The 144,179-nt window shown below is 44.5% G+C and overlaps 3 protein-coding genes across 5 annotated transcripts in view; 2 read left to right on the top strand and 1 right to left on the bottom strand.

The window, feature by feature from the left end:
• LOC142573560 (uncharacterized) overlaps window positions 1-27,169 on the top strand; it is a 30,903-nt gene extending 3,734 nt beyond the window's left edge. For 2 of the 3 annotated variants that reach the window (XM_075683029.1, XM_075683028.1), the window contains exons 2-4: window positions 21,207-21,274; window positions 23,219-23,706; window positions 26,377-27,169. In XM_075683029.1, coding sequence (XP_075539144.1) covers window positions 21,220-21,274; window positions 23,219-23,706; window positions 26,377-26,589 — 756 coding nt within the window. In that variant the 5' untranslated portion in view covers window positions 21,207-21,219 and the 3' untranslated portion in view covers window positions 26,590-27,169. Of the gene's footprint in view, window positions 1-2,054; window positions 2,168-21,206; window positions 21,275-23,218; window positions 23,707-26,376 lie in introns of those variants that run through there. The other variant, XM_075683027.1, reaches the window with a different exon arrangement.
• Window positions 27,170-29,981: 2,812 nt separating this feature from the next.
• Window positions 29,982-48,440, top strand: LOC142567257 (uncharacterized). The gene is made up of 3 exons (XM_075677829.1): window positions 29,982-30,196; window positions 33,560-34,130; window positions 48,232-48,440. Exons 1-3 carry the CDS (start codon window positions 29,982-29,984, stop codon window positions 48,424-48,426), a joined length of 981 nt encoding a protein of 326 aa, XP_075533944.1. The 3' UTR covers window positions 48,427-48,440.
• Window positions 48,441-58,346: 9,906 nt separating this feature from the next.
• Cog4 (conserved oligomeric Golgi complex subunit 4) lies at window positions 58,347-121,656 on the bottom strand. The gene is made up of 22 exons (XM_075675567.1): window positions 121,536-121,656; window positions 120,916-120,998; window positions 119,994-120,108; window positions 117,509-117,610; window positions 117,341-117,416; window positions 111,971-112,164; window positions 108,339-108,495; window positions 107,967-108,073; window positions 98,625-98,671; window positions 98,447-98,543; window positions 90,532-90,574; window positions 89,853-89,971; window positions 84,452-84,537; window positions 80,802-81,030; window positions 76,652-76,714; window positions 76,475-76,531; window positions 75,372-75,518; window positions 75,197-75,289; window positions 71,893-71,994; window positions 68,495-68,623; window positions 62,101-62,192; window positions 58,347-58,532 (listed from the first exon to the last, which is right to left on the bottom strand). The coding sequence occupies exons 1-22, from the start codon at window positions 121,638-121,640 to the stop codon at window positions 58,490-58,492; spliced, it is 2,286 nt and encodes a 761-aa protein (XP_075531682.1). The 5' UTR covers window positions 121,641-121,656; the 3' UTR covers window positions 58,347-58,489.
• Between the last annotated feature and the right edge of the window lie 22,523 nt (window positions 121,657-144,179).

Genomic DNA, 144,179 nt, shown 5'->3' with positions numbered 1-144,179 from the left:
GAGATGTTGCGCGATGCGTTCTTCGCGAGCGCGTCGCTTGCTTTCGCCTTGAATGTCTCTTCTCCGCTCGGCACGCACGCCTTGCGCAGCTTGCATGAGGGGACAGAGGAGACACCTCGCGCGCGAATGGGCGGTCGCTGTGAATGGCTGAATTAAATTTCATCGCGCGCACTTGTAAATGAATGAATACCTTAATTGCTGGCGTGAATGCCCCACTGTTTTGAGAATTTTCTTAGGAAAGCCGCGCGAGTCAAAGGACTATTTGTAGCTTTTTCTCTATCACACGCTCGAGGTCAATGTGCCAGCTAATTCATTCTACACTGTTATGCCTAGCTATTTTGTATTTGTTCCTTTCATTGTAGAGAAAAGACACTGCCGACGCCCACAGTGCATGCATGCATTAGCATATCCCGAACGTTGCAGCATTTCAGGCCCATTGCGTGTGGGGTTCAGTTGAAATACCTAGAATGAATGAATTAATTGCGGCACCCATGTCACCCACCCTCCCTCTTCCAATGAACTAAGATTATGCAAGGGTACGTCTGCAGAAGTGTATATTACGGGAAGTAAATTTTAGTGTGCTCTCGTAATAACTTACCAGATCACAGTAGAATATACTTCCCGTACGAATTGCGTGCGTTTTAACCAATAATCGTTCCTCTCTCTGGATGTGTTCTTGCGTTCGATGATTTCGCCACCCTTCGACAACGGTCTTGTCTCTTGGCTTGAGTAAAGAGCACGGCCGTTCGAGGCGGAAACACTGATGCGCACACACTATAATACTGTTACCCGGAGGTATGGTGGGCACTTGGGATCAGAAAGGCATGTTTATAATAACGATGCTGGATGACTCATCTTCGTGCGGTGCATGGTGAATGGGATATTAGCTGAAGCTTGAGTGATAGTCGCAGACTGCCTGGAGCGGTTCCAAGCCAGACCTGGCACGTCGTGCAAGTCAGCAACGCCCTCCGTCAGAGAGCGGCCATGAGCGCTGTAAGGCTATACCGCGGGCACCGGTCGCTCAGTGGAGAGCCAACGAATCGCGTATTCACAGCTCGCACAGACTCGAGTGCATGCGTAAATGTTCAAAAAACAAAACTTTCTCTATCAGCTCGGAAAAGTATTAAAAAGCCTCCCAAAGACGTTAGTACGTGCTGCGATACACAAACATGACTGCTTAATGTTTATCTCTTCGAGCACTTAAGTGTCTGCCTTGTTTATACTATTATTAAAAAAAAATGAGAGAGGGAGGGAAGCATTTGCTTGAAGCAAAAAGTGTAAAAGAAGGCTTTACTTGAAGAATAACAGCTGACCTTTTATCTCTATGGTATGGGGCATTAGAGGCAAAGCGGTGTGCATACTTCTCTAGCAACGAAAAACAAACAAAAACGAAACAAATAACGAAGTGGCCGTTAATGCACGAGAAAGACACACGTCCATGGAAATGTAACCTGCATTAAAAAAAAAAAAAATGCGACTCTCTGCTTTCGGGACGCGAGCAGAAAAATAACAAATGTCGGCGTGTTTAGCAAATTACCGCTCATTCGCGGAAAGAATAAAGAAGTGCACGCAACTGGAGTTTCACGAAACCTCAAGTCGAGGGTGCCAAACGTTAAAGGCAACAAGTCGACGGCCAACGCTTCGAGACGGCCGTTTGTCCGCGCCTCGTGCTGTTCAAAAATGGCAGCTCGCGCGTCTAGTAGCTACGTATAGCCCACTCACCACCAAGTTACGCGAATTTTCGCTTGTGCGGCGAAATGGTCACCAGCAGAGGCGCGACTCCACGAACATCGCGCGTTTACATGGCGTGGAATAACAGGCATTCCTTCACGTCATCGCTGTATAGCAAAACAAGCTAACAGCATCTTTTTTTTTCGCGTGCATCCAACGGCAAGGAAGGGGGGCATGAAAAAGAAAGAGAGAGAGAGTACGAGGACGAAGCGTCGAAGTTCATGGGCGCAAATTTCCGGAGCGCGCAGACTCAGCGCTGACGACGTGTGGCGCGCAGTGGAGCGCGCTTTCCGCCAATGCGCTGCGACTGCAGGGGTGTCGGCAGCGCGCGAAATGGGCCCCGTGGCCGCTGTATAAAGTCGGGCTGCCACCTCCCCACGTCGGCAGCCAACAGCGCTCGTGTACCGCGTCGAATGTGGAGGCAGTGCTACGGCGGGTGAGTTACGAGACCCGAATCACAAGAGGCGGCTATGCAAGCCTCGTTCCTTTCTTTCTTTCTTTCTTTTTTTCTTTCTTTCTTTCTTTTGTTATTTCTTTATTTTGTCAAGGCATAGTATCTCTACTCAAGGAGGCCTTCGTTCACCGTTTGCAGTGCCGCAGACTTTGTTAGAGCCGGTGCGTGCGATCCTAGCCCATGCAATGTCTGGCTACATATACGACAGGCCTGACCAGTAATGCGGCGTTGCTTCCACACGCGTTCGGTATATCTTGCGGAGCAAAGTGGCTCAAACGACGTGTCATAATAACACCGTTGGTCTGCAGTATAGTGCGTGCGTTGCTGGCGAGTGCCTCATTTAGCTACTTCAGTGATTTAGTGACTGTAACGAAAAAAAAGAAAAGGATTAACCAGCAGTGTGGCGTTGTTTTCAACCACTTTGCACACTTAGGCAGACACAAATACCATGAGCGTTAGGTTAGCCGTTACCGTTAGCTTAGCTTACGCATTCGCAATTACCACGTTCTGCGTCATTGCAGGTGCAATACCACCGCGATTTTATCGTCAAAGACATTTCAGATACGTGCAGAAACCATTTTACAAGTCGCTGAGACAGCAATACACAGGGACACAATGCGAACCACGATGAAGCAGCAGCTGCTTAACCTAGCCGGTCAGGACTTGTAGAAGCTATTCTAGCTTTGTATATCTGTGCTCGATTTCTTTCTGCTTTTTCATTACTTAATTTTCGTTTACGTTTCCTCGTGCCGTTTTTGCATCATTTCAATCGCTGTAATGAAAAGTAGTGAGCCCTGCATGTGACAGAGCTGACGCCTTCAACTTTCATTAAACTCTACCTCTCTCGCTGTTTCTCTCAGCTTGTTTCACCGGTCGCAGACAGCCTGCTACTAGGAGCAAAACGATCGCTCTCTGAAACCGCCTGTAAAAATTTTCCCTCGCATTACGTTAAAAATAGCGCGAGCATATTCAGCAACGAAAATTCAAGTTCCTTACCAAACACAGCAGCCCTCATTGTTCATATTCGAGTCACGGCACGATCTGCTCAGCGATTGCCGCGATGCTAGCACAGTGACCGCGATCAACTCCGGGTGAAGTCGTGTGCATCCGAGCGCTCACTTCTGAGTCTCCAAGAGCGCTGTCCTTGAGGCGCATATGTGTGCGCACGTCTATTGCGAAAATGGCAGCTATAGGAAACGGTAATGGCCCTTATTTGCGGAGCAGTAAGGACAATTACCCGGAATACCCATATATTTATCCTGGAATACCCCTATTGAATATTTAGCGAAGCGTGTTTACATTCATAATTCAAGATATATTTGCGGTGTATCCCTGAGAAAGGCCTTTTATAAGGCGTTGCGAGACTCTGTTATTAGGTATGGATTAACAGTTTACGGTCCTGCATCTCCTTACAAGTTCAACTCATTAAATTCAATTCTACGTAAGATAGCGGTTCTCATAGCATATGGAACACATTGTGGAGACGACCCATTACACATTATGAACCGCTTCAGCATGCTTGACGCACACAGATTAATTGTATTCGATGCTATAATTAAATACCACTACTCCACTACCTTCAAAATTGAAAATATTAAACAGAGACAATTGAGACATACAGAAAATTGCAAACTCCCACAGGTGTTCACAACATGTAGAAGGAGAACCGGTGCTTTTTATATTCCATTTTACTTCAATAACTTGAAAACTAAATTTTCTGCCAGTTCACTTAAATTTGGAATTTCATCAGGTCCTTCAATAAGCATTTGTACATTTAAAATGACGTGGAAAGAAGCGAAATATGTGCCCACTAAACGCTATTACTTAGCTGTACGCTGTTATCAAGCAGTGCGTCTGCACTTTTCTTTTTAACCCTCTTTTTATTATCAGGACTGTCAAAATTGTGAATATTTTCTTCTTTTTCCTGTGCTTTTGCCTGATACTGATACGTTTTTTAATGATTTTAATTACTTTGTTTTATGCGTGATTTACGTTCAATCGTACGATTACTTACGCATTAACTTTTGATCCAGTTGTAAAACTGTTCACAAGTTTCTGTGTAATTTCCATGGCTACTGTGTTTCACCTTTTTTTACTGATGACGGCCATTAAAAAAAAGTTAGGTGCTGATGAGCCGAGACTGCCCAGACACGCACACACGCAACAAGGCTTACGCGCACTGGAATTTACTTGGGCATATTTATTTGTGTCGAAATAAACATTTTATTCTATTCGATTCTAAGTAGCACTTGACTTAAACAAAAAGATACGGAATTTACACGTCGACACATCTCTCAGCACTGAAGACCTACTCTACGCAGGCAGAAAAAACAACAACGAATCGAGCCATTAGGTTACAAAGCTGGAATGCACTTCTGTATCAGACGCTAACGGCACTGCAGCCATGGCACCACGGGAGGCGACCTGCCGTATTTTCTTGGCACTGGCCGTAAGAGGATAGGAGTGCATCGGAAGAGAGAAAAAAAAACGATAAAAAAACCCCGTGAAGGTGGAATGGAGGCGACTTCGTGCGGGTCACCCGTGGGTCTCTGTGTCTCAGGCAGGGCACGAACGACAAGGGCCTCCAAAAATTGGCGGAAATATATCCAAAAAACCGGACGCACCCGTGAAAACTACCCCGGTTTGGCAACCGGTGAGGCACTCGCCAAACCGGTCACGCACACTTCAATCGCGCCAGCACCGTCTGGAGCAAAACCTCGGCGGCGACGCAATAGTTCGGATGTTTCCTTCGGTGAGGTCAAGAATCCCCTTGTCGCCGTAAAAGATTATATATATATATATATATATATATATATATATATATATATATATATATATATATTCAGACGCGTGTATCGTGGCATACCTATCATCGAGGCAATAGCTATACTGAGGCGGCAACGTTTACTGCAGGAAACACGATGTTCTCGCGTAAAGGGCGGCTCCGACGTGTTATCTCTCTGCAGCACAAAGTAACGCCAGTCCTATAGCCACACGGTCACTTGTCTCTTTATTCAGTCTCTGTCCGGCTAATTTACGGCAGCAGCGGCCGCGCCTCGCTGCTAACAGCGCGAGGGTGCTTTATTGCGTCATGCCGAAACGACTCCCGTAACGTTATCGCGGAGCACTCAGCCGCATTGCGCAGAAGTTGCGCCCGTCCTCTTGCTTCTTTCTCGAGGCAAGAGTTTGTCAAAAAACTGACGACCTTCTGAATTTTTTTGTCGGCGTTTATTTTCTCTTTGAATGAAAGAGAGAGAGAGAGAGAGAGAGAGAGAGAGAGGAACGTATGAGCAAAATAGCAACGTTCAAAAGAAAGGGGATACTATTCATTTTAATAACGAGAAGGAATTGCAGTTGGTTTCAGGCTAAGATTCGCAGGCATATGAGAACTCGTGGCCACTACTGGCTTTCCTGTAATGCGATGCGTTGCCGGATCGCAGCGTCTGGTGAGCTGAATTAGGCTACTAAGTCCCTAATACACTTAGTGCCTTTTTCCTTGCACCAGGACAACGGGTCCCTGCTTTAACTCCGGGAGTAAAAAAAAGAAAAAAATGGAGAGTAAAACTCACGGTCAAGTTATGACGAAGTGGAGACTAGTATAGGTTCGAAGATATATGGTGTGGTATTGTCGGCATTCAAAACTACGTGACGCTTTGGAGTGAGTTCGTCACCAGATCTTATTTGAAAACAAATGCACATTCGAAAAGAACAAGCGCAGAGACCCTTCAGCTTTCACAAAGGTTTTACCCTGTTCGTTGCCACATAGCGCTCGGAGTTACCTTATACAACTTTTCCGAGTACAGCATCGCCTGACCAAACCAAGTTAGAGGCGCGTAGAAAGCCCCCGCGGCTGCTGAAGTGTGACGGAAACGGAGAGAGAGATAACGACCGCCAAAGCTGCCAAGGAGGAATATGATCTGGCGATCTCGTGAATAAAGATCGCGCCAGTGGAAAGCACTCTGGCGCTACAGATATTCATCATCGCCCATGCAAAGCTTCGCACGTAGATTTTGTTCATCAGAGGTGACACGAGAGAGACGAAGGGGGAAAGGCAGGGAGGTTTGTCAAGGTCGTGCCCGGTTGGCTACCTTAGGTTTGGGAGGAGGGGTGATGCATATATAAGAAAAAGGAAAGCGTTGTAAGAAAGCTAATAAACAAGCAGTCTGTGTGAACATACTCGCAAGATGATGTGCCAAGCATGAGCAGCTATAGCTTTCTGGCGCGCTCCGCACAAGCTCATCCGAGTTGGACGACGCGCCCGTAGATCGGGAAAAGAGACGCTCACACATATGAATAGGCTCATTCCCTCTCGTGTGTATCGCACCCACTACACCACTTGAACAACACACACAAAGCCCCGTTTAAAGTTCAATCACAGATGTACGACATAACTTACCCCTTCAGACCACACGATTCTACATGGTAGTGTGGAATAAAATCGGCTTTACTGTGGCGCACAAATCTTGGCGGAAAAAAATGAAAGAATGACATAGCGATTATATCCGCAGTAATATTATTTTAGCATAGCAAAAAAAAAAAAAAGAGGTGTGCACTGTTGCACGAGTCTGCACCCTATTTTTGTTTAGTTCTCACTCCCTTTTATGATAGTTCACCGGGTAGACTTTCAAGTTACTGGCGAAGCACACGGTGGCATTTATAACCTCGATGTAAATGTTGCACATTTACTTTGTTAGCTTAATCTGCGCTAGAGGTGTCCGCGAACACCGTATGCGTGTCCGATGATTCAAGAACCAAAAGTGGTGAGAGAACTACGGCTCAGGTCGGGCTTCACCCTGTTAGTTCACCCTGCCTCGGCCGCCCATGTAGTGAGTCGAGCAAAAAGCTGGTTTTAAAGCACCGAACAAGGCACCTGCATGTGTTTACAACCTCTAAGCGAGAACTTCGTCTCAGTCGGTGGGCGTTCGGCTCAGATATACGAAGGCAGGCCCCACCTTGACGGAAGACGCCCGGAGGCGTAGGTTCCGCCACAGGTGTGCAGTGGCAGCGCGCCTGCCCAGTAGGCGCAAGGCGCCGGACGGCACGCTGTGCACGCCCGGTAGCGCCAGGCTCGGTGCGCTGCATTCGGCGCACGTAGCCCCATCCGTTCCGGCAACGCGACCTCCTCCCTCGGCAGCGGCTACGCAACGAGCCAGGGAGGCCCGTCGGCGCAGAGCGGCCAAAAATTGTTCGCTCCTCTTTTCTCTTTTGTTTTCTCAAGTTCGTCAGCGCAGCACTCTTTTATCTTTCCAATCTTCTTATATATAACGCAAGAACCATACTGGAAATTGGCACGATTGCTGGGGGAGGGGGTGGGAGGGAAAAATGCGGATCGATGTTGACCTTCATGTGAGTGTTTTACGAAAACTTGTACCGGGGCGTGTTATTGCTTTCCTTCCCCGCTAAAAGCGGCTTACGCGGTCATAGGTCTAGACTGCGCTCTGGTATGAGAAGCCGGGCGACAAAGCCACCGACTTGGCGATTTGGTAGTCTTTGATGACAGCAGCAGACAATTACGGCGTTCAGTAACGCCGAAGTGGACACAACAGCGGCGGCACACGACATTTTTTTTTTATCACGGACATGAATGACGCGTTTCATCTGTGCATTTGGGCATCCGGTAACACCGAGCTGCTTTTCGAGGCTCATTGTCGCTCTCTGCTTTGCGACCTAGTTCTCAATGAGGGCGAGCGGATGATGTCAGGACATGATTTCCAAGAAACCGCGCCGACGTTTCTCCCGGTAGAAGTGGCGGCTTGCGGAACGGCTGAGCAAGGGGCATGACTTCATTTCGGAGCAATTTGAAGCTAAGAGTGCATGCAGCCAGCAGCGGGGGTTCGCAATAACCTGCGTTTTCTTCTTATCCTGTGCGATAGAAAAGTGAAAACTTCGCAGATACATTGCTTGCTACGGCAGTAATATAAGCGAGAAAGCCGGGGATTTTTTTTACAACCGCGCTGCATCCGGTACAGGTCCCTCGTGCAGGGTATGTATACCCGCTGTTTACTTTCTGCGCTCTGTCTACCGTCCACTACGCGAACACATATATGGTGCTTGAAGAAACGCAAGCAATGGAGTGCGCAGGAGGCCGAAGTGACAACGTCGTAGATGCGTCAGCCTCGCTTGCACAAGAGCTATACAACGCGAACAATTCAGCCCAATGAAGTCTATTAGCTACCTCGCTCGCTCATTTAGCCACGTTGTGTTGAAACAAAGTCTCAACAAACATCTTTCCCTGTTCACTTGCGAGCCACGAAGATGCTTCCAGCCTTCCTCGACAACGAATCTTCAACGTTATTTTGGCCTATTTCTTCTTTCTGTCCACCTTCGCTCGTGCAGGGTAGCCAACTAGGTGTCTGTCTAGTTAACCTCCATGCCTTTCCTTAATTTTTTGTTCTCTCGCTCCCTAGCACAACAAGGCTTAATAAGCATGCCAATGCATGTGCGTGCGTGTATGAGCTCGTTTGTGCCCATTACTTGAGCGTGTTCGCGATGTGTGTCACCTCATTTTTCACTGTAAGCATTATGGCCAGCGCATGCCAGGCCTCCAGCCGAACTAACGCATCAAAATTTTGATCAAATCAACATATATCTCCCTTTTTCGGAAATATGTAGTGGAATGTGAAAGCAATTTTTGTAAGAAATGCTATGATGTAAGACATTTAGTCGTTAATTAACACTGTTTTTTTTTTGTCATCAAAAAAGAAAGCTTTGATAGGTTGATGGAGTCTTTCCGAAGCTGTTCTTGAGCTACGATACCACCTGGCGTTATTTGATGTGCACTGAAATCTCGCATCTTGTATCACCGCCCCCATCGGTATGCTGCCGCCATGGCAGGGGAATAAAACCGCGCACTAAAGGTTCGAGAAACGCCCCACACGTTTCGGAATAAGCCATGTTTTCTCGTCCATTCACTCGGATGTTTTTGTCTCGTATACGAACTTCATGACAGGGCAGTCGATTTCTTCCACGTGCAGTCAGCGCTTCACTGCTGTGTCAGCTCTTTTGTCTACCATACGTGTGCACCAATGAACTTATTCCCACTTTTGCTCGCGCCTATACATGATTTCCGTGCTGCTATTATTTCAAGAGAAATAGCACAGTCATCTGGTCAACATCAAAACATGTAACTTCTATCTTAAGGCAATAGTATATGGCTGCATCTACTGCTAGAGATGTATGTATGTATGTATGTATGTATGTATGTATGTATGTATGTATGTATGTATGTATGTATGTATGTATGTATGTATGTATGTATGTATGTATGTATGTATGTATGTATGTATGTATGTATGTATGTATGTATGTATGTATGTATGTATGTATGTATGTATGTATGTATGTATGTATGTATGTATGTGTGTGTTCGCGGTCGAGGCTCTCCTCGTCGCGCTAGTGGGCAACTATACTCAAGCTGAGGGTTGGGTGCGTGAACGTGCGCGAACGTTTATACAGACAAAAACGTGTGGCCAGCCCGTCGCGTACGTCTTGCGGCTGCTGCGAGACACTTCAGCACCTGATATGAGTGTCCTGCTTTCAGTGCGCAGCGCATGTCGCTAGTGAGAGACTATCATCTCTTTGGCCTGCGGTGTACGACACTCGACGGGTTTTCGTACCCCAGTGGTTGCGCATCTCGACGTGATCAGGCTCATCGAACTCTACTTATTTTTCTAGAGTTAACTAACTTAGGTTCAAGTTTGTAGCGTCGATACTATTTCTTCTATTTACCATTCTGTAGTTGCGTGACCTTCAGCGACCGGCCCCACTGTGTGTGATCTGTACAGTGTGTTCTACTTTATTCTTTTAGATTTGTCCTGTTGCTCTTTCTTTCCTCTTTCCTTCCCTCCTTCCTATCTTTCATTTCTGTTTTCCTGTCACCTCGTTTCTGAAGAATAGGCTAGGCGTCGTGCCCCTTCCGGTGGCAGTTGCCAGCCTGCTCCTCGCTTTCCCTTTCCTGTCAAATGCATATATGGTTTTCAAAAGAAATAATAATAATATGTTCTTCTCCCATCTGCATCTACGTATTAACTGGATAAAATTAGAAGAATGTTTTTTTTTTCAATCGCCAAGCATTTGAGCCCTTTCTTGTTCACAAAAGGGCGGCATGCAGATTTGCAATTTTTTTTAGGTGAAGTTTTGTTTTGATCAAAGACGGCGAACCAGTTTTACTCCGTAAGCACAGAAGCATTTGTTAATCCGTCTCAGAGCAACGAAATTTTTTACTTATAAGCTGTGCAGCATGGCTTGAGAACGCCGGGAAAGAAGAAAAGCGAGGCCTACCGGCTGGTGCTAATACCTCGGTCAACAAGGCGCGAGTAGGCGCTTATACACTCCCTGCATCAAGTAAGTAAGCAGACTAGTTAAACACACCGTGAAAGTGGTCCCTAGAAATGAGGATACCGTGACACCAAAGCACAGCGTCAAGATCGCCAATTACACTTGCACTCTGAATGGTTCCCAGCGTCGCGCTTGACGCTTTTGAACCACACATTGGGCCCACAAACATTCCAACATCGCCAGAAAAGAAAATGGAACGAACACACCTCTCGGTGCAACAAAAAGCACCGTTATATTATTATTTTTGTAATGTTATATAAAGAGTATACGCTTTCGTAGTGATTGAATGAATGATGGGGCAGACGGGGGCAAACAGCCGGACGAATCTTAGAGTGAAAACTGTTTCTTTTACGGATCGTCCGTAACAAAAAAAGATAATAAATTTTAACCCAACGAAAGACTCTCGAAAGACTCTCGAAAGACTCTCGAAAGACTCTCGAAAGAGTCTCGAAAGAGTCTCGAAAGAGTCTCGAAAGGCTTTCGAAAGTTCTCTTCGAGAACGAAGAATTCGAAATCCGGCGTTCCGCTGCGAGCTTACGTGCAGTGGGCAGCAGTGTATATGCCCTACTTTCTATAGCACAGTTACTCACATGAGGCGATTTCCCATTGGTAGCGCAGAGCTAAGTTTGGACCTCATAACCGATTCACAACTCCATCCGGTATTGTCTAATACAGCGTCAGCGAAGCCTTGCAGTTTCGTTTCGAGTAGCAAGAGCACAGAAAGCGCCGAATATGCCAGATGGCGCTAAGAAAGAAACGTATAGGCGCTCATTATGTAAGCCTGCTTTAAAGCCCTAGGCAACTGCCCCGTCGTAATGATCTGGTACTTCATTCTTGGAAATGTCGATGCACCATCCGTTTCAGCAAAGAGAAAGTAAGGGCAAAAGCGTTTTCTCTTCTTCCCTTTTTTTTAAGTTTGAGGGTCCGAAAGGAGTTATGCTCCAAACACACACAAAAAAAAATCGCCTAGAGCGGAGCGCCTGAAAGTTAAGTGCAATCAAACGTCAGGAATATTGCCAGAATGACATCGATGTGCTGCATACGCCTACCTTACGCATCGTGCACTTATTTAAAGCGGAGCTTTCTTTTCCTCTTATCCGGAGTTTGGCCCGTTTCCATGCCGGATATATTTGTGCACATATATAGACAACTTGGAACACTGGGTACGTGACCGTATAGTCACCTTGCTGCTGGCTGCTGCGTGGCCTAGCAGACAACTTGAGCCATTGGGTGCCCAAACAGACAACTTCGGCACGGGTATACGTTTCAACTGGGTACGTGCCCATTCGTGGCCAATCCCCCATAACGGATGTGCCACTGTGACATAAGGGGCATGAATCCTTAAACGCATTTGGATATGTGTCGTACTGCGCACGCACTTTTTAGCAACATTCTTCACTAGACGACGATGATGATGACGGTCTCATACTATTGATGGTACCCATACTGGGGGATCGGCCATGAATTGTGTGCTTGAACTTTTACTTAATGTTTTGAAATATTACATATTCGGTTTAAAGAAACGCACAAAAACAAACAAAAAAAAGAAAAAAAGAAGAACATTCAAAAACTTATTTGTTTAGTTGATTGTATGTAAGCGCAAACGGCATCAAACACGTCCCTGTGGCTAAAACCCGCAAGTGACGCACCTAAAGATAGTATTATATCTAATGATAAGATTAACCCTAATTTACGTAGCACGCAGAATTTCTAGAAGCCTTCTTACTAATAATTTGTATCGGCGACATAAGAAAAAATAGTGATCTAGAGATTCTGTTTCATGGCAGTGTGGACACAGAGGCGATAACGCCAGACGAGTCCTGTGTAAATATGGGTTTACAGGGGGGACACGGCAGCGTAATCTGGTGATCACTACTTCCGATTGTCTTGATGGACACCACTGAATTTTCCACGGAAATTTTAGGCGCTGAAATTCTGTGCATGTTGTTATTGTTAATAACACTTGTTGTTGGTCTAGTTGGTACGTACTTCTTACAACGAAAATGGCGCAACACACCAAGAAAGACAGGCGGAAAGGCCTGTCTTTCTTGGTGTGTTGCGTCGTTTTCCTTGTAAGATGTTGTTATTGATTCAATGACATCTCTACGAATTGAATATTTTCGATATCTAATCGCTGTTATGTGCGCCACTACTGGAAGAACCGACATTATCGGTCCACTCAGGGATGCTCGCGCTAATGAATCTGCCCAATGTAATCCACGACTGCCTGGTATCCATAATAGTTTTACAAAATTCACCTGGACATTCACCATACATCGTGTTCGTCCTCGTGACGCAGACAGCTAACAGCTACATCCGCTACTGCTGCTACGTAACTAACTCAAACAAGTTTCGTGTCATTTAGATTCCAATACTGCGTTGGATCTGCTTGTTTCTTTTTCTAATGTTCTTTGAGCGGTTTAGCCATTGTTATTATTTATTTCCTATTTCTGCAGTTGTTCTACTCCTTACTTCCTCTCTCTTCCCTTCTTTTTCTTTTCGGAAATTTGTTTGCATATTTTTTTTCTCTTTCGGCTAGTTTTCCACACGACGGCCAAGCAAGACAGAGCAAGAGGCTAAAATTTATGTGAAGCCAGATACCTCGTAACAATTAGGCGATAAAGCAAAGTATGAGCAGCGTCGCTTTCCGAGTCGTAAATGCTGATGAAAACAGACATCGATGGACTGACAAACGGATGAAGTGAAATGGAGCATTAGAAAATGCAGCAGCGCCGTGCATCTTCTCCACTCATAATGTTGCTACTGTTGCTTGAACGGTACTGTTTGTTGCGTGAACAGAGATTAGCGAAGTAGAAGTTCGTGGTGCTCTAATAACAGGAAGGCCGGGAACGCAAATGCAGCAGCAGCGTCTGGCGGGGCTTCTCAAGGTTAAGCAACGATAACGAGAGAACAGGCTATTTGGAACTATACGCGCGTACTAGGCTGCGGCGTCAATTTAGCGTGAATACTTCGTATTCCATTTGGTGACTAACATCCTGTAGAAAATGGGCAGCCAAACCAATGGCAAACAAGTTTCCCTGACACTGTTCTGCATGAGCACGGCTTGTACAAAGCGCTTGGGAACGAGTGCTGTGAGAAACGCGCTCTGCGCCACTGATCACATGTGAGTTGCGAAAGCCATTGGAAAATCCAAGGTCCCGTTAGTAGTGGGCATCAAGTTTCTAGCCTGACCGATTCGAACAAACCTGCATAATGATCGATCGGTGCACCGCTGAGTCCTGTGATTTCAGTGTGCGAAACCTGTATAGATGTCTTCTCTCCACGTCATTAGATGTCACTTTACATTCATAGTGGAAACAATGCTAACGTTGCATTTGTCGCTCGCGCCGAATCACTGCAAAGCGTGCGCCGGTAAAGTCGGTCAAGCACGCTGTTGCAAGGAAAAAAGAAGGGGAGAGAGACAAATGAGCTCACTTTGCAGGAGGCGTACGTCGGGAAGCTGCAGCTCGGTTGTAGAAGAAACTGCCGTCTAATCTCTCCCCAGCTGTAAAGGCAGCGTTGCGGTATGTCAACAGACATCATAAACACTTGGTAGCTCCGCTCCGTTGTGTGCGTACATGCTGCTGTATAGACATACAGCGGAGCTCGCAGTTGGACGCAAAGGAAACACAAGGGCACGCAGCGAAGACTGTCGCAAGCGTTTCATTGTACTATTTTGAGCAGTATGATGAAAATTAAGGCGCAAAGGCACGCATTGTAGCGCCCAACAGAAAAACACGAACACGGTGCGAGGTAAAGTGTTTCTTATGTGTCTATTAAGGGCCCAACGCTGTATGCACCGGTCAGACTCGTTCCTGTACAGCAGTTTCAGTGATTCAAACTGCACCTCCCTTCGTCGTTCTCCCGACTTGTTATCCGCTCGGTGAATGTTGGAAATGTCTTTCACGCAATCCCACGACAGTACAGGGGAACTAAAAAGAAATGCAAGCGTCCGAACTTGCGCTCTGAAAGCGCCGCAGCGCCCTGTAACTGCCTTGTTCCGAAAGGCTAGGCCCTATAGTATGGCTAGGATCTAGAGTAAGATACTGTGCACAAGCACAGCTTTTGAGTTCCCCAGTTAAAGAGCGCGGTAATGCTCTTAGAACGCACGCTCAGGCGTTCGCATTTCTTTTTAGTCCCCCAGTGCATGTATAAGAGGCACAACAGCTGAGCTAATCTTGTAATTTTATATTCCGAGTTGCCTGCCAACAGAACATTGCAAGGTTTAATAGGCCCGTCCTTTATTAAAGAAAATGCACAAGCCTTTTCTGAAACGAGGCACGAAACAACCTCCATTCATTTGAGAACGTCACTTACTTTGAAATAATTGACTGTTTATTGCGTTGTGCGTTACATTGACGCCGCCAGAAATAAATCGGTGTTTGCCCAGACAAACATCGCCGGTGATTTCCAATGAATGAAATATGTGAACTTCTGCATTGATGTCTCATGTGCTTCAAGTTCCCTTTCAACACTGCTTCCTTTAGTTCGCGAATGAAATCGAGTGACCTTTATAGGGAAATGCCAAGAGTAGCATCATGGCTATGTTTATCTAGCGACATCAATCGGTGTTTAAAGAAGGATCGTTTCGTGCGCGTGTTACTGCAGCGTGACTAGCAGAGTCTGATTTAGCAAGAGCCATAGAACGCGCGTAAATGAACGTGACCCAGAGGGCGAATTCAGAAAGTTTTTCCTTCGTATAAATAATACTAGTCATTGGTCAGCCGCTCTCATATATGATCGTGCATGCCTCGGGCCAGCAAGCCACAGCCAGGAATGCGAGTTAGAAGTGCTGAGCGTTGCGGTGAGAGCTCAAGAGTGAAACTTGCTCTTCATCCGGAATCCACAAGTTTTCTACCCGCAATGTAACAAAATATATCGCACTATGGCAAACTGCTCCACACCAACATCAAGTTGTTACTTCCTTTTCTATCATCGGCGACTACAAACTTATTAATCTAACCTAAACGACCAATGATCTGAGCTGTAATTTCGCTAACAGGGAATGAATAATTAGTCACGGGTCGTGTCTCACCATACATAGCTTTGCGTTGCAGCTTTCTTGCACCGCGTCTATACTGCTGGCTGAAGGGCTCTTCGATTCTTTCTCTTCTGTGCGGTTTCGATGAAAGAACCTTTCCCTTCAGTAGTAAACGCCACGCACGGACAAAACGCGAGTAGGCACGAAACCAATATTGCCATGACAACGGGTCACCGAAAACGACACGCCTCCTTGCGTGAGACTTAAGACACGCCGTCAGGCAAACAGAGGTCACCGGCGTCGCACAACAGAATCTTACGTGGACTAACCTTGTATTTTGCCTCTAAGTTTACCGGATGTTGACAATTATTCTCTATCGGTGTCGTCGCCGTCAGAAGAAAGGCGTGCGCACATCGGATCATTGTTAGTGACGTGAGTTTTTATCGCCTATATATCTAGTAGAAAGCGGCCCTTGAATAAGATTCGTGCTTGTTTATCGATAACAATCACTGCGGAACGGCAAAGAAAGCTACGTAGTTTGTTATGAATAACCAATTCTGGCACGAGGAAAGATGGCTTCATCGCAATAATAGAAGTTTTAGAGTTGGTGAATGTGTCGCTGTACGTTTTAGGGAACATAATTTTGGGAACTGAGTTTGCTGTGATTTGTTTCTGACAGTTGTTTCTGACAGTCGCCCACTTGCCACGACGAAGTTCTCTTCGCAACTTTGATGTGTTAATATTCTGCAATATCCAGCAAGTGCTGTGGATTATGCAAAAAGGAAGCCAACGTCAACAGTTGTACATGAGTATCGATGTTTTCAGACCACATGGCGCATCCATCCTTGAAGGCATACACTGTACACTTGCATTCAGATGGAGTAACGGCTACGTTGGCATGGGCAGTAGCCAAGGTTCAACCTTTATCGCCGTTATCAACAGAAGCTTATGTAATTTGCAATCGGTAAACAAAACTGCAACAACTTTATTTTCCGGCATAACCGGTTACGACGTCCAAGTTTTTCGCCGATATTTGTTATGGGTCGTTTTTGGCAACGGATTTGTTCAAGAGCGCGTGTGTGTGTTTCCATCGCCAGATGTGCGGTGCATCGCATAAGCGAAAACTTGTCCAGAGCGTAAATTGGATGCACCTAGACCTCTGCGAAAATGGGAGCTTCTGAGAGCACATTTTCAGTGTATGCGCTCCGAGCAATGCTAAAGACCTTGCACGCGACATCGCGGGATGCACACATCTTCAATAAATTTGTTGAAAGCATGCAGAGCTACTCTTGCATTCTTATACCAACTGCGCAAGTGCAACTACGCGGTATTACGTGATGAGTAGTGACCACGTTATTACGTGATTACGTGATCGAAGTAGTGAGTAAGAAGGCATCTTATAATTTTGCCAAAGCAACGCCTTAGCTCAGACGTTTTGCTGTCGCCGTATGCGCACAGCGCTTCCTGTAGCTAACTTCAGTGTATTTTCAGGACGCTCCAGTTCAAAGCAGCATTACTCATGCCGTGCAAATCGGGTCGACGTATCGCCACCTCAGACATTCGACATGAAATAGAGCCGACCGCTCCTAGCCCGTATTCAACGGAGCGGCGTGGCCTCACGGGGAGCTTCCGGAGATAAGCGCCTGACCCGTGCGTCCTGTGCATTCATAAACAGCGTGTCGCATTTGCAGCCTGCCCATACAAAAGGAAGGCAGAGTATACGTATATGTACGAAGCGTTCGTGCGGAAACAGGCTTTAAGAACAAACGTTTGTTCCATGCGAGACGGGCGCGCATTTGACCTTGGTGGTGCCGAAAAGTCGTTCGCAAGCGTTGCTCATTAGTCCGCTCACGGGAAGCGGGTCGCCCCCAAGCGATAAGCCGCAGAAATTTTCGTATCGGGTTGCTCTCACGTGGAATATCTCAGCCTTGTCGCTTCAGCGAGCTAACTTTTTAGTCAAAGCTACAACAGGGTACTGATGCTGGTTGGTTAGTTCTCTAGCTCGAGAATCTTGGGATCAACTGAAAGCTGTCATTGAATTCCTCCAGACGGACAAACTACAGTGCACACCAGCGAAACTGTTGCTGTAAATTTCTTGTTATTAAGGTCTCTTTTCCTCCTACCTTTCTTCGAATACTCGCAGTGTGAAGTGAATAGCGGCAAGGGTTCAAAGCCGTCGTGTATAATCAAGTATGCAGCGCGGTTCGTGAATTGTTCTTCACTAGTTGCGCATGCGGTGTTGCTAATGCGTCGTCGTTCGTGCAGAGTTCATTGGCGCCACATTGATAATTATTAAAGAACAACGCCTACTCACTCCGCACGTCTTGATCAGCAATCTGGCCTCACGAAATAATACACGTGGATGCAAGCCTATCTGTTAAAGTTGTAAACTGTTAAAAAATACAGCGATCAACTGCCCAGAAAGATATATGATGCGCACGCCATTCGCAAAAGAGACGAAGCTCACGTAAGTTCTACCAAAGGAGAAATTTCCTTGAATAAACAACTAACGTTAACTGTCCTTGGCAATAGCTTGCTGCGCTTGTTGCTTTGATTCTGGTTCACGATTGCGTGTTTTAATTTCATTTCATTTCATTTATTATACCCTCAAGGCCTCTCAAGGCTTTACAGAGGGGAGTGGGTTACAGGTAATATCAGCAATTACACACACAAAAAATACAACATACAACATACATACACTTTGACAAATAATTCGGTAGTGATATAATGAGTAGGGGGAAAAGAAGCTATTACAAAAACTACAAGGTATACAGGTACATGAAACCACATTCTAGTAAGTAATGTTGTCTAAGGTATCACGAAATAAAGAATTATTGCTGATGGATACAATGTTTGCGGGAAGGCGGTTGCACTCTAGTGACGTCCGACGTACGAATGACTGGGAAAATGTATTTGTGCTGCAAGAAGGAACGTGCACCTTTTAAGAATAATCGATGTGACGAGATACGTAGTGTGGAGTATGAATGAATTCGTCATGCAGTGTTGTATGGTGAAATATTTTTGTGAAATAATGATAAACGGAAAACTTTACGCGGAGCTCACAAGATGGAAGAGAAAGGCTAGTTTTCATGGCTGTTACGCTGGCAGTTCTGTTATAATTCGAAAGAATAAAGCCAGCAGCGTTTTTCTGAACTAATTATAATGTGTGAAGTTTATGTTATTACGGTCCCAGACTGCTGTAGCATATTCTAACTTCGGGCGTATTTGTGTGTTATAAAGCAACAATTTCAAAGAGTCTGGAGTCTTAAAAAAGTTTCGCCTTAAGTAACCAAAAGTAGGGTTAGCACTGATCCCTACATGATTCATGTGGGTTGCCCAGGTAAGGCTGAATGTGATTTGAATTCCTAAGTACTTCTAAGAGCTTACTTGTTCATCAGCTATAACGCAGTAATGCCATTAATTGTTAGCCAGCGCCAATTATCTGTTTCTCAATGTTCTTTCATCGCGTCTCGTACGTTTATGTATACCCCAAGTACTGCAGAACTGCTTCAAAGATTTTTGATGCTTTCTCGACGCTTGTAACCTAAACTGCCATATTAATGTATTTCCAAACTGGCACAGCACAACAAAGAAAGGAAGAAACAGCCGAGGCGGCCAAGGGAAGAAAAGGAGCGCCGACTTGCAACTGGTTTTATTAGCAAATGGCACGGATTATATAGCCACAAGAAAGCATAAGATAATATCGTCGAAACACGTCACAACACGTCGCATCGAGAGAGAACCGCACCATCGTTAGTCCCAGAAAACGTGCACGAATAATTTGCACGTGGTCTGTGACTAATGATGGTGCGGTCCTGGTGCGAGTTGATGGTGCGATTTCGTTTGAAATACCAACTCGCATAATCCTCAACACTAGCATATTAAGGTAAATACAAACTCCTATTGATTGAGAGGTTTTAATGTCCCAAAAGCAACACCTGGACTCTGAGTCACGTCGTGTAGTGGAGAACATCCGTTTAAATTTGCCCCCACCAGTGGTTCTTTAGCACTTACACAATTCACAGTACACAAACACCTTTACAGCATCCCATTTACATCGGCAATTCTCTTGCGGGGCATGCGTCTGGTCACAAATTTTCCAAGACATTCACTTTATAACAGCACAAATCGCAGAGGGACAGCAGACCGTAGTTAGCAATATTGATAATGCATAATGCACAATAAAGTCGTGGGACCATGAGCTGCGTGAAAAAAATAGAGCAAAGATTGCCTCGTAGGTGCTTCGTATAAGTACACTTTATCTGTGAATAAATTTTGGTAGCCACAATGTGTCATTTGGGGAAGTCTAAAGCATTATTTGCGTTCACGATGCATTGAAGTGTTGCTTCCAAAATTCTGGGGTTGAACAGTTCAGAGCACGGTGACCGGCTGGTTCAAGCAGCCTAGCACATGCTCATAAATGGTACCGTTGATGAAGCCAAAAAAAAAAAATGCTGAAGGATGTGTTTACAGAAACTGAGCATCAGCTTTTGGCTCGTGCGGCTGCAGCAGTGCCTCGCGAAGGTCGGCTGACGCGAAGCGAAAGGCGGCGAAGATCACAGCGTGCGCTATGTTGCAAACACTTGCACATGGCGCGCGTTTGACGATCGGTTAGCACTGAAATTCCTTCCCGCCTCCAACGCTTGTGTGTGGCGCGGCCAGGCATTTCGGAACGTGGTTCTGCACTTTCGGGCCTTCGGACTCATTTACTTTATATCTGTGTTATATCTGTTTATATCTGTAAAGGTGTCCCACATTTATTCTCAATAGCGGTACTCGACCGTCGCCTGTAGTGCTCATAAAACGTTGGTGATGTAATGTGATGTGATTAACTCGTGTTTATCTAAACCACACAGTACAGATTGAGGTGGCTCTTTGGCTAAAGGCGACACTGCCTGCCACCTGAGTGGGCCCTTGGAGCCGCCATGCACGCAATACAACAGTTTCGGTTTGCCAACACTGTTGAGCACAAAATACAAGCGTAGCAGAAAAAAAGAAAAGGAAAAGGACTACAGAAAGTCCATACACAGCACATATATTACAATGCAAAGTCAGCACCACCAAATACAGTATATTACGTCCTATACTTTATAAACAAAGGGGCGTGGAATGCATATAGTAGTTATACATAAGTTACAATAATCAATAGAGAATTTTCAAAAAAAGTTTATTTATTAATAAAAAATGGCAGTTTCTACCGTTTTCTTAAAAAAATAAATAAATAAGGATGTCTGTTTTTCTATTTAATATATAATAGCACAATAGTTATTTAGGAAATTTGGAATTTGCCATTGAAGTATTTGTTCGCCATACACAGTTCTATTTATCAATGTGTTCTGGAATTTCTTCCTCTCGTTTCTCCCTTCTTTCTCTCTCCTATACAAGCGAGTGGGCGTGGTTTCCGTTTCAGGAGACAATGGCCAGCCTGCTTCCCTTTCTCTCTGTGGGATGTTTATACGTCGGCATAATAATAATAATAATAATAATAATAATAATAATAATAATAATAATAATAATAATAATAATAATAATAATAATAATAATACAAAGAAACGAATCCATCGCTGTTTATTTTAAGTGTATGGTACTGCGAAACCACGCTCCTTGGCCAGAAATGATTCGTTACTGCCTTCCCTCCCTTTCTTTCATTTTTTCCCACTAGCGAGCCGATGCCTAAAAAAGTGGTGCCTCTTTCTATTCCAGATTCCATATAACGATGATACTACGATTGATTCTTCTGAGCTGGCTAGTAGCCGGCGGTCTCTGCCAAGGTAATCCATCGTTTTTCAGCCTTCAAGGCCATTTTTACATTTCCTGCTTTGGCTTACTGTCCACAAACGAGTAGGAAAAGGGCCAGTGATGATAACAAGTGGCTTATCATAAACTCAGTGCCCTCCTCAACCCTCGTACCAACTCGAACGTTAACATACTTGTAAAATAAGATTAGGCATTCATAAAACAATGACTTAGAGAACAATAGGGAGCTTTTGGAACATCACACCCAAGCGTCCTTGCACGCACAAAGCCCCGCGCCCTGCTTGCGCTCTTTTGCGCTCCATTTGCGTTAGTTTGTACTCAGGGTGGTTTGTCTCCACTTACCTTGGGTGCGCCGCCGTTTACACAAGGGCAAACGCTCGTGTCGCCTGTGTTATAAGTGATGTAATTTCTTGTGACTTTTAAGAAAGAACAGAGTCATTCTTAACCTCTGCGAAAGCGTACATATCTGTAATTTCCAGCTTTTACGACTACAAGCTTTGTCTCTAGACAGCAAGAATCAACTATGACACCTTCAATATTTAAAAAAACAAAATTCGACAGCAGCGTATGCTATAGTTGGCATGAAATGAAACACGGCTTTCACGAGCAGCTTACGTCCATGAATAAGGGACATGAACACCCAGCGCCCCTGCAGGCCACGAGCTGGAAACAGGGCAGTCTTTATTTTGAGACAGAGCCAGTTTTCGCAAATAACTGAACACGGAGGCTAGAAACTAGAAATGTCTAGAGGAAATAGTATACCCGCCGTTCCAAATTGCAGGCGAAATTTCAAGAATGGGAGTCTATAGAAACCGTCCAAATTTGGAGCCATTTTTGTGTGCAAAAAACGATTTGCGAAGAATCTATACGGTGTCCATTATAGAATGTATCGTTTCTCATTTTTCTTTAAGCGAAGTTCAAAGGCTCCGCTTACAGCTATAGCTCCTTGCAGCGCGTCTCCAAACGACTAAACGGTACTAAAGTATGAATCCGAGCTAGTTCATAAAGCAACATCTTTGAACGGAACAGCGCAAAAGACGGGACAGGCGAGTGGCAAACACACACAAAGCACTGACTGCCAACTCGATTGTGCCTGGGCGGAGTTAGTGACCGTAAACTCGCTGATCGGCTGAACGCGAGTTTGTTGGTTCGATACATGCGCAAGATGCATGTTTTTTTTTCTCCGCTCAATCTGGTTCATTCAATTATTGACTACACATGGTTTCTCTACGTCACTGTTTAAGTCGTCGCGGGAAGTTCCAATATTGCGACTCACAGTGTGTCACGTGGAGGTGCAGCAGCCATAGAGAGTGGAACAAAATTGTGTTGTGAGCGTATACAGGAGAGTGTCCCAAAGCCTGCGAATTTCGAGTAAAGTTTCTGCAAACATGACATGCACACCGTTCCTGGTTGCGACTTGCTGTTTTCCGATTCCATTCGCATTAGCGTTACAAAGACGTACATTCGGCAATCCATCGCAAAACTAAAGACAAGAAAACTTCAACGAGTTCTATGATATATTTGCTGGTGTTGAAATCTCATGTGCAGAAGTGGATCTACCGAGTGTTATTCCTTACGGAGAAGCCGTCTAACGCACCAGTCCTAAATACACTACATAGAGCATAGAGTCCAAAAGTGCTGCTGCGTGGTGGTTGGGAGCAGTAAAATGATTAAGCGAGAGAATGAGCGTGGTGCTTCGGGGAGCCCCAGGCAGGCTGTCGAGTCTGTATGGCTGTTCTTGTAGCTGACAAACCCTTGACAAATCGCACGCTACTGTGCGCGCCACACTCTTTCGTTCACGTTTTCCCTCTAACTGTCCTGCATATGAAAATCAAGGCAGGAGTCTGCAGACTGTAAATGAAGCTTCCCCAAAGTGAGGCAAAGGGCTGAACAGCTCAGCTCAGTTAGGTTGTTCGGCTGCTGCGCCCCCTGAAACGGCTCGATTCTTCCTTCGCCAGATGAGTCGACCACCCCGACGACCCTGGCGGACGACCTGCCGTCGGCGTCCACAGCAGCGGGCGACACGGCGCCCGCGCCGGCCACCACGGCGAAGCCCAGCGACGACAGCGAGGACGACATCAACGATGCCAACGACTTTGTGGATCAGATACTGGAGGAGGTGCAGACGAGCGAGACCATCCAGTCCAAGATATCGCCGGCGTCGCTGGGCACGCTGCAGTACAACGGCTTCGTGCTGTCCAACGCGCTTCTCTACGGCGTGAACTCGGTGTACCGCAGCGACAACTGCACTTTCCGCTTCGGCGACTCCTCGTTTGACGTGCTCGTGCACCTTGGCGCGCGGGACCTGGTACTCGAGTCCGACTGGAAGAGGACCTGGCTCTTCATACCGTTCGGCGGCAAGCTGGGCGCCAAAGTAGAGGACGTCAGCATCTCCATGGACATCAATGTCGACAACAACGGCACACCCTCGCTCCGCAAGCTTAAGGTATGTCTGCAACGCGCATAATTTCTCGAAGTAGTTTAATAATAATAATAATAATAATAATAATAATAATAATAATAATAATAATAATAATAATAATAATAATAATAATAATAATAATAATAATAATAATAATAATAATAATTATTATTATTATTATTATTATTATTATTATTATTATTAATTTACCGTGCTCAGAAACAACCATGAGGTCTGAGTGCTGGCGCACGAATACATAAAAAAAAGAAGCAACAGGAGAATATAAGTAAAAAAAAAGAAACAATGAAAGAACAATCTTGAAAAGAAGAGCGTACACACAGCAAGGCGCAAGGTGAATACAAAGGAAGAACAAGGAGAAGGGCAGCTGAACAATATGCAAAACTATGACATAACGCAAAGCTCGGAAAATAAAGCAGTGCATGAGTTATGAAAAATATTAAGACCAAGAAAATAAGAGTTATATCGACTCCATTCCGTGGACGGTTGAGTGCTGGTGATGACAGGAAGGAACATGGAAAGGTCTATGTTCTCTGGTGATCTTGCGCGGAATACGAAACATGATGCAACTGAGGAGTTCCGAGCAGGTGAGTATACCGTGAAGGATGAAGAAAACGAGTAACAGCGCTGGACAACGGGACTGAGACAGACGAATCGCTTCGTCTGTCTCAGTCGCATCCCGTTCAGCGCTGTTACTCGTTTTTTTCAGACGTCTACCAATCAGGCCAAATTAGCACGTTATTACCGTGAAGGAGTTTGAAAAGAAACAAGAGGTCAGCGCGATTACGTCGGCAGCGAAATAAGGGTAATGAAAATAATCCAACAGTGCTAGAATAAAGTCCAGTATCCGTGTTAGCAAAGCGGTGATGAGATATGCTTAGAAGCTTTTTCTGTACCCGAATCTATAATGTCATTGTTGGATCTAGAAATGCCATTCCAGACGACCGACGAGTATTCGATTTGAGGAATAGAGATTATTGTGTACAACTTGGGGAATGGTGCAGGAGAATTGAATTCTCTCTACAGTCTGCAAACAGAGACAAGAGAGCGCATACCCCGCATTGCTACGCGTTTAGTGTGAGCTGAAAAGTGCAAGGTTGTATCGAAAAGTACACCGAGATCATTGATCTCATAGACCTTACACAATGGCACAGAATCTACAGAATAAGAAAAAGAAACGTTTGTTGTTTTGCATATGAAAGCCACGACTTTGGTCATAGCAGCATTCAAGGTGGGGTTATTATCTTTACACCATTTAGAAAAAGAAAAGAGGCCAGACTGCAGGATGCGACTGTCATCAACAGTATGAATTTCCTTAAAAACCTTGATGTCGCCAGCGCATAGAAGGAATGAAGAATTCCGAATAGCGGAAAGAACGTCACTAATAAACATTGAAAAAAAGGAGTGGTCCTAGTACTGATCCTTGAGGGACGCTGCTGGTTGCCATGTAAAAAGAAAACGTTTGGCCATTGCCGTTAACATAACATGATTTTTCGAGCAGATAACTGCGCAAGAGATTGACAATTGACGAGTCAACACCAAAGTGCGTAATCTTGATCAGAAGCAGTGAGTGGCTGACTACATCAAAAGCTTTGCTGAGGTCACAGTAAATGGCTTTAACTTGCCCCCTTTGAAGTACCGGCGCGGAGGTCTGTGTAATGAAACTTGCGTGATTTGTGATGGTGTAGCGGCCGGTGAGACATTCATGCTGATTGGGAATCAATGAGTTTTTCACAGTAAACGACAATATGTTGTGAAGAGCAGTTCAATAATCTTAGACATGGCACAGAGAAGAGAAATCGGGCGATATATAAAACGAGATGTCGTTTTTACATTCAGACTTAAATACAGGAAAAACACCATCAGTTTTCTACATGTGATCGAAAGTGGGAGCATTCAAAGAGATATTAAATATAGATGTCAATACTGGGGCGAATATAGTGCCGTAAGCTATTAGAACGGCGGAGGGGTTGCCACCAGGCCGCCCACAGGATAGGGAAGGTTTCAAACGCTTAAGGCATTCGCTGATGAGCTTTTCATCAAACAGCACAGCACTAGATGTAGGAACCGTCGTGTGCTGCTGACTGACACTAGCTTTGAAACCTGAAGCTTTATATAATGATGAGCAGTGGGCAGCAGAATAATCCGCGACTGCTCGGACTTCTACTCCTCTAGAGTCAAGCAGGCGAAAACACTCTCCACGTATATTAGAGCGCTTACGGATGTACCTCCAAAATTCCGCCGGCCGGTCAGAGGCGACCTTTTCCAAGAATGCAATTAATGATTCGCGATCCTGCTTTTAGAGGCGTTTGCAGAGAGCCCGAAAAAGACAAAAGGCACTGTGAGAATTTCCTTGAGTTATGTTTTTAGAAAACTCGGCGTGATTTCTTCCTCTCTTTCTCTCAACATATATTGCTGTTAGGGTATTTCCTGTGAATATTATTGCCGGACTAGTTTACCGGCTCCTTACTGGGAAATCCCCCCGCACAACGTGATTTCCCATCGTACAAAGACATCTTCTGCCAAACGTGGCCCAACTAGCTTTATCGACGCGCCTTAAAAGGTCTGCTTTCGAGTCGTACACGGCCGGAATTGTTGAATCGGCCACCGTGAACGTGTCGAGCTTGCACGTGCACCGAGCCCGGATGTCAATGACGCGAGCGCGTGTTCGCGCAGGTGGCTCGACTGAGCGACATCCGCATCACCCGGGCAACGGGCGCGAGCGTCCTGTTCAACTGGGCTCTGCGCAGCGTCCTCAACTGGGCCGTCAACGCCAACAAAGGCCGCATCATCCAGCTGCTGGAGACCGACGGAGCGATGGCCATCAACGAGGCCATGAAGGACCTGGGCACCAAGCTCACCTCGCTCAATGAGTTCCGCAAGCGCTAGGTCGTGCGCGGCCACGGGAACGAGCGGGGGCGCTGAAGGTCACGGTGCGCGCAGTCGCCGCAGAACGGACCGATGTGTGTACGCGCCGGCATCGCGATGCGCCGAAAAAAAAGAAACGTGCGGGGCAAGGCACAATAAGCAACGGCGCTCCTCATGCCTGCGCTCCCTTATGAAGCCGAGCTAATACTATAGCAAGTTCAGGGTCTTTTATATCCGCGCGCACCTTACTGTGCCGTTATAGTAAACTTTAGCTGGGCATTACAAATGTGTTTGTGCGCGCTCCTGCGCCAACCATTCATTTCGTCAGCAACAACTACACGCGCTTTGTGAGAGTGTTCGATGGTTTTACGATATTTGCAAGAAATCATGTTATAAGATACTGCGCTTCAGCCAATACAGCGAATATCAGTTTATTAAAGGAACGCAAAGTGCAGCCAGAAGTAAACGTACGAGTTGAAGCGGCAAGCGAACTGCACCGCCGCGCCGTTATAGATGACGCTGCGCTGCAAATCTGTCGCTGCTCTGTAGCATGTGGACTTTTGCTCTTGTGATAGTAATATATGTATATATATATATATATATATATATATATATATATATATATATATATATATATATATATATATATATATATATATATATATATATATATATATATATATATATATGTATATTCAAGCAAGTCATCATAAGGTTTGCGAACGCTTGATCAGGCTCGGACTAGCTTAACGCGAAACAAAGAGCCAAGAGTCGCAAGTCCCGCATCGTGGTGTGCACACTTACGCGCCGCACGAACTTGTGGGTGACGTATGCGGTGTATTTTAGCACAACCGAACGCAGGAAATGGCGATTCGCGCAGTGCCCGTTCCACTGCATGACGAATGCTAAAGTTCATTGACCGAATCACTGTGAAAGAGCTTCCATAGGCTGTATTTGTTGCTGTGCGTAACCAATTCAATCGGCAGCAGTGTGGGCCAACAGTTCGAAGCACACGATTGTAGGATATACGACAGCGCTGCACTATATACCGTCGCGTTTCTCTCTTTTTGAAAGCGCGATAACTGTGATAATACACAGCTGCGATTCGCGGTTATTTGTATTTAATGTAATTATATTTTCCATGGAGTCGCACGCTTAAAATATTTACGCAGCTTTACGCTCAAGTCGCAACGTATTCCATCGCATGATTCACCTGCCTTCACGCGAACTAGCTGCACGGTGAAACTGGTCAATCACGGTTTCCACGGCGTGGGAACTTTAGTTGGAGCTTCACTATACACAAGCGCTTGATGTCACCCGGTGATGTTCTAGTACTGTAATAAATGTCACATGTGTTCCGAACGTTGAGCTTCTCTTACACTTTTTTCTGCATTGAGGGTAGCCACGTGCCTCTGAAGTGACTAAGCGGCCCGGACACTCATCTAGTCTCACGGCTTCTGTGCCTCGCCGCAGCGGTGGTGTATTTCTGTAACGGGGGCTTATGGGCTGATGCTCTCATTGTCCAAAACACGCCAGAAAGATTTTTTTTTCTGTGAAATATCTGTCTGGGCCCATCATTGCAACTTCTTTCATTATACGTGCACCTTCTCTTTCCTGCCTCTGAACGCACTAGCACACCGGGCACGAAATTTCCGTGTTGGTATGTAACCCGCCCAGCCCAGCCAACCCTCACTCCCCAATTTTCGAAAAAAGAAAAAGACTTTTTGAACGAAAACAAATCACAAACGTACCTGATACAAAACAAAAACTGAGCTCACTGTCTGCGTCTGAAGGTGTTCTTTTTGACAAAACAGGGTACAGCGAGCCCAAACCATTACAAGCTTTTTAATAGTTTCGTCGCAGTTTTGATAGATGTTCCGACCATTCGAAAGGTAGCACATGTCGTCTCTTCGACTACAGCACAACGCATAACTTCAAATTTCTCTTCCGCCATTGACGCCATTAATCTTGAACAAAATCTAGCATAGAGCAAGTATATACGGGACACGGGCGCCGCGAGAAAATGCGCATTTACTCGCGGCCTCGCTCGGTATCCTGAAACTGACGGGTACACGTCCTGGGGTGTTCGAGCAGCCAGTTTCTGGCTGACCGTACCAGTTCCCGCCTATAAAAGCCGCTGAAAAAAAGAAAGAAAGAAAAAGAAACTTTTAAAGATGTTTCTTCGGCATCGCACGGGCAGCACCGCTGCTGACAAAACGACAGCGACCGTTTGATATATATATATATATATATATATATATATATATATATATATATATATATATATATATATATATATATATATATATATATATATATATATATATATATACCCCCGCACTTTACCGCAACAATATGAATTGCGGTGGAAAGACGCGCCTGATTAAAAAGAAACAACGAACAATAAGTACAGCGAAATGATAAGGGTGTGCTAACGGCGAGAGAACCATGACATGTAAAATCACAGTTTGAATGAATTCTGGCATTATACGTGCCAAAACGACGATTTCATTATGACGTATGCCATAGTGGGGGACTCCGGATTAATCTTGACCACCTGGGGTTCTTTACCGTGCCCGCAATGCACAGCACACGGCCGTTTTTACATTTGGCCCCCATCGAAATGCGGCCGCCGCGGCCGGCATTCTATCCCACGACCTGGTGCCTACAGCAGCGCAACACTACAGCCGCTAAGCCACCACGGCGGGTGAAAAATCACAATATCGCAAGCAAGCAACACTGCAGTATATATATGCATCGATCAGTGGCTGTTCTGCTGCCGAACATGAAATTGCAGGAACGATTCCCGGCCGCGACGGCGGCCTCATTTCGATGAAGGTGGAATTGAAAAAAAAAAAGAAGACGCTATAGTATACTTATATTTAGGTACACGTTAAAGAACGCCAGGTGGTCAGAATTAACCCGGAGCCCTACACTACGGCGTCCGTCATTGGAACCCACTGCGCAGTTGAACCCCACAATTTTAATCGTGATATCCCGCACGCGAGACGAGGTTTTCACTCCCTGATTTCGGCACGCCAGATGCACGCTCGTATTACATTCGGGTACCGAAGTACCTAAGGGTGTAAGTTCATTTTGGTGTTACAGGACCCGAAAAACAATTTATTTTTTGTCATACTATGAGCGGATAAATATTTTATTTTTATTTTATAGCTAGCCACAGACAGAACCTCATACTTTACTGACACTGCACACAGAAAGTGTTACGGCGCTCAGCAGTTTCGTCACGACCGAATACGTAGATTGGCATGATGGATTCTGAAACCTGGGGAGGGCCCTTTAAGAGATGCGACGCGCAAGGAAAGTACGACCAATGACAGCCAACTGCAAGAAATATTTTCGTGTGTACACATGGGTTCAGGAAGAAAGACTCGCGCATTTCAAGCCCCCGCATGCGCGTACGCCGCCGCGAGAAGCAAAACACCGGCTTTACCGAGTCGATCGAGGCACGGTTTATCATAGCTGACAAGCTTTCAAATTATGCGGGCCCCTTGGTAGCGACAGCCTGGCTGCGGAAGCCAGATGCACGTCTTCTGCGGCAACAAGATGTCACGGTGTTCTACGCTGCGCAGTCTGCTGTTTCTCGCGACATGCACAATGACCTCAGGTGAGTGTGTAGAGCAACATGGTGGCCATCACTATGAAAAAAAAAAAACTGCAATCAACAGCTCAGCGCAGTTGAAAGGTTAAGCTAATACATCAGGGTATATATATATATAAAGGTCGGCTAATCAGGATATGTTTTTTACAAGAGCTAAATAAGCCAGTTGAGCAGCCACAATCTAAGCGTGTGTGCGGTACATGTTTGAAGGACGAAATAAGGCCGCATAATGCGAAATTTTGCCCTTTCTGTGTGGTAGGCCAATCACGTTTCGGAGAATTTAGCCTGGTTAGCCACGCGTCCGATGTATTTCTTACAACAGCGGCTTTTTTTATGTGTCAACTCGCAGTTGATGTGTCTCCCACTCCGTACACGCACGCACACGCACATACTTACATGCACAATGCTGTCTGTTCCCACAAATTCTTTGATCCGTGAAAAACGCCGAGGCCATCGCCGTCGTCGCCCGCACCGCGCTCGCTGACAGGCAGCGTTCTGTTTCCTACTGAAGTCTCGGTTCAGGGAGAACTCTGTTTAATTGGGCTTCTTTTAATTGCGTGCAGCAGAGCGTGGAAAGCGCGTAAACGGACCAGCCTTGAACTGGACAACACACATGGTCGATTTCGACACGAAGGAGCGCGCCTTTGTTCGCATATACACATTTTATTCGACAGAAACAAAGATAAATATAGAGAAGGGTAGGAAGCTTCCGTTTTCTGTAGCTTTTATTGGCCCGTTCCCAGTCGAGTCACATGCTAACCGCATTCTAGCCAAGGCCGGCTGCTTTGAAATGCAGAGAAAGAGGAAAAGCTAATTCTGAAAAACAAAACGGAATGAATATAGTCTTGCCACGTATCAGGTTTCAGCGGGTTCCAAACAACTGCACTGTGCATTCGGGGAAAGGGAGAAAGAAAAGACGACGGGCGATTGGGGCGATAGAACAGATAGTATATACTTGCATATGCGCTGACCGGAGCTCATCCTTCGAGTGCGGACCACCCGCAGTGCATACAGCTGTCAGCGATCCTGACCCCGAAGATCAGAACCACTGATGCATGCGTGCACCCCCTATCTGTTTACCGGTCCAAGATAATAACTACGAAGAAGTGCCAGTTACCGAAGCGCGCCAAGGACCCTAGCGGTGCCAGCGGACAAAAAAAAAAAGCATGCGCACATTTCACCAGGATTACTGCATTTAAGGACATTAAAGCCAAACATAGTGCATGACGACTATCGATCTGCAAAATCGGATGATGCGATGATTTTCCATCGGGTCCGATGCGTGAGCATATATGACACCGATTTTAATGGCACAGCCTTATATCAGTCAAACGTTGCAGGGTTTCATACGCCTCTCTCTTCGATTTCAGCGAACTGTCCTTTGCTATAGGTGGCAACATCCCCGGAAACGCCAAATTAATGCCTACGAAGGGTTCTACCTCCGCCTGCAACTTTTCGCCGGATATCTTTTGAATACTTTTATAGTCGGGAAGCGGCTAACCACCGCTGAAGCTAAACGAAACATCCATGCGAAACCATTTGGCCCCTTTTTCTGTTTCCTAAATTGTGCCGGGTAAACTATAAATAACTATAGCCCGTAACAAGTTTTCATGCCCTTATTAGGCAACTGTGGCCGCAGTAATACAAAGTAATAAAATGGAGGTGCGAAGGCTTTCCACGTCACAGATTTCTGAATATCTCTTTTTTCTTTACTGGGGCGCCTTAACCTGGGGAAACCCCCCCCCCCCCCATTTATTGGCTCATAACTTCGAATAAAACCTAGGTATTCATTCACAGTGCCTCCCGTCTCTATAAGCATGCACCATTCCACTCACACGAGTTTTCCCATATTCGTTAAACTGCACCTCAGGGTGCATGCCTCATTTGACTGTCTTCCGCCCGTATTATAATTTGCAAGGAGAGGTTCTTCAAGTTTGATAAAACCAGATTGATAGACGACTTAATGAGGAGACGTCACCATTTCGGAATGCTCTAACGGTGCTGTTTGATCACACCGTCAACGCGATCTGCAATGATACTGCTCGCCTTTTCCCGCGCGTGATATCTTTCGTGAAATCTCGTTTGTCTTTTCTTTTGTTCACCTTTTCGTCCTAGTGCACGCTATGCCGTCACTGAATACAGAAGCCAGCACTGAGTGCCATACTCAAGCATGCAGATCGCGTTTGCCGTTGCCCTTGTGCTTTTGTGTTTTGCGTGACTGCAGTGAAGTCATGAAATATGATTCTGTTCAAGAGTCCCGTCTTCGAGATGATCTCAAGGGTGTTTTGTGCCTATAACTCACACCCACGGTGGTGCTTACACCCTTATACTGTGGTTTTATGTGAGTTAAAGGCTACTTTGCACCCTTAAGGACCCTTAAGAACAAGGGTGTAAATCGGTTTACAGGGTGGGACCTTTCAGATTCACCGCATTATCAGAAGTGCTGGACTCGTCCACATGAAGGGGAAGGAGCGTGGTGATGGTCCTCCTGCACCCCCTCTGCGCTCACACGCACACACGTTTTGCGAGATGATCTCTCTCTCAGACATGGCTGGCCGGACAGTGTATACAGAGGCAATTAAGTCACCGCGTTGCCTCCCATCCCTTTCCCCTCGCCCCCCCCCCCCCAACCGCTTACCAAGCTGCAATGGCTAGCAGGTGTAGTTTCTATACCTACGCTGTTGCTTTAAGATGCAATCTATGCTACATGATATTGTGGCAGCCCTGTTGGTTTGACGCTTTAACGTGAATGCTACAAGGCGGATGACGACGAAAGAAAGACGGGAACTAGGGGCACAGCGCTAACATAAAGTTTTCGTTGAAAGACAGCTCAATTGGTGATATAGGCCGAAATTTATATGTACGGAAAAAAGATAATCAAAATAATTAAACAAACGAATAACTACAATAAAAACACATTGCCATGTTTCTTTTTTACTTTTTTGCCTTTCCTCTGAACGTGGCCTACATAATTAGAGTGCCTTCCAATAAAGGTGTTAGTCTTCAGTCAGCGCTACTTCCCGTTTTTTCATCCTTCAACCGTTGCCTGTGCACGTCGCGCACTGCGCACTGACTCATCCATATAGCTCAGATCACAACTATACGCGCAAGAAATGGGGTAATTATTGGGAGTATTATGGAAACAGCACGCACTAACATAAACTCGGCACACAAATCATTATTGTAACACATGGTCTAGGAGCTGCTTGAACGAAGCATACCTTCCCCGTGGGTAAATTATTTTCCCGTTAAAGTGACAGCGAGTTCCCGCACAGTAAGTTGTTTCGTGACAAAAGGGAATGACCCAATCGCGCGAAACTATTTTTTTTTTCTTAACCTTCGTCCCAATTTACTGTCACTTGCGCGAAGCCTCTTGGGGGAGGAAAAAAATCGTGCACCCTCGGGGAAGAGTGCGAGCGGTCCATCGCCCGAACTCGATTCCGGAGCAATAAACGCGCGGACCCGAGTGGTGACCAATTCCGGTCCGTGCCAGGTGCGCGCTTTTCCACACGCAGCGCACGCAGCGCGGGTCACGCCGCCGCGCCGCAGGGGGCCGGACACGACGCGCCTCGCGAACGCCATCGTGGACGAGACGCTGCGCGTGTTCCGGCTGAACGCGGCGCTGGTGGAGCGCCTGACGCCGCTGCGCGTTCCGGGCGAGCTGCGCTTCCCGTGCGGCCGCGTGCACGACGTGCGCGTGCTCGGGCTGCCCGCGCTGGAACGCCGCGGGGACGTGGCCGCGTCGCTCAGCGGCGGCGTGCTCACCCTGTCGGGCGGCCTGGGCCTCGACGAGCTGCTCGTGCAGGGCCGCTACGGCGCCGGCCCGCGACAGCCCCTGCAGCTGGCCGGCGAGATCGACGGACGCGTCACCAACCTCACTGCCGGCGTGCAGCTCGCCGTCAACGTGGCGAAGGCCAGCGCTGTCCTCGACGTGTTCAAGGTGCCCGCCCTTCGCACCGATCGCGCGGGCCCCGCTGCGACGTGCGCTAGCTGAACCACTGTACTTCATCGTGGTTGAACCGCAACTCATTTTAAGCTCACGCAAAGCCTTCCTTTTTTTTTTATCGTAATTATTAAACGATACATTTTTTTTTTTGTCTCGCTGCATGCCCGACGTAGTTCCGTGCGCAGATAGATCTGCAACGGCAAGCATTTTTCTTTTGTTTTGTAAATTTTCCGTACGCTTCATGCCATTTAAAAAAAATTTTACTTCCTTTTCTTATGTGTGCACTGAATGCGCCTAGCCCCAAACTGAAGGATGACTTCCATTCGCTACAGCACAGCAAGGTTTGCTCACTCCTGTAGTCAACGTCATAATCATCAATAACACGCCACCATTGCTAAAGCATTTTAATAAAAAATTACCCAAGCGTTATTTGGTTCCCGCGAAAGTTAAAATGCTGCATTTTCTTAAATAAGCGCTTATCTCCCCTCCCCCTTCCGGTGAAAAGCCGGAAATAAGTCCTAAATGAAGAAATTGAATGTTAATGTGTTGAGCCATATCACGAGTAAACTTCACGTCAAGAAACGCAGTGTCCAACACCGCTGAAACATCGATCGCTGCGAAAAGCAGATCGTCAGCAAAAGTTTAAATATTTAAAGGATTTGATAAAATCGTCGCTACAAGCGCCTAATGTATTAAAATACGACTATAGCGACAATCTACTAAATGGTATTTGAGGCGGGACGGGAGCAACAACAAAACTTTCTCATTCCGCGTTATTGCAGCCGGATGCGCTCATGAAACGCACATAACGGTACAGCATTCAGCCAGTAAATAAATATTTTCTGCAAGTTCCCGGGAAAATTTCAAACGAAGTAAGACACAAGCAATGGTGATATATAAATTTCACAAAAAAATTGCATTAGGATTTGATTAAATATATACTTTGAGTTGACACATTGTACTGATATTTGTCCTTTGAAGCGCTATCCGATAGAAAAGGGCTGCGGGTGGCGGGGCAGCAAGAGCGGTGCATACCTGCATGATCATCCTTCGTAATGTAACATTCTTTTGCATTACCGGCGTATTTCTCAACTGGACAGGCTAATTCACACGCGGCCTAAAATCCCCGGCACTATACGTCCTTTCAAATAAACAGAAAATAACGGTTCGTTACTTTTATGCGTTCTCATAAAGGCCCTCAATGCAAGGAAACGTATAAGGGAAGCAAGTAACCATAATTGAGTGCTTTTCGGTATTTAACCCATTTGTAGACTTAGTTGAAATTTTATTGTTGTTGTTGATTCTTGTTGAATGCAGCCCGACATAGCCTCTCTGTGAAGTTCTTGAGCGTGAAAGTAGCAAAGTTAACGAAGTAATTAATCAGTATTCCTTTAAATTTCAAGATTTCTTATGGTTCAGACAAGAATGTCGTCCTAAAACGGTAAAAGACTGAGCGGGCTGTGTTCTATACGCTGGAATAAGCACACGCTGCGAAAGTTTTATTAGGATCAAACACCCTAGACCGCCGATTCAAGCACCTGCTGCACCTGCACATGCATTGTTTTTCTTCCATTTCACCCTTTTTTTTACTGCGACAGTGGATCACGAAACTTGGCAGCCTGTGCCCGCCCTTTCCGTAACGCCTCCGTCTTTGTCAGGGACGGAGGCGGTAAGCTAGGGAAGATATGTACTGCCGTACCGAATAAAAAGGAGCGGGTAAAAGGCAAAAAACGAACAGATATTTGTCCAGTGAAGCACAATAAGAACAACAGTTTTACTGACTGTCGTATGGGTGTGGTGTATAAAATTCCCCTTAGCTGTGGCCAGTTCTGCGTAGGGCAAACGGGACGGTGTATCAATCAGAGGCTAATCGAACATAAAAGGTCGTTAACCGGTGGGTCGCTTTCTAATCTTTCGCTACATTGCCAAGATTGTAACTGCACGCCAGAGTTAGATGAATGCGCGATATTGTACAGGCATAAGAATGAAGATACGCGTCTTATGGTAGAGGCATGGCATATCTTTAATGGTGGAAGTGCGTGCGTGAGTCAGCCTTCGATTACTTTACATAAGGAAGAGATTAAGTGTCTTAACAGTTATCTCTCACGTAAACCAGCACGTGTACCCGACTGACACGTGGTGTTACCATTCCTGAGCATGCGCAGATGACTTTTGTGTCTTCTGTTTTCACCTCAGTGCTCCCTTCAGTTGATAGTCGGCGTTCGTGTTGTGCACTTCCCTACTCTTGTGTCCTGTCTGCACGCCTCACTTCTTTTTTTGCATAATGAATCCTTACCAACTAGCTCAGCTTTCTGTCGTTCTAAGCTTCGTCAGGCCACCTCCTCATCAGATTTTGCCGGACACCGCACTGGAGATCGAATTCGTGCACTTTGCTATAGTGCCTAGAATATACCATAACTTGGCTGCAGCACAACTTTTCAGCGCTGCGCACGTTGTGCAGGGTTTTACGTGCCACGCGGTCTCTTGCATGGCTTTTGTGCATGTATGTCTAGGAGGCCACAGAAGGTAATGCTGTAGCGGTCGACAGCAGCGCTGTGCGCGTAGAACACAGAGTAATTAACGCAGAAAATTGGGCTAGTTGGTTTTGATGCATTTGCTGTCTCGGCGCGTAGAACAGTTCTCGAGAAGATGACGTTGTCGGCTTTGAGAGCCTGCTGCTGTCGCGGTAAACAAGTTCAGAGCACAAGCAATCGCTGAAGTCCACTTATTATTATTTTATCCGTAAAATCAACGCTGGCGACCTGCACATATAACGAGAGCTGTGCCTCGTATCTCCTCTCCACCCTCTCGCGCCCTTGCGCAACATGTTCTGGGCGGAGTTGCTTTGCCGTGCACTTCACTTCTCCCTCTCTTCCTTCCTACGTGTCCTACCACGGCCGCTCGATAAAAAAACACACGAGGTTCTACACTACACTACCCTCCTTTCGACTCTTCTATTACCCACTTTATTATTCCCTTTCCCCACAGTGCGGCGCTCGTTGCACATACAAGCTAACGTAGCCATCTTTCACTCCCAAACAAGAATCACACAGACAGAAAGCGATTGCACAGTCGTGGCGACAAAGCAAGATTCGTGGCGAAGCCTGTAACCGCTGTCTCGACGTGCGCCCGTTGCGCCCCTTCACATGTCTGCTGTCAAACGCCAAGGCTCCGGCGGGAAGCCGGCGCAGTTGTTACAGTTAGCGTTCGACGTCTGACAACGCAACGCTTTTTTTCTTTCACTTTTTCGCTTTAGTGCTGCAGCGGGACGACCTTGACTTCCCCGTGCTGGAGGAAGACTAAACACGAGTTTCGCTATATATACACGCTCCGCTATTACGACTAATGACACTCATAGAAAGAAAAAGGAATGGTTCATTCGTATTCGCATGGATTCACATACCATACCCGTCTAGGTAGTTTCCGAAGAAATCTGAAGTAATCTGAAGCTGAATGGGCTGAAGTAATCAACGCCCATTCCCATTGTAAAGTACGCAATCCCGTATCAAAAATTAAACGAAGCCACACACAATTTTGCCGACCAGCGATAGCAATGCAAAATGACATCGATGTTAATCAGATGCGGCCTAACTCTTGCAGTGCACTGCCACCTATTCGAAGATAGGCTAATAATCACGTATAGCAAACTGAACGAAAGTTCAGCATTAAATCAGCATGGAAAGTGATCGTGCACCAGCAAACCAGTTCATGGCGACCTCGCTCATTCTTTTTCTCTGGATCGATTGGCCAAACATTGGGAAACAGTTAGCTGCGTGAATAATCGGGCCGCGTCTGGCGTTCAGCTAACGCAGTTACACAGTTGGCCAGGGACTTCAGTCCAAGAACGCAGTGAGACCATGCATTTCCCAGTGTTGTAATAGAGCGGCCGGTAATACTAATAATAATATTTGGGGTTTTACGTGCCAAAACCACTTTCTGATTATGAGGCACGCCGTAGTGGAGGACTCCGGAAATTTTGACCACCTGGGGTTCTTTAACGTGCACCTAAATCTAAGCACACGGGTGTTTTCGCATTTCGCCCCCATCGAAATGCGGCCGCCGTGGCCGGGATTCGATCCCGCGACCTCGTGCTCAGCAGCCCAACACCATAGCCACTGAGCAACCACGGCGGGTAGAGCGGCCGGTAGGCCGCTATATATGCGATGTTGGAATGGTACACAATGAAGGCTCGAAATTTAATTGATGAGATAAGGCTTCTTGGTCGAGTTGGTTGATATGTATTGAAACCATTGTAACGCAAAGAAAGACGGAAAAAGAAGCGTGGTGTCCTGTCCTCTTCTTTGTCCGTGTTTCTTTGCGCTACAGTGGCTTTAATTAACGAAATTATGGGGTTTTGCGTGCCACAACCACGATCCGATTGTGAAGCTCGCCGTAGTGGAGGGCTCCGGATTAATTTTGACAACCTGGGGTTGTTCAACGTGCATCCAATGCACTGTAAACAGGCGTTTTTGCATATCGCCCCCATCGGAATGCGGCCGCCGCGGCCGGGTCCAACCCGTGACCTCGAGCTCAGCAGCGCAACGTCATAGCCACTGGGCTACTGCGGCGGGTGTTCGAAATTTTAATTTTCGCGCGAGGAAAACATGTTTTGCATCAATAAAACTTGGTACTGGGCTATTTGGTGATGCATTCTTTAAAATAATGTTTCGCGAAATAGTTGTAACACTGCGCTACGAGCCTCCAAGCTCACGCGTACACTAGATCATGAGTAATTATTTAAAACAGACGTCGTAAACTCTGATTCGCCGCATCGCACCCCCGGGGAAAGCGGCGGTTTAAGAAATAGGGGATATAAACTTGCTACGCTCCACGAGCAGCACATAAGCAGCTGTGCCTTATTCACACGTGTCCTCAACCAAATCCGAGCTCAGAGCTCACGTTGAGATTCCGTGGCGGCAGAAGGTATAAAGACCGTGGCTAACGTTGTCTGCGGTAAAAGTACCATGCGAAAATGAGCACATAATGAATATATGGTGCGTGACAGCTTTAGGACTGAATGCCTATCAAAACGAAATGTACAGGTATATCTAATCCCTTTGCTTGATTTCGGAGATGAGACCCATCGAACGATTCGTCAGGTCATTCAAGGCGAAAAGTAGGCAGCCTGGTGGTCGGCCGACGAGAGAACGATGCCGATGTCCAAATTCCTACTATGCATCTGATCAAAGTTAAGCCAGAACAATTTCGCATCGGGATGTGTTTGGCGGGATTTGCCAACGGCAAACGAAATTTGTCACTTTTTTTTTTCACCAGAAATGAGAGTACGAGGGGAGATCTCTACAACCTAGGGTGATGACGGCTTCTCTTTTTCACTGTTGCGATTGTAGCGCAAGGCAGTCAGACTTTTCTTTTGTAACCTTGTTATCCAAATATTCGTTGCCAGTTCATCACCTGGGGTTCATCATCACAGAGCAGCGCTGCACGTTCACGGATACCGCTGTGCACGATTCTGGATATGTTTTGGTCACACGGACACTGAGATCTCACAACACGTGTGTATCCACAGTGAGCTGCGATTCGATCCCGCGACATCGTGCCACAGCCAATGAGTCAAGGCCCAACCACGCGCTAGCTCGAGTCTGCGCGCCTACGCATGCGCAGACGGCCCGGAACAGCTCGTGTGCGCGCCGAAGCGTGGCGCGAGCGCGGACAGCTGCGGTGCGCGTTTCAGCAATGGCAGATGCTTATGCAAGCCCTGGGCGTCGGTGCACCAGTATATGTGGAGTTCAAAAGGCCGACCGCACAGCGCGGATACTTTGCCTCGGCGCAAGATCCCGAGTGCAGCCATTAGCAGACGACCTGTGGCAGTTGGGGAGATGACGGCGCTAGCATGAGTCTCTGGGACCACGCTTAAAGTCGGAATGCTATTTCTATGGCGCAATCCATGGGGTTTCCTACAATATTTACTAAATGGAACTCTGGCGCTAGCGTCTACGGGAGCTGCAATGGGAGCGGTTGAGCCAGCATGGGAAGTACATGGGTTTGCCTAAACTTCGTCCTTCTGGCTTCAAGCGGCTTTGTGAATTTGTAAACTCGTCATTTTCAACAATGCACTGCGTAAGAAATAATTAAACATTATTAAGGTTGCCCGACGGCAAGATTCGAGCACAGGACCTCTAGCACAGGACCTCTAGCACAGAGGACCGATATTGAAACCAATACGACATGGACGGACGCATGCATCGACGAGCGACATATAACGCCCTTATGAATTTATTAAATTAAAAAATTATAGGGTTTCACGTGCCAAAACCACTTCCTGATTATGAGGCACGCCGTAGTGGGGGACTCCGGAAATTTCGACCACCTGGGGTTCCTTAACGTGCACCTAAAACTAAGTACACGGGTGTTTTCGCATTTCGCCCCCATCGAAATGCGGCCGCCGTGGCCGGGATTCGATCCCGCGACCTCGTGCTCAGCAGCCTAACACCATAGCCACTGAACAACCACGGCGGGTTATGAATTTATCGCGGGCAAGCAGTGCCTTGAGACGCTTGGCACGTTTCGATTTGGCCACCTCGACAAGCTGAACCGTTGCAATTAGCAACGATTGTGCGTGTTCGCAGCGTCTTCTGCACTTAGAAGATCATAGATCGGTCTGAAATTTACGACAATATGAAGGCATACAAAGCGTAACGAACGAATCCACAAGAACATCTGAATCCACAAGCACGACGATTAGACAAATCCATGTACTTCCCATCATTCCATAGAGTTTCATACAATGATTACTAGAGGGAACTCTGGCGCTGCAGTCGTTGTACCACTAATGGAATGATGGGAAGTACATGGATTTGTCTGATCTTGGTGCGCTTGTGGATTCAGACGTTCTTGTGGCTTTGTATATTACGCTATATAAACCTTATTGTCATAAATTTCGGCGCAATCTATACTCTTCGAAGTCCAGAAGACGTCGCGAACACGCAAAATTGCTATTAATTACAACGATCGTGCTTGTCCAGGCGGCCAATTAAATCTAAACGCGCCAAGCGTCGTAAGGCACTGGCATGCCCGCAATAAATTCATAACGGCGTTTCGTTCGCTTGTCGACACATGCGTCCCTGGCTGAATGGTTTCAGTTTCAAGCTTCTGTGCTAGGGTTCCGGTGTTCGAATCCTGCCGTCGGACAATTTTAACAATGTTTAGCTAATTATTTATTACGCCGTACATTGGTGAACATGACGGGTTTACAAAGTCACAAAGCCGTTTGAAGCCAAAAGGAAGAAGTTTAGGCAAATCCATGTACTCCCCTAATTCCCATGCTGGTGCAACCGCTCTCATTGCAGCTCCCGTAGACACTAGCGCCAGAGTTCCCTCTAGTAATTATTGTATGAAACTCTATGCATCATTCCCATCGTGGCTCAACGATTGCAGCGCTAGAGTTCCCTCTAGTATATTGTACTCCACGGTGCAATTAATCACGTAGGACACGTGCCGTTTTAGCGTGACTTTTGGAACCGAAGCTTATCGGCTTAGTATTCAGCATTCCGTGGTCTGGTGCTGCTGACCCGCCGCGTAAAACATAAACGCAGGGAAGGACGTCGTCATGATGCAAGACGCTTCTCTACGGGTAGCTGCACAAACGCGGAGTGTCATACCGGCGGTACTATCACTTTGGAACTAGGGCATGATTTTTGGAGTCAATCCCTCCATGTAAATAAAGATAAGAACGGAGCCTCTGAATCATAGGCGGAAAGTTTTCGTTTTTCCTGGGGGGAAAAAATCTTTAAAGGAGCACTGACACAAAAATTTGAAGTCGAGATAACTTGTGAGATCGATTTAGTTGGTCACACACACATCGGCTATAAAATATCAGCGGCGAATATCGCTTAGAACATATTTAAAATCAATTTTAAAGTACGAGCGCGCAGCCAACCGCAAAACAGAGCACCTCGCGACATTGACATCAACCGGGATTGTAAATAGCCAAGAAAACGCTACGTCATGTGGCTACGTCACGAATTTTCGTTGGCTGCCATGCGGCTTACATGTTCTCTTCTCCTCTGTTGTTGCTTGTTCTAGCTGTTGTACTTGTAGTGGGACGCTCTCCGTGTCGCTGCAACTGCAGTTTTTGTCGTGTCCATCGGGATATTTCCTTCACTATCAGCTTGGCTGCGCTGCCACAACGTTCAACGCCGATTTGTTCTGTCTTACCATTGATTGTGGCCGATGCGAGGGTTTTGTTGAGGTTCGTCCTCGCCATCGCCGGCCGCAATATCTGAGTCGCTAAGTGATTGGCCACGTCTAAAGCGCGAGACACATGGCGCGATTTTCTGTGCGATCTGTAGTACGGCGCGTCGTGTGCGACTTGCCGCATACGGCGATTCGGGACACATGGTACGAATGAGCGAGCGACGGCCCAGAACCGGCGCCCCTGCGTGGAAGTTCGGCATGCTGCGTAACTTCGAACAGAAAGTGAAAGCAACCGTATTTGCACAGCTATCTTGTTTGAAACAAACTATGACAATATAAACACGTCTATGCGAGCACTGTAGACGTGTTTCCGCAAGGCCGCGTTAGCAGTATCGGATCCGTTGACAGCCGCCGATGGCCAAGAGCCAGCAGGCATAGCTCGCTGGGCCATCGAATCCGACACCGGTTGCGCTTGTGACACGATCGCTTGCAGCTCGTATAACGAAGCGCCTATGTTAGTCGGCAAAACGTGTACACAGTTATGTCACGCTTAAATTGCAGCACATTTGATTTCATTGGCGCCGACAGAAGCGAACGATCATGCCAAGCGAGCTTGCGATCGCTGGGAGACGATGTAGGCCTAGCTCGCCGGCCGTCTATCAGGGGCCGAGGGTCCTTGCGATGCGTCCGCAGCTCGTAATAAAGCGTCTAAATTCGTCAGCACAATCAATGCCTGAACATTTAAGTTTCTCTTAAGTGAAAATAGGGTTAGTTTTCCCGGTGCCGTTAGTAGCGATGAGTAAACAGGTCAGTCAGGCGACCCGCTTCGTATACAGACGATCGCTGGCGCGTCTGCGCTTACCGCGTCCGAGTAGAAATCACGCCAACGCTTTACTATTTCGCACAACGTTTTATAACTCGCACTCTTTCGAGGTCACTTTATTCTGGAAGTTATTTCGTGTCAGTAACAAATTGTAGCCCATTTATGTGCCGCCGTCAGCGGCGAAAGAGGCCAGCGTTTCGACCAGGGAGAGAAAAAAAATTGGAGGACGCTTAAGCTTCGCCTTCAAGAGTGGAACGCGACAGCGTTCCCGTCGACCCGCCAAGGGGTGTAAGACAATGGGCTACGGCGCAGCGACTACGCGCCCCGCATCGGACGCGGTGAGCGTCGAGCAACGCAGCGTTCGGCGCGACAACGAAATGTGCTCCTGAGCAAGCGACGCACGCCTGAGCCTTAGAAACAGCTCGTTTCTAAGGCAACACCGCGTTCACTAGAGGCGCTTTTGTACCACTTTGAAGCATCGAATTCGTGGCTCAGTGGTACCGTCTCCGTCTCACACTCCGGAGACCCTGGTTCGATTCCCACCCAGCCCATCTTGGAAGTTGCTTTTTATTTATGAAGTGCCTGCCGTGATTTATCGCTCACGGCCAACGCCGCGGACGCCGACGCCGACGACACCGGCTTTTCTGCGACACGAGCTCCTTAAAGCTATCGCGTTAAAAACAAAAAACAGACATGATCGGAGCGGTGAGGCGCCCGCTCGCCGGCCCCGCCCCGCCGGGTCTACCACGTGGCCATGACGTTCACGCTACCGGCGCTGTCATTGGCTGAGGTCGTCCGACCGATGCGGCAGTCGCACGACAATATTCAGCAAGTTGGTCGCGCACGCTGGCTGCGCGTCAGAGCACACGTCATGGCTTTTTGCGAGCACGTGAACACTTTGTTTACATTCCCGTTTGTCCCGTCTCTTTGCTCTCTGGAACCGAAACTTCGACTGGTCGCTACAAAAGAGACTGCAAATAATTACCTGTCGCGCTCTGAAGTAAATGAGGTTTCCTGCCGTGATTACTGGGTCATTAACTACTTATTAAAGCAGAAAAAACCACGTGGACTTTTTTTTGTCAGTACTCTTTTAATAACAGCTACACTTGAGTAAACTTGGTGCGCCTTCCACCCGTGTACTTAGATTTAGGTGCACGTTAAAGAACCCCAGGTGGTCGAAATTTCCGGAGTCCTCCACTACGGCGTGCCTCATAATCAGAAAGTGGTTTTGGCACGTAAAACCCCATAATTTAATTTTTTTTTGGTGCGCCCTCGAAGAATTGTTCACTGTAGTGGCGGCCTTATATGAGAAGTTACAAGACCTCGTTTCGCCCTCCACTTTCTGGGGTATTTATGAGTTGCCACTAGAACGGCGACGCGGTAGCTCAATTGGTAAAGTATCGCACGCGTAATGCGAAGACGTGGGATCGTTTCTCGCCTGCGGCAAGTTGTTTTTCATCCACTTTCAGTTCCATTAATTTACAATTTCTTTATTTCAATTAGTAAGTACAAGGAATTTCCCCTGTATTGTCCTTGGTGTTTCTTTGTTGGCTTCTTACTGTATTGATTATTACTTATTATTACTACTTATTGATTGGCCTTGCATCCGAACTTCCTAGCACGGTGAAGATTAGCGCATATGCGGACGACATATGCATATGGACATCTGGAGCCACCCGTCCCCAAATGCGTGCTAGGCTTCAACGTGCAGTGACAATCACAGCTAAGTATCTGCGGCATCAAGGCCTCCAACTCTCAACAGAAAAATGTTCCGTGATTACATTCACGCGAAAACAAATGACCAGGTATCCGATAATTGTTAACGGAGTAGCGATACCTACGGTTACACACCACAGATTCCTTGGCTTAGTCATAGACCGGGGATTATCTTGGTCAAGACACGTTGCCGCACTGAATTCAAAGCTGAAGAGTTTTGTTCACGTCCTTCGCGTCGTTGCAGGAACAAGATGGGGCCCTTCGGAGTCGTCATTACTCCAATTGTACCAAGCACTATTTGTAGGGTATATACGGTACAGCATTCCGGCGCTCTCAAGCATGGGGCTTAGCTGTGTGCGCGCGCTGGAGAGCATTCAAGCTCAAGCATTGCGCACATGTTTAGGCCTCCCACGATGCACGTCAACCAATGGAACAATAGCGGAATCTCGTGCGTGTCCTATTGGGGTATACTTGCTCTGCGAGCCTCTTCGAATGTACCTTCGCCTGTTGACCCGACACAGACACCATCCTCTGTCATCGCTCCCTGCCACCCACCCAGGTTCCAGATTTTCAAGGACTATATCGCGCCATCAGAGTGTTTTGCCGTCAAGGTTTTCTCCCGCCTGTATTCCGAGAATACCCCCGTGGGTTCTGCCTAAACCTGTCGTTACACTGCAGATCCCTGGAATTACTAAAAAGTCATCCATTGCATCTATTGGCCTCAGGCAACTCACCCTGTTGCACATTTCTACAAAGTACGGAAGTACTGTACACGTGTATACCGATGGCTCTGTCACACCATATGCCTCCACTGCAGCCTTCGTCATTCCACATATGATCATCGCTCGGCGGTTTAAACTAGACCATAGCTCAACATCAACTGCCGCAGAACTTGTTGCTATCCGGGAGGCACTTCGATTTCTCTCCGAGGAGCCTCCTCACGCATGGACAATATTCTGCGATTGCAAGCCAGCTCTTCAAACGATTGACTGTGTCCTCAGACGGGGCCCGTATTATTCCATGACCATAGAAATTACAGAGCGTCTCGACCACGCAACTAGAAATCGCCATAACGTCACCTTTCAGTGGATACCCTCACACTGTGGCCTGATCGGGAACGAACAGGCAGACGCTGAAGCGAAAACTGCTTTAGATAATGCTTGTGAAGTACGCATTCCGTTCTCACGAACAGACACAAACGCCCTACTTCGTAGCGTAAACCGCAACTCTACGTTGGAACACTGGACCCAACCAGATCGACGACACAAGCGACTACACAAATGGGACCAAGAAATGAAATTTCGTATGCCTCACAAGCTCAAAAGAAGCCACACGAGCATGGTGCACCGGATTCGCCTTGGTGTCGCATTCACCAACCGTTATAGACATATGATAGGTGCCAGTGATACTAGCCCAAACTGTGAATGCTGTGAGGTGCCCGAAACACTGGAACATATATTTTGTGTGTGTCCAGCGTACGCGCAAGAACGACAGCAACTTGTCTCTTCCATTGCAAAGATCCATGAGAGACAGCTATCAGACGAACTTCTTTTAGGTCCTTGGACTAATGCAAACAGCGCAGCCCTGGTAACAAGAGCCGCTATAGCTTTTCTCCAAGCCACTGGGCTGGACGCACGGCTTTAGAGATGCTACAACTCTGTGAATTTGTACATACGCATCTCTTCCTTGTACCATCATCATTCATCAGCCCTTTCCCTCCCCGTCCCTGTTCCCCAGTGTAGAGCAGCAGGCCAGAGCAAGTTATAGCTCAGGCCGACCTCGCTGCCTTTCTGTACATAAATTTCTCTCTCTCTCTTTCTTACTGTAGAAGGAGCACTCTGTAAAACTGGCGCTCTGGTACAGAATGGGTCAGAGCTATGTGATAGCTCCCAACTTCTTTCTTCTATCAAGACTTATCGCCACGCAACGTTCATGAAGGCACACCCCTCCATTAGAACGAGAGCGAACAACTTTCCGAATCGGTCAGTTACGCGGAATCACGGACAGTTAAGCGCGCGTTTTCTCGAAGTTTGTGTGGACTGCGCTTGGCTGTCTGTGCACCTGATGAGTACTACATACGCTGGTCGCACGCTTTATTTTGGAGGTAATCTGCGCTGGGTTCAAGCTTGCAATCCGAGATGGCTGGTCCCTTCGCGTGCGCTGTCTCCCCGCGCGCCCAGTGTTGTTTCCGCTGGTGCTTATACGATGGAAAAAACGTTTCCTTCTCAGCATCAGAAGGGTTCTGGCGAAGTACCGATAAGCGACGTGCCCACTGTTGCCCTTGTCGTTGGTGCTCATGCTGCGTTTGCAGCCGGTGAAACTGCGACGTCCGCAGCCGCGGCGGAAGCGAGCTCGACGCATGTTTTCTGTTTATCGTCGTCGCCATGATGTTCCGTATAAAGTCCAAAAGCCATATGAATGAGCGACCCATACATCGTGGGCAACAAAAAAAGCACGTAACAGTGAGCCGAAACGGATGCAGGCTTGATGAGAATTATCTTCCCACGCGCTCAATATTCGGGTTAGTTGGAGGTTACGTGATCAAACGCGCGCTTGGGGAGGAGAGTTCGCGGATTCTCCTCTATCCCTGCCGTAGCTGCGAGTGACTGCGAGTGCGCGGCTGACACTTACGCGGCCCGCGTGCCGTATATAATTGTAGGCAATAATTGGTGGATGCAATGATCCAGGGCGAGCAGGGATGGCTGCTAACTTCATGCGCGCTGTCTTCCTTCCCGGGCTGTCTTTCCGCGCCCCTAGTGTCGCCGATAGCGTAGTCTAAGTTCAGAGAGAGTGGTAATTGGAGATCGCTGACAGTGGCCGCACTGTAGCGAACATAAAAATAGACAGATAATCAATCTAATTTGCGGAGTCGCGGTGAATATCGCGGCTGTGCGAACCGTTCGTCTTCGCTGCCGACGTTCTTCGTAATGCCAGCGTTGCGACGGCGATTGCTCGTAGTCATTTGGTGAGATACTTGCAGGTTTACGTGGTCCGTGCAGTACGTTATGCTTGCTACTCTAATTAGTAAGTGAACGTTTACTATTATTTATACGGCCGATATAACTAACATATAAACTCGTGTAAAGGCCGCACTTTGTCACGATTTTGACGAGCCTTACATGGGACAGGGCCATTTGACTTAATTTGCTCTGAATCATGAAACATGTCATCGGTAAAGCAAATATGCGTAAAAGGCCTGCTTATTCTAAGAGTGACGGCGTCTGTTAGTTAACATGCCCTGGCATTGAACCGTGTGCTTATTCTTCTCCGAGAAGCCACAAATGCATTACGACACAAGGTAGTTCAGCCATCTGAAATGTCTGCAGTATACAAACGCCTATTTATGTATCAACGATGCTTTGATGCAGCGCTAGAGCTAACAACCTTTTGTGTCCGGTGCAGTTCAGCGACATCGGCGACATCCAAGTCACACGGATGACAGGAGCAACACCAGCATTCAACTGGCTCGGTGTTCTGATCATGAATTTTATACTGGAAGACCAGGCAGACACACTGCGCCAGAAGCTTGAGGAGGAAGCCAAGGCAGCTCTCAACGAGTCCCTTGCAAACACTAAAATCCCATTAACAATAAACTGATTTCGACAAGTTATGGCAGAATCCGGTGAGTACGCACGATTGCAAAACCCTGCGGAACGGCGTTAGCATGTTTTCGGTTGTTTGCTTAGAGGTTACAGCACAGGTCCTGGCTACAGCTCCTGAAAGTAATACATTCCAAAGCACATTTTTAGTGAATGGAAAACTTACTCCTGCAGCTCCCCAAAAGATATACTATAAAGCTTCCACCAAAGTGATGCGAGCACCACCACATAAATTATTTTCCAATCATTGTTTCACAGAAGCCCTGGAACACACACTTAAGCATAATTAAGTATGCTTAAGTATTTAAGTCTTCAATACACTATATATCACACAAACAAACGAGGGAAAATAAAGGAAAGCCTATCTCATTTGTATCGCACATTTTTTCAAGGTAAATTTGCACTTCAGAAGTTTTAATTGGCTCGATCATGTCGAACAAAATATGGTTTAACAGAATTACGGATGTTAAAGCCGATCCCGGATATATCGAACCGGCACGGAATCTCGAAATAGTTCGATATATCAATAATTAGATATATAAAATAAGCTTATCCGAAACCTCCACGCGTCTCGGGACAGTTAGTTTCGTGCGATCGTGAAAGGCGGGAATTTACCGATTTGCTTCTTCAAGTCCATGTCAAACGTATCAGAGTTTTTTTTTAAAATTTTATTATTATTATTATTTTTTTTTCTTTTGCTAATTCCGCAACTTGTGCTGCGGGGTGGTCTTCGATACCCGCGGATACCCGCGGTGTGCCTCACGCGCGTCGGAGTGCTTGTTGCCCGTTTTCATTGAGGATAGGGTAGAAATGGGCTCAACACGGAAGCAAACCAGCCTGTGTGGATATGCGCTGTGCCGCCATCAGCGCACTTGTATTGCGAATCGGGCGTCAAGGCGCCCGCGGCAACGTGTCCGCTACAATAAGCTGTTCAAACGGCCGATCGTCGTACGTCGGCAACGAGTCAACCAGGCAGTTGCGTCGGGTTTCAGAACCGACTTCCTGTTGGAGACAGTCGCCCTCGCTTTTCGTACGCCTGCCCCTCCCAATTCTCGCCTGCACCTCGGCGCTCCCAGGCCGCGCGCGGTCCCTTATTTCGTTCTCGGCCCTTCCCCTCCGCCGCTGCAACAGTGACTGCCGACACTGCGCAGACGCCGTTAGATTCTAAGTGGCTTTCAGCTTGCAGAACATCCGAGTCCATTCCTACTCACGTGCAACCCGGCGACCACGAAAGTAGCGCGTTCAGCTGGCTCAGTGCGCACTGTGACCCTGCGAATCGCACAGCGACGAGTCTTGTGCGCCGCTGGCGTGGTGGGTCTTTTCGCGAAGTGCGGATGAAGCGTGCAGCATTGTTAAATGCAAACTGTGATATAAAATGGATATCATAAAGTGGGGAATGAGGTCAAACTCGTGTTGGCCGCTCGCGGAAACCTAAAATGCCGTTTCCTGAAAGCCATTGTCTAGAATAAGACAAACCCGGCGGCGCAGAGATCGCCAGTTCGGTATCACATGCACGGAGTCACTCAATGAAAAGATCGAGTGTCGTCCTCATTTTCTAGTGGAACGCGTATCGGACCGGGAGGCCTTTCAAGTTCTTGAAGAAGGCAGTCTGGTCTTGCCGCCGGCCGCTGTTTGCACGAGCCATCCATATGTGCGAAGCGAGCATATGTGAAACACGCATCCTGCTCATTTTCCCTCTGTGGCGTGTACATACTGCACTTCGGAATGTCTTGATTGAAACCATTTGCCAAAAGTGCCGTTTCGAGTTCGTCGGCATCAAATAGTTCTGACGGGGCGAGATGCGATCGCGTCCCCGTTAGAAGAAGCGCGCTTGCAGGTGCGTGGCGCTTGATACTGTGGGGATGCGCCACTCTCACGCGTCCCCCGATGTTTTCCCCGCACGGATACGTCTCCTGTAATCAGGCTTCGCCGCGCGGCTTTACGGCAGCGGTTGGTGTGGTTGAAGAGTAGTACGAGAGACGGCGCGAGCGTTGCGCCGCTGACGCTACCTAACGGCGGGGTTACTTAGGCGCAAAAAGGGAGAAGGCTGTTCCGCTGTTCCTCTAAGGCTCAGTGTCGGCAAGCGGCGCAGACGTTCCGCGCGTGCGCCGATCCATGCTTCTGCGAGACCGTCTCGCGAGGCTTGATCATTTGCATAACCGTACACACGAACGACCAGGCGCTGGTGTCCAGCATGGGGCAAACGTATTCGCTCGATATCCAGTCGCGGTGAGTCGGACTTCCCAGATTTGTCACGTGCCCATTGGCATGTTCTGTGGAAAGCACTTCGGCTTGCAGACATTATTGTATGAAAGGTGCAATAAATGCCCTTATGATTGCACTGCTGTGCTGTCAATTGTTTGTCCCAAGAATACTGGTGTGACCCCCAAAATATATATTGACAATAATTCGATATATCCGAGTATGATATACCCGAGATCGGCTTACAAGCAATGTAAATATGAGGTGGCATCCGAAAGTTCCTGGACTGGGTGTACACAACAGTTTCTTGTTATCATACAGTGGTTTACGCTTAGCGTCCTTCATGGTAGTCTCTATGGGACTGAATGCATCTGTCCAAGCGCTTTTGCCAGTCTTGGAACACTTTCTTGAAGTCGTTTTTGTGAAACTGTCGAGGACCTTCTGCGCTTCTTGTTGAATGATGTCCACAGTGTCAAAGAAGTGACACCCTTTTGAGCTTCCACTTCATTTTTGGAAACAAGGCAAAGTGGCATGGGGCCAGGTCGGGAGAGTGGGGTACGATTTCCATGGTGTTCTTTGCCAAAAAATCAGTGGCCTTGGAGAGAGGTGTGAATGAGTGCATTGTCATGACGAACAATAATTTTTTTGTTGTGACAAAGTTCAGGTTATTTCAGGTGAAGGCTGTTTCGCAGGCGTCGCGGAACGTCCAAGTAGAAGCCTCAATTAACAGCCTGCCCTTTGAGAACAATTTCCCTGCAGACTACCCCTTTTGCATCAAAGAAACCTATGAACGTGATTTTGGTGGCACTCCTCACTTGTCTTGCATTTTTTTGGTCTTGGTGAACTCGGGCTCCTGCAGTGGAAAGATTGCTACTTTGTTTCGGGTTTGTACCCATAAACCTATGATTCATCAGCAGTGATGACTCTGTTGATGAAGGTTGCGTCTGCACTTGCAGTGGCCCTCTATGGACACATCAACATGTCGCTGTTTCTGGTTGGAAGTTGACTCAAGGAATGAACTTTGCGGCAACGTGATGCAGATAAGCATCTCATCACTGAACCAGTCCTTCAGTGAGAATTCTTTGGCACTGCGCTTAATTTCTAGCACATCACACAGTTCATGAATGGTTCAGTGACGATCCCCTCGAATCAGTTGTGCAATTTTCACAACATTCTCCGGTGTTGTGCTGGTTTGTGATTCTCCTAAAGAGTGGCGTAGCTAGGTGGTCTTGCACCCGGGGCCCATAGGTCTTCTGTCACCCCTCCCCGCCCCCCCTGGTGTAGTCGAGGAAGGCGAGGATGTCGACAATTTCCGGGTTTCAGCACCACTACTGCCACCTTGGATAGCGCGCACGTCCCCCGGGTCCCCCTTTCCTTCGCTTTCTTTCCCAGAGATCGCGAATGCAGCAGGTATACACGCTGTTTTTTCTGCGCCAAATAACATAGGGTGCTGCACTGATAACTTGTGATAAGCGCGTGTGCACATCTTCTGTCAGACTGTAAGGCTTGGCAGCCAATACAAATGCGGCATCGTGGAAAATATGGCTCACGTCACAGACAAAAAATATCTTTATAAAGCTTTAATTACCAATTTTAGCGGCAATATTGCATTTGCAAAATTGAAGCCCGACATTCGTATCTTGCCCTACAACAACTCCACAAAAATCGTCGTAAGCACTATGGCGCGCAGTATTTTGGCTGTGGGCAGCCCTGAACGAAAACGAAAATTAAATTGTGTGTCAGTGACGCTGATCTCCCCACCCTATTAGAATATGCCACCTGCCTCCCTGCGGCGCGGGCGCCAATGCTATAACAATTGCGAGTTCTCTTTATTCTGATCAATGAAGCCTTGTTTTTATTTGCTGCTATTGGCCTCGAGCTCCACCACTGGAAAAGCTGGCGCCACCGTCGGCGTGACGTGCTATTAGGGATCACGTGGACAAAGCGGCCGCGTCGGCTGCTTCGAGAGCGCCGAAGCGAGCTGAAAACGAGAGTTTAAATTCCCCCGTACGCTGCGGTCCACATTTAGTGGCGAGATTTTCCCGCTTCGAGTGTCTCCTTTACAACGCTTGAAAGCACTAGAATAGGTAGTGGCTGCCTTTGAAGGTGCGCAACATGGTAGGCTACTGCTCGGTGCCGCAGTGCCGGACGTACGCAACGGAGCCCCGTGTCAGCCTTATTCACACGTAGCCGCAGGACCAGAAGCTGCGTGAAGCTTGGCTCGAGAGACATAAAACCGGCAAACAGTCATCGGCTACAACTCGGGTATGCAGCAAGCACAGACGCGAGGAAGATTTCTGCTACGGCGCCGGGTCTGCGATGTTCGGAAAACGCGCGCTGAGACGCTCGCCCGAGTCCGCTGCCCGACTAATGTCATGACGGTTTGGTCTATGAACTTCTTGTTGATATAGATACTGGCAAGTTCACTGGAATGGAAAGGGAGCGGTAAGACGCACATTAAAAGAAAGGCATGGCATATGGTCATGTTTGTACGTGTTATGAATTAATGCACTGGATTACAAAAAAGCAGCAGCGGGAATCGCACGCTGAGAACACCGATAAACATACAGTGCGACGCAACTCGAGAAATAATATGGAAACGTCCAAGAATTTAGAAGAAAAACAAAAGATTGAATCGTCGCGATGGCACGTCACAATCCCCGTAGGCGTCGAAGTCTCTACAATGAAATTTTGAACAGCTCTGATACCGCCCACGCAACAATGGTTGCTTGCATACTGTCAAATGCTCATATTCTGCGGCCTAAAGCTCATGGCACGGTGCGAAAACGCGCTCACAGCGAAAGCAAAACATTGTGCGCGGGCATGCATGCAGACGCGCAGTCGGTCGCTGCGAACCCGTGCGATCGCTGCATTGAGGCTTCATTCTGTTATGCCCCATTTGGTTATACAGACAACCCACTCTAACAACATATTTCACATAGTTTACTATCAGCGTTTGGCTACCTTTCACGCAAGAAGCCGGTTCGGGAGACTCCATCGCGGCGACCGCGCGCAGTGGCGTTCACTGTACGTATTCTGTAAAGAGATAGCGTCTGTAAACGATTCTGTGCTTTCAGTTTGCCCAATATTATTAGTTAGACAGTAAAAAACTTCTCTCGTTTCGAAAGTACTTACAGAAATGTCTGGGAGAGCTCGCGCGTGGTGTTTTCAGTGAGCGCCGACAGCAAAACCTATGAGGAGCGCGCCGCGTGATCCCTCATACTACGCCAGCGAGGCGCTTCCGATAGATGGCGACTCCGTAACTCCTCGCCGCCAATACGGACAAACGTGATTATCCGAGCTGCGGTACCACCCCAAGATTGGGCACAGAATAGAACACGCTTCGCGTCGATTCTTGGCGTCACCATAAAAAAAAAAAGGCCGTGATGAAGCCCATGCCAGCGAAAGCTTGCACTACTGTTGGTTTGCACTCGCAATGGAGATGATTGAGGGATCAACGTCACTGGTCCACTATTTAATATTTCTGTCGCTGCTGCCAAACTGGGCGCCACCCGCAGTGCCAAAGTACTGTAGGCTGTAGCATCCAAAACGATTTTGTTTAAGAAGTTTTTCTTGAGGTAATAATATGACTGAGTCCTCGATTCTCGAATTGAAGTGCTTCCTCTATAAGTACTAATTAAAGGATTATTCAGGATATGGTTATAACTTATCTGCCATATTTTTCACGCTACTGAGTTCCTAGTAATCACGGACACATGTCATAGGATATCGGGAAATATTATTACAAAATTAACATTTTTTTTATAAAGTTCCATGTAGCTGACACAGATACTGTACTTGTGACATGAAGTCACACAACAACAACAAAATGATAAAGGAACGGTTAGCTAGGACTAGGAGAAATACCTTTTACTGAACACCGCGAAACTGATAAACGAATACAACGATTCAAAATTGATAAATAGAACATTGTATACATATTGCCGATGCACAAACCATGGTGGGACATCGAGCCTTTTGCACTAAAGTAATGACCGGTAAGGACACATTTCCTTCAGAAGTTTTTCCGACACTTCACTTCTGCAAACTCATTAATTACAGTAGTAAAGTTTATATATGTTTTACGTGTTCTTTTTCTATGGTCAGTATCGCCAAGTTTGACAGCATTTCATCACTCATGGTGGAGCGCAGAGACGTCTTTATCAGCATTAACTTGGAAAAGTTCCTTTCGCATGATGCAACTGACACGCAGATCGTGAGGAACAAGCGAAAGGTAACAGTAAGTAAGAAGTTCTATTTGGCGATAAATTCCAGGAACTTCAGGCACCGAGTCTGAAGACGATCCAGTGAATCCCATTCGCGACTTTTCACGGCCGCACTTATGCAATGTCGCTCTGAACGAACGCTTCACCGTAAACGCGAGCGCCGGACGCGCTCGTTGAACGCCCTCTCGCTGCTGTCTTTGTTCGTCTTCGCTGCGCGTTCGGAACGGAAGAGGGACCCAAGAGCCTCAACGCCTTATAACGCCTGACTGTATGTTTAGCGACGCCTGCTCCCAGCATGAACGCACGGCACGAGCGCACGCCACATGAAACGTTCCGCTAAGGCGAGTAGTTCAGCGACCATTTTGCGAAGTAAATTTTTTAGCCCGCACATTCGTACAATTATTTCGTGGGGTGTTAATAGAGCTGCAGCCGACAATTCTGCAGCGCAACGCGTCGGGTACATGAGCTCGGGCTACTGGATACCGGAGCATTCTTTGCCATTTGCACCCAGTCAAGCCGGCGAAAAGAGGGGTGTCTTCAGACGTATATGACACCCCCCCCCCCCCCCATTGACCCCTTGCACCCGGGGCCCCCGGCCCCCCGGCCCCCCGGCCCCCCCCTGTTGCTACGCCACTGCTCCTAAACACACGCCGTCTTCCACTGAGGTTTGAGTGCCCTACAGCCGAGACTGCCACTCAAAAGGCTGATGGCGTCCTATAGCAGCATCACCACACGCCTGACAAAGCATTTAAAGAGTTTCCATGGCGGATTTACTCAACTTCACACAAAATTTCCGACTTCACATCCATTTTTCAAAACACAGACGGTTGGCGACACTGTCCCTTTAGCGCGCGCTGCCAGTGAATGAACTACCCTATCCACTTGCCACTTGATACATCAATTCGTGTGATATGCGTACAGCTTATGGGGATTTGGGGAATTCGACGTGCCATTGCGTGGGCGCATTCACTTGTTCTGCCGTCCCTATGCATCACCCGTTTCACTCTGAACCGGTTGTCAGCGGTGGCGCTCCACTCGTGATGGCTCACGGTGAGGGCGGGGCTGGATGGATGTCCCCTTTGGAACGGGGCGGTGGGTTGCGCCACCAAGCTCTTGCTATTATACTGCCTAATGTCCTACCTAGGATAAAAAATAAAAAAAAGAAAAGATACCCACAATGAATTCCCGTAACCAAATTTTCTGACCCCCTATTGTGCATGCGAGAGCAAGTAGCATAGCCACCTAGCTTGAGCCTGTGCTCTTGCAGTGACGTGATATAGATGCCCCTGACTGTATTAGAACATGACCACAATTAGTACATGACCAGGGTAGTTGGAGAAGTATGGGAGAGGCCTTTGCCCTGCAGTGGGCGTAACCAGGCTGATGATGATGATGATGACTGTATTTTTTGCCCTTGGTGTGACACCCCTTTGGTTCCCTGCCATCCCGGGACCGGCGTTTGTGCAGTGTCGGGTGCCGCTGGATATAATAAATGGTTTCCGTTAGCTCAGGGAAATACTGTGTTCTTGCGTGCATCCCTCGGTAGTCCCTTGTGGCCTGAGCTCGCGCACAGCGGCACTACAGGCTGACGGCTTATGCGGCCCTGTGGCTTGCTAAGCTTGCATCCACAGAGGTTGGTCTTCATGTGAGACCTGAAGACCCCACAACGTATAATACTATATGAGCGAAATGTGCAAGCACTAGACAATACATCAGATATTGATGGCCTAAAAGGGATCTACATATCACAATGTGCGCACCATGCACCACAGAAAACTACAGCTGGCTACCACTCCCAGGGTTAATTCTAGTAGTAAAAACATAAATACCCAAGAACATGAGTGGGAGACTGGTGCCGTGGTAGCTTAATTGGTAGAGCATCGCATGCGTAATATGAAGATGTGGGATTGTTCCCCACCTGCAGCAAGTTGTTTTTTCATCTGTTTTCATTTCCAATAATTTATCATTTCTTTAATTCAATTAGTAAGCACAAGTAATTTTCCCTATGTTGTCCTTGGTGTTCATGGTATGTTGGCTTCTTAATATATGATTAATAAAAATTGGGTTCCATGGTTAACACCTTTCTTCTCGTTTATATAGAGCATATGGGTGGTGCATCCTTCCTACAAGCGTCATTCACTAGCTAAAAAATGTGGTACTTTTGCATTTGCTCACCTGTTTGACTACCGAGCAGTAGCATGACCCTCCTGTAGAAGTGTGTGTGTGTGTGTATATATATATATATATATATATATATATATATATATATATATATATATAGGGTTAACCGTTAACCCCTATATTCCGAGGGGGAGCGTTAACTCCCCCCTCCCCCTTCCGGGAAAATGAAGACTGTCCGCCTGTGAGTGAACCCTTCTACAGGAGGGTCATGCTACTGCTCGGTAGTCAAACAAATGAGCAAATGGAAAATTACCACATTTTTTAGCTAGTGAATGATGCTTGTAGGAAGAATGCACCACCCATATGCTCATAACTACACAATTTGTGGGCAGTTAATAAATTTTTTAGAAGTAAGAAAACAAAAGCTTGGATTTGTAGGATAAGTTCGCTAGCACAGCTGTGACACTGAAGACGAAAGATGAGGAAAACACAGTGAAATGGCTAAGAAGTTTTCTCTCATCTTTCTTGCCCTATCATGTTTACTTGGGTGACCTTTCAGGGGAGTGACAACATGAAGACTTTGCCTTTAAACTGTGGGATTTAAGGTTGCAAAACTGCACAGTGGGTTATGAAGGATGCAGTAGTAGATGAACCGAACAAATTTTGACAACCTGGGGCTCTTTAAGATGAACCGAAATCAAGGATACTCGTGCCCAGCATGAGAACGCTACAGCTACTGAGCCAGCATAGTGGGCAGGCTTCTTTGCTTACAGAGGCTTCTTGGAGTCCATAAAATATGTAAACAGTTACAGTTACTGTTGTCTATACAAATGCATGCAATGCAAAGCACACAGATACAATAATTCATTTTCAGTAACAGTTGCTTATTAAAAAAAAAGAAATGAAAAAGAAAAAGAAGAAGGAAGGGCCTGTATTATAATCAAAGATGGTCATGTTCAGAGAACTTGCACATGCCCTTTGAAGGCTGTAAATAAACGACTTGGCTTGCACATGAGCAAAACGAGAACAAGGTGAAAGCAGGAGCCTTCGACATGTGGACTTGTCTTCTTCAAGGCGACATTTCGACAAGTCCACTTGTCGAAACGTTGGCTCCTGCTTTCACCTTGTTCTCGTTTTTCTCATCGTCTTGAATTTCCATCTGCTGCCTTCCCCGTTTTCCCTGGCTTGTAAATGTAACACTAAGTACATGGCAATAGACACTGTGATTAATATTGGACAACTCATGCAGTGTTGCTTCCTTGGCAAGGTTTCATGCCTTGTGAAGTAAAAACTTCCAGGTAAATAGTAATTAAAATATGGGACATCATGCAAATTGAAGGCCAGCGGGGGAGAAGACAAAACATGCATGCCTAACCACAAAAAGTGACCTTTTATTATTTTTTTAAATAAGCGTAGCTAAAAGATTTTAGTAGCTTCTGTTCCATGCACCACAGGTGCACATATAGAATAACTCTGGTCTATGTACAACTCTATAAACAGTGCAATATAAAACTATAGCTTGAGTCTTCTTATATCCTCTTGACGGAAGTCATTCCTGTAAATAGTGAATATAAAATTGTGCTGTATTACCACACAGTGGCTACGAAAAACTAAGACAAAAAGGAATAACTGTAGAAGTATAGGTGCCACATGTCAAGTAAGCATGCAAAGCTGGATGTGATACTAAGCGGGAAAAGGCAAAAAAAAAAGGCATCTGCTGCTTTACGTAATTTATTTTAAATTCACAAAGTAATAAAAATCAACACTATTGGAACACTGACAGTAGATGCCACTACATAATGCTAGTGCAGTAAATCTGGTGTGACATCTAAAGCACCAGCCAGGTTATCATACTAAACAGACAAAGCAACTCCTTTACACCAATGAAGCCTACTGTAAATAATTGAGACTGATATGACTCCATGGCTGCCCAGACATTGATGTGAAAACATCAAATGGCCCTCTGAGCGAAAAAAGCCAGCATCTGTCATCTGTAGCTGCGAAACGGCAGGTAAATTTCCACTGGCTGCGATGCCACATCACGAGTGCATCTTGACGGAGCAGAGCTGGCGAAAGGGTACACCTGCTGCTGCGCCAGCGTGCCAGATGTGAGAGGAGAGGGCATTGGTGCGGCGCCACGTCACCCTCGTTCTCACTCTCAGAAGCCTGCGTTATCTATCCGCGCGTTCCTTGTCCACGCAAGCTCTTGCTTGCATTCTAACTGTGCCTTGGTAAGGCCAAATCAAAATGCTCCAAGCGTCTCAATGCACTTGCTTGCCCATGAGGAGTTTATAACTCAAAGGAGCACTCAGTGGTGTTCAATTGGACATTAATGCTTTCGCAATCACAAGTGCTTAGAAGTCCTCGGATATTTCTTTCTTTAATGGAATTCTAATGATAATGATGGTGATTGGCGTTTCATTATATAGAATTTTCCTTACATTGAAATTCGACTTTTCATGCAGAAAAGTATATGCCAATTAATTTTTCTCACATGGAAAGGCATGGAAAATTATCGAGCAGTCAGAAAAACCAAATTTCAATCCGAAAAAAAGTTTACTTTTGTTGAAATTGAGTCGTTGAACAGAGATATGGTTTCATGCTGCATTGATTATATCTTGACATTGACGGTATGAAGTGAAGCCTGCAACACTTTCGTGTCTTATCTGGCCCCAAGCAGTTAAACAAGATGGACAGTTTTTGAACTTGCGATGGATTATACCCAACCAGCGATGTGCAGTAGTGCATTTGCAATTTATGTGAGATGACTTAGACAGTTTGTGAAAATATCCCCAATATACTTAAACCATTTATTATGTGAGAGGGAATTGACAATGAGTAAACATACTCAAAGGGATGCTCCTTGTGTGTGATCATGAAACCGTTTTTTTTCCTGATTTAACTTTATTTTGCAATCAGCACATCACTGTGACAGAGGGTTAGTGCCTTCATTTAATATAAGTTGATAATATTTACTTGAATGATTCAAACAATAGGCAGTCATCTGTAAAATAAATTCATTATTTTGCTCTCCCGCACACACGCAATCAAACCATTAAGAGGAAGCTTTTCCTTGGGATCACCTACTTAACTTGTACATGGGAACGAAGAAAATGTTTTGCTTGGTATCCACTTCACTGAATTTGATGAGGTTCGTTGCATAAGTTAAAATCGACTGACTGTAGGTAGAAAATCTTTTACTCAGGCCATCAATTTTTAAAAAAACTGTTTCGAGTTGTAAAATTGAAGAAATAAAGTACAAGTGCCAAGTCTTCGATTCTGCAACTCAGTAACAAACAATGAAATCACAATTCTGTAAAATTACTTATTAGAGATCTAAAGAGGACAACTTTGACACATTATTCACAGCTGTTAAATATACCCCTAATTCGTCGGTAGCACTATTGCAAAACCCTTGAAAGCACTGTAAACTGTAAAGTCATACATCAAATTTGTAAACTTTAGATGCTCTAACAAATAGTTCACAATATCTGTTCTTGGCACAGATTTATGGCTTTGTCAACTTTGTGCTTCTACTTTTTTTAGAACTTACCAATGTATGAGGTCTTAAATCAATATTGTGTTTCCTACAGTTGCTATAATTTAACTTTCTCTCTAAAAAGCAACAGCTCATTCAAATTGGTCCAGCAGTTGTCTCATGAGAGCATTTCTGCATTTTACATGTATTTGAATAGGGAAGTCGAAGCTAGTCCTGAGACAAAGATCCCTCAACACAAAAAGTAGTCCAATTACACTGCCCTGTGAGACACCAGAATCCACATATACAGGAGAGAGTAACGGCTTTCAAGACCAACAAACTGTTTACTAAAAATTACATCTTCAGCTCATCAGCAGACTTCAGTGCAAGGTCTACCCTGTGACAAAAATAGTGGCAGACAGAGGTTTAAAGTCTAAGACTCCACATCAGAGTTCTGAACATACAACGAGGGGCTATATTTAGTCTACTAAAGGTACTAACTTTATTGCCACGAAATGTGCCAATACTAACTCCACAATCATGAGTATGACAAAATCTCCTTGTCCAGGCTTTCAACTTTATATGAAATTTCTAGCAGACAAAGCAAAATACACTGTTCTCAATTCATATATGGCATATGTGGTCAAAGTAAAATTGAAAGGAGACTGAAAAAATCAAAGTAAATGCTAGCTGTGTGTGTGAACACACATGTGTTCATGCATGCACACATACACACACATGCACGCATGCACTTGCAGAGTCCCGCAGTAATTCAAATAATACTTCGGAGCACAAAAGATTTATAGCCAATCGTACAACTTTTGGATGATATTAATAAATTGACATTAAAAATAAAACATGTTGCAGCTTGGTGTACTGATAGTTTGTTTTTGGGTTCAATAAAATCAGATAACAAAGATAACAATACTCTGAGACATCCGTACTGCATCTACTGTACCTCTAAGCATGGTATCTCTATACTATATACTATAGAGATGCACTGCACGCAATAAAAATGGCCTCCCTATCTGACCAACCTGACAGAGACAATTGAACATGCAAGTACATGATTACTATATTTTCTGCTGGACCTTCTTTAATTCTTTACATTTTGTGGTGCTTGCAGTGTTTTACGAGAACCTTTCCATGTGGTTTATGATGTTGCACATAGCTTTATTTTTCTTTAGGTTCAATGGCTATATTATTTCTGCTTTATAAGCATTTTTCACAGTAAGCCTAGAGGATAACAAATGACTGACATAACTGCTTATTGCAGAATGATAGCATTTGTTATTAAGCAGGTGAGAACAAAACTTTGGAAATTGAACTGAGTTGCAAGTGCAATAAAACCATGTTTCAGTGAGGCTGCAATAGAATAAACCATACTTGCACATTCCACATCATTTACCCAAATAATCAATGCGAACCTGAGGGTTGAGTAAATTTCAAAGCAGAATACAGTTATTCAAAACTATCAGAGCCCTTGTGACAATGCTGCTACAGCCTTAAAATTCACAATTATGGTAACCATGGTGTCGCACATACAATGATATTGGTATGAAGTTTACTCTCTAGTAATTCAATATATACAGTTATACATGAGCTGCTTTGGCTCCATACTAAGAAAATAAAAAGCCATCCTTACCTCAGACTCAAAACTTGCCTGACTTCAGTAGGAGTAAGCCTCCATGTCATAGGTCCAGCATTTGTTCCCCAAATGTCAAGTATCTCAGACACCTGGAATTTAGAATGGAACATTTAAAACTCTGCGCATGGGGGAATAGCTCAGACAATAAATTTGCAATGTGACATATGTAAAAAAAAAAAAGGCAAATCTTGCCTAAGAGAGATTTTTGGGAACGGTTCTTATTGATCAACTTCCTTAAGAATAGAAGTACTGAAAAATTAGTACTATAAGTTCAAAGGAGTGAATGATAGAACTGTGCGCAACATCTGTGTGCCCATTGTACTGTCTGAAGTGTGTATTGATAGTCCTCGTGAATGATGCTTTGGTGCAGAGCATGAAAGCAGAAGTGGATGGCATGTCAATGTGAAATCACCAGGAAACCAAAGACTGTATTGAAATGACATTCTTGTGTGCACAGTGTGCACAGTCCATGCCATATACGCTGTCGCTGCTTGTCATATACCAGCATGAAGTGGCACGACACACCAATCAGGGCATCCAGGCCATCAAAGCGAGGCCCCCTTCCAACTACAGTATCTTAGCACACAACAGAGAGGGTATCAAGTGGAAACGAAATCACCAAGGCATAAAGTTTACTTATTAATGCGATTAGCATTATTAGGGTACTTTATGTGCTTTCCAGGGTTAGACTGTCTGTCTATCTATGTCTCTTAACTGTTGTTCCACCAATATAGGTCCCTGTGTAGTCAATGGTCTAATGGGTAGAGCATCGAGCTGCTGTGATAAGGGAACCAGGTGCGACACCAACCGTTGGGCCAACTTGGGTTAAGCGTACGTGACATTGGCTATATGCCACTGGATATGTGCTGCTGTTCAATGAACCTTGTTAAATCCAACATGAGTGACTGGGCATGTGTCGCCCTTCAATGAATTTCTTTGACATCAATTTGGGTACCTGCATACATGCCACTGGATGCCACATGCCACAGTGGGTATGAGCTGCTCCTAAACGACAAAAAAGAAAAATCCTTTAAAGTTTATCCAGTGCTGGGCAGAATGGAACCTGTGCCATACATATTCATACAATTTTTGTCAGAATATATATATTCACAAATGCGCAATGCGTGGGCTTCGTGGAGGCGTTGCTAGATGACAGTGCGTCCAAAGGGAAGCATGAGATGGGAGCCCAGCTGCATACCCTCCTACATGATTTGTTTTAGCGGTGGCAATATGGTGTCTCGCTACAGTGCTTCAATGCTACTACAGTGCTTCAATGCTAATTAACATCAACATTTATCATGAGACGGGTTCTGCTGGAATTTTTTTTGTCAAGGTGGTCATGACTGGTTACCCCAAACATTGCAATTGAAAGTGATTTCTAATTGCTCAGTGCAACACCAAGCCTAGATGCCTCACTATAGATTGCCTATGCAGAGTACTGAGAATCCATTAAAAAACTCTACAATTGAACTGATTGCAGTCACTGAGGCATAGTGTGGTGGGGGACTACGGATTAATTTTGACCACCTGAGCTTCTCTAATGTGCACCCAATGCACTGCGCAAGGGCGTTTTTGCAGTTTGCCCCATCGAAACGCAACTGCCATGGCCGAGATTTGATTCCACGGCCTGGGATTAGCAATGCAATGCCAAAGCCACTAAGTCACTAGGGCAGGTTGAATGTGCTGAAGGATGGAGTTCAATATAAATGTTATGGTGCTCCTATAGTGTTACATGCGGTCTACAGGGGCGCTTTTCTGCTGTTCAGTTGACAATCTGAAATGTCCCGGTTCAATATCAACTCTTTTGAGAGAACCTACTGGCGGGTACATGAGCTGCTTCTTGGGCAGCTACATAATGTTAAGAGTTTAAAATACTATACAGTCAAACCTCATTATAAAATACGTTATAGTTAAGTAATGGATACAATAAAGTAATCATGATTCCTCTTGAAGCTCCCATAAAATCCCATGCATTTAAAATTTTGTTTTAATGAAGAAAAAATTTTTTTTAAATGGGTATAACAAAATTTTTTTGTTCAGAATGAAGATTTAATGATTGTTTTGCACCGAATAGGCCAAAATCTGATAATGTGCTATGCTGCTTGTCGATCGTTTGAATGAGCAGTTCAAAACTTCTGTGAGCTGTTGGCTATCTGGCAATGCGTCAAACCGGCTGCACTGCTCAGCCAGCAGTAACACATGTACTCTACCACTACCACAAAGAAGGAGTGAGGCATGCAGACACGGATATAAGTGGACAACACGAATGCGGCATTCGTTTTGTCCACTTCTCTTCTATTGTGTACGTGTCTGCACGCCTTACCCCTCCTTTGCATTATGAATCGTTACCAACTAACTCGGCTTTTTGTCGTTCTAATCTACCACTACCACCTTGCACTATAGTACTCTGCCAATTCCACCAGCTACCATACTGTTGGGCTCTGGTGCACATAGTAGGCTGTGCCTTGGTAGAAAAAGCACAGTGCTTGCGGTACAAAGGTGCACATGCGCACCTTTGTACCACAAGCCCGCACTGCCCATGTATTGTAACACGTATCGCCTGCTGTGATCTCTAACCGTGGCCGTAATAATCTTCTGCAGATACGCAGCTAAGGAACCATACTTGATAGCGACAAATCGATAATGCCAAAGCCTCACTGCCATTATTGCTGGGACTTCGCACTCTTTGCAAGAAATGATAAGAATGAAAAATGAAATGGTTCCTTACAAGCTACCATCACTGTTCATGTTCTTGGCAATCGCTCAAGGGGGGGACTGCTGCTAGCCTCTGATTCATTGCCACGCCATATCTGTATGCCATGAAAATAAATGCTACCTTGTCATTTATAAGTGGCCCCTTGTACATAGTGTTGAACACTGTACAAAATCAGAAGCCTGTATTGCTCTGTCAGCACACTCACAAAATACTGCAAGACCTGTTAGACTGCAAGTCGAGTGTTCTTGATGACTGAAAAGATTGATTGGCATTGACAGCTGTGTTAGAGAAAGCAGTCATCTCACTGACTAAGGCATTGCAGAAAACCTTGTGCAGAAGATCAAATGATGTGTAGTGGGATTTTCAATTGGCTTACCGATTGTTTCTAACAGCATACTCCCGCTATCCTGGTGGCCAATGTCCATTGTGAGAGTGGGCAATCATATAACAAAGTAATGAATATAACTTCAAGTAATATATAAAGTAAGCGTGGAAGGAGATGGAGGAGGATGGTGCAAATCTACGGGCGAATCTAGTCTTACAAAGGCTTGCTGACAATTTCTCTGGCGGAGCATCTCCTTTTACTGTCTGGGGATAAATATGCATATGAGCAGGCAGTTCATCACAGCATATAGTTCACTCCGTATCTCATGGCACTATCAACTGCATTACATTGGTAAAGTTTAGCATTCAATGCTAAACTTTACCACTTGATGAATAGGGCAGTGTCTTGAAAAAACTTCAGGAGGTGGCAGAACACCTCCCTCCTAAATATACAGTGTCCTTGACGGAAGATCAATTCTTCCACGATAGCACATGGAGAGACTTTTATGTTTCAGTCCATCAAGTAGTCTTGTGCTCACATGCCCACATTCTGGGCACAAATGCCCACAATTCTGGGCATTCACAAATGCCCACAAATGCCCACAAATTCTGGGCATTCTAGCAATTAATGTTTTATGTCACCATGGGCATGACAGAACAAACACATTGGTGAAGGCCAGAAACCTATCCTGTGTAGCACCCACTGTGGTTGCTTAGTGGCTTTCGTGTTGCGCTGTGAAGCACAAGGTCACGGGATGAAATCCCAGCCATGGCAGCCACATTTTGATGGGGGCGAAATGCAAAAACACATGTGTACTTAGATTTAGGTGTATGTTAAAAAACCCAAGGTGGTCAACATTAATCCGGAGTCTCACACTACAGCGTGCCTCATAATCAGATTATGGTTTTGCCACGCTTTGGCCCATAATTTAATTTTTTTCTATATTGTGTAGCCATGCCAGTGTTCTTGCCGACTGAGTGTGAACACAATGTGTTCACACTCGGTTCCTAGACATACAGGCTAAGTTCCTCAGACACATAGGACTGATATGGTGGGGACCCCATGAGTGAATGTGGTTCCCAATGATCGTGTTTGATACTCGTTGCATGTTTTGTGGTACTCTCACTATCGGTCTACACAGCAGTGCTTGGTACGCAAGACTGTCTGCATCTTCATTTCTGAACATGCCAATGTAGGATGGAAGCTACTGAAAATCCAGGTGAAATAAATAACTGTGTACATGCTTGATTCTGCGTAAAGACTGCTTTAGGCAAATATCCTATAGAATATCTCACTGCAGTTCCTGGAGTACTGCCTTGCAGTGCGATACTATCACTACCGTTGGCACTGTGCAAGATTTAAATTTCTGCAAGGCAGCTTTAATTGCTATACTTTTGCTTGCCGTCTTAGAAACAACCCACTCAAGTCGGGCAGCCCATGATGCTACCACTAAGTGCGGCTCTCCCTTCAACTCTGTCATAGCAAGGTTTTACTGTACCTTTTTCTTAAAGGACCCTTTAATAGGTGCAAAAAATGTGAATGAATAGAACCACAGCAATCCAATAATTACAACTGTGTTATTGAAATGAAACAAATCCATGTATGAACACACCAGCAACTGTGAGTAGTTCAAAGATCTTGTAATACCACTTAAGAAACCTGAACAGAAAGGCTTTTGACATAACAGAAGTGCTATGCTGGGTCCTTACTGACTGCATACATTACTGTACTGACATTCTCCCAGGGCCACTTCAAATGTCGTGAGAACTGCTATGCTGACAGCAGTCATATTCAAAAGTACTGCTGCTGAGCAAATACCTAAAGAAATTATGATGCAAGTTAAAAGATCTCCTTTCCTTTATATCAATTCACTGCAATATGGGACAAGTGTTTAAACCAACAGTTCTAGTCTTAAGTTGGCAGAGAAAGCGTCACAAAACTAAGTGACACCTGGCTCTGTGGTGAGTCAGATTTTGTTGCATGACCACAAAATGTTGTAAATGGCACAGACATACCATAGAACTTTGTTGATATGTTTCTGTTTGTTATGTCTTACCATCTCTTAAGCTCTGAAATGTCAGTCCCATTTAGTTCCCATAGAATCGTGTATTAGCTTCCAGTTTTTCACATTTCCCTTCTCGGTTGTTACGTCCAAAAACTGCTACCGCGCAACACTGACGTGGCATCATCTGTAGGTGGCACCTACATTGAGCATGCTAAGGCATGAATAAGAGCCCATGTCACCTATAATAAATAGGTGTCTTTTGATGATGGCATCGGCAAGTTGAAAACACTAAGCATGTCCGATATAACTGCCAGTCTCAACTCTGTTCACGACATCGAAAGTGAAGGGGGGTTAACGAAGGCACAAGCTGTTGCCTCACACATAAGCTCACAGATGCTGTTGTGTCATTAGATACCCTTTTGCACTGTTAACTTCAACGGACAGGCTGCAGGGAAACTAAAGAAAGGCTGCGAGTACTTGAAAAGAGGCTGAGATTATTGAACGTTTGCCCTAAGCACCAGATGGAAATCACAAGCTTTATTTAGTGCGATTCATGGCTGCAACCACTTCAAAAGAGTTTAATGTTCGGTCTAACTGCCAGGCAGTGACAGCGAGGATTAATTATCAGGTTCTCAGTAGTTCGTTGGCTTTCTAGACAACCTCAAATAAATTGTGCCAGAGTAGCTTTTCATCTTATCTGTAGTGCTGTCGCAGGCGTTATCGGATGTTACATTTCCCTGGATCATGAATTTCCTTTTGTCTGTCCCCTAAGAGACACATCAAGTGTACACAGTGGAGCACATTTAGCTTTTTTTGCCCCACAAATATTTTTTTTATTACTGTTCATAATCATTTACGTGTGTTTTCTGTCCAAAAAAAAAAAAATTTATGCTGGTCATGCTAGTGTACAATGAATATAAGGCTTTCGGGGGTTGGTGCAGCTTGGCATGGATGTCACATGCAGCACTTCAAGTCTTGGATGATATGCACCTTAGGCATGATCAGGCCCCAGTCCTATTGCAGTGTGGGCATGCAGTCATTACCAATGTACATATGGGGGAATCTGTTGAGTGCTGCAAAATATTTTACACAGCACTTTTAGCAATGTATTGCAAATGGATCAGTTTACAGCAATGAACTTTCCATCATTCTGTAATGAAAAGAACATCCAAACCTCTGTTCTTGGACCCTATTTAAAAAGAAAGAGAAGAAAGAAAAGCAAGTGCTACAGGTCAGCTTGCAAAAGCTGACCTGTTTTTGTCTATATGAAAACACTTTTGACAGCAAGTGAGCCAAGCTACTTTCTCACAATACTGTAGATAATTTTTTTTCAGTCTTGACTCACCATCTCCATGTTGAGAAGAGTAGAAATTTGTGACACTCGGGAAAATTTGTCCCTAATTGACCACGTTGTGACTGAAGTCATGTAGCTGATTAGATAACGCAGCTCCTTGTCAAACTGAAGACCACCAAGCTGCAAATGGTTAGTAAAATTAGGTGATATACATTGTGCAGTGTACAATAGCACGAATGTGAGCAAGAGTACTTGCAGCAGCAAAACTGCTAGTCAGAGATACTAGTATATTTCAAGCTGCAAAAACAACAGCTATTCTGACAAATGCAGCTGTTTTAATATGTGGCTACACTGTGCTTAGCTTGATTCTCACCATGCTTTAAGCCACAGGATGCCATCATTGTAGGTGTCCGCTATTGTTAACCATGGTTTGTTTTATCATGCTACGTCCACCCCATAACAAGCTAACCAGAGAAGAGGCCGTCGTCTGGCGGCGACTACGAAAAAACATGTACAGACACCTAAGCTTACTACACCAGTGGAACTCCACACAATATAATAACACATGCCCTTTTTGCGGCGAATACACCAATTTATACTACACTAGCTGGGGTTTTTAGAAAAGTCCAGCAGCTCTCACTATCCCCCACTCTAGCCAGTCCCAACGGGACACTGTGCTGCTCAGCTCTAGCATGGATGACCAGCGACAGCTGGTGAACCAAGCTCGCTCAGCAGCCAAGGCAACAGGAGCCTTAGATAAGGGCTCTTCACACGGGACAAGATGCACTGCAATCACTTTGAATAAAGTTTTTACTTTTACTATATAGGTCATTATTACAATTAATGCAATTCAAGTAAAACTGGTTTTACAGTACTTCTATGCATGTTTCTGTGCATAAAATGTTTCCTGTTGTCCTATAGTAATGTCGTTTTGGTCAATGCAGCTGTTTGAATAAACATTTTCCCCAAAGTAGCCTCATTATGCTCCACTTAGAGAACCATTGTAGTTAGCTCATTCAAGGTTTATGAAGTGACATTTTAGTGCTAACTGCACCATAAATGCACATCATAAAAGCAAACAACAACCTCTGAAGCACATGGAACTGAGCAAATGTTATGATCTGACACCTCTTTTAACAGTGAGAGCAGCCAGCAGCACATATGTATCTGTCTTCTCAAGTGCTTTTACAATATGCCGACAGTACAGAGCAACAGTATGGACCGTACTGTGCGAGACTGTAACATGTGCTTTTCGAGGCTTGCAAGTTCTAATATGAAACCAATAACATGGCCAAACAAAAGGTGGGTCAATATTGAAAACTTCAGCACCTTCTGTGTCTTTGTGTTGCTGCTGCTGATATTTTAAAAATTGACTATAAAATGATACTGAAAGCAATGTGCGAGTCTTTCAGTACAGCCTGCAGCTTGAGTGAACTCGTAAAAATAGCTGCATGAGGTAATGCAAACAGCTATTAAAATTAATTACTCAGTCAAAATTAATAAAGTTAGAGTTACTAAGGCTGTGCACATTTAGAACAGGTATCAGCGAAACAAAGGTAAGCAGTTGCATGCTTTAGTTTGACGAGTGCCTGGTGCTTACCAGCCATAAGGACAGAACGGCGTGACAAATAGTAATAAAAGCAGACATAATCAGGAGAATGAATGTGGCATGTGCTAGTGCCACTTCCACAGAATTGACAGATAGGGATTGCCCTCTTGCAGGTCATGATGAGTCCTCGATATCGGGTGATTGTTGCATATTATGAAAGTTATTCAATTCTTGGAAAATAAACAGAGCGACGGGTAGTGGCATCTTGGTCTTCCCTGGGCATCCTTGCTTCATGTGCTGTAAAGCACTCTGAGCATCATTTAAGTTGAACAGTCCATGCTCATGGAACTAATTACAGTGGCATTATACTTTATGTAGGGCTTTCAGCTTTTGGATAAGTGTGATAAAATAAGAAAACTAACTAAACAGTAGCAATTTTCTAGATTTGGATTTAGCCTGATAATTCTCAATTGCAGAACTCTATTACCAGTCAGTCTGTCAGGGAATGCAGCAGCAAGTGCCCATAAAAGAACAAGAAAATTCATGCACGCCAAAGAATTAATGTGTCTTATTCTCCCTCTTTTTTGCATCCATGCACCATACTCTGCCTTGCTCAGGAGCTGTGGTGTATCAAAACAAATCACCTAGCTAAGGGAGCTTTTTGTCTTTAGGGGAACTATTTCATGGAATAAAGGAAGATGAAGGGCAGGTGCATAATGCTTTTTTAAGAGAAGCCTCTACTGCATTTTTGTCTATAAATTGTAGTTTACGCAAGGGCTCCTTCCAGTGAAAAATAAAGTCACAGTTAAAGCTAAAACTGTAAAATTAGCATAGTTACTTGCTTAAGTTCTGTCCTCGTGTAAAGCTTGCATCCCCACTTTGGAGCGCGAAAATTTGGAAAAAAATGTTTCACTAAGTGCCACATGCAAGCCAGCATTCTGCTTAATTTCTTCAAAAAACTACTATATGGCACTAGTCTCTGTCTTGCTGATCATGGTATCATCACCACCACTGTATCTTACCGCACTGTGATCACACAGCATAGATTCACTGTGCTTCAATGGTATTGGCTGCATTGAAGTGTGTTGTTTAGCTGCATTGTGCTTTTGGGACCATTAAGAGGGCATTACTCCAAAAAGTGTGCTCTTGGATTTTGAAGTGGTTTCATTCGATACTGTCATCAAGAGCTTCAAGGTGATGGGAATTTCAAACAGGAATGGACGACACACAGGACGACCAGCTTTGGGAGAGTGCCAATGAGGTGAGTTTGTCAAACTATGAGGGCAGCGGAAGGGACAAGGATGCCTGAACAAAATTGTTCCTCGTCAGCTGTTAGTGGTTGCGCTACTGAGTGCAGTTCAAGGTTTCAGTGAGTAGCCATAAGCCTGCATTGTGTAAGGCTTGCACCCTGTAACCCCCCATCAAAATAAAATATGGGCCTTACACAAGTAAATATGGTATTTATGCATAATCGACAACTATAACAACAAAAACTGCAGGGTATAACTTAGAGCTGTTCACATTAACGCGAGGAATAAATGCCCTCGGTTTTACATGAAAGATCAGTAAGCACAGTGAAGGCACTCCAAGAGGACTCGTAACAGTATATACTAAAACATTTGTGCTAACATTGTTAAATTGATCCCGACATGACAAAAACGCTTCTGGACATCATTTGAGAGTCAAAGGTCTTGTGAACAACAAGAAATACAGTGACTTTGCTTGGAGCTTAAAACTCGCACCTTCTGGTTACGTGTTTGATATATTTGTTTATAAAATTTACATACACCAGTAAAAAAGATAAAGAGAAGTTCAAGCTATAAGCCCCAACTTTCTAGCTCAAATACAACAGACTTTGAAGGTTACTGCATTACATAGTCAACTGTGGAAGTTCTCTTACCCTGTTGAAAGAACACTTGAAAACTGTTTTTTCAAGCTGAAATGTAGTCTCTGCTGCTGTGAGATTTACCAAGCTGTCGTAATTGGCTGGAATCAGATCACCCTTAAAAAAAAAAGGCACCAATAAGACAAATGAAAACAGTCCTATAAAATAAAACTTGCTCTCATCTACCTCAGGCTATGCTGAATTACTGCTGTGAGTACAGCCACATGTTAAATATTGTTTTGCTTCAACAATGAGCAGATGCAAACGTGCATTATGCAATGCATGCATTACATAAGTACACTTTAACCTTGATATAATGAAGACAGATACAATGAATTATCGAATATAATAAAGCAAAAATAAAGTAAATCTTCCTGCCAATAACAGCAGGTAACAAATATACACTTATAGTGAATAACGGCTATAACGAAGGTATTTTCGTAACAGATGCGATTTCGTTATAACGAGGATTGATTGTAAACGTGGCTGTGATTTCATCTTACTTTTGTGAGTTATGACCCACACTGCAGCATGCTGCACTTCAAGATACTATTTAATGTGAAGTTATGCTATGTTATGCTTTTCTGCTTCTTTAACGCCCTAAATAAGACTATGTCACATCTTGTCTATAGCTGAGGGGCACTTTTTCTCTTCTAAGCAATGTCGCACAGAATGGGCAGAATGTCACTAAGCACATAACCTTACAGAATAGTATTACTGGAACAACCTATCACAGTATATATTACCACGAAAAATAGAGCAAGTAATAAAGAAAATTAACGTACAGTGGTAAAGACATCAACTTTTTTTTTTATTTGCTTACACTACATTTGTCATTTATTTTTCAAGTGTATCATTTTCTTGAGCTTTTGTTAGCAGAATGTACTTTTTATGTAATAGGCATTTGTTATCTTTTTGTACGTACCTACATATTATATACTGTTTGAATTCATTTTGCTTTGCAATTGGGTTTTTATGCCCATTGATGTAATCCTTTCTTTCAAATGGAGCGTATAACATGCCTTTTTTGCCTCCTAAGCTTTGCACGTAATTATGCACTCAGTTTTGCACAATATCCTGCTCATATGTCCCATGCACATCCCTACGATATTATGCTGCTACTTACCTACCGCTCAAGGCAATAGTGGATATTTTAAATTAAGTGCATAAATATAGTTAACTGAAAGATGAGAACTAAGGAGTAAATAAACTGAACTCCCACATATCTAACTTCTGCCTCTACCAGCTTGAACACTTGCTCGTGTCCATGTTGAGCTAGTGCTGAAGGAGGTAACAGGCACTGCTCCCAACAAAACTGACATGACAAAGTTGTTAATTTACGTCTCACACTTGACATAATCTTCTTGTTCCTATAATTTCAAAATTTTCCACCATTTTACAAGAGTGAAAAATTCCCACACATCATTACAAGTCAGTGCTAAGCACTTTTCCCATGGAACCGATTTTTCTTGCATGTGTTAAGCCTAGACGATATTTACTACCTGCTGGTTTGTTAAGACTACTTGGTTAAGTTTATGAGGCAATTAATATCTAGAAAAATAGGGGTGCTCAAATAGTGAAATTTTGGAATCTAATCAAGCACAAATATTCGTGAAAAATTAACTGAATATCTAACCAAATATAGAATATTTTTTTTCATGTTTAAACAACATGAAAGATATGAAGGTTGCACGGAATTCATTTGGTGAAAAAAATGTCAGGCTATATACATTATTTTACACGTGCATGTAATACCAACTGCGACTAGATGTCCTGAGAACTCGGGAGCTAACTGAGAAACAACTGTTTTTAGTTATCTCTGGCACCATTACAATGACAGTAATGAAACAAGAAAACAGGACGTCACCAGATGCACATACAGTGCTGTGTTCATTGAAGAAAAGAAGTGTAATACTACAGCACCTGTTGTGACTCACCTTCCATTTAAGCCAATTAGGTGTGGTGTGTGACTCCTGCCTTGCATTTAGGGAGTGGCATGGCACTAGCCTGCCAACTTCAATGGCAAGATGGATTTCTACAAGGTGTGTTCCTGTTATGCTAACAGTGACTTGAGAAAACAGACTTTTGTTCGCCAACAACAAACTAACATTCCAAATATTGTGTGTGTGGCGTAATGTGTGGTAGAACCCTTGTATCAATGCCAAACCCTAATGTGAAAGATTTATTGAAGGTTGTGTCATCCAAGAAGAAAGGGCATCCGATCGACAAGATCATTATTGTGTGGTAGCTGCTATGTGGTGATAAAGAAGCTCCCTGTCGTACAACAAAATGCAGAGAGTTTGCACTCTGTGGAAGACAGAGGCTTCGCAACCAGTGGAATGCAGCAGCCATGTGGAGCGCCGGTGACATAATTTGTTGGCGCATTATGGGAGGTCTGTAGGTATTTGTGACTGTCTGAAAGAAGTCAGCATCGTGGAGAAGGAAAGGAAAGGAAGCTATAAGTTCACAGATGTTGTGTCCACCAGGGGCAATGTAATGACCTCCTCACTGGGAAAGCAGGGATATTTTGGTTGCGTAACTCAGGTGGCCAATCAGGAGGAAGACATCGTATCGTTTTGCTAAAACCCTCACCTCCCAAAGGTCTGATGACTGCTTCTATTGTCAGACGGGGGCTATTTAAGCAACTCCACTATGTACTTTACTCCCTCTCTCTTCTCAAATAAATCATTCAAGTTTTCGCAAAAGCAACATTGTTGTTCCTGCCCGCTCGCCTGGTTTCCCGATGCCCATGGTGTGTCAACCTAGGTCACCTATCATTTAGTAACACCAGACAGCAAGCTACAAGGAAGGTGAATCAGGCGTCATAATACATCCCAGATTGTTTTAAAGGGATGCAAACATATCAAGGCTGGTGGAATAATAAATAAAAACAAATTTGTATATGGGATGCCTAGAAGCGAGCTATTCTTTTTGAAATGATTGGAAATTATTGACCAGAAGATATCTGCCATGTAAATTCTCTCAGTAAGTGGTGCCCCTGCACAACAACTGCAGCTTTCCAGCAGCAGAATTCATAACAGTTCTCCCTTCCATCATTCTCTCTCCCAAGAGGCTGCAATAAGTGCTGCCTCCCCTTATATGTCATAAAAAAACAAATATTAGAGAGATTCAAGTAGTGAATTATCAAATTTGATAAGATTTGAACAACAGGGACAATTCAATTCATATATGAAATTTCGAATATTCACACACCCCTATAGAAAAATGGTTACTGATGACTTGTCACAAGCAGGAAATCACTAAATAACACTGGAATGCAATTCTCACAGACACAGCATCACGTCACAATTGCACTCACCTTGAAAGCCTTCAGTGCTCCATCAAGTGTAACAATGAATGTCTGCAGAAATGGTCTTATTCCATCATTAGCTTCATAAGATGTGAAGTCATCCTAGAATTATGAATATAAAGGTTACGCTTTAAACCATAAGCAAACAGTGAAAGGAACAAAGCCTTTTTTCACCTTGACTTACTTCAGTCAATGAATGGTCAGTTGACTGGAATGTGTCAGCCCATGACTTGACATGTGGCTTGATTGCTGCATTGCAAAGTTCTGCCACGCCATAGCTTAGAAGGGATTGAAACTTTAGTGAAGAGTTGTTGAGGTCAGTCAGGCAGCTCTGTAAAATGAAAAGCAATACATAAAATATACCCAAGGTATTATCTAGCACAACAATTCACTTTCAAAAGCAAAGAGAGCAACTAATATATAAGCACTGCAGCAAATACTTCGGATTCCTGCAATGAGCAATCTCACAGTCATGGCTCCACTAGTTGATTAGAAAGAGTAGACTGCTATCATCATTAGACAGAGGGTATATAGACACATGAAGTCTATCCAAACTGAAAAACTGGCCTCTGATCGAATGAAAAAGCTGTGTGGTAGAATTAATTAATTGAGATAAGTCTAGAAGAGTAAATGGATTGCTTGTTAATTGTTGCAAAAAAGCCTACCAAGAATTTTTTTTTAATACAGGCCATTGAAAATCTGCATACATCGTGGCTGAAAGAACATTATGTTATTCAAATTCCATTTCAAAAAGCTTGCCCTGACTGATGCGCAAGGCAGGGTAACCATTCAAGTGGATCACAGTGGTTGTAGACACAACCACTGTGATTAGTTAGCTGTGTTGGATAACATGAATGGAAAAGAAGTGAACTAAACGAATCTGCAGTATAATAAGTAATCTGCAGTTACATTAGAGAGGAACAGAGTGGAAAGAAAACAACACACAAAATGCAGTTGCAGCACTACCATTAATGTTAGGTCTCAAGCATGCTCCCCTTGCCCTCTACTTCACCACTCTGATGACCAAAGTGGCAGTACAGCAGGGGAGTGCATAGTTTAAGCTTTAGATTATTGTTTGTAATGCTAAAAATTGAATGTAAGCCCTTTCAGTTTTCAAAAGGTAAAGGGTGCCTAGATAAAAGATGACCATGAGCATTAAAAGAAAGAAAGAAAGAAAGAAAGAAAGAAAGAAAGAAAGGAAGGAAGGAAGGAAGAAAGATAGAAAGAAAGAAAAAACATATTCTCCAGATTAGAATAAAAGTTCACACCCTTAATAACAAAACTTACCTCCAGTTTTGCAGTCTCTTGCTCACTGGCTGAAGCAAAAGATTTCGGAAGGTCTTCCTGTAAAAGCCATTACAACGTCATTTTGCAAACTAATGTTGGTGCAGAAAAAGAAATAAAGTGAGGATAACTGCAGCTTAATTTAAAGCTATGTAGTCTATCCAGAAAAATGCTGTTTACCTGAAGAGAGCTGGCAAGAGTCTTTGTGTATTCTCGTGCCATTTCCACATTGTTCAATGTCGTCTACAAAACAGAAAAGTTACATATTTAATTTTTATATGCATGAGCAACAAAAATATATGCATAAAATGCCCTGTGTGCTCAAGTGGCACTTAGAAACTGTATGGGAAGGTCCTTTTGCAAGAATATTTGGAAAGCTGCTGTCAGAGTTATGTCTGTCTGGAACAATATAATTTTCCTTGTGCTTTGCATTTCCCCCTTCCTTTAACAGTTATTGCCTGGCATAGGTCTAGCCTCTACATGACTTTAGGGACATCCGAATATGCGTCAAAGCCTTACAGTAAGGGTGCAACCAATTTCTGTTATGGCTCTGTGACAAGTTTGCCCTAGCCTGCAATGATTCCAAGTCTCAATATCCTCAAAGTGCCCCTGCCAGCATCACCAGCTTTTGCAGAGTTGCCATTATCAATAGCAGATCACTTGCATTTAGGTGTTCAATATGACAATATGGCAATCAAGGGTGTTGGCAACAAGGGCTATGCAATCCTCTATGGCACCAAGAAATATTTAAACTAAATTTGTTCAGTGGTTTCCTAATAAGACCATTTCTGCATTTAACATGTATCTGAATAGGGAGGGCTCCAGCTAAAGTTCCTCTTACACCTTGTGTTCGTTCATATCTTTATCACAGAGAAAATAGAGAAGCATAAATAGTGTGCAAAGTGTTTTTAACAAGTGTGTACATATCAAAAGTGACAACAATGCTACCTGCAGTACTAAAGTTGTATTAGTATAGCTTTCAGTGACAGCAACTTGTCTACGCATGTACTGTCAGTTATGTATAGTGCCCTACAAGATAACATTTGGCTCAGATGTTCATCACCACACTATCTCAAGTTCATTTACCATATCCAAAAAGTGTCCCTTCAGCACTACAGTCTATAAATAACATGTGATACTTCGGCCCAAGTTTAGAAATGAAGCTTAGAATGACAGAAAGCTGAGCTAGTTGGTAAGGATTCATTATGCAAAAAAAGAGATGAGGCATGCACAGTGGCGTAGCTAGGTCGTCTGGCACCCGGGGCTCTTAGCTCTTCTGCCACCCCCCCCCCCCCCCCCCAGGGTGTAGTCGAGGAAGGCGGGGATATAGACAATTTTCGGGTGTCTTCAGACGTATATGACATCCCCCCCCCCCCCTCTACTGGCCCCGTGCACCCGGGGCCCACGGCCCCCCGGCCCCCCCTGTTGCTACGCCAGTGGGCATGCATACAGGACACGAGAGACAGGACACATCTACTCTTGTGTCCTGTCTGCATGCCTCACCTCTTTTTCTGCATTTAGAAATGAATTCACATTGTGGAAAACAGCAAAGGCAAAAGAAAGCGATGAAGCTTATTTTCATAACATTCTTTCTCATCTTTTCTCTGGTTTTCTAAGCAGTTACTTCTACTCACATCAATCAATAGCTAGCAATGCTGCTGTTCACCTCTTTACTTGATACTAGAAATGTGCCCATTTTCGCTGCTTTTATGTATTAGCATTTTATTTCAAGACATATTAGTGACAATGTTTACTGTGGTACATAAAATTGTATCCTGATCATTGGTGTTTTGAATGGAAATAAACAGAAATAATTGCTCAGAGTTTTTTTTTTTATTCTTATGCAAAACTTCAAAGAAGCACCTTAAGAAGCATGAATGAAAGCAATAATTTGCTATCTTTAGTGTAGGCACTGAGAGTAAAAGAAATCCGAGGACACTTAAGCACTTCTTATGAGTTGTGAATGCGAAAACAATGTCCAAATGAATTCTGCCAAGCGGTCCTTCAAGTTTTGCACTGCGAAGTAACATATTCAAGTTTTTGCTGCAGGGTATGTTATGGAGTTTTACGATCAAATTGCCACTTGAGACTCTTTGCTTGGCGTTACGCTTCTGCCTCATGCTGATGAATGGCTTTGTGCTGTCTCCTATCACATTGTACCACTGCTTGTTTGGCCTGCCGTGTATTGAGAGAGCTGACAACGATGGTGGACTTCGATGCCTGCCTTTTCGCTCGTTTTGCTGTGTTATTCCACTCCCTTACTTTGTTGTGGTGTTCGGGCGTGGACTACCATATTTCACTACTACTGAGGTCGCGGCCGCCAACAATGTAGCTGCTTCAGACTCCATACATAGCGGTGTGTGCTGCCTGAGCCAGCAAGCAGCAGCAGCCTGCGGTGCTGGCTCGGGCACCGCGCGCCGCATTCCGAGAGCGAAAGCAAGGGTGGCGATGTGTCGCAGAGATGCCCTCTCCTCTCATGCATCAACCTGGCATGCTATCGCAGCAGCAGGTTATGCATGTATCGTGCCCGCTCTGCTACGCTGAGGCGCGCTCGTGACGTAGCACTGCAGCCAATGGGACTTTAGGTGCCATTTCACTACTACAGACTACGTATGCCGGCTTTTTCACTCAATGGGCCATTTGATGCTTTCGCATTAAAAGTCTGAAATATACAAAATATGCGCTTTGCTCCTAGTTTCCAATTCCTGTTAAGCCCACGCTAAAGAAAAAAATTTGAATATTAGTAATAGTGAGAACAGGAAAGTCGTGGCTTTGCAGATCTGAAAATGAGTAAGTACATAGCGTGAAGAGAGCATTTGTATTTACTCATTGCAGTAAGCACCTGTTTTTTTTTTTTTTTTACTGCATTGTTTAGGCTCTCGAAGCAATGGCTGTCAGGTTGGGGAGCACCCAAAGCCTCCTCATACTTGATTATTGTATTCGATCAGCTTTTATGTGCAAGCAAACTGGTCTAGCCTTGCGCCTTGAACTGTTGCTGGAGCCTTTGCTTGCTTTGTACAATACTTGAACATTACTACACATTAACATACAGTGTTGCACAGTATTGTACAATAATGGATAAGGCCATTCGCACAGGTGGCGTTCAAAAAGTAAGAGATTAGAGTGTTAGTCAAGCTGGTGCCGAAAGTTGGTCTGAAGTCTACTGCGAATTCTTGTGAGTGAAAACTCCACATGACGGGAAGTACTACTTGTAATAAACTGTACATACGATGTTGAAACACTGATGGATGAAAGCAATGCACAGGGGGAAAAGATAAAGTACCACTTGATATTAGTCTGACACAATCATCAAAACGATGCACACTCTTTCGCAAGTACTGATGCTTGAGACATAGTTAAAACAGCGTAGTCATCGGCTTAGAAATTTAGACAACCCAACAAAAGCTTTTGTGTCTTTACTTCTGATGTCATTTAAGAATCGGGGAACTGCTAGGACCAATGGAGGCTAGTTTTGATGATACCGTCTGTTGAAGTTTATTTTTCAGACTTCTCGATGAGCCAAAAATTGTCAAATCTGACAAATAGTTCAAGTACAGTCGTCATTTCATATGGTGTGTAGCCTAGCTCGTGAAAGAATTTCAATGGTAATATTTATCAACATGTTGAAAAACTGTCCATCAAATTGACTGATTGGCCTAGTAAGGGAAGAAAAGTGTTAGTCCAAAATTCAAAAGTTGCCTGTGGTCGCCAGCAATGATGAAGACTATGATGAAGACAATGATATAGACACATTCACCGTTTTCACCATTTATCCACTATTACAAGGTTATTGCTCAATGCAAGACACATCTTGATTTACCTGAAATTTCCAGAATGTTGTCGCTAATTTTATAGTGAAAGAGATAATCTATCAGATATATAATCAGTTAAGACCGTACACCACCATTCATGCGATGCAAATGGTGGCACACATTCTTGAACATATGAAGCACCAGCAATTTCATTGGAATAGCTGACACACTTGACCCATAGATCAGATTTTGACAACCGCCAATTCTACTTGTCGCAATTGTGCTTTCAGTGTTCCTAGTTTTGTTGGACACAATTTCACCCAATAAAGAGTTAAATGTTGAATTAGCACTTTTGTCAGTTCTATTCTTCACCATCCCTACAATGTAACAATATATACCACACTGCTAGCTTTATCTGACTTAAGCACCTCTTCGCACTGAATGCCCAATCAAGCTAAACTAAACTCATTTAGCATACAGATTTTAATTATAGTACAGATATGTCATGCTGTCACCACTAACTGAAGTCCCTAATTGTGACACCCGAGCAGAAATAAGCAAATGCCTGTCCTGCTTACCACAAAGAGAGCTCTGGCCTTTTCCACAGTTTCAGCTGGCTGTATTCTTCCTTGCTGAAAGCTACTTTGAATCATAGAATATGCCTGACTGAGGTCCAAGATGCCTGATGGTGGAAAACCCATTTTTAAGCGTTCAGAAAGCTCATTAGCAAAGTCTGTTTCCAAGAGTGCACAACTATGGTTCAGCATGGCGCATACCCCATCCACACTGCCACTTGAAAAGGCTCGCCTGAAAAAAAAAAAAAAAAAAAAAAAAAAAAAAAAAAAAAGAGAGAGAGAGAGAGAGAGAGAGAGAGAGAGAGAGAGAGAGAGAGAGAGAGAGAGAGAGAGAGAAAGAGGGGGTGGGGGGCACTGTAAATAATATTAGCACCAAAACACCCAACAATATCCATGAACTGTGCATTTAAAACATAGAGAAGTATTTCCCTTACTTTTCAATAATGAATGCTTTAAAATGACATGACACAGGTGATGATTGTAACACTTTTTGGTGCAAGAATGTCGCACAATGCAATTTTTGAACAATAAGTAGGTACTCCTTTTTTTCATCAAGATACTTCCAACTAAACTGTCAAGACTGCTATACAAAGCTTTTAATGCCTTCACTTGTTTTACCTACATGTATTTTAACTCTGAAAGAAGTACCAACATGCATTCTGAATAATTATGTGAGCAATAACCTTTACAGCCCAAGTCCCAGTGTTCGTATGGTGCAAGGTGCCCAGTAGGTACAGGCAATTATATTAAAAATAGTGAAAAAAAATAGCGCAATGTTAAGCCTTATGAAAAACTGAGAGCATGGCTTTATTTCATAATTCTAAATAAAGGTGGCACTCTGGCGCAGTCACATTATTAACCATATCAGTGTCAGTGACACACCGGTACGTTTCGACATTCCTGCTCCACCGTGTTACTCAACATTCTCCACTTTCTCCACTAGCATGTGTGCTGTAACATGAAGTTGGCAAGTTTTGATGTGGTTCCACCATCTGCTGCATAGTATTTCTAGACGCATATTTTCTCATTTCTCTGGAATTCCTGTTTGGATTTTTATCAGTGGCTGTAAAATGCGCCCCTTCATAGGCATGGTTGTGCTGTGCAGAGTACATGCCTCTGCAGATGGGAGGGGTGGCTCCCAGACATTGTACAGTGCCATGGCGCTGATTCTCTATTAAAATATTTGTGTTGTAGTGCGAGGCCAGCATTCTTGCACGTTTCTGCCATCTGTCACATGTTTACAAAAGATGTTTTTTTTGTATTCTGCTATCTTCACTCCTTTTGTCGGTTCTCCTTTCATCATTTCCAGGATGGCTCTGCCCTCTATCATATCTCCTTCACCTGTTCCTCTCATTGCATTTTATGATTAAGTTTGAATAAATGAAAGCACTCTTTCTTTGAGCATGGCCATGTGATTGCTTAGAGGTGGCTGCCCGTGTGGCACCTTCAACTGTTGATTGGAGTGGCAGCTTTTCAGACTCCCAATACAAGCTAAGCTCGGACTCTGAAGATGACAGCTTGTCGTCCGAGGCAGAAGCAACCTCAACCAGTTCGATTCTCACCCTGACCCCGTGAAAAATACTGAGAATGATGGTGTTTTTCAGTCTGCTGCATGTCTAATTCCTTTTCTCCAATAGGAATGTGAGCGCCATACCAAGAGAGCATTTGCCATTACCTGCGTCGTTTTTTTTCCTTTTGCATAACCAAAAATAAATTGCTGTGTTCATTTCAAAACATTCCAGAAAAAAACCCAATGCTGAGGGTTACGTCACTTCAAAAAAAGAAACACGCACGCATGCACACACACACACGCGCACACACACACACGCACATGCATGCGCGACATCAAATGGGTTAAAGCTTAGAGAGAAATAAAGAAGCACACCAAGAGAGACTGTATGCCCACAGTGCAGTCACTCTGAACTCTGAAACTACAACAACATATGAAGCATGTAAATATCACCGCCTATTGTTAGACGCAAAAAGCACCTATGCAACTATATTTACGTAACTTGTTTATCTAATTTATTAGCAGAAATATAGGTATTTACTTAATGGCAAGAATGACTGCAACAGGAAAGTAAAATCACAAGTTGAAATATCTTTGTTTAAACTACCTACTGTTAAGTATGAACAAATAAAATGTTGCCCACTCTGCAAGATTACTTATGTCTTCTTAAATAGATGCTAAAGACAAGCAGAACAAGTTGGAAAGGCAGACTGGCTTTATAAAATCTTTTTGGTGATTGATCTGAGAAAGACTATGACTGATTAGTGGAGATCATTGCAAGTGAGGACCAAACTTTCCTTGTTTAATTTCTCCTGCGCTTAAAGTGCAGCACCCATGACATCATTGCACAATGTTTACATAACAGCAAAGCTGTTAAGGGGAGTTCCGCCATGGCTTTAGTGTGGTGGCATGGTTGATATCAAATACAGATGCAATGCAAAGTGTTTCAGAACCCCGAAATTGGTTTGAAATGTAATTATCAACACTTACAAAATTAAACTACCCTTACATATATTTCATTCAAATAGACAACATATATGTGCAATTCTTTTAACCAGTGATCTATCATTCTTGTCTCTTATGTCGTCTTATACTGGCTCCACATTAGAGGTCAGCTAAGAGTTTGAACAGTGGTGAAAGCTGACGCTGTGGTGCTGCAACACCACCTGCATGGGAGCCGTCACTAAGTACTAGCTAGCCATGAAAGTGCTCGAATGCAGCAGTGATTGCTGCTGTGTTCAATTGATGCCCTGAGCTAGAAAACAGGCTCCTAGTACTTCTGAAGGGTGCGAGAACTCACTTATACAGCATCACTGTCTTTGATGTATCAGCTGTCAGACTGGCTTACATCTGTGGATTTTTTTTATGGTTTCTTCATAGATATTTTTTCTGCGGTAAATGTATACAGCAGTCACCAGGTTTAACTCCTTTTACTTTTAAATGTGATGTGATTATTTTTTTAATAGCCAACAATGAACTGGCTTCAGCCAATTGTTACCCCAATTTGTCATGTCACAAGAAGATCATTAAAAAATTCAAGGTTGGCTGCCATCTGCCCGTTGCATCCTTTTCTGGCAACCCAAACCATTACTGTATGTGTCTGCAAAAGGGATTCACCGTAGTTGCAATTTCAGGGATACAATCAATTAATTTAGCTTGAGTTGATACACTTTTTCTCTAGAGTCCCCTCTCTAAGAAAACCATGAAATAATTATATATATCACATTTACAAATGAACGTTTCTGCAAATAAAATGCAGGCAAGAGTAACTCCTATTATTTGCCCACTTATACTTTCCATTTGGACTAAACATACTTGATCGTGAGGGTATCACTGTGCAGTTTCTACCACCATGAACTTATAAACCACGACAGTAAAGATTTTAAAGAAAAGTTCATCCTTCCCCTTATTCATGTTTTAAACTAAGAGGGCAATATTTCTTCTCAATCTCAACTACAGGCTTTGCACGTAGTCTTGCATTTATTGCTTTCCTTTGGTATATGCAAGATTACTGCAACTTGATCAGGACTCTTAAAAACTCCATTTGCTCAATTAGATGTTTTACAGTTCTAAAAAAAAAAAAAAACCATAGCACTATACACACATGGAAAGAGAAGGAGAAAGAGAATTCAATACGTCTTACCTAAGACATTTCTTCAGGATAAAAAAGACGTCATCCAACATGCTAGAACACTGGGAATTCTCCTCAATTGTATCAACTTCAATCGCCTGTTGAAAGAAATAAAGCAAAATCAAGCCTTACACAGGATAAATCGGAAGCATGCGAGACCATGTATTATGAATGCACTGTTACAGGTAGGAACGAATACATAAACAAGGTCCATTGTTTTTAGATTTCACAATTACCAAAGTTTATGGCAGTAAAAATCAGAATCCATCTTTTTTTATCCAGTAACACAACAGTTAACTTTTCTATAAGCTGTTGCAGAAATTAGGGTACTTTTGAGTTATGTCATAGAAAAAAAAAATTTGATATTTATGCAACAGCAAATGCATTAAAGGAGTACAGATGTAAACTTCTTATTTCATCACTTGCAAGCTTTAGTGAGTAGGTGTGCGACAAGGAATCATGGATTGAAACTGTAATTGCTCCAACGTGACAAATAATGAATGATAATATTGTTAATTGTTAACAATTCTGGTTTTACTTTAAAACAAGTGAGTGCCCAAAGACATAGCTTGCCAAGCGCCACATGGTGGCAGCCATAGCTGATAATCAAAATTAAATTATGATGTTTAATGTGGGCTATGAGAGATGCCGCCAGTGGGGTGCTCTGAAAGAACTTCAACTACCTGGAGTCCTTTAACATGCACCAGAAAGCATGGTACACACGTGTTTGTGCATCCCACTCCCATCATAATGCTGCTCCTGCAGCGCGGAATCAAACATGCAACCTCATACTTGGTCAGCAGCAGAACACAGCTGGTAATCATATGGCCTCACAGATGACCACACGGGAAAAAAACCAGTGATGCAAATGAGCACACCAATAGACCTGTTTCCTAATTTGCAAGTGCAGTTCTTTGCATTGCACATTTGTGCAACTAGTAGTGCTACAGGTCATGGTTCAAACAAACATGAAATGCTAGCAGCAGATGCTGGGGCTTGTCTCTTGCACATGGTTTCATCATGAGAGCCATGTCTACATTTTTCATGCCATAAATCAGATACAAAACCAAAACCACATTCACATGCAGATGGCAAAATGACTATGCCATTAGTTTGGTAAAACGCCTCACTGGAAAGCTAGTTTTACAATTATGAAAAGGGTTCAATCAGTTGTCAGTTGCAGAATTTCTCTGCTAGCCCGGCACATTCTGCATCATGTTGTTGCTGTCTGAATCATGGTCATCCTCCTCATCATTGTGAATTAAGCTAGATTTTCTGCAAGCTGGGATGATCACAGCAGTGACGGAAGTGGCACCTGGTCTTAGCAGCAGCTTTCGGAGCAGGAAAAATCAGTTTGGAGCAGAAATATATGCTTTTGGAGCTAAAAAATGTGCTTTTTGGAGCAAGAAAAGAATGATTTCGAGCAGTAACTTACTCATCTGGTACAAAGAGGAAGCTCCGTATAAGTTAACATTTTCAGAAACATTGTATGCAATACGTATTATACTACGATGCAAGTATTTTTTCTTCAACTTGCTGTTCCATTTTGTTGTTATTATATAAGAAGATGAAGATAAGCACATAAATAATCCTGATTTACAGTTAATTCTGCATTTCAATAAAGAGTTAAGCCCCATCAAGCTGCCTCTGGCTTCATTATTAATTTCATCCGCTAAAGAAGTTGAATATGCACAGCTGCCCAATTCTTTATTAAAATATTGACTCGCCATGCCAGCCCTGTGAACGCAGATGTCCAGCAAAGCTGTTGAAAACAACCACTACAACTCCTGAGGGCAGTATGCAATGCTTTACTGCTTTAGAGTAATGGTAGTAATGGTAATTTTGACAGCATGCCACTGCCCACAGCGGTGCTGCAACAACATTGAAATCAGTTGCTAGGCTGGTTCTTTTATATACAAAATGCTAGAGACGTCACTCCCCGCAACAACAGTAATCAGCAACAGTAATCTTTGCTGGGAAACGTACGTGGGGAGTGCTACGTGCATTGCATTGTTATCAGGAGTGCCTTAACATCAATTATGTGGTTCGGATGCTTGTTTTGTACTTGTTCTTTATTAAAATGCATGCTGTTCTGCATGTTGTATTCGTGACTCCAAAGAATGTATGCACTGTTTGCTCCACTTTGCTGAATGCTTGAAGCCTCTGCCTCACGGGGGTACGAGCCACTGCTCCTGGCCTGCACTGCCACTGGGATTGGCCCACATTTTTGCTAATAGACATGGACAGGAAAAATGCCAACTACCGAGAGGCTAACAGCTTTGCTGTAATATGGCGTGAGTGTTGTATCCTTGCACGTTAATAATATTGCATACAGATAAGCTCATACACTAAAAGCAGATGCTAGTCACAGCGTGTGGTCTTCTAGGCAGTTCCAAGCAAGGCACTGATCTGTTCGGCACTCACATGATGTTAATAAAAAATTGGGCGGCTGTGCTGTATCGACACTATATATCCCTACGATTGAAATTACTAGCTGAGCAAGGTGGTAGTAGATCAAAAGCACGCCTAAGCAGCACAAATCTATATGGAACAGAAACAATGATGCTACTTTAATTGTCCTAACAGGTAGATTAAATAGCATTTGAGTCGTGTGACTTGTGCGCCTGTGACTACTTCCTTGTCCTGTTTTTGAATTCTTTTACATGTTGGGGCTGCCTAGTTGCAATAAAAGTCCCTTACACACTTGTCAATATACCACTAAGTGACCGTGAGAAAGGCATGTCGAGCAGCTGTGCCCTCACAATCGTGCGTCACCATAATTACATAATTACTATAGCAGTAGCGATTATATGGACTCCAGGCAAATTTCTGCGGTTGTCGTTGGTGTCAGCATCAACGTGAGGTTCCGTATAATGTCCAAGTGCTATAAGATGGCGGTCGCGTGCCATATACACTGTAGCTGTGATAGAAAGTGCGCGAGGATGAGCCATGAAGGGTGGTTGCTTGATGCGCGGTGCCTTCTCACACATGCAAAATATGCCTAATTTGGAGCAGGTGCGTGTTGGTGCAGGCCTGGATAACGTATTTGACGTAGTAGTTCTGCGGAAACCCGCAAGGTGGAGAGAAGCAATGAATAAAGGGAAAATGAGACATCCACCTGTTTTGTAGCAATTGCTACAAAGGAAACCCATACGGGTTCCTCGAAAGAAAAGCCTCATAGTTGAAGAAAAATTCGTCCTGGTCTGGGACTCGAACCCGGGACCACCGCCCTTCCGGGGCAGCCGCTCTACCATCTGAGCTAACCAGGCGGCTAGCAGATGGTAGGGCGAAGACGAATTTGTCGACAACACGAAGCAAAGGTAAGAGTTTGACGTAGTAGTTCTGCGGAAACCCGCAAGGTGGAGAGAAGCAATGAATAAAGGGAAAATGAGACATCCACCTGTTTTGTAGCAATTGCTACAAAGGAAACCCATACGGGTTCCTCGAAAGAAAAGCCTCATAGTTGAAGAAAAATTCGTCCTGGTCCGGGACTCGAACCCGGGACCACCGCCTTTTGTTTTGTAGCAATTGCTACAAAACAGGTGGATGTCTCATTTTCCCTTTATTCAGGCCTGGATAAATAACTGAGATAAGTGACAATTTGGCACAGCATGTAGCAGGATTTCTTTCATGGTGCAGTTCGGCGCAAATGGCACAGCACTTCCGTCACTGTCACAGCTATGTATAGAGCAAAGCATTTCCAATTCGATCCACTCCAGAGCAGCTCGTCATAAAGTGAGAGCGCTGCAAGCAGTGATGAAGGCAGATATAACAATGTGCGGGTTGGCACTGCTCAATTGTCAGTTGTCTGACATGTCTTTCTGTAAAACTCTCCTCGTTGCTGTGTTCCTATTTAATTTTCATGCTTATACACCTTTTGGCCAGCAGCACTGGGCTCTGCTGACAGCATGCTGTGGCAAAATGAAGTGAACAAATAGGAAACAGGTATTCAGGAGTGACAGTAGGCATTACATAATATGGTAGACTTCTATTCATTCAACTTCGGTTAATTCTATCCTGAGTGAAGGTTCCAGCTGGTGCTAATAAATTTCCAGGGGCCAAGACCTTTGTTATTTGGATCATGAAATATCCCTTGCTGATGAACTCGAACTTGATTTCTCAGAACTCATGCGTGTGAGTACAATTTATCACTATGAGCCATGACATGCCGTCCTTCGTGCAGTTAACCATGTTTTATAATTCCTATTTCCTGAACGGCTTCACAGCCACCGTGAATGGATGGTGGCTCACACCTAAACTAAGCACTCTGCCATTCTATAGAGCAGCTGTGCCCCAATGATGACCCCAAAGGTCTTGGTGGTGCGACAAGACCGCAACTGTGTTGAAGACACACCATCTCCTGTTGAAAACGCTGATTTTTAGCATAGCCTTAGCCGAGTTTCCAAAGAAAATGGCACCTCACAATGAATGATTACTATCTTTACACAATTCTAAAAGTTTTTTTCAAAGAATATAGGTCCGAAAAATGCTTGCATGTTACAATCAGATATCAAAGCAAAACCATGTTCACGGTGTTGTCAATAGCCTACTGTCAGTCAGCGTCATCACCTTTGTCATCATTAGATGGTGACACAACAAGTTCTCGCACAGCTCGGTGTCAACGATGCGCCACTTTCAATACAAAAGCTCATGCAAAAGAGAAGTTATTTTGCATGTTAAGCTAGTGGCAATGGAGCTACGCCACGTGTTTTCAGCATGCTGGAGCTTTGCGTCACCTAATGAACTGGCAAAGTATTTAGTTTAGGCATAAGCCTCTATTTTATATGCAACAGTTGCAGAGTTGTGCAAAAAATGTGGAATATCAAATACAGTGAACTGGATGGAATAAGGCATGTTGTGGCCCATAGTAATAAAGAGCCGAGAATAATGACAATGGACACTAAGTGTAAACAAATTTACATTGTGTAAATGTAAACTTTAAAGGTTTCATCATTTCCAACTGCCAAACTTGGAAACATGCCCTTTAATTTAGTGTGCCTTACTGCCTAAAGCTTTTCAAATTTGATAATTAATCATTAATCATTGACAGCAGTGATGGCATGGCCCTGCCATAATCTCTTTCACCTCTTATCATTGAAAGTTCATTAGAGGTTCACTGCAACTTAACATTCAAAGGCTGTTTCTTGCATAGTAGCCACACTGTGGTGCGCCATAAATGGAAAAAGCAAATCTCCCAGCAAAATCTTGGTTTGAGCATACAATCAGCCTAACTGTGCAACTATGCCAGATGAGAATGAGTCTTTCGGAAAGGTAGCTTTTCAGTAAGAAACTGGCATTTCCTTGATCATTTGCAAAACTGGCTATAGGTGCCGAATGGTTTTACGAAAAAAATTAAGGGATGCATACATAAAGTAACCTTGCGTGAGAAGCGAGAAGGAAAAGGGCACCTTACCTTCCTAACAGACTCGATGAGGAAATACTCTTCCATTATTATATATGTGCTCACAATTTCTTGCATAGATTTGCAGAGGTCGCTTTCTTTGATTTTTCTGTCAAACTGCTGAACTTTATCTGGAAGCACATGGAAATAAAATGACAAAGCGCAACATTTTATTGGGCACATGAATGAACTGTCACATCACCTTTGTTAGCGTAAGCAAACTGATGGCTAAGACGGAGTTTAATTTGCTGACGTATGAATTGCAGCTTGTAGACGAAAATTTGAAAGCAAGACATGCATAACAATTCAAGTCCCCTTTCTAAAAAGCCATGTCAGCCTTATTACATGCAGACCATTTTAACTTGGCACACTGTGCCATGATGAAATCAGAAATTTAATTATTTTACTTTCTTTTTTACTTCATCTTTAAAAGAGTTCTAGTACTTTTTCTCAGCATGTATGTTATATTAGTTCATAATGCTTGGGTTTCCCAGGCTATGTGTTTTAGTTGCATGTCAGAAGTATGGTACAGTAGTACCCAAGCAATGTAACATGTTGCAATGCTATGTGAAGCACAGTGAAGCAACTTGCAGCTTTATTATAAAATAAAATAAAAAGCTATGTAGTCGCTAATCAACTTTAGTGCAAGCTGGGTTAAGTAAATCATAGGAAGTCCATAGGTGTGACATACCAGACTTCACTGTAGGATCTTGGTATGCAACATCGAAGTCACTCTACGAAAACAAGAATGATCAAGGGATCAGTAACAATCACACCCATACACTTAACACCAGAAGATGTAGTTAAATTCTCATGGCTACACTAAATCGAGAATAAGCAAAAGCAAAAATGGCAACAATGACAGTGGAAAGAACAAAGTGTGATCAATAGGGATGAAGAAGCTGATGCAACATGCTCAAGGTGCAAAAGGGAGTGCGGCAGATAAATAGCTGCCATGGCCTTTTAAAAGTGTAGCCCAACTGCAGTCTCTGGTGATGTATGAAGAACACACAGAAAACACACAAGGTTCTTGCCCATTGTGTCAACGAAGAGGTACCAATGTGGGCTCAGAGTGCCTGTAATTTTTGAACTTCATGTTCCTGGTGACCACCACCACCATGACCTGCTACCATGTCTACTACAGCCCTGCCACTAGTTCGACCCTTGATCAGCAGTCACTGTGACAAACTGCTGGTTCATCACCTGTACCACAGGTATCAATTACAGAAGGGGCTCCAGAAGCCGGGCTCCCTACAAAAGCTCCTGCCCCCCCCCCCCCCCCCCCCCTGCCCCGGTGATGCCGAAGCCTACCCGCCCTCCTTAGAGTGTCATTACCAGATTGTTCTGTTACTCACATTATTCGGGGTTTCTTTTGAATTTCTTACCTTTACGTGTTAACTTAAAATTTTATGGTGGCTAAAGGCTTACTGCATCATTGTTGGCAGGGACATCCACGGCTGTTAATTCATGTTTTCACTTTATTTCCGGAGGACAACCGGAGGACAAGCACATTAAAGCACAATCGGCAGCTACCTCACCGGTATTTTTTTACTTTAACATTGTTTTTTAAGTTTCCACCGTGAACACCATACACGGACACAAGGTATATAAATATACACGGTGTCCCAACTGTCATACACCAAGATTTAAAAATATTCAAATGCCACGTAGCTGCCAAAGTAATGTTGTTTGCCATTACTTGGAGATACTCAGATTATTTTTTGCATTCCACCTAATTGCATAATTGGTCTTCATAATTAATTCAACTTAGCAAATATTATAATTAGATGAAAAGTGTCAATGAGGAAATTGCAGAGCAACATGAAAAACTCCCGATAAAGCTTTTTGTTGCTGAATATGTGCTACATAAATGCTTTTCTGAATGTGAAAGAAGCCCGCGAATACATGCAAAGTGCAAACTTTCCATGCGACTGGCCGCTCGAGGCACTTTGCGTGTATTTGTGAGCTTATTTCATGCTTGGAAAAACTCTTTTATGCAGCACGTATGGAGCAACAGAAATCCGTATTTGGACTTTTTCATGTTGTTCTACAATTTTCTCATTGCTACATTTAATTTAATAATATTATTTGAGAAGTTGATTAATTAATGAAGACTAAGTATGTAATTCTGATTAAGTATGTAAATCTGATTACGAGGCATGCCATAGAGGGGGACCCCAGAAAATTTCGACCTCCTAAGGTTCTTTAACGTGCGCTTAAATCTAAGTACACGGGTGTTTTCGCATTTTGCTCCCACTGAAATGCAGCCGCCATGTCCAGGATTTGATCCCATGGCCTTGTGCTTAGCAGCCCAACACTATAGTCACTAAACAACCCCGGTGGGTTATCACAAGAAGCCAACAAACAAAGACACCAAGGACAGCATCGCACGCGTAAGTGAAGAGGTGGGTTCGTGCCCCACCTGTGGCCAATTGTTTAATCTACTTTCATTTCCATTAATTTATCATTTTATTTAATTAAATTAATAAGTACATGAAATTTCTCCTAAGCTGTCTTTGGTTTCCTTTCCTCTTGTTCATATAGATCTCTAGAAAAGTCAGTATCACAGCCACTACTAGCTGCACCAATAGCCTACCAAAATACACAAGCGACGTTACCATTTTGACCTGTGTCATATCGGTCATTGGTTTCAGTATAGTATCAGCATGCGGCGTGGCGTTATCGTAATGGCACCAAACAGGTGATGCCACAAACGAAAAGTTGTGCTAGCCGTAGAGGTATTGTTGAACGTTCAAGCTGGGCGGGACTTCAGGAGCGGGCAGGGTCTTTAAGCCAGCCCTTTCTCTCCTCTTGGCCATCAAACTGTAGCATTAATCTGGACTCCCGCACATGCGGGCCTTGTCAGAAACAAGGCGGCTCATGCCAGTGCCCGAGGATTTACAGTTCGGGCTCAGACATCACGTGTCTGACCTCGTTACAGAGGAGGCGCCGTTTACAGCACAGGATCTGTCTGCTTATTACCTACCACATCTGCACACACTACCAATTAGACCATTTAACCTTTCTGCCACTCATGGCCAAATCCCCGCACAGCTGTAAAGTTCTGTGGCAACAGCTGCAGACTCGCACCTTTCCCTTCCCTTACCTACTCCACCGCATTCATCCCTCCATTTATATTTTTCCATCTTGTAAATTCTGCGTCTCTCCCAAAGTAGACTTAAGCCACATCATGTGCAGTGGGAGGCTGCCTTGCGCAGCTCGAGGCCTGACCTTCAGGAGGCCATCCTGGAGTGGGCTGAGAGGATGGATCATCAGCAGCAGCATCGATGAGAAAAACGTCCGTTGTTGGAGGGGGCACAACGGGAGACGACTTTTGCATGTGTCGTAACGAGGAGATGATAGTGATAAGGAAGCGCGCAATAACAGAGAGGAGCTGTTCACTGAGATCGCGCCGCGTTTCAATATGTTCGAGCCGTGCTGCATTGTCTGTGCATGCGTGGGCATGCAGACGTGAGCTCGCGCACGTCCGCAAGCGTAGGAGGCTAGCAGCGATGATTGTGCAGAGTGAGCTCGGCATGTTCATATTAAACAAATAGTGTTTTCATTTTGTGATCGCTATCCTCACTTTCTTGTACGGCTTACATTCGAGGTAAGTTTTTAAATTTTTTCTGGCTTCAGACATTTGGGGGTCGGCTTAGAATCGGGGCCGGCCTAGATTCAAGTAAATACGGTGTGTGTGTGTGTGTGTGTGTGTATATATATATATATATATATATACATGAGGTGTGTTCAAAAAGAAACCGAACTTTTGAAATAGCGCGCCAACCGACAGAGGGAGCCCGTTGCGGCTACTGAGCGCATGTAGCGGCAGGTTTAGACAACAAACTGCCATTTGCCACGTTTCACTCTGATTGTTAGTTGGCGAGCTGCCGCCACTGAAGTGAGCACATGAACAAGCTGTTCTTAGGATTGGTGCCAAAGTGACAATGAAGGAATTGGAAGAACAGCATGTGTGTGTGGGAAGTTCTGCTGCAATCTTGGGAAAACTTTCACAGAGACATTTCGGTTGCTTAGCCAAGCATACGGGAACGACTGTATGAGTCGCACGCAGTGCTACGATTGGTTCCAGCATATTGAACACGGAAGAATGTTGGTCGGTGACGATCCCAAGCCTGGATGACCTTCCACATCCACAGATGATGACCACGTCGAGAGAGTTCGAACTGTGATTCGTGGAAATCGTCGTTTGACTGTTCGAGAAGTCGCTGACGAAGCGGGTATCAGCGTAGAATCATGTCATGAAATTTTGAGTGACAAACTTGGAAGTAGTTGTGTCACTGCAAAATTTGTGCCGCGTTTGTTGACTGACGAACAGAAGCAGACCCGTGTTGAAATCAGCCAGGAACTGCTCACCGCTGCCAATGACGATGAAAACTTTCTTAAGAACATCATAACAGGCGACGAGACATGGGTTTATAGCTATGATGTTGAAACGAAAGTGCAGTCATCACAGTGGGTGGCGAAAGGTTCTCCTTGTCCAAAAAAAAAAAAAAAGCATGCATGAGTCGGTCAAAAATGAAGGTGATGTTGGTTAGGTGACACTGTTAGCAACAGTCTACTATACAGCCAGCATGATCGCCAATGTCATAATAGAGCTGTAAAACAAGTTCCCATAGAATGGTGACAAAAACCCGCCACTTTGAGGCTTTAATTAAGAAAGCTCATTCAAAGAAGTTCTTTTATAAGCTAAGCTAGCGGCAACTGAGTCACGTCATGTTTTGGCCACTTTAGAGACTTGTGTGCATCGCACGATGAAATGGTAAAGTGGTTAGTCTAGGTGCACCACCATCCTGTTTGCTATTGTAGAAGGGTGGTTTGAGAAATGTGGAATATCAAATACTGTGGACTGTAAGCAGGGAGGCATGTTTCACAGACAGTGATGAACTGTCCGAGATTGATGACAACAGACATTAGTGTAAATAAATCTCCATTCTGTAAAGGTAAACTCTGCAGGTTTTATCTTATTTTTGATCACCAGAATCAGAGGCATGCTACATTTATTTTTGTTATATAAACAGGTGTGTTAGATCTGAGTGCACACTGTTTCTACTTTAAACCCATAAAAACTAAGTGCGCATTAGATTCAGGAGCTTGTTAAATCGGGTAAATATACTGCGAAGAGAAGTAGCTGTGTGCTAGGATGTTTCTTCTGCCTTTTCTCTAACTTGGACTACAAGACAATTCAGTTAATTCCATTGGTCCTGTCAAGATCAAATTAAGAGAAGTTAACTGTGTTCAGAAAAAAGTCACACTTATGCTGGAAATGTGAAGCATTCATTGTGATAGCAAATTATTAGACAACTATATGAAGTAAGGTTGGTAGTTTTATCCGCTATATAAAGTGCAGCAAACATTTGCTTACTAACAAAATTAACAACCACGGTGTCACATGTGCAGAGACGAACATGAACAGATCTCACTCGATGAGCCCAGACACATGCTGTCAGAATGCTAGTGTGATGAAGAGCAGTAGCAGCAGTCAGAAAATGCTTTGTGCTACCTCTAGCTTAAACGTGCCTCCGAAATGTGAGATTACGCGACCTCCAGCAAGAACACAGTGCAAGCCACAAGCCATCTCACCTCACGAAGGCTTTGCACTTGCCACAGATTACTTCCAAGATGGGGCATGTGCAGCCACGCTCAGAAGTACGACACACAGCAACAGCCGGCTAGCCCGCTAACTTGCCACCCCCCTCCTCCCCTCCACTTGCGGAACACAATGGGATTTTATCACACTGACTTTATATGAAACATTACGCCGAAGGTGGAAATTCACTTGGAGTGTCCCTATAACTATCACAAGAAAATGAGGCTCTAAATATGGAATTGAATACCACACATTTCTTATAAAGATAAAGGTAAGAAAGAACACATCCCTACAGTGTCAACACAGTAAAGTTAACTATATTCAAATAAAAAATTAATTTCTGGGGTTTTACGTACCAAAACTATGATTCGATGATGAGGCACGGCGTAGTGAGGGACTCCGGATTAATTTTGACCACCTGGGGTTCATTAATGTGCACCCAATGCATGGTACATGAGCATTTTTGCATTTCACCCCCATCGAAATGCAGCCGTCGCGATGGCCGGGATTCAATGACGCCCTCGGGCTTAGTAGCGTAATGCCATGGTCACTATGCCAATACGGTGGGTGAAGTTCATTATCAAATATTTCCCTTAAACTGATGAGAAGTCTGTAGGTCAGTCTAGGGAAGCAACAACTTTGATAAAGTAAGAAGCTGCAAAGTAATGGAGAGGAAGAAGGAAAAAAAAAGATAAAAAAAGAAGGTGCTTCTTTCTCATTACCTCTGAATCCGGTGATCTTCAGTATCGTTTAGTACTATACCCAGCACAGATGGATTAACAATACACATTTGAGACTACCTTGCACTGTTCATATTACAACAGCAATTATACGGATACTTTAGGTGCATTCACACTATTGTGCCATCCTGGAAGTGATGGTTCATGTAAAGCCTGTGCTTGGAGGTTTAGAAAGCCGGCGGAGAGACGCAGTATGCTTGGCTGCAAAAACAACAAAGTCAAGCAGATGCTTTGTCATGCTCAGCTCAATCGGCTCTGCTGGAGCGAGGACAGCGTTCTAGCACGAGCATTGTCTGCACACACATTAGCATTCCTGCTGCGCAGCTGCGACTGTACTACACCGTACCATGGTGCATACATTGATCTGAGTGCAGCGGTAAGTAAACGTCAAGCTAAATATATCTAATCCTTTCATTTGGTGCCGACAAACATTGATATTCTTTAATTGGTGTCATGTCATGAAGCATCAAGGTGTGATGCTTTTATCACCATTACCAGCATTAATCACTGTACCAGTGTTGTGACATGCCTGGCATCTGCCAGAGTTCTTTCTGTTGCTCAGCAGCAACTGTCTCATGTTGCATCGCACTGTGCCACCTCTGCATATTGTTATAACACTGCGAGATCAAGCGTGATGCTAAACCTTCCTATTGTTTTCAATGCTTTGTGTTTCAGTGTAACTGCCAATTTCTGTTTCTTCCACCTGATAGACACAAACAACCCTTCTCATGTGATACTATTCAGTCACAGACTAATGCAAGAAAATTTAAATAATAAAATTAGCAAATACGGTGACTTAATATGACAGCAAAGACTATTTTACTTGTATTAGAGAGAGAGAGAGAGAGAGAGAGAGAGAGAGAGAGAGAGAGAGAGAGAGAGAGAGAGAGAGAGAGAGAGAGAGAGAGAGAAACGAAGAAGACAAAGATTCGTATTCAAGTTTAGAATATTCACATATCCCTAGTTTTCAGTGTTAACTTCCAAGTAATATCTGCGTTCTTTCTGTCTATCTGTCTGTTTCTCAGGCTGCACTTAACAGCTTTACATATGAAGTGTGGTTAATTTGACTCCGGTAAATTCGATCCCAACCGATGGTCCTGGCCAGCATCCATCTATTTCTATAGGCTCAAACATTTAGTTATTTCGATCCTAAAATTGGCCTTTGCCGGATAATTCAAACTTGACCAGTCAGCATGCCTGACCCCTATGGTGGACCCAATAGCGACCCCTTTGCTGGCAGCGCGCATCTCGGCAGAGCTCAGGGGAATGTAAATGTGTTGAACACACGCCATCACCTTTTGAAAACGCCTATTTTCAGCCTGCCGTAAGATTTTTAAAAAATAATGGTACCTCACGATGTGTGATAACGGTATTTACCCGATTCTAAAGCACACACTTTTTTCCCAAGAAAATTGAGCCAAAAAGCACATTCACAACTTTTGTATGCTTTGCCACATTACACAGCTGTATTGTGATGAAACTGATTAAAAAAAAAAAAACACGATTAGAAGGTGCGCCGGAGTTGACTTTAGGAAACAAGCCGCCACTGTGAAACACGTATTAAACCCTTGCGCTTTTTTCTTGCTTAAAAATCGGGTGCACGTTAGATTTCCACTTTGTTTAGGAGCTTTCATGTCATCTCTACATTAGTTTTCTACTTTCGACACATAGAAAACATGTGTGTGTTTGATTCGGGAGCGTGTTAGAATTGGAAAAATACAGCCAAATGAGACAGAGGTGTATATTGGTGTCATTTTTTTTGCACCTTGTTTTATTTGACCCACAGGATAATTAGATAAATTTTGTCGGTTCTGTCAGGGTCTAATTATTGGAAGTTGACTGTATCTAACTATGTATATCACTGTAGACAGTGCAATCCATGGGCATGCAAAAAAAAAAAAAAAAATGGAGACACGAATAATCTCTGGTGATGTTTCTGGCCTTCAGAGGGCAACATGCAAAAGGAGCAAGACACAAATGGAAGACAGCACTCAGCAAGTGCACTTAAAGGTGTGTAAATATGTATGTGTTCCCACACATGCGTGTATATGTTGTGGGGATGTTTCTTTGCACACCGAATGTTTTGTTGCATTATGTTTAGCATGTCATTTGTTTGTCACTCATGGCCATCAACAAATGGATATGGTGAGCTCTCAATTACAAGAATGAATGCTAAGAGACTACACTAGCTTCATAAAATCCGCAGCATGCCAAAGTACTATAAGAAGGAAAGAGTATTAAATCTACACTGGACTTACTGCTACTCTTCTTCGAATAAATCGCAAGTAGAGTTCTGCCCGGCTATTCAAGAGAGCCACTTCTGCAAGAAGAACATCCAAGTCTCGCGGATCCAACCTACGAAAACAATGTCCTTCTTGAAGAGAGAGCGCTAAAATGAAGAACAGTTGTACTTGTACAAGAAGAAAGAACACTTACTTGTCAGTCTGTTTGGAACTTCGAAGGTATGTTTGAACTTGTTGTGCCTGGTGAAATAAATGCACGTAAAACACTATGGCTAAAGCTCCCAAATGCTCTTCAGTGCACATAACTAGTTAACTGAATGTCTGACATGGGTGAATAAGAAATGTTATAAGCCACAAACGTTTCTGCTCCGAGTCTTTTAAATGTCCATGCATTGCATATTTTCCTCCCGTTTTATTCATTTAGCACCAAACAAGAAATGGTGGCAAGAATATGACTGACACTTGCCTATTCTGTACTAAGCTTTATGCAAAATATGTCATCTTAACACTAGTCAGCTTTATTTGAGTGGTGTTAAGGGTGCCTCACCAGGCTCTGCCAGAAATTTTGATTATGCACAGGAAGTTAAATGTCATCGAGAGGCCATTTTCTCACAAGAATTTTTAGAGGGTTTAGCAATAGTGGACATGGAAACAAAAACGTTGCAAAGCAATGGTGCAACGGTGTGAACTACCCTCCCCATTGCAGAGGCTCTCTCCCATCGCTTTGACTTGTCTCTGCAAATAAAATTCGTTCCCTGCCTTCTCCTGAATCCGAGTCGATGGACCACATATTAAATTCATGAGCCTGTCCTCCTATATTTTTTTTACCTCTCTTTCCTTGTTGCTGCATAGTGTATTTCCAGGGGCGGACTTGCAGCTCCGCGTTTTACGAGAATGCCCGTGTTTGTACAGCTGCTAGCATTTGGAGCGTTGCAGGCAGAACCTGCGACTTGTAGGTTAGAGCTACGACATATCAGTTGGTGAAAAGACTGGCTTCTCTGAGAAAGGGAAGCATAGGCTCTCATTGAATATTTAGCTGTATTCATGGTATACATTGCTGTAGGGTGATTCCACGAGAGATCAAACAAGCATGCCCACTTCATATTTTTGTTTCGTCCATTTTTTTTATATGTCATGTAGGAATATTCAAACTGCACGGAACCCAAAATTTTATTCCCAAAACGTGCTCCTAGCAAGCCAAAAAAAATTTGGAGGTGGTGGTGCGAGCGTCCTCCTATTGCTTACCACAATATTTTCAGATTTCCCAGACAAATTAAATGCAAACTGAAAAGGTTGTGAGGTTGTGTTGAAAAAATTTTCTGCTCATTTTAATATGCTTCACAGTAAATTAGTTCCACGCATTTTTTTATGCTGTCCACAAACTAAAAAAATGTAAAAAAATTCCAAACATCGCCCAAATCTAAAAAATCTTGCCACTTTGGTACGCCTGGGTGCATTTTCTATTTCACACAGAAACTTGAAAACAGTGTCAGACATAGAACATTCTCTTTGCAACATTTATGCAAAATATTATCTTCCTCAATGAAACACAGGAGAAGAAAAGAAGTCAAACAAACAAGGTCTTCTTAAAAAAACTCATTTTCAAAAAAAAAAAAAAAACTACAGTTCCAATTTCTGAAAAAACTTTGGATGGAAGTCTGCTTATGTTGGGCAAAATGTAGGTGCGATAATATGTTTCCTCATTTGCTTTATTCACAAAATATAACTAGCCAAAGGGGCTCATGTTGAGCGTACTGGTTTTAGTACCCCGACCACTCGTTGCGGTTTGTTAACATTTGCTCTCCTTTAAGAAAAGGCAATGGTTGCCACAGATGAAGGAAGGTTTACCCGAGTTTCTTATTGTGGTGAGAACAGAGAATGTGTTTTCTGCTTTGTTTCCCAGGACACAAGAGAACAAATTTGACACTACTTGTGGTGCTAAAACAAATTTATTGTGCATCCTTTGCAGTTGGTAATTAAAAGGGTTTAACCACCATCAACTGGCTAGCAGATGTTCTAGCAATGGACAGCGCATATGTGCTTGACTGATCGTGGGCCCACATCCACACATGCCATCACTGATTCCCGGCACCATGCGGCACTGACTTCCACTCCACTGACTTCTGCTGAAGATGCTCAATGGCTGCAGCAGGCGCACAAAGCAGGGCCACATTCTTAATGTTGCCACTAAGTTGGGACACCATCTCAAGTGCCAACTGAATGGAGGCGGTGCTTCCAACCTCAGGTTGTGCAGGGAAGCTTGGTGCTTAAGAAGTCCACCCACATTGTGACAGGCGTTCTTCCTATTCCCGATATCAGAAAATATCCACTTCGTGGATGTATATTTGGAGTGGAACAACTTGTAGAGTTGGTACCTATTTTTAAAATGGCTTGCTGCACCATCGCTGATGTATGTTACGCGACAGTAGATGGGCGATTTTTCATCTAACACTTTGTGCCCTCTACCTAGGGTGTAGCAGGCATGCAACTGCATCGTGATGCATGTCGTCACTTATGACAGCAAAGCTGTACGTTGCTTTTCTTGTCGTGGCGACACAGGTGAAAATGGAGATTTGTTTCTAGTGCCAATGGTACGATTGTGTTTTATTTGAGAGAGGGACAGTCCAGTTTTTTGCACAGTCAGAATGCAGAACAATGCGTCTATGCTGCTTGCACATCTTTGCCTCATGAATAGCCGCGGCTTGAGTGCGGCGTATGCATTCGTGAGGAATACATTTGGTCATCCATTTCCCGAGCTCTTTTGCAAAAAGAGTTGGAGACGACGTCTTCTCGATCAAGTTGCCGCTTTCCCAAACAGCATATGTGACCTCGTCCTCGTCAACCCTTCCCAGACTGGCCAAAGTGAGGCTTTCACTCCATGGGCAGCTCTCACATTCATCTAACATACAATCAGTGGTTGAGGAGCCACAAGTGCACAATGCTTTCATGCCTTCCAATGAGATTTCCGCACCAGTTACATTCTCAAGCGTGAAGACACAAAGGTTGGCATCAGCGCAATAAACGCAAACCTCTTGTTGTGGTACGAGCAGCACAGATTTTGGACGCAGGCTGTAAAACTGACAGGGCGATGGCACTTACGGGGCGAGCTGCTTTGAACATCTGGAACGTCTCGCAGATAGATTTTACAAGCATTATCGACAAGTCTTGTCAAACCGACTTCATATTTTTTTTTACTTTTGAAAAGCGTTTGACCTTGTTTTAAAAAGTTAATTTTCAAGCTGAAATACATTGGCCTCCCCTCTTTCATAATAAACTGGACTTCTGCCTAATTAGCAAACTGCACACAGTTGGTTTATGTTGGTCACCATTCGTGTCGTTTGTCAGTTACTTCCAGGGTACTATAAGGTAGCATACTGGGACCACTCCTATTTTTTATTTTTATTAATGATATTGTTTGCGCTATTACTGAACCAGTACAAATACTTTTGTTCGCAGATGACTGCGTTTTGTTTCATGAGATTGCTTGCCAAGAGGATCAGGAACTTTTGAATACTGACCTTCATAACATTTATTCATGGTGTAAAGAATGGGACATGAAGTTGAATGAAGAAAAACAGTATACATGCAAAAAAAAAGACACAGATGGGCATTCCCCTATAGTCTTCCTACTCATCCTCTCATTGAAGTAAATGAATATAAATATTTGTGTGCGACAGTAACTAACAACCCGAGTTGGAATTCTCATATCTCTAATGTATGTGCTGCATCATTTCACAAACTCTGTATTCTGCGTCATAAACTAAAACAAGCGCCCCCAGAAACTAAACTTCATGCATACAGATCACTCATTAGACTGAAAATGGAATATGCATGCACTGTCTGGGATGCAGACAATAAACACAATATTAATGCACTGGAAATGATTCAGCGGAAACCAGTTAGGTTTACTTTTTCCAAGTACTGTATAACTTACTCACCAACAACTATCATGCACAATCATGGTATACAGACATTACAACTATGGTGGAAAAGTCTAAGGATTAAATTTCCTTTTCTACTCAAAAATAAACTCTCGAACCACCCTGTTCCATATGCCCGACCATTAACCACAAGACAAACAAGACATCACTACTCTGGATCCTTAACTCCCCAGCAAACAACAACTAATGCCTTCAAATTTTCCTTTTTCCCCCGTACTATTAAATAATGAAACGCACTACCACTATAATCGATAAACAGCAGTGACTCAATTGATCTGATTAATTTTTGATCTGTTAATTTTGCAACAGAGATGTGAGCATTTTGTTTGTTTTCTTCTGAATGCATGTATGATTATTTTTTGTAATTTTAACACTTCTGCTTGGGCTCGCACGGGCTTGCAGTATTTGGTAAATAAATAAATAAATAAAAAATAGAATGTGTCATAAACTGTTTTGAGACGTACTCTCTCTGGCCATTTGTGATGATTGACATAACGTCCTTCTTGTTCGGGCTCTGCCGAGAGCACCCAAGTTTGTCCTTTGTGAAGCAGTTGAGCACAGCTTGTACATCCAATGGGCTTAACCTTGACCTCACGTACAGATCAAAATCTAACCACATTCCATGCTTCTTGTGTCAATGCCGGGCCTTTCTGAGCATGTACATTGCAACAGCTAGGATTGCCTCTTGAACATGTTTGTTTTCAACTTCTGGTGGCATGATGGTCAAGTGCCCTCCCAGTAGGACCTTGAAGCCTCATATGCTTGCTTCAAGTTATTTATCAAGCCAGTGCATGCACAACACTCCGTCACAGACGATTCAGCTGTACTGAAGCTTCTGTATGCAGTGCTTAAGGTTGGACACATTTTTGTCACCACGAAGCTTTCAATCTCAGCCCGTTTTCTCTTTCCGTAAGATCATCTGTTGCATTTGTGAATGGAAGATGGCGGCTTCAATGGTGAAACATCAGAAGAAAGTTCGATGTACCTGTTCAAGTTGTCAATCACTGTTTCTCCATGAAAGAATGCCTTGTCTGATTCATCGAGGGTGTCACTTAGATGAAGACAGGATTTTCTTGAGGCGTGTAAAGCAGTGCTGCCAGACCTCGTCAGTGTTGTGAATACCCTAAACCTCTCGTAGTAGCTTCTGCAGGAAGGCAACATCCAAAACGCTTCCACAATGAAACTTTTTTTCTTAGCAATCTTCTTGTGAACACGTAAATAATCAGCACAGAATACTCGGACCGAGCTATGAGCCACATGCATTGCGTGTAGTGAACAGCTAGACCAAATCGAAATGTTTATACAGAACAGCACTGCACTCTTTCTGTTGCTTTTTTTGTGCCGCTGTTATGAATGAGCCTCCAGAATGTCTCATGGTTTCATGTTCCATGAACAAGGCCGTCTAAAACTTTTCACTGTGAAAACGTGTGGGCCACGCTCGTTGTTGAAGGACGATGTCGGTCTGGTGCCACCAATGACCTCTGCTGTTCTCGGTGTGGGAAATTGCGTCAGCAAGGTGCTGACAAAATATAATCAATTTGGCAGCTTCGGTAGCCTTCGGCTCAGTCGTGCCGCGCTGCACTTTTTTGGACAGCTGAAACGTAGAGGTGAAGCACAATGCGCTGGCGGGCTAGTTGGTGCGAATCCATAATTACTCTGTTTAGCGCAAAACAACGGATACAAGAAAGACGACCAGGACAAGGCGCTACTCTCAACTGGCATTTTATTGTGTCACTCCTTTATAGACAGCAGAATCTAGAGGAACGCACGCAGTGAGCACCATGTGCAGGAACCACGAACATCCGATCACAAGAGCGCACTCATGCGATAGAATTAAAAAAAACATGTTCAGCACTGTACACGGTTAAAGCACTGTACAAGGTTCTTTAACCTTGTACAGTGCTGAATATGGTTTTTTGAATTCTGTCGCATGAGTGTGCTCTTGTGATCGGATGTTGGTGGTTCCTGCACATGTTGCTCACTGCGCATGTTCTAGATTCTGCTGTCTATAAAGGATAATAATAATAATATTTGGGGTTTTACGTGCCAAAACCACTTTCTGATTATGAGGCACGCCGTAGTGGAGGACTCCGGAAATTTTGACCACCTGGGGTTCTTTAACGTGCACCTAAATCTAAGCACACGGGTGTTTTCGCATTTCGCCCCCATCGAAATGCGGCCGCCGTGGCCGGGATTCGATCCCGCGACCTCGTGCTCAGCAGCCCAACACCATAGCCACTGAGCAACCACGGCGGGTTGTCTATAAAGGAGTGATCCAATAAAATAATGTCATATGAGAGTAGCGTCTTGTCCTGTTGTCTTTCATGTGTCCATTGTTTTGTGCTAAACAAAGTAATTATGCAGAGGTGAAGGTCAATGTAAGACAGGAAGACGTTATCTGCGAATAACATGGAAAACATGTGATAATGGGAAGTGAAATAAACGGCTTGGGAAATGACTCGGAAGAGTTTTAAGAAAGTAACAGTGTGAGTTGCATGCGGTGGTGCCTAGGAAGGTTCCAGTATCCATCCATTGCATGTGGGGGATGGGGAGCAGGCAGTGAAGTAGCACTCCATAGTGGCACAGCTGCTGATTAAGGAAGCACTCCGTCGCTTACGGATTAGCCTGCCTTGGCAATGCTTACAGGTGATCTACTGTGTGCGCCAGGCGGGTTTTGGCAAAGACAGGCACAACATGCACTTATGGTGTTTCTCACGCTGTTCACAAGTGAATAATGGAGGTGTAAGTACGATGCCCACAGAGGTTGTAGGCTGCTAAGTCAGTACACGTTAGAACTTCAGAGGGTGGCAGCGCCCAAACCCCACACATGCTAGACAAACAAAATCTGACAATACAGTTTTGTTGGAAACAAGCTGCCAGAGCAAAGTTCTGAAGCAGCAAAAAATTAGAACTACATTAGCATGCAATACAAACTGACAGACAACCTGCAAAGGTACTGAAGCCAGCACGCTCAACATGGGCCACTTTGGGCCGTTATAGTTTGTGAATAATGCAAGTGAGGAAACATATTAGTGCACCCACATTTTGCCCTACATAAGCGGACTTCCATCCAAAATTTTTTTCAGAAACTGGAACCGGAGTCTTTTTTTACTTTATATTTCAAAATGATTTTTTTCAAAAACCTTGTTTATTTAAAAATTTTTTTTCTTTTCTTGTGTTTCATTTAGGAAGATATTTTGCATAATTGTTGCAAAGAGGATGTTCTATGTTTGACACTTTTTCAAGTTTCTGTGTGAAATAGAAAATGCACTAAGGTATACCAAAGTTGCAAAATTTTGCAGATTTGGGCCATGTTTGGAATTTTTTTACATTTTTTTAGTTTGTGGATCACATAAAGAATGCATGGAATTAATTTACTGTGAAATGTATTAAAATGAGCAGAAAAGGTTCTCGACACAACCTCACAGCCTTTCTAGTTTGCATTTAATTCGTCCGTGAAATCGGAAAATATTGTGGTAAGCAATAGGAGGACACTCGCACCGCCACCTACAAATATTTTTTTGGCTTGCTGGGAACAATACTCGGGAATAAAATTTTCGGTTCCGAGCAGTCTGAATACTCCTACATGACATAAAAAAACCAGACAAAACAAAAATATCAAGTGGACAAGGATGTTTGATCTCTAGTGGAATCACCCTACAATACAGTTAAACTTTGATACAACGAAGTCGGTAAAATTAGCAATTCGCTTCGTTACATCGAAATTTCGTTGTATTGAAATTCGACCATTTATGCAAACAAGCACATTTGCCGATCGATTTTTCTTACACGGAAAGGGGCCGCAGAATTTTCCGAATTATCCGGCAACGTAAAAAAACAAATCTGAATGAAAAAACAGTTCATTTTGATGAATTTGGGAGCCGGCGACGAATGATACAGTTTCATGCCATGTACGTTGACAATATCTTCCGATAAGCGGTGCGAATTAAGCGGAGCCAGCCACATTTTTGCATGCATTCTGGCCCCGCAGCTGTTAGCGTCGCCCGCACTGGAACGACGCTATCATGAAAAGCGCTATAACAGGTCACCGAAACTCGAAATTATGTAACCTCCAGTACTAAACGCGCGGGAAGACAGCTTACATGGTGCCGTGCCGTCTCGGCACGCTGACTCGTTGCACTCATGGCAGATTACCTCTAAAGCAGGGTACGCGGCAGCGTATGCACTCAGCCGCGCTTACAGCTATTAATAAAGGGAAAATCGGACATCCACCCGTTCGTAGCAATTGCCACAAAGGAAATCTATACAGGTTCCTCGAAAAAAAAGCCTCACAGTTGAAGAAGCGCCCACCCCCCACACATGCATTCAAACACAGAGGGGGCTCACAGCTATGCGCCTCACAGTTAAGCCTCGCAGCTATGCGCAGCCACGGCTGAGACGCGCGCCAACTTAACTTCTTCCCCCGTCCTGCCACCTCGCATGCGCTTGATTGCATTACCGTGAGCTTGCTCCCCTCCCCCTCTTTCCCTTCGCTCGCACGAGAAAGCAGCACTCGTGAAGCCACTATCTTTTTCTCTCACCATCACACACTTTCACTCGCACCTAAAGCACACAGTGCGTGGGGTGTGACAGGATCTTACCGCACTTGGGTTTTATGCCGAACATGATGCAACTCCACTTCGGCGGTAGCTGTTATCGCGCGGTGCGCAATTTTAATGGTGTGTTTGCAAGCAGCCGCTTGTAATTTAATCATTCGACCATCTGCGTACGCGGAAGTTTTCATTTATTAGACAGATTTAGTTGGGCGTTGGCAACCACCAACATACGCCGCACGCAAGGTTGTGCGTACGTAGCGAAGTGCACGCACGCGCACAGGACGGCAATAGTTGGCCAGATGCAAAAGTTGAGAAGGGAATTGCCAACTTGCACGCACAGGAGCCAGTAGTGTGCAACTCGGTGTCACCATATGCCAGCTTCTGAAACAGTGTAGCCAATATCTGCCACCACGAAGTCAAACCCCAAGTCTGTGTCATACCTTCGGTCGGAGCAATATAGAAAAATGCTGTCTAGTGGATACGCTTTAACATGCGAGAATGTCCTACAAAGGCTGCACAGCCCGCAGCAGACGCTACACAGCTTTTGAAAAGCTGCGGGCTGTCACCTCCATGGGTTTCCTGCGTAAGCAGAACTCTTGCGGACACCCAACTAAAACTATTATCTCGGCATTCCTTTGCGGCGGCACTGAAATTTCGTTATATTGAAATTGCATAGAAGCATGCTTCGTTATATTGAGGTTTTAAATGCATGGTGTTCCATGGACAAGAAGTTATGAAAAGTTAAATGGTACTTCGTTATATCCAGAATTTCGTTATATCGAGGCTTAACTATTTTGTGGGCATGATTGTCACCACATTATTTATGCACTGAGCTTATTTGTTTGCAACTTGGCGGGAGGCCCTCTTGAAATGAAAAGATCACTGGGACCAGTCAGAGGACCCATGCTACGTCAAGGCAAGATATATGTAATTTTGTCCACCTTATCAAAGAATGCAATACTGTCATAGAAGACGTTCTTAATGTTCTTGAACTATCACACTGTTTCCGACTAGAAAAGTTGGTGAGTGAGGACTTGCCTTTTTCTTGAACTGCCTATTTTTCTTGAAGTCTTCCAAGATTTTTTTCACTTGGCAGTCGCACTCCTTTTGTAGTAACTCCACCACAGTGTGCAGCCTGCCATGACCTTTCAGGGAATAAGGGACACAAGCAAGTAAATATGTCACTTTCATATAGCAAAACCAGTTTAATATATTGAACCAAAGCAAAAATTCCGAAAAGATACAATTTCACGATATGCACAGAGCAAAAGAAAGCAAATCTGTAAAAATGTTGACTCAGAACTACACTGACCACTCTTGTGGTTATTGTTCTCAGTAAATTTATGAACAAGTTACAAAATTTTTTGAAGCAATATTTTCAAGTTAAAAGTGACTCTGTTGAAACATTACCATAATAAGTCTCCACTAGGGGCTGATGGATCTCAACGGTCCTTGCGATTCCCTCAAACAAAAGGGTCACAGTATCAGCATAAATAACATTTGCCCGCTTGTCTGTGGAACTTGTTGCTTGAGCCTGCTTGAGATTTTTATGCGCCGTTTCAGAGATCTGCAAAATAGCATAAAAGCTCTTGCTGGTAACACTGTCAAAACCTTACAATAAAAACTGGTATGCATAAATTCAACTACGGTAAACAATTTACACTGTACCAATTTCAAAAACCAACAGCTAAAGCAGTGACACAGGATGCTATGATATATGGCAAACTATACAGCTGAACCTTGATATAACAAATTATTGTATATAGAAAAGTAAATAATAAATCTGGTTTGACTGCTTTATTTATATACAGTATTCTCCTGCTATAGCAAAATAAAGAAATGTGGGATTGGCCATGACATCGATTATACATATAGCAAAGCAAATTTTTGTTTGCACGTGGCTCAAAATATGTATTATGATGCCAAATACAATCTCCGACCACAAAGTTGCCGCCATATCGCCTCAGCACCAAACTGCAACTTTGATTGCTGACTCCAGATGAAGTGGTGGGTGTTAGGCCAAGGGTCCTAGGCCTAACCACCTCCATGTCTGGCTGTGACGAAAATTTTTTAATGACGGGCGGTGGAGTGGCTGGCCACAAGCTGTCACGCAAAGCTTATCAATATGTTCGCAGTTGTAGACCTCAACAGCGATCAAGCGTAATGTCACTCACACCAGCTAGACTGATAGCTGTAGTACTGAAGTTCAGGTGCGCATGCAGCCCCCTCTGTGTTTGAAAAATCAGTCGTTGAGTGCACTCAGCTAGAGCCACTTGAAACGGTACATTCAGGATGGGCATGTGTATTACAGCCAGTGGCATGGCTTGGTTGGACTGCAGCCATCAAGCTAACATGCTGATCCTGTGTGTTCATACCAATCACACGGTTGCATATTATTGATGGTGCAAAAACCATATATGTAATTTGCTGTTGTTCTCGTGCCATGTAGCCCCACAGCACATCATCGTCTGGGGGCCATCAAAATCCAACAAAGACTCTTTGCTGGCTTTTTGGATGCAGTAGCTTCAATTTTTTTTAGCATAGACATGATCACAATTTCTTTCTGTCAATATCAATGTGATTGCTTATTATGAATATTGGATATAATGAAGGTATAATTGCGTCGGATGTGATTTAGTTATCATGAGGTTCGACTGCATTTGCAAGGGAGTGATTAAAGAAGCTTTGATTAAGCTTTGAAACGCCCAAGAGCACCTTCCATGAAGATGCTGCAGTTTATTGTCTCTGAGCCTTTCCCTCTTTTCTCATCATTGAGAGCATGCCGGATGGTACAAGAACTGGCCAGCTGGAGCAAATGAGACACACATAATGCCTGGGTTGCCATGCATAACCATGCAGCACCTTTCTACAGTTGACAGCTTGTGTGCAGGAAGTTAAAAATGGGAGATCACACATTCCACATGATCCACTCCTTCCATAAAGCATTCTGCTTAGGACAGAGTAAGGAAGAGTGATAAACTACGGCTGTCTTCATGCTATTACTGAATGACTCATATTGAAGCAGCCAGTAGACGCTATGCAACTATATGTGATGCAACATATTCACTGTCATGCAAAGAAAAACATGCAAAGACAGAATTAATGATGTAATGTGTTATGTTAACTTCATGGCTGAGCCACATGTAGCTTTCTTCAGACATGGGCCGCTATTTTGTAGCGATGCCTTATGCCTTATTCTAGCTATTCTTATCATCCACCACACACGGCCGCCTGATCGCGTTGATAATGTGGGCAGACCGTCGCTCTGACCAGTGGCCAAGTGCGAAAAGCCTGAAAAAGCATAGAATCAGAAAAGGCATCACTACAAAATACCGGCCATGCCTCTGATTACTCCTGAGTAGTGCCACCCAAAGAAAAGGCACTCCCCAGGTATACCAATGGTGTATGGCTATACTGTGCAAATAAAGATGCTGAGAAGTTTAATCTAATACAAGTTGTTGAGGAGTAGAAAGAATACAGGCATAGTTTTGCCATTGCCTAGGGAGTTGTTCATGCTCAGCATTTATTTTGTGCTTGGGCCCTACACATTTCTGTTCACCTTCTTTCTCTTTCAAACATCTTGCATCGCATAGTGCACACTGAAATGGGGGAGCAAGCAAATGTTTTTCTCCTTCCTCCTTCCTTTATGCCTTCTACACAAGCGACAGAAGCATGCGAACAGAAACCTAATGCCCCCTGAATACAACAATGCAAAATGCTAACAAACAACTGCGGCAGTCAAGGACATCATACCTAGGCATGCCACAGCTGATGGATACATTTTCAAGTAATTTTCCTTGCCCGATTACAATGCTTAGCAAGGTTTTGTAGTGCTACTCATGTGCCTAAACTGTTTTCTAATGCTTTGAAATGTGATACCACCATTTATGGTTTGCTTCAATGTGTATTGCACTCGCCCGCATCACTCAGTGTCCTTTTTATGACCAGTGTTCGTTTCGTCCCTGTTAGTGTCTTCTAGTACATAGCGCAAGGAAAATGAATGTGTTTGGTGCTGAAAGAGCCTTTGTTCTGTGCAGCATTTTCCGGGTTACAATAAAGCTATGTAACAATCCTCCCATGAATGTTGTTTGCATTGGCTCTGCCAATAAAACACATAAGCAAGTACGGCTGATAACAGACTTCTCAGAGCCCTTATGTTGGCCGTCAGCCTAGAAGTTAGACGAGCAATGTGGTGCACATATGCAGAAGCATCCGCTGCACCTTTTTATTTAAGAGAGGACACTTAATTTTCTCTGGTCCAGTGTTTCAATAATAGCACTCATGGTCAGTTGTACAGATGGGATGCAAAGTAATGCAATGCAAGCTCCTGCTCACTAGAGTGTGGGGTGAGTAGGGAAGAGTGTGCATTAAGGTTCACAGAACAGAAGGTCAAGCAGAGCTAGCAGCACTTCTGGTGCCTTCCCAATGCAAGCATGCACACATGAGCCGCAGCAATTCAGAGTTCACTAGACAGAGGTGTAAGGACAGAAACAAGGACTCCCAAAGAGGGGAGAAAAGAACTTGAATTCCAAGTAACAAATGCAGAGGACAGATGACAACAATAAGAGAGAAATGGTAAACCGGAGTGAGCTAAAAAATGGGAACAAAAGCAGATGATGATGGAGATGTGCCAAGAAGTGCTAAATGCTGAAAGCAAACAAGGTGGACGTCTAAACCTGAGCATGTGCATGCTTGGGCTGTCCTGTGCAATACAGTTGCATGACAACAAAAAAACTATGAAGATATTTTTTCCGTCTCTTTCACCAATGCACAAAAGCTTGTGCTGTGATGTTCACTACAAGAAAGCAAGCCAATGGTGGCTTTCAACTTCAGTGACAGACATGATCGCATGCATGCGCTTAGTTGTGGCTAATGCTATGAAAGATTGTGAATGTTGAAACAAAGTAAAGGAAAATAGATCAAGGTCTTTTCAAAGCTCTTCAGATAACTAAAAGAATGTTACTTTGACACAACAACTGGCAAAGCAACTAAGTTGTGGAAATAAATGTGATTTAATGTTTTGCCACTGGTAAAAGCATTACCTGTGAGCTCAAGTAAAGGGAGAACTTGTGCAGCCCTTCATCATGTTGGTTGAGAAGAGGAAAAATTTTGAAGAAGCGCTCCACAGAAGCAATGTCTCCTTCATTGACTGCCTCTTTGAACTTTTTCATGACTATATGACGTAGCCTGTTTTTAGCTTCACGAAGCGATGAAAATGCTTCTTCCAAGCTGCTGCCTAAAAGAGAAAAACATTCAGTAAAGCATTATTCTAAAATAACAAACAGCATTAATTATGTGCATAAAACAGGCAAAAATGGCAGGTTTGTTGAACTAAATAATGCTTACAAAAGCAAAATATGAAAGCATGAAGTGAAATATTCACTCCTTAAATAACTGATTTCATGATATACATGAGGCTTTCTGTAGCTCCTATGGTGGAAATGACAAATTTGTTGTTTTAGACAACACTTTTAGATCAAAAACTATATAATCATAGTATATAAAGTGCATATTTTGCTTTTACAAGTACAGACACGCATTTGCATTACTGCCATTGCCCTCTTTAGAGTGGAATGTAAAAATGGTATATGTTTAAAAGGAAGATTAGGGACACCCAACTGTTCAGGAAGTTTGCAAATTTTATTTATCCTAATGAATGCAGTCTATATGCTAATCATTAAATAATTAAAATTACAAAGTGATCAGCAAAGAAGTGGTTCACATTAGAGGCATGTTAAAACTTTTTGTGCGCAAACAAACAGGGACGAAGAATAGGGGCAACACAAGGACGTCCTTTTCAAAGCTCTTCAGATAACTAAAAGAAAGTCACTTTGATGTAACAATTCTTCGTCCCTGCTTGTTTGCGCACAAAAAGTTTTAAGATGAATCTGTTCCAACTAGGGCGACTCGCAGTTATGCTTCACATTAGAGGAACACAAAACAAAGTATTTTGTTCAGCTAGATTACCCAATTACACTTTGGAATATACTAAACAGGAAACATTTACTGATGGTGAAGGGTTAGTATGCTAGAAAACAAAGTAAAGGCCTAACAAGAGAAGTTGATGGGTGAGTTAGGTCGCGATACGGAATAAAGGAGTACAGGAAAGGCATGGACAGATTAGGGAACAAAACAGGCCCTCTAGTAAGGCAAAAGGTGAAACAGCTGTAATACCATTAAAATTCCTGCACCAGGGCCCCATAACATCGACACTGTGGTAATCTCTGGCTTAGGCTAGTTAAATGTTAAAATAAAAAAGGAGTGATTACATAGCTTGAAAACTAAATAAAAGGTTAACCTAGCAAAGAACTTTGCAGACTTTCCTGCAAAAAGAATGTGCACCAAAGGAAATCCATGACGTAACATTAGTGGTGGTGTAATTTGTGCACAAAAAAGAATAAAGGATGTATGAATTTATATTCTCCACTATGATGCCATCTTTTTTCACCAAACAAAGAAATATAATTTTGAAAGATAGCTTAGTAACATAGCCTAATTTGGTATTCCCTTGCTGTGTTACTTTGACTGCTTTTGGTTATCACTACACTATCATACTACAATATCATATTATACAGTACCAGTGGCACCCAAGACGATAATGGAAGTCAGAATAGTCTAGAGGAATTCGAAATCCCACAGGTAACGCCGGAAGAAGTAAAGAAAGCCTTGGGAGCTATGCAAAGGGGGAAGGCAGCTGGGGAGGATCAGGTAACAGCAGATTTGTTGAAAGATGGTGGGCAGATTGTTCTAGAAAAACTGGCCACCCTGTATACGCAATGCCTCATGACTTCGAGCGTACCGGAACCTTGGAAAAACGCTAACATAATTCTAATCCATAAGAAAGGAGACGCCAAAGACCTGAAAAATTATAGACCAATCAGCTTACTGTCCGTTGCCTACAAAGTATTTACTAAGGTAATTGCAAATAGAATCAGGAACACCTTAGACTTCTGTCAACCAAAGGACCAGGCAGGATTCCGTAAAGGCTACTCAACAATAGACCACATTCACACTGTCAATCAGGTGATAGAGAAATGTGCGGAATATAACCACCCCTTATATATAGCTTTCATAGATTACGAGAAAGCGTTTGATTCATCCGAAACCTCAGCAGTCATGGAGGCATTACGGAATCAGGGTGTAGACGAGCCGTATGTAAAAATACTGAAAGATATCTGTAGTGGCTCCACAGCCACCGTAGTCCTCCATAAAGAAAGCAACAAAATCTCAATAAAGGAAGGCATCAGGCAGGGAGATACGATCTCTCTAATGCTATTCACAGCGTGTTTACAGGAGGTATTCAGACCTGGATTGGGAAGAATTGGGGATAAAATTTAATGGAGAATACCTTAGTAAGTCGCGATTCGCTGATGATATTGCCTTGCTTAGTAACTCAGGGGAGCAGCTGCAATGCATGCTCACTGACCTGGAGAGGCAAAGCCGAAGGGTGGGTCTAATTAATTAATTAATATTTGGGGTTTTACGTGCCAAAACCACTTTCTGATTATGAAGCACGCCGTAGTGGAAGACTCCGGAAATTTTGACCACCTGGGGTTCTTTAACGTGCACTTAAATCTAAGCACACGGGTGTTTTCGCATTTCGCCCCCATCGAAATGCAGCCGCCGTGGCCGGGATTCGATCCCGCGACGTCGTGCTCAGCAGCCCAACACCATAGCCACTGAGCAACCACGGCGGGTGAAGGGTGGGTCTAAAAAAATTAATTTGCAGAAAACTAAAGTAATGTTTAACAGTCTCGGAAGAGAACAGCAGTTTACGATAGGTAGTGAGGCACTGGAAGTGGCAAGGGAATACACCTACTTATGACAGGTAGTGACTGCGGATCCGGATCATGAGACTGAAATAATCAGGAGAATTAGAATGGGCTGGGGTGCGTTTGGCAGGCATTCTCAGATCACGAACAGCAGGTTGCCATTATCCCTTAAGAGAAAAGTTTATAACAGCTGTGTCTTACCAGTACTCACGTACAGGGCAGAAACCTGGAGGCTTACGAAAAGGGTTCTACTTAAATTGAGGACGACACAGCGAGCTATGGAAAGAAGAATGATGAGTGTAACGTTAAGTGATAAGAAAAGAGCTATTGGGTGAGGGAACAAACGCGAGTTAATGATATCTTAGTTGAAATCAAGAAAAAGAAATGGGCATGGGCAGGACACGTAATGAGGAGGGAAGATAACCGATGGTCATTAAGTGTTACGGAATGGATTCCAAGGGAAGGGAAGTGTAGCAGAGGGCGGCAGAAAGTTAGGTGGGCGGATGAGATTAAGAAGTTTGCAGGGACAACATGGCCACAATTAGTACATGACCGGGGTAGTTGGAGAAGTATGGGAGAGGCCTTTGCCCTGCAGTGGGCGTAACCAGGCTGATGATGATGATGATGATGACACTATGAAATGATGATTGGTTTTTCCAGTCCAATCACATTGTGGGGCTTAATCTCCCAATGCAATGCACAGGCTATGAGAGATGCCATAGAGAAAGGGGTGGGGAAGGCTCCAGATTAATTCTGCCCACCTAGGATTCTTTGATGTGCACCTGAACCTAAGTACATGAGCGTTTTTGCATTCCACCCGATGGAATGTGGCTGCAGCAGCAAGGAATCGAAATCGTGACATTGTGGTCAGCATCTTAAAGACATAACCAACGAACCACCATGGTGGGTCATGGTTTTTGCAGTGACTGTTTACTTAGGATAATTAGTGTTTAGCCAGTGATTTTAACTGTTGTTTCATAAATAGTACAATTGCTCATACAGGCACTCCAGTTTCATAAAAATTTCATAATAGCAACCTTAACTGATCATATGCTTTATGTACCAAGGCTACTAATATAGAAGGGCTGAAGTAGTGGAACATTTCGATTCTTTTTTTTTTCATGCTTTGTTACTGGTTTTAGTCACACCTCACAATTGCTAGAATTGGCTGGTAACAAGTGGTGAATGAATCAAAATGATCAAGAGGAATCGTTAGCGCAGGGCTTTGAGAGGTGACAAAATGGAAGGACCCTGTTTTGACCTCCTTGTGTTCTTCAATGTGAATAGGAATCTCAGCAATCAGGGTGCTTTTGCAGCCTTTTCGTAATGTGGCCACCGCAGCTGGGAGTCCAAGTTGCAACTCTGCTCAACAACAGAATGCTGTAGCCACAGTGCCCCCTTAATTGGTAGGAAAATTCATGAATGAAGAATAGTATAATGCAGAGAGTTTTCACGACTAACATTTCTTTGCAATGAACAAGGCCAAGCTAAGTCATGGTGATTACAGTGTTCACTTTCAGATTATATAACCCTATAGCCACAAATTGCTGACTAAGTATATTAGGGTTTTTCACTTTCAGGTTTTATGCTTTTTAAAATCAGGTGTTATTTTTAAAGACGAAAACCACAGGGAATTCAGGGCCAAAGTTCGGTATTCTCCTGGTCACTTGCACATAACAAAGGCAATTGTCCGTTTGGACAAAAAAAGCTTTATTTAAACAAACAAGATGACTCAAAGGGACATATAATGACAAAGAGCTGCTTGCTGGTCATGTTACGAGCTTGTCTATACAAATCCTCATTGGCAGCCATTATCTCCACTTTTTGAGAAACTACACAAACAAAAACAACAAATAGTGCTCAGCAATACCTTGTTTACTTTGTTTCTGCCCTTTTTTTTAACAAAGTAAAAGGAAAGCACAAATAGTACTGCACATCTGCATGTTTTGCAAGAGGTGCAATGCTTCTCCTTATCTCACAAGCTCTTGTTGACATACACTAACATTTCCATTTTGAAAATTTGTGTCCATCCTGTCGGGCCTTTGAATGTACGTCAGTTAGAAAAGCACCTTCTTAATATTTGCCAGCTACCATTTGCCATGAAGAGCAGCGTCAGTGATGTGCTCGCTAACTCATTACCACCATTTAAATGTACGCAAAATGTGGAAAATGGGATGCGATGCAACATTGTAACATTCATGTGAACCCTGCTAATAAAAGGGCAACAAGTTTTAATTTACCCAAGGCCGGCATGCACTGTATGTATGCTAGATTTCACTTGAGTGTTAAGCAAAAAAGAAGCATATCATATATTTATATATGAATAACAATAATTAATATATTAACTGCTCGCTCACAGGCACAGCATTTGTTGGTTCTGTGACACATGTGCTTATTCTTACTCTTTACGAAAGACTGGAAGTTCAGGGAAAAATCAGGTTTAAATTGATTTTATTTAATCTTGTTTGGGGTGTAAAAATTAAGAATCATCAGGTTTTATGGGAAAACTAAGTACCCTAACTATAATGCACTTTATAATAATTCAGCACACACTACAAACTTTCAGCAGCAGCACAAAACCAGCCATCTCATATTGTGCTACAGGTCTATTGCATCCGCAAGTGATAAACACACACCTACCTTCTTGAGTGTCGGCTGTTGATCGTTTCAGAACAGACTCATCCAGGCTCAAGAATCTATGAATGTGTGCGGCTGCCTGCAAATCACATGTGCCAAGCATTAAATATTAAAAGGAAAATGCAGGTTGACAGATGCCTATACTGCCTATTTTGACTGCAGAATAAGTACCTGTTCATAATCCTCGTTCTGTAATGCAGTTTGTACACCATCAGTGCAGAACTTCAGGTCCAAGATATCTCCAACTCTTTGAACACACTCCATCACCCGACTCTGTGCAATCAATAACAAACAGAATGAATGGCAAAAGCAGGTGTACCAAGCAGCATATGAATACAGCGCTAACAACAGTTCATCACCTTTTTATTTTTAAACATTGGTGCACTCAATTTAAAGGTCTTTGTTGTTCAGCCCTACCTTCACAGTTAACATCTTCAAGAACTGAATTGGATTCTGGGGTTTTACGTACCAAAATCATGATTTGATTATGAGGCAAGCCGTAGTGGGGGAATCCAGATTAATTTTGTCCACCAGGGAATCTTTAACGTGACCCCAACGCACAGGACATGGGCATTTTTCCATTTCGCTCCCATTGAAACGCGGTCGCCACACATGGCATTTGATCCTACAACCTCGTGCTTGGCAGCGTAACACCATAGCCGCTAGACCACTGTGGCAGGTTTAACATCTTCATGAAGTAGCAAGTGAAATTTATGTGTACAAAGCATCTTACATTTATTAAAGGTACAAGTGTTAAAACTTGGATGCCAGCAAAATAAAAACAAAGAAAACATTAGGTTATCAACAAGGAAGACATCAGACTCATCGCAATTCATAAGACATCAGAATAAGACTCATCACCATAAGGCATTAGAACTGGCACACCAATGGTCATTTACTCCATGTGTGGGATATTCTAAACTGCACAACTTTTGTGGTCGTACCTAATTCCGCCAATGATGAACATGCGAACAAACCTGTCACTCATTGTCTGACAGCAACCCCTGCCATTGTGCCATAATTGTCGCCACAAGGATAAAGCTAAATTCCCACGAAGCACTGCACAGGTCTCGCCATACTTAATTGTCATCACCTCGCAGTGTTGTGAGAACTGGACAAAAGCACATGGACCCAGCGGTCTTCCTGAAGCCAATAGGCAGATGGGGGTTGCATTGCTTAGTCGGAGGCTGTCTGTCACATAGGGTAGCGAGCTGCTCATATGCAAGTAATTATATGGAATGTCCTCAAGTTTGCGTTTGCTTGCAATTGCATGAACTCAGGTATGGCCCGGATGCCAGAAATGGAAAGGATGCTCAATGCGACTTTCCCTTGCTTGCATTTATGCATCTTTTTGTTGCTGTTTATTGAAGTGAAACACAAAACACAAGTTGTAGAGGGAAAGGAGAACTGAATTAAGGGGACGAATAGGAATAACACAGAAAACTTGTGCAATAATTTGTTCTAAGCAATGGTAGAGCAGCATGCTTACAAAGCCGCTTGTAAGTGGTAGTGTCCCTCTTCCCTATAGTGTTGAGCGGCAGAGAAGCTCGATTCTCTATGAATCGAATTGGTTAAAAATAAACTGTTTGACTTTGTAAAAAGAAATGGCGGTTGGAGTATCTGGAGCTGCAAGGGAAAATTGTCATCTACCCGAATGTAGCACACAGCTACGAAGGAAACCAATACAGGTTTCTCAGAAAAAAAACTTCGCAGTTGAGGAAAAATTTGTCTCCCTCGACTGGGACGTTTTCTTCTTGAGAATCCTGTATATATTTCCTTCGTAGTGTCCTGCTACATTTGGGTGGATGACTATTTTCCCTTCGATGATGCTTCCTCCACCTTGCAGGAGTCTGCAGAACTGATCTGCCAGCTTCTGGAGCTATGTCACTTCAGTCTGTTTTCACATAAATAAACCTGTACATACAGAGGAGTTGTTGCAAGCTCTTTGCAATGTGTAGCCTGACAATTGAGTGTCAAGGGCCAACAGCCAAGACCAACAGTGGGGTCATTGGAAGAAATAGTTCAGCAGTGCCCTGAATCGAGTATTATCTTCGACTCCAGGACTTGGTGTTACTAATGTCAAGTAGTACAGTGCACAACACCGTACTCTGAGGTGTACACACAAAAATGGAATATCGATTTCCAGGTTTATTATGTCATATAGCTGTTTGAACCAAAGCATCTATGGGTCCTTAAATGTGTTAAGTTCCTGTCTTCTGGTCAGTATTTAGTGTTCACACAATTATGATATTAAAGCACACATTTGCACTAACCTTCACCAGAATGACTTCTCTCTATATTTGGGCAAGCACAAGCGACAAAACAAGTAAAACTGTACATGGTTGTTCGGGAAAAAAAACAGAAGTGTTTAGATGCAATAAGGCTAAGGGATATTTGCTAAACAAAAGACACAGTGAAATAGAGAAAAAAAAATTAAACCGGCAGCAGTATCATGAAGCTTTTTTGACCATTTCTTACCACAAACCGGTGACAAATATGTTGGGAATTATACGTCTCATTTGGCATTGAGTTCATGTTTAATGTTAATAACACGTGCCAGTACGCTTCAGCAATGATTATACAACAATCATGTGAGTATGCTAGACTGCACTGTCTTGCAGGCAGAGTTGCCATAGTACATGTCAAATATTGTCACCTTTGCTAAGTCTAACTGCCGAACTTTGCTGCTGATGTCCTCAGCAAGTGTGGAAGTAAATGATATCATGTTTGCAAGTTGCTCTGCATCCCCATAAACAAGCTGGAATGTTGGCCTGCAAAGAAAGAATAACATACTAATTGAAATATTATTTTATTTATAAACAAGATCGCTCAAAGGCCTCTTCACCTATTCTACAACAGCCAGATAGCAGTATGTTCTGTCATTTAAACCCTTATGCAGATGCACTGCTGTGTATTATAGAGAGCTTTTGATGAAGCAAGAAACAATCTACAGCTAACGTTGCTTATTACGGTAGTAACACACACAAGATATCAAGACAGTGCTTCCAATGTGACAATGTGACAGGCAAGTTAAAATTGAGGCGATAACAACAACAAAAAAACTTTTATGGAATGTTTTCAGTGTGCAACTACACAGAAAGGAGGGCTGTTCACATATGGTTTTTGATGTAACAATGTAAAGGTTCTGCTATACACCATGCATGCAATCTTCGTAAACACACTTTTTTTTTTCCTGTTAGGAGGTCTCGACAGTTCTTACTTCGGGACATCTGATTGTGTATTTATACTCCACTTATGTTCAAGTATCACACTGATGAAAATAAAATTTAAAATATTTAGCGCGCAGCCATGTTCAATTATTCAAGGCTATATTTGTTTGTCCCACTAAGTTTCAACGGCCGCTCTAATATACAAACGAATTACTTCAAGAAAGACACTGTTACGCATGCTTTAAAGGGGGGCGTGGCACATGACAACTTCTGTGACAATCAAATGACACTCGGCTATACAGTTATCTAACACCACATTTCGACAGCTTTTTAACCTGTGAGCCTTGAAGTTTAGGTGCAGGGTTTCAAGTGAATATATCTATAAACGAACCGTAACTGCGTGCTTACAAAATCTTATGAATTTTGGTGATCTTCGACTCCAACTCAGTTCTCTGCGAGACCAAGCCATCCAATGCTTTGGTAGCTTGTTCCTGCGGCAGAAAATGGTACAAGAAAAAAACAAGCACTTCGGTCACCAGAGCGATCGTAAGTCAAAATGTATTCAAGCACGCAAACAACTGAATAAACAAGTCGATGGTAAGCAGGCAAATAAACATATAGCAATGCAATCGGAGGACCGGAACTGATTAAGGTCTATGCGTGACCTCGCAATAAACTGTTTAGTGCCTGTGCTTTGATATTCGCAAGTGCAACGATGTAAGCAAAAGCAGAAAGCAAATGACAGCTACTGGCATAGCGAGTAGTATACGCCAGCTGACACACAAGGTGCAAATGTGTAAGACACCACCGGTCCTAATGACAACGGAAAAAAAATTGAACTGAGAGGCCATAAATCGAATAAAAAGCTGAAATGAATTATAAAAGAAACTAAAAGTAATGTAGTTCACATCCCGTTCATCGACTTACGTCTGCAAGTTGCTCCGTACACACCAAAGTAGAGCTGTTCGCGTTCCTTGCACCACAGTAAATGGATGTAAATTAAAATGCCTGTGAAAAATATGTCTTACCTCTTCTAAGCAAAGCTGCTTGTACATATCTTCAGCTTGTTCAACGGAAGAAACATTGTAAATACGATCATCGCTCATTTCTAAACCGTGTATAGAAATCGCCATAGCGACACGTGACACGCTTCGGATCAATGTTGCTGACGCCCGACCCAGGAAACCGCCAACAAAAGCCATCTCAAAACGTTTTAATCTAAGATGCTTTAAAAAAAATCCTAACATATTAACATGGTAAAATACTAAAAATTATCGGTGATATTGTAGTCTTTTTGTTTACAAATTGTTCAGTTTTATTTAGTTTTGGAACGTGCGTTATTTTTAAAAATTGTAGAAAAGATATTTCGCGCTTACCGCTGCTCTGTTCTTGTTCCATTTCGAAAAAGAAATTGAATTTTATGGTGCAAATTATTAAATTTAACACTGGACACTGTTTCTTGCCTGGTTTTTCAAGAAAACGCTACAAATGATGGGCTCTCTGATGCGGCCTGCAGAAATTAATGAAAATAGTTCTAGCAGTCTTTTATTTACCGCACTGCAGTTGTGCCGAAAGCGAAATTTAATTGCGACGAACGCCAACAAAGGTAAACTTGGAGTTTTTTTCTTGAAAAACCTGGCTTGTAAAAGTGTTCAGGAATCGCCAGCCGTCTGTGCGCAGGCGCGAGTACAAGGTACAAGAGAGAAAAATCTGGGGGCTTTTGCTTTTTGAATGTTTGACTTTGCCTGTAAAAATAGGTACTACGGCGAAGTTTCTTTGCTCGTTTTGTATGCATTTGTCCCTAGGCGTGCCGACATTGCAGTTTGAGGTCGTATGCGTGTGTGTGTGTGTGTGTGTTGATCGTCCACTAGTTTTCCTCGAGCTCCTTGGCTGTTGCTGGCGGTTTTTTTTTTTATTGCAATAGCAATTACATGGACATTCCAGACGCATCTTTGCCATCGCCGTCGGCGTTGCTGTGTTGTTCCATGTAAAGTCGAAGGGCGAAAACGCCGTCGCCGCGCGCCGTGTGCTTTATGTACGAGTGAAAACACACGAGGGGAGCCACCGCTCGCGGCTCAATCTGGCGCGCGCCAGGGAGGAAGACGGAGAGCAAACGCGCCATCTTCCGTGGCGCGAAAGGCCGTGGTGGTATGTAGGGGAGGGAGAGAGGGGGCTGCGTCATTCGGCTCCAGCAGCAAATGCGTATTTCGCGACCGGGCTCAAGGGCAACTGACTATCACGGCTTAATCTCACGTGTGAAAGGGAGGAAAGTGGGGAGGCAGCGCGGGATGGGGGGGAGGGGTGGATTTTACTCCGCCAGCAACTGCGTACGTTGCGCGGCGGCGCGCAGTCGCGAGCACCGTATCTCGAAAGCGATCTGCAGGCGACTCATACATTTGTGCGTGCTGTTTTCTCGCCACTGTTTTCAGCGAAGCGATAGACAGCAAGAGGGTCACTTCGCTCGTTGCTGCTGCCGCGCTTGCTCACACCACACTCTTAAGCACAATTACACCCTTTTGCAACACAACGATAATCGTCATCTGTCTTGTCCGCATTTCCTTTCTTTAACGGGGCGAGCCCGGTACTTCCCATACTCTTAGGCAAAGCTCCACCCTTTGAGGTGTATCTCTACCACACAACGATAATCGTCATCGGCCTTGCTTGCGTTTCCTTTCTTGAAACGCCGCGCCCGCTACTTTCCTGTCGAGAATGCTGCGTCACACTGATAACGCGCATGCCGTTCGTGACCGGGAAGTACCCGGCTCGCAGCGTTAAAGAAAGGAAACGCGGGCAAGACAGATGACGATTATCGTTGTGGGACAAATATACACCCCAAAGGGTGCAACTGTTTTTAGAGTGCTCTTAAAACGGTTGCACCCTTTAGGGTGTAAATTTGTCCCACAACAAAAATTGTCATCTGCCTTGCTTGAGTTTCCTTTCCTGAAAACTCGGCGCTCGCTACTTTCCTGTCGGGAATGCTGCGTCACACTGATAACGCGCATGCCGTTCGTGACTGGGAAGTACCGGGCTCGCAGCGTTAAAGAAAGGAAACGCGGCAAAGACAGATGACGATTATTGTTGTGGGACAAGATACGCCCCATAGGGTGCAAAATTTTCTAAGAGTGCACTCTTACAACCTATGCACGTAACGAATCCGGTCCAATAAATCTCTTGCCTGCCGCCTTTTTTCCACTTTACCTTTCATCTTTCAATGACTCGGCCTTCCTTGCAGGTTTCGTTTGACACCATGCAGTGGCGACAAAGGACGCGCTGCCCACAAGGGAAGCGCTGCGTGTGACAGTTCTGTATAGTGAGGAGTCTTTTCACTCGATTCTATTCCTGTCTTATTATTGCCGACCGGCGAGTCTGGTCATAACGTATGGGCGGGAAATCGTTTGGACCTCCGGTGAAACGCGAGAAGGGCAAGAATTGGAATAAAATAGATACATTAGCCTGGCCCTGGAGTCATGAGACCCTTCGTGATGCCAGTGTTGTGGCCAAAGGCGAAACCGTTGTGTGACTACGTGAGCGCTGATACGGACTGTGCGTTCCGTGACACATGAAGATGCTGCGACGGCTGCGGAAGCGCTGTACGTCGTAGACTCGTTGCGCAGTTAGTTATACACGTACGACGACGGTGAAGATGGACTAGCGTTGAGAGCTGCGTTCGAGAAAGCAGACATTTATTTATTTATTTAGGCACCCTAAAAGTCCTGAAGGGCATTAGATAGGAGGGTGGGGGTGCAATAAAATATCATTGTGTAAAATATAGAAACACCTGAACAAACAAGAAGAAAGATATGAGTTGGGCAAAAGGAAAACACCGTAGTATAAAGTTTAACGAAACTTTCAGGATGCTATTCATATTTAAATCAGGCGCAACGAGATAAATATTACACAATTCCGAATGCGCATAATTAACAGGAACACTGAAATGAATCTCGGAATTGGTAAGCACTGTAGTATAATATAAATGCCGAGTGACACATTTAAATGTGCACGAGTAAAAAAAGAAAGCCATTATATAATTCTAAGAGAGGCGTACACATAAAACTAGCCGTTATTCATGAAGACGGTCCAGAAGTTTCCTTTGAAAACTAGCTGCACCATTGCAAGCGACAATGTTTTCTGGTATAACGCGTTCCATTCGTTTATGGATTGCATAGAGGTAAACATTGGTACTTCAGTGTATGAGCAAATATGGGATGTACTTTGTTTTCATGATCCCGCCTGTATGGAACGTGATGTTCCGGTTTAATGTGATTGGTTGCAAATGTTGACTCGCCGTAATATAAAGAATGAAAGAATGGTAAACACTAATATTTGCGTCGGGTGATCATGCAGAGCGGAAACGTTGATGCTGCTTTTTAAGAATGATACGCTCGTATAGGGAGAATACGAGGAATGTACGAATATTACCGCCTTATTCTGTACTGGCTCGATGCGGTTCTGCAATGTAACAGTACCTGGGTGCCATATTATCGATGCGGATTCTAACAAAGACCAGATGAGAGATTTGTAAGCGTGAAACTTCGTTTCTGAGTTGGCAGGATACAAACGATGTTTGATTAATCCTAATTTTTTAAACGCCTTCTTGGTTATATATTCTCTGTGTGTGTGCCAAGTTAGATCTGTCGTTAAATAGACGCCCAAGTACTTGAAACTCGCTGAAGGCGAAGACAATCACGGACTTGTTTGCTGCGAAGCCTTCTCAGACCCCGGCTGCAGTGGCGTATAGCCAGACATTTATTTGGGGGGGGGGGAGAGGGGTTCTCCGCTGACAACTACGCCTCCTTCATCTCTCTCTCTCTCTCTCTCTATATATATATATATATATATATATATATATATGTATATATATATATATATATATATATATATATATATATATATATTGTAACGGGAGTCCGGCGCCTTGAACGGGGTCCAAGCGGTACACGACACACCCAAATCCCTGCCGTTCCAAAAAACAGCTATATTCCCCTGACTCACTGCAACTCTAGCCTCCCCTTTGCCCTTCTCTTCCTCTCCTTTCACATGAGGCTTTCTTCGTTACCGTTACACTCGCCGCCCCTCTCCCCTCGAGTTCGCACAGGGGTAAGACAGGAGTTCAGTACAGGTTACACGAGGTACGTAAAGCTTCATCTGGCTGGCATGAGTAGGAAAAGTGCGTTTGCGACGGTTGTCATCAAGTTAGGGAATCGCGGCTAAACGAAACGTCACGGGACCCAGAGCTTCCACAACACGGAAAGGGCCAGAAAACCGGGATAAGAATTTTTCTCAGCGCCGAGGTAAACGCAGTGCCCATGGAAGCATGTCTAAATCGCCCCATTGGAAAGGGCGAGCAGGACGTTGCTGAGAAGACGTATTGAACTGCGCTTGGTGGCGCAGGGTCTCGATGGAATTCACTATTGCGAGGCGTCCTTGCAGAGACGTGTCGAAGTCAAGAAGGTATTCTTGCGGTAACCTTGGCGTCCTCTTGTAGAGCAGTTGAAGCGGCGTGGCGCAGGTGACTTCCTGTTGGAACGTATTTAGAGCGAAAACCGCAGCAGCTACATAGTCATCCCAGTCGTCGTGTGTGGGACAGACATAGGAAGAAATGATGTATTTTATGGTGCGGTTGGCTCGCTCGACCTGTTCATTTGTTTGTGGATGTTTAGGGAATGCTGCAGCGTGTCGTATTCCATGTTTAGACGAGAAACATAATGCGGTGCCACAGTCGGAAAGCAGCAATATCGGCATGCCATGCCGGAATATGAGGCACTCGTTAATAAATGTCATGACAGGAACGTCTGCAGAATCAGGGACGGTTCGAACTTCTACCCACTTAGGTAGTCCGTGGCCACAATGAGAAATTTGTTGCCATGCTTGCTGCGAAGAAAGGGCCCCACGTTATCAATGCCCACGATATCGAACGGTTCGTTAGGAGGGGCGATTGGTTGTAAGGGCACAGATTGTGGGTTTGCGACGACCTTACGAGCTTGACAAATGGTGCTGGATGACACGTACAGGTAGACATCAACGCGCACGCCAGACCACCAAAACCTTTCCTTAACGCGAGCCAGAGTCTTCTGCTGACCCAGATGGCCAGCAGTGGGGGCGTCGTGACACAGGACAAATATAGATGGTCGCACGGCCACAGGCACCACAGGTAGGTACGACTCACTTCCTGTACGTCGATGATAAATGATGCCATCTTGACTGCATAAGCTGATGACAGTCTTTCGAGGCGGCGCTTAATTATGTGTACTGGAATCACCAAGGAGGCGCGGACGATGTCGCAGATTTCGGTATCCTTTGATTTTGCAGCTCGGAGATCGAGTACTGCAAATGCTGGCACAGAGTAGTTAGTAACGATGGGGTTGCGTGAAAGGTAGTCGGCGTCATGGCGACAAGAACCACTACAATGAGCAACCGCGAAACTGTAGTCTTGAAGTTTGAGGGCCAGTCGGGCATGTTTTACATTTAAGTCTTTTTTGTTTGGAGCCAGCGAAGCCCGTGAAGCCGATCTAAGGCGTCGTCGAGGCAGTGAAGAGGGTTATACATCCTGCTGGGCAATACTGTTTAGGCGGTGATAGTCTACGCAAAATCGCCTAGTGCCGTCCTCCTTTCTCACGAGAACTACAGGGGATGACCAAGCACTGAACGAGCGAGACATGATGCCACGCTGTAACGTACCTTCCACTTGAGTTGTAATTTCAGCGCGTTCAGAAGCAGAAACACGATGAGGGCTGTGTCGAACGGGTGCACATGAGCCAGTGTTGATTTTGTGACGGACAAGAGTCATACAGCCAAGTTCACTCGGTGATAATGCCAAGCACCTTCGAAATTTCACCACCGATGCTTGGATATGGGACTTCTCAGATGACGTTAGGTTTGGGCCGAAATGGAACACATTCCAGTCGACGGAGTCATCCCCACTCTCCGGAGAAGTACAGTTGTGCACTGTTGCGAGGACGGAGCAGGGCTGAATGACTGCCCCGAACGCCAACAGAGTTCCAGAGAGTAGGCGCGGCGGGCTGTCTGATAGGTTCAACACCAGGACAGCAAATGCAGTTGAAGAGAAGCGCTGTAAAGAGCGTGGGATGGCAAATCCATGGCCCGGTCACAAGCAAATAGTGCAGTCGACAAAGACATCCGCATCTAAGCACATGTCCATGTCGCAAAGAACGGGTACCCACGCAGCAGAAGACAAGGGTATATGTATCGTAGATGTCGCCAGCACAGGAAAAGAAAGCCGTGGTGGTGGGCGAACATGTTCAGTTTTGTGGACCTTCGGTAGAAGCACGGTCGTTAGCGCACATATCCATGTTGAGGGGGCACGTACTCTCGTACGAAATAAGATAAAAGCTTACGCAACGACGAAGTGCCATTGCTCAGAAAGGAGCGAGATCCTGCGGCCATGTGGCTGGCCTACTTAAGGATAGAGCGCATACACGAGGACAGCACTCTACTTGCGACTGTGTTGGCTGCCACGTCAGATGCCGTATCGTGAGGGAGCAATCCTACTATGCGCCCGGCGTGGTTAAAGTCCATGCGTACGCCCAGTGTTAAGCACCAGTTGCAGCCCAAAATTAAGGGTACGCAGAAGTTTTGCGCCACAATGAATGGGACACACACTTTTTCCGAAAACAGTCATAGTCATCGAGGTTTCTCTAAGAAATGGTAGACGAGTTCCGTCAGCTAGGAGGAGGCCGGCGGGTGCGACCATAGCTGTATTCAGATGGCACTGAATGGGGAGTACATTTTGAAAACCACGCTGAATGAAATTAAAAGCTGCACCGGTGTCCACTAGGGCTTCAATGTTTTGTGCTGGCTCACCTAGCTGGACTTGCAACGTGGGCATTGCATACCTGTAAACGGGCCCAGGGACGGGAGAGGGACTTCACGACTTAAGCCGGGTCCTGCCCTCGGGGGCTCGCGTTGAAGCTTTCCGATGAAGGGGCGCGACGCACACAGACTCGAATGCAATGGCCAATATCGTTGCGTAGATAGCAGCGCATGGTTGGATCGCTGACGGTGTGCGTCGGAGCGACTGGCTTCGCCTGCTAACTCTTGTTGACTTAAAAAAGGGCAGAGGCGGGGCACTGCAGTGGAGCGTTCCACTATGTGGGCCTCCAAGGCAAGAGCTAAGGCAGCGTGAACTGCAGACGGGCGGGCGAGGCGGACAGAGCGTTGAACGTTGAGGTCAGTGATGGCGTCGATGAAAGCATTGATAGCAATGATGCCGGTGGTGGAGTTCGGACAATCAGCCAGGGCCTTCGACGAGAAGCGCTCGACATGAGCAGCGAGCACTTGCAGGCTGTAGTGGCCCTGTAGCACGGGTTGTAATTCCGTAAGATGTAAGTGCTGAAGACAGGCATCACCATAGCGGGACTCGAGTGCCGAGGCGAAACTTGCGTAGTCATAACGGTCGGATGCCGGCAGGAACGCCAGAAATTCAGCCGCAGCACAACGAAGCTGACCCACGCGGATTTGAGCTTTGTGGTGCGGTGACCAGGAGTGGCGAGCAGCGGCAGACTCAAACTGCATACGAAAAGCAGACCATGATGTGATACAGTCAAAGATAGGTGGGCTTGGGAAGGGTCCCTGACATTGATGCGTGATGGAATTGGGAAAGGGAGATTGAGGTGCCGAAACAGATGGAGGTTGATCAGTGGAAGTAGGCGACACGAGGCTTGAAACACGTGTGGTGAGGTCGGCGATGCGACTCACCGCGGAAGACATAAGCTGGACTAAAGAGTTCTCAACGGAGAGAGGTCGCAGGTCACGGCGTGCTTCAGAGTCTAGGGAAGCCGCTAGGTCGGGCGCGCGGTATCGTTTGACAGTATCGTACCAGAATATGAAGCCTGAGATAGCGGCGACGGTTGCGTGGTGGCGGCCTCGCTCGCGGAAAGGCCGTGGCCCAGTTGAGTGTCCGATGATGGTGCCGGCACAGATTGCGGCACCGATACGTGTGAAGGCGTCGTACTGGGGGACGTCTCGCTGCGGCTTAAGATGACCGCTGCCACCAAGTTCCAAATGGCACACGACACACCCAAATCCCTGCCGTTCCAAAAACCAACTGTTGTTGTTGTTGTTGCCGATCACGTGTGTGGAGTGAGTGAGTGAGTGAAGAAACTTTATCGCAGGTCCGACGAGTACGCGAGCTCGTCGCGCACCCGGCTAGTCCCACGTCGGGACCGGCAGGTCTAGCCCACCGGCCCGGTCGCGGGCACGCCGGACAGCCAGGATTTGCTTTTCTAGAGCGGGGCTACGCAGAAGCGAGTCCCACTCCTCCTTGATGAACTTGGGGTATGTCGACCCGCACTCCCAGAGCATGTGCGCTAGAGTGGAGGTCTGCCCGCAGGAGGGGCAGGCGTAGACGCGATAGACGTCCAAGTAAGCCTCTTGGAGAACGGACAGACACGGATACGTGCTGGTCTGCAGAAGTCTAAGAGAAACGGCTTGCGCCCTATTCAACTTGGGATGAGGGGGTGGAAAGACCCTTCTAGACAAGTAGAAGAATTTAATAATCTCGTTGTGAGTAGCGGGAGCGTCCCTGTGGCTGTAGGGAGGAGGGGAGCCGGTGCTTCTTGCAGAGGAAGCGCAGTCGGTGAGGTCACGTGCAGCCTCGTGAGCAGACTCATTGAGGTTCGGGGGAGCACCCTCGACCGACCCTACGTGAGCGGGAAACCAGCGGAATGAATGATGCGTGAGAGCATATCGACTCGGGCTGCTAAGAAGACGAGCAGCTTGCTTGGCGATGCAACCCTTCTGAAAAGCCCTAACTGCCGTTTTGGAATCGCTATATATCTCGGACCCACGACCGACTAGCAGGGCGAGGGCGATGGCGGCTTGCTCTGCGACTCCGGGGTCTGAAGTGCAAATGGAAGCGCTATTGGAAATCTTGCCGCTGGAGTCGACCACAACGATGGCAAAGGTCTTCCCATCGCTGTACTCCGCGGCGTCGACTAAGCTTGCTCTAATGTCTCGTTGCTTGGTCTGTTTGAGGGTGGCTGCTGCTCTGGCCTTGCGTATCAGAATCAGAATCAGAATCAAAAATTTATTATTAGAAGTTGGGTCACAATTACAAATACTTAGTATACAGAAGGAGGTCCCATAGTCAAAGACTGTATCGGGACGTCCTGTACAAGAACAGTTATTGTAGTTAACATCTAAAAGCAACAACAGCATATAATAAGGAAGTATACAAGCAACAAGAAAAGAACGGTTACAGAACAAAATACAGGATTGATTACCAAAAATAACAAGGTTTAGCATATCTCATGGTAGCAGCAAAATTGAGCGTGAACAAAATACCAGCAGTTTATTTACAACAACAAAGGAAAAAAAGAGGGGAAAAAATAAAAAAAAAAGCGAACAATGACCGACTACAGTAATCCTTGTCGTTAATCTGTCAATAAAAAATGCATTTTTAGTTCCCTTTTAAACTGTGATAAAGATCTTGTGTTTTTTATTGTGAAAGGAAGGGTGTTCCATATTGATATGGAAGAGAATTCTACAGTCTGTTTACCATAGTTAGTACGGATTCTTGGTAAAAGAAAATTGTTATTCAACGCAAATCTGGTGGTACTATGAATCATCAGGTTAGAAGGCGAAAATGGGATCGATGGTAGCTCATTATTCACAAATCTGTAGAAAAATATACCTAAGTTGTATTTAGTGAGTCCAGATATAGTAAGTATGTTATTCTCGTGCAGTAGGGAAGTGGCATTAAAAAAGCGGGGGCTGTAAGTAATTATTCTAATGGCTCGGTTCTGAACTGTCTGGAGAGATGCAGTGTGAGTATTATGGCATAATACCCCAACATATTATGCCATAAGTGATGTGAGAGTAGACAAAAGAGTGGTAAAGTGAAAGTAATGTGGCACGTGAGAAGTAAGGGCGTGTTTTAATTAAGATGCGTATACCATAAACTATTTTCTTTTTTATGTGAGCAATATGATTGTGATATTTCAAATTACAATCAAGTAGAATACCAAGAAAAGATGAACATGAACTTGGAGGAAGGCGGTGAGAACCGAGAGTGATAGGTGGAATGGATGGTATGTTTCGCTGATGAGAAGAGAATACAACAAATTTAGTCTTAGTTGCATTAATAAATAACATGTTAACATTACACCACCTTAAAATATTTTCTAAGTCAGCATTTAACTTATTTACGAGAGATGAGATATCTTTATGAAATGTGAATATGGTGGTGTCATCTGCGTACAGAATGCATTTTGTGGAAGAAAGACAGTTAGGTAAATCATTAATATAAACCAAGAACAGAAGTGGCCCCAGGATAGATCCCTGGGGCACACCAACGTTAGTAATTCGCTGTCTAGAATAAGCGTTGGAAATGGAAACAACTTGAACTCTGTTATATAAGTAGCTTTTTAGTAGTGAGAGAGCAGGCCCACAAATGCCAATAGCTTCGAGCTTCGAAAAAAGGATATTATGATTTATGCTATAAAAGCTTGCGTTAGATCGATAAAAACTGAGGCGGCGAAAAATCCTTCGTCGATTAATTTTTTTAGTTGATCAGTAAGATGAATAAGTGCCATCTCTGTAGAATATCCGTGGCGAAAACCAAACTGGCATGAAGAGAGAATATTAAATTTAGAGAGGTATTTCGTTAGCCGTATTTCAATTAGTTTCTCAATAACTTTCCCAAAAAATGGTAGAATGCAAATAGGTCTGTAATTATTTAATAATGAGCTATCGCCTTTCTTAAAAACTGGGATGATTTTGCCATGCTTAAGTTCAGAAGGAAATAAACCAGTCTTGAAAAATAAATTAACAATAAATGAAAGTATATATGAAATTAAGCGCACAATTAATTTAATGTTAGCAGGGTGGACCTCATCAATTCCAGCGCTTGTCACTTTTAGGTTATTTATAACTGCAGTTATTTCTTCCGGCGTTGTAGGAAATAAAAAGAATGAATGAGGTAGACGGTTCATGCTGATGGTCTGTGTAGGGGAAGGTAAATTGTTAGGAAAGAAAAAACTACTAAAAGCCTCAGCCATATCTGCAGGGGAATTTAGCTCGACTCCATCAGTTAAAATTCTGGATACTTGGTTTAGTCGTGGGTTCCTGTTTAAGAAAGAGTTGACAATCTCCCATTTTTTTTTTACTGTTATTAGCCGCCTGTAAAATTTTTTGCGCGAAATACAATCGCTTAGCTGATTTTAGTTTACAGGTAAGAGTGTTACAGAAGTTTTTATATCGGGCACGTAAGTTCATGTTAAACGGGTGCCTTTTGGTTTTCCTATATAAGTTATCCCGTTTACGCAATGATGTTAATAACTGCTGCGAGATTCATGGATTGTGAGAAAATGCTACAGTTTTTTTAGATTTCTTTTTGCAGGTGAACTGCCGTAGGTATGATATAATACGTGAAAAAAATGTGGAAAATGCTTTCTGTGGGTCGTTTAGTGATCTAATTTCAGACCAATTTGTATTAGCAACAGCAGTTATGAAGCCGACTTTGTCCAGAACGTCTTTAGTATGTGAAGGTGGGCAAGGTCGTACGTTGGAGTTGAAGCGTAAGAGCAGGGGATAATGATCAGTAATGTCGATGTGCAAAACTTTTGCCTCTGGTGAATGAAGGAGGTTAGAAAGAGCATGATCAATAAGTGTACCTGTGCCGTTAGAAACTTCACGTGTGGGGACGTCAATTAAACAATCATATCCGTAGCTATGGAACAAACTGGTATAGTGAATACATATGGGTGATGTTTCATCGAGTAAATTAATATTTATATCACCCGTTATAACAACATTCTTATTTTCTAGTGATATAGTATGTAAGATATGATCAAGATTGGTACAGAAATCATTAACTGATGATGAAGGAGAACGGTAAATGCAGCCAAATATGAAATCCTTGTTGTCCTGAGCAAGAAAGCAGTTACTGAATTCAATACAAACAGATTCGCAGTTAGTAATGGTTAAGGATAGGTCATGTCTTCTTCGATAAGCAATATTAGGAGAAACAAATATGGCCGCACCACCGTGACAGCTCGTTAATCTATTGCAGTATTCCGATTTATAGTTAGGGAAGCAATATAAATTTTTGCGTTGTCAGATAACCAAGTTTCAGTAATAGCAATTAGCGAAAACGAACTAGTTGGAGATGAGAGGAAATTATCGATTGAGTCAAAGTGCTTACGAAGCCTCCTCGCGTTAAAATGAATGATGGAATGAAATCCCCTTAAAAAGGAATTCACTTGATGGGGTTTCAGTAGGGAAGCCATAATTGTTATGTCAATTGGTTAAACAATGAGCTCTAGTCTATTTTGGCTAGGTCAGATTCGTCTGGAATGCGGAGAACTTTGCTGTTAGTGGTTTTCCTAGCCTTGATTTGGCAGTTGTCCGTCCAAAGGAACATCCAGTTCCTTTCTTTCTTCAAAGTTAGGGCTTTCGAAAAGAGAGCCTTGTTGGATGGGGTTAGATGCTCATTTACAAAGACGGGAGCATTAAATGAGCCAGAAAAACTAATGTCACTAAGACAGAGTTTGGCTTTAGGCGCTTTGCTCACAAAATCAGCTTTCTTAGCTCTGGAGCAGAACCGAGCAATGATATTTTTTTTGTCGTTAGCTCTGGTGGGTACACGATGAACAATGTCAATGACAGCCAATTTTGTCTCCTACTGTTGTCATTATTGCGATACAGTCCTCTCCTTGGGATTTTGCCGATGCCAGCAGTAGACCAAGAAGTGGCTACGCAGTCGCAGATTCACCCAGTGTGGATGATTCAGCGCCGTCCAGGGAAGCAAGGCGGCGGGATGGCACCACGAAGATGTTCACCGAAGAAACAGCGGCCGACAAGGACAGCTGCGCAAACAGAGGAATTAGGCTTCAGATGTGGGTCATGCAATGCCGCTGCTGCCAGTGCCCTCGTTATGGACGGGATGGACGTTTCGGGGCACAGGGGCCACTTCAAACTTGTCTCGAATGCACCTAGGGATCGGGGTACTGGCCATCGGGAATCCCGCAGGGTGGTAACTCAGCTCTTCGAGGATGTGTTTACCTGCCGCTGTGGTGCTCAGGCGAGTGAGTTGTGCGCATTCTTGGGCTTCGGCAATCTCCTCAGCAGTGTTATGCATCCCCAGCTTGAGGAGATCTTCGGTATGGGTCCTGATGGGTAGCGCGAGAGCCCTCTTGACCACTTTGCGGATGAGAGCGCTGAGGTTGTCTCGCTCCACTCTGAGCCAGTTGTGCATAGAAATTGTGTACGTAAAGTGACATAGTACGAAGGCATTGATAAGCCTGAGGAGATTGTTTTCATTCATTCCTCGGTGCCGGTTTGCTATTCTGCAAACGAGGCGGAAAGCGTTGTCCGTCATTGCGATGATCTTGCGGAGAGCCGTTCTGTTCCCGCCGTTGAATTCGACAAACTTGCCCAGGACCCGAATAACGTCGACCCTGGGTATCACCCTCCCGTCACAAGTGCGAAGACTTATGCTGCTTTCGGAGACTGGCTTCCAATCTTTGGGTCTGCCTCCCTTCTCTTTTCTGTAAAGCAGAAGCTCCGATTTGGCGGGAGAGTATCGATGTCCGGTGGGGTGGAGATACTCCTCGATCACGTCGATCGCCTCCTGCAACGATTCTTCGACTCTGCCCTCGCAGCCGCCGGAGCACCATAAGGTGATGTCGTCGGCATATGTGGTGTGCTTGACGCCCTCTACGCGAGCCAACCTCTCGGAAAGACCAATCATACAGATGTTAAACAGTGGGCTCCTTCTGCCTTGCCCTTCTCTTCCTCTTCGTTCACTTGCGGCGTTCTTCGTTACCATTACAATATACGGAGGTAGTACACCATGCAAAGAGAAAGTCCTAGCCCTCCCAGGTCAAGAATTCTTTAACAACGAGGATGCACGGTTTTTCGTTGCCGAAACAACATTTTGCTTAGCTTAGTTTAGTTTAGGCGTGCAGTCTCGTCGCATCAAATTATTCTATCATCCTTATGCTATCTTTAAAAATGACATTAAATAAAAAACAAGGGCGCTATAACGTAAAACTATTCCAAACTTTTCTGTTCCGATTCTGCAATCAGACCTACGCGATTGGTCAAAAACTTTTTTTGGACCACGCCCACTTCACCTTTGTGTCACGCGACGTCACGAAAACCGCGATAGCGCCCCATCTGATATGACGTGTACACACTGATTATGCATGATTTGACCGAACAAAAGAAAAATAGTTATTTTTTATTCGATGCCTTTTAGCCATTAGCCCTCGGCTATCGGTCAAAAGCTTTCGGGCTGCACCCACTTCACCTGCCTGTCACGCGGCGTCACAAAACCGCAAAAACTCACCGCGTCAACGTGACGTGTACGCGTTAAAGATGCACTAATGTGCCGAACAAAACTGAGTTATTGTCTGAATAGCCGCAGGCAGCCCCGTTCCGAAAAGAATAAAAGATGGCTGTTGCCGATCGCTACGGCACTGGCTACTCGCACCTGCAGGAAAACATGGGTTTATTTGCGTATAGTAAAACTTCTTGCGTGGCCGCGTAATGTTTTCGAGCACTTTACGTATGTTTACGACCTAGTTCTGCCAACTCTTCTTTGCTGAGGATCCGTTTTAGCGTCATTCTTAAGCTTCCGTTGCATGCCGCCGCGATTTTCGACCAGCCGCCGCAAGCTAAGTAAGGGAAAGCGGGCCAATCGCAGACGCCGGCACCACCCTTTTCGTCCGGTTATCGATTTTCAGTGCAGTGACTCGGCCCCGTCTAATCCCTCTCTACTTGAGCGTGCTCCTCGTCTCTTGTCAGCCAGTTACATAAGACAAGCCGCTCAGCGTAGGCAATGTTACTCGTTTTTCAAGCAAACAAAAAGGACCTTCTAAGAACGAGGAGACAACGCTGCGGGTGACCATCCGATGCTTGCATCGGCGGTCGGGAGGCCATCGGGAGGCCAAGCCTCTCCGCTCTTTCACGGGCCCTCTGGATGGCCATGGACTGGAGCATGAGTTCCGTACTAGAAGTGGCCTCGTCCCAATCCCGTTCGCTGGTGAAGGACGTATCCCGTAACGCAGGACACTGCCAGAGCATATGAGATAGAGTGCTAACCTCCTCCCCACAATCCGGGCACTGTGGGTCAATTTCTGGGTAAATCCTGCTTAAGAAACCTCACGAGGGATATGACCTCATCTGAAGCATCCTGAGCGACATCAGGAGATTGGAATAAAAACACATTGGAATAGTTTTACGTTATAGGGCCCCAAACATCGTTTACGAATTGATGCATTTATATAATTTATGTCGATGACCTAGCTGGTACATGGCTTGGAAGAACGAAGAGCGCTAAAAACGGGGTCAGACAAAACCCGTTTGCAGGCCAGATTTGCTGCAGCCCAGGCAACAGTGTAGATAACCGTTGTATTCCAGCCAGATCTTCTAGTAAGTGGTACGGCCACGGCTACATACGGAATAGGGCGGGCACTATTTTGCAAGTCGGCTATCACTTAATCGCACTTTCGGCGTTTTGGACATGCTGTATTATTGTAGATTTAAAAATACAGGAACGAATCTTTGGGCTAGAACTTCGACAGTATCATATGATGCAAGTTTCACTCACTTTCAATGTGACCTGCTGTCCGACTTGTATGGCGAGGTGTTCGGAAGTAACTTGCGATCATGGTATTGTAGACATCATGCGATGCATGTTGTTGTTTGATCACATTCGGGAACTGATGAGGCAGACAGCCCGAAGTAGGGCTGCTTCCTGTTTCGAAACATTTGTGAGAATTACGGAATCCGTAGTTCGCAGTACAATAAGGGCCAGTAGCTCCGAGAGATCCGAAAGTGTCGTGTCTCCTAGCCCCCGTCTATTCTGAATATTGCCTAGACGTTTATTTAGGATGGGCTCTCCGCAGCAAGCAGCACGTGTTACGAAGTGGTAGGTGAGCCTCGATCAGCTAGGCGACTGTCCACAGCCGTCTGGTGTTGAGAGATCGGGCAGTGACGAGCCGCTCTTTCTATGTCGATAATTATCCGCCAACTTCGTTCTTGACGTCTTCTTTTCTTATTATTGTCCCGTTCTTTATTTTAATGCATTTCCTGTGCAAGCAAGTCGCAATATTTTCGGAATGCTTTTCTTCTGCGCCGCATGGTCAACGATTCGGTCAAGTACCCGAAAGGAGAAGCTATTTGACGTCACAAAGGCCTGGTGGAGAGCAACAATGCCCTCCAAGTTTTATGCACGCGCTCGTCCGATCTTTATCTGTGTGTGGAATTTTTAACCCTGATCCCCCTTCAGCAGTTATGGTTAACACGATACAGAATGAGGTAGAGGCGCGTCATGAGTGGGGCCGCAATGTTCCGTGCATGGGAGAAGGGATCACCCACATGGCAACACCCGCCACTAGCGCTCGCCTTGCTTTCACATTCAAGCTATCCCTTTCATCTATGCCGCTCTTTCGGAGCCCACCTCCTGAAACTTTCTGTTCCGTGGGAATGGAGGAAGGGGGGATTCGTCAGAAATTTTTAGGGGGGATTTTGGCCGCCCCCCTCCTAGTTACGCCAATGGCTGAGCTAAACGAACAGCGCCACAGTCTTTTGCCACGTGCGTTTAGCTACAACGATAAATTGGCCCATGCTTACTCTTTTCTTTCTACAGCGAAGCTGTATATGGCTAGCCGATTCGTCCGTCCGGCAGTCTGTCGCCTGTACGCCGAAATCTCGTCCGGCGCAACTCCATGCACATGCGCGAAAAAAAAGAAAAAGAGAAAGAAAGGCCTGCGATTGGCTGCGCCAGTAGTGACGTCGTGGCTCTCCGCCGCAGCCGAGCGCGCGCGCAACAGTTTCTCTCCGGCTCCGAAATGGGTAGGCCACGCGTCATACATACTCCTGAGGAGTAGGCAGCTTCCGATCAGCAACGCCGCGAGCAGAAGCGGGAACGAGCTCGTCTACGCCGTTCCGATGCTGCAGCCCAGACATAAGAACAGGCTCGTGCAGCCGAGCGCTAGCAGCAGCTGCGTACCGAGGATCCGGCAGCCGACCAAGCCGTCGTTTAATGAACCGTCGGGATTAGCGCAGTGATAAACACTGGAGCCGCAAGTTTCAGCTTTGATGATTAACCATCTGTACGGAGCGCTTAGGCGGTGATTTTCTTCTTTTTTTTCTCTCTCTCTCTTTCATTTCTCTCTTGCTTCGACTTACAATGTGGTAACGACGCGTGAAGGAACCAACCTCATAAGTGGAGGAGAGCTAGAAACTGATGAAGGTGTGTTCACTTTGCGAATGCTGTCATGTGCTTTCGTCTCGTCCTCTGCGTTAAAGCTGCGCCGGAGACCGATCATCGCACTCGTCCAGTGGACTTTGCTGGGTATCTCCAAGATAGATAATAATTGAAGTATGTAATATTTGACAAATGATTTAATTTGTGGCATAGCATGTAGTCCGGTTAATAATAATAATAATAATAATAATAATAGAAGTGCCCTAAATAGGCTGAATACTTTTGCGACTACACTACGAATCTGTTCCCCTATTTCTCTCTGAAGTTTCTCTTAACAGATTCGTAGTGTAGTCGCAAAAGTATTCAGCATATTTAGGGCTCCTCAAAGGCTGACTTCATCGCACGTAAAAAAGAAATGTCAGTGATGTTACGGTGTCGTAACGATACGCAGGGATGTCACTCATGGTTACTTGTTGATAACGGCATACAGTTCTCGGCGACGCCCTTGAGATGGTGCTCCCTAAATTATTCTGCGATTGCGCTTCATTCCTAGATTCGGCCTTTTTTTGCAACATAGAGACAACGATACCTTATAAAAACCACCGCAAGGGCAAAGGCACGGAGGAAGCAAATAAACTAGGAGGGAGCGTTACGCCACGCAGCCAGCCTTTGCAAGCCATGTGATACGTCTCAACATGGCCAAGGGCATTAATTCGACGTCTACCATGAGGCAACCCCGTCCATTCATCGGCGCCTATCCAGAAGTCGACGCAGGATTGACGCCGACAGTTGACGGGCTAACAAAGGACCCTCCTCCTGCACCGGACAACCTAAATTAAAGATGAAAAGGGCCAACGTCGAATGCTACCTTGGGAACAGCTTCGACCTCGGATTCCCAGATTGCTACGCGCTTGCTAAATATGCGGGGGATATTTAGCAACGTCGGAGGCGGAGTTCGGCTAAACGGTGCGATATAATGGGTGGCATATTACCGACCAATTCGACAATTGTGATTGGCTGCGATACAGTCATTAGAGTCCCTAGTCTAGTCGCCTAGGGAAGACAACGGTATTAAAAGCGGGGACCTTTCGTGCAGTGAGAGAAGGTGCTGACGTGTCTTAATGTGAACTCAGACGGTTAACATGCTCCTGCCTGGAGTGGGCTTCCGTAGCTGGAGCCAGTGTTAATAATGCAAAATAAACCATTTTTCCTTCATTTCTACTACCGGAAGTACTCGTCGATGGGAATTGTTGGATCCCTGGCCCAAATGCCACCTCGAGCCGCAACACATGCAACTCTCCGTCCAGCATATCCCCTCCGCCTTTTCTCTGTCAATATAGTCGGCCCAACACGTGACCTGCACTCGGCTACACTGTAGCTCGGCATACTCGAACCAGTGTGCTTTGTTTCCAGTAGGTTTCAATCTACGCGCCCTTGTTCGCGTGCTTTGCCAACCAATCAGTGCACATTTTCTCCCAATATGTCTGTGCTACTTCAGTCATTTATTGCAAAACATTTATGATCGTTGCAACGTGTGAATGCGGCAGCCGCGCGTTGTTGTCAAGCTCGTTGTCCACCTGGACAACGAGTGCGACAGCTGAGTCTTTTCGGAAGAGCGTGCGCTGAGCGCCGTGGAGGAAGACACTCAAACTTACCGCGACATGATCGCGTGTTGGGCCGACTTTTCTTGGCTTCAAATTTGGTACGTGATGTTCCATCCTAGTTTATTTCCTTCCTCGGTGGCTACAGCAAGGGCAAGCGCGCGACTCACTCAACCGTTCGTGCAAGTGGAACTGTCGCCGCCGATTCCTGCCGAGCGCGCGCCTCACTCCTTAGAGGCACGGCTTCGATTCAGCAGCGCTCCTTCTTTCTCCCGCTACTTGACACTACTCTTTCCGCCTCGTACGTTCTCACACAACTTTCTTACACCCAAACCGGTGGCTTTAGGTGAGAAACGCCATTCCCAACCTGCAGCGACGACGGAAAGTGGCCGAAGTGGCAAAGAAGCTATCGCTTACAAAACTTTGCCCACCATAGTCCCATTGCAGATCGGACGCATGCTCGTGCGGTTATGTGCACCTGAGAACCAGGCATATCACGCAACATTCGTGCTTGGCAATGTGTGCGGTATTTTGTGCTCTATACGCAGACTCTGGGAGTGGTGGCACCTGCACTTGTATTCCGGAGGCCACCACAGGTGCACTACAGTGCACGAAAGCGACGTTGTTGTGCACGTCGTAAAGTTCTTGAGAAGACGGCGGTGTCCGCAGTGAGAAAATGAGCTCAGAGCCCGACGATTCACTGAAGTCTCCTGATGTTGTTTTTTTCTTTCAGGAGACTTATGGGAAATATAGGCTTTATCGTGGTATGATTAAAATGTTTATCGTAGCATTGATATAGAGGGGAAAAATATCGTTACCAAAAAAAAAAAAAAAAACAAAGAACCTTGAGAACATATTGCGTCGCGTAAGGCTCATTAAGAAGCTTTAAGCTAAGGTATCCGGTCAAAGAACTCACCAGGCCCGAAGGACATCCTAAAGATATACAGGCAATACCATGAGTGATGCAATAAATAGCGCGAAAAAAGAAAAAAAAAAAGCTAGGCTCGCGCAGAGCACGATGAGGCAAATCACACGAAAAAAGTACTTGTTGCAAATGACGTCCAGATACGAGCATGTGTAAATCGGATACTTAAGAAAAGCTTTCGCGCATCGATCATGGTCATACCAACAAGACCTGCCGCGTCGAATCGCGGAGGTTGGCTCACTCGATCGCAGTTGATGGGGGTGCTCTCCGAGCGAGATACTCAAACGTGCATCATCTCTGCCAAACCAGCGCCAACAGAAGATCCTGCGCTCGGTCTTTCTGTGTGTCTCTTCTTGTGCGGTCTCCTGTTTCCCAATTTTACGCATTTAGCAATCAGTCAATAGAAATTCGTGTCTCCGGAAGCGTTCTCGTCAACGTGTTGTGCAACCGGGTGACCGAATGAAGACGGGCGAAGCATACTCTGACGGCGTCCAGCGTTTCTTCCAGCGCGACCAATCGATCGCCTTCATCATTCTGATGCCCCTGCGTACGTGGTCGTACGTTTGTCGATGTCTCGCGAGCTGAGGTCGATGTAGAAGTGCCTCTTTAAACGAGGTCTCACCTTTGAGCTCCCCAAGGGAGCTGAAAAAGGCTCGCCAAACTGAGATCGTACGAGTCTGACGACAACTGATAATAGAATCTTTATTTAATTTGGTAGGGGGGGGGGGTGTCGTCGTAATGACTTGAAGCGTAAGACAAAATTCAAGCTGATAAGAAACAATGCCGGTAATATTTGTCTACCTATAAAAAATATTTTACGGAAAGCCTAGATAAACTATCCTACCTCATAAATAGACAAAGCTTGGCAGAGCCTTCTCTATTGGCCAGACGCAGTAATATAGCAGCTTTGAACAAGACGAGAAAAATTTGGCACATCGGATGAGCGCTCGCCGCCTCGCACGAATAGCCCAGGGAGCAGTAAAAGCCATTCAGGGCCACTTGGCAACGATTGGATTATCGCTATCAGCAGAGAAATCATCATTCGTACTATTTCCTGGAGTGAAAAGAAAATCTACACGCTTGACGCTGAATTTGGACGGGTACCAGATTCGACAAGTCACCAACGTCCGATTTCTGGGCGTTACCTTAGACCACAGGCTACTCTGGCGCCGCGGCGTTGACCACGTTGTGGCGTCATCGTCACCTAGGCTACATGTGCTCAAGCGAGTCGCTGGCATACGCTGGGGCAACCACCCGACGTCGATGCTACGACTACATACAGCGTTGGTTACCAGTCGAATCCTGTATCAGCTACCTCTGATGTCACCCTCAGACAGCCAATACGAGCGCTTAGAAGCCATCCACAGAAAAGGTATCCGACTTTGCCTTGGAGTCCCTCAGCCAGCGTCAAACAAGAAAGTGCTCTACGAAGCTGAGTCACGCCCTCTGCGACTCCAGGCTTCCCAGGCTCTGATGATCCAGCTCCTACGATTGAGTGAGTCTACGCCCGGTAGAGCCCTCTTACGACGTATAGGTAACAGGCCGCGCTCACATTTTTATGCAGCATTGAACACGCTTCGCGTATTAGGATTGCGCTGCTCGAGACAGAGGGAAAGGATAGAACCACCCTGGACATTCGAGGACATCACATGCAACTTAAGTGTACCACGATTGCAATCAAAGAGCTGCATTCCATCTGCAGAAGCGAAGTCATTAGTCCTGGAACACCTCAACACGATTTACCCGAATCACCTACAAGTATACACATATGGCTCTGTCAAGGCAGACGAAGACCGCTGTGCAGCTGCAGTCTATATTCCCTCTCTAAGATATACGTGGTCTGGCCGTCTGGACTGTATAGCCTCGTCGACAGTTGTAGAAGGCGTAGCAATAGCTTCTGCGCTGCGCAAACTAAAGACTTTGCCTCAGCAGAATGTGGTTGTCCTTACGGACTCGAAGGCCGCATTACAACAAATACGCTGCTCAATGGGGCCACATATGAACATGTGGGGGAGCGCTTCCGAAGTTTACACTATGAATGAAGTGAGTATTTACGCCGCATATGCAGCGTCTGAACTCTTTCATGAGTGATAATTTGTAGCATTTCATCACTTGGAAGGAATTGCTCTAGAAATGTACTCCAGAAGAATATTCGCTTGTAAATAACTTTTAAAGGGAAGCTTTTTAAGCGAACCCTCGCAGACTTTACTGATCGTGGCTGCTGCCGGGTACTGCTGCTGCTATCTTGCCGAATAGCTGACACAAAGAAAAAAAATTATGCAGATCCCACGCACTGTGGGAATCGATGAAAGCGAAGTTTTCTGTTCTGTTCACTTTGATTGATGATAATTAGCGGCGATGTTCACGGCGAATGTTTAATTTCTTCAACGTTTTGTCCTACAAAAGGGCGGTGAGTTCATGTTAAACGTTAGCTTGCGTGCACCACTGCTGTCTGTCAGCGTGATACACAAAACACAAAGCGAGAGGTGTTTACTTGAGGCGTTGTTGTGTGCCATATTTCATAACCTCTCAGAGGGTGGAGCATTGTCATTGCCTCACATGGCACATCGCATCGTGGCAGAAGCATTATACTTGAATTGGACTGTGGGGCTGTACGTGCCAAAACCCCCAGCGGATTATGAGGCAGGCCGTATGGGCGCACTCCGGATCAATTTTGGCACCGTGGTGTTCTTTAACGTGTTCCTACATCAAAGTGCATGCGCGTTTTTTTATTTCGCCCCCGTCAAAATGCGGCTGCCTCAGTCAAATCCATGACCTCGAGCAATGCCGTAGCCGCAAAGCTATCGCGGCGGGCACAGAAGTGCTGATTTGACGTGCGACAGCTGCCGTTGTGTCGCCTAGACCCTGCGGTGCGCTTTAATTAATGCGCCTCTGCTTCTGCACGCCCTGCGTAAGTTGTCAGCTAGACATATTTGCATCGTTTTATTTTTTAGAAATAGCAGAAACGCAC

This window comes from Dermacentor variabilis, chromosome 1 (genome assembly GCF_050947875.1).
Source record: "Dermacentor variabilis isolate Ectoservices chromosome 1, ASM5094787v1, whole genome shotgun sequence".
NCBI lineage: Eukaryota > Metazoa > Arthropoda > Arachnida > Ixodida > Ixodidae > Dermacentor > Dermacentor variabilis.
The sequence above is the reverse complement of the archived record's forward strand: the minus strand, read 5'-3'. Positions and strand labels throughout refer to the sequence as shown.

Excerpts from the sequence above, each read along its gene's own strand:
- LOC142567257 (XM_075677829.1), top strand. The coding sequence starts at position 29,982 with ATGCGCGTACGCCGCCGCGAGAAGCAAAACACCGGCTTTACCGAGTCG. Across the intron at positions 30,197-33,559 it reads GACATGCACAATGACCTCAG|CCTCTTGGGGGAGGAAAAAA; the intron begins GTGAGTGTGTAG and ends ACTTGCGCGAAG. Across the intron at positions 34,131-48,231 it reads CTGTCCTCGACGTGTTCAAG|TTCAGCGACATCGGCGACAT; the intron begins GTGCCCGCCCTT and ends TGTCCGGTGCAG.
- Cog4 (XM_075675567.1), bottom strand. The coding sequence starts at position 121,640 with ATGGCGATTTCTATACACGGTTTAGAAATGAGCGATGATCGTATTTAC. Across the intron at positions 117,611-119,993 it reads GGCAGTTAGACTTAGCAAAG|AGTCGGGTGATGGAGTGTGT; the intron begins GTGACAATATTT and ends TTGATTGCACAG. Across the intron at positions 75,290-75,371 it reads CTGACCATTCATTGACTGAA|GATGACTTCACATCTTATGA; the intron begins GTAAGTCAAGGT and ends TCATAATTCTAG.